The following is a 125,591-nucleotide window of genomic DNA, read 5'->3' as shown; positions in this document are numbered from 1 at the left end:
TACTACCCCAACCTAAAACTAGCTTTTTTGCTGCATATTTTTTTTTTTTGGGGGGGGGGGGGAAGTTATTAAGAGGGATTGCTTTTGTGAGACTACATCCAACTGTAATGGATGTACTCCTACCATAGGTGTCCTAATAAATCCCCAAATACATTGGGTAAAATGTTGTTTTGGTTCCGTTTGACAATCTACAATGATTTGCTCAGAGCTGCTAGCGTGTTACCAGCTGGGGATGGAACAGGGCTTTTTCATTTAAATGGAAACAAAATAGAGAAGAAAACCCACTATAAACAGTGTTCAGCAATTTCAGTGTTTCCAGGGTTAAAGACTGAAATAATTCGCATATATTCTGAGAGCTTCGTTATGGACTGCTTTGCTTACTTAAACTCTTGGTGTGTTTTAGTACATTGCTGTGCCAATATCCATTCTCAGTGCTACTGATGAATATTAAATGACAGAACACATCTTTTAATACTACTTAAAATAGGAACACAAGACCAAAGGGGTCTCTTGGGCCATCAAGTCAGTGCTGTTGTAGCAGGGGACCATATCATCCCTTGATAAGCTATAAACTAGCCCAGAACTGTTTGTTAATTTTTCTGTTGAATTATTCATATACTGTTTGGATTCAGTTCTAGATGTTTATTAACACTAATAATCAAGAAAATGATCCTTAAAATAAATATAAACATAGTGGGTATTAACAGGTGAATGATATCTGCAACTAAGTTTGTTTTGTTTTTTTAATGCATAGGAAATATTTACCAGTTGCTCTGGCTCCTTTTCATAATTGTCTGCCAATTGGGATGTCACATTATAAAAACATCAGGGATGGATTTTGGTATGGAAGGAACCTTTTTGTTGGCAACGTGTTAGCTGGTTCCCATCCCTGACAACTTCTTGTGTGAACAGGGGTGTTATGCACGTCACAGTGTAAGGCTGTGAGCCGTCAGGTTTCTGAATTTCAGCTTTTTGTCTATGCAAGATCTCAAGAACATGTAAATAACTGGTTTCCTCACTCATTTATAGCACTCAGCTAGAGGTTATGCTTTGTAACATAGATCTTCAAAAGTCCTCTCCAAAAGAAAGAGATCTGACTCATAATACCTGCATTAGTGGAGCATTTTGGTAGCATGCTGCTTCTGTGGTCATTCTTGTTTGAGTTTGATGAACCTTTCTTTCTTGTCAACTGAGATGATGTGGTGTAAAGAAAATTGTTTTGTCTTTCAGCAGTAGAGAATGTAAGTGGAGGAGACAGGTTTGCTATTTTTTACATATTTATTTTGGTGGAGAATTGAATTTTCTTGTAGCAATTGTTTAATTATCTAACCTTTTTCTCTGGGGAAAAATCTTTATAGTTACTCCTTTCTGCCTTGTTGTTTGCACTTATTCTGTTGTTGATTATCCGTGTTCTTGAAATTTTTCTTGACTTGTGCTTTTTACAAGAGTGAAGATGAGGAAACAGACTGTAAACTAACACCGTGGAGTACTGGCTTGTAAGTGTTACCGCAATGCAAGTAAACATTAACAAGCAGAAACTGGCCAAATTAAATAGCTGTCTCAGACTAACGTGGAATCTCGGATTCTTTAAGAGAGGCGCTAAAGGCAATGTGACTGAGTAGATTCGCTCCAGACCTAGGCAGCAGAAACTTGCCATGTTATTTTTCCTTGAGTATCTCAAAAATTGTCTTGGATCCTCCAGCTATTAAATGAGCAAAAACTTCAGCTGAGCTCACAGAGACATCAAAAGTGATGATTGCTGTAACACACAGAAAATCTATCAATACAATGAAAACTAACACAGATTTCTTCTCAATTAATAAATAATTGCTTGTGACTGTTTCCTAGTCTGATAACTTTAACTGTGCTTGCTCAAAACAAGCCAACAACCAAAAAGCAGTAATGCAACCGCTTCTGCGGGTTTGCATTGGTAGGCTGTGCAGCAGGCTTGCATGTATCTCATCAGTAGCTGCAAACTCTTTCTTCTGTAGAAACAGCGATGTTCTGTATCTTCGGTATATCATGCTGTTTTCCTCAACGTTTCCATTTCACCACTCTGAGCATATGAGCATGCCATGTGTGTTTGTATGTGCATATTACTGTTTTCATGTCTTCAAAGGACTTCTGTTCAAAGTCAATTTTCTAAATGAATATTAAGGGAATTGTGGATTTATAAATTATATACATTGAACAGTTACTGTTCCCAAACCTCAGCATTCTGTTGTCTGAGACTTTAATAGGGATTTTTGGGTCATTAAGTTGAAGGACAATAATTCTATTGTTTGATAATCTGGTTATTTTGTGTGTCTGGCTTCGTGAAAGAGATTCTTGTATTTCAGAGCCCAGTGTTTTCTGTGCTTGCCTTCAACACTTGTTAAGTTTGACTTTACAATATCTCAGAAAAATAAATCGGCTTCAAATTCCTAATTTGATACAACTACCCATAAAGAGCCGGAATTCTTTTGTAATCAGATATTTGTGCTATGTAACACTGCACTGAAGGGAAACTTAACTGATTGCAGCAGTCTGTTGAAGTGCCATTTACCTGGGCCCACTGGCATCTAGCCCACAGGAGTGGTTTGATGAACTACTACTTTTAAAACTGAAACATTAGTTGTTCCTTTACAATGGTTTATCTTGCTGCATTAAGTTTGGCTTGTCTACATTACAGAACTCCATTTCTGTAATGTAATGGGAAGAAACAGAAGCTGATACTGGGAAAGGATTTACATTTGCCCCCAGGTTTCACTGGCGGGTTCACAGCAATGTCTGTGGAGCAGAAGGAAGACTATTTTCCCAAGTTTAAGAGAATTAATTTTTCTTGCCACTGAGTATGGACTCTCTACTTTCTTTCACTTACCTCCTTCACATTTTCATCCCGATAAATCGTACTGGTGGCCATTCCAAATACCTTTCTCTTTTTCTGTATTCAATATGCACTAATCTGGAAGACATTTGTGTTCATCGGTGTTTCTTCACGACTATTCATCTGTAGTTCTTCACATACTGTTGCTGGGAATAGGCTTGTGAAATATTTTGGGGATTCTATTAGAGATTTTCTTCCAGTGTAAGTAGATAATATCTTTCTGAACAAAAGCCAGTTATCATCGCCAAATAGGAGGGGAAGGAGTTGGTCAAAATAATGCGTGTTGTGTTTCATTACTTGTGGCTTGCTTTTGCTTGTTGCTAACTTGTTGAATAAAATGAGACAGGAATGTAATGGAGCAGCATTCATTTTGGATACATGGTTAAAAGTCTGACCAAATTTATTAAGAGTCTTTCTTGCTGCTTCTTCTGCCCACTACGGAGGAAACATTTTGGTTTAGCCATTAAACGTCCTGTACGCTTCAAGGCAAAGGAAACTTTAACTTCAAGCTGTAACTGATAAAGATTTTTATATAATTGCATTTGTTTTAGTAAGTAATAAAGATGTCCCTGACTTCACTGGCAGCACAGACGAGCCCCTAGATTTTGGCAATGAAAGTTTCAAGATTTTCATTGAAGTTGTCAGCAGAAAATATTGTAGCTATCAAAATACTAGCACTGAAAAATACGGAAAGGCTGGTTAAGGGCAGAGGCAAATTGTCACATACCATCTTTATATAGTTAATAACAAATATGTATGTATTATATATAATTAAACAGCATAAATGTATTTTTATTTGTAAATTATGTAAATAGGTAAAGTAAAGATTTGCAGTCTCCAAAAAAACACTACACCTTAACTCTTTCAGACTGTCACCATATGGGCTGCTTGTTTCTTTTACTGAAATACCACCCACACCTATCTGCTTAGAAGCCCAGCGCTGACCAGTCTTCCGCTTTGTTTTCTGCTAAGGTCCAGGCAACGTCATTTCTGACCCTTTTTAGCAAGCGTAGAGACTTCTGTCTGTTTAAGCAACACTAAGGCCATCCATAATTTTCAAGTGCTACTTTATTTACTGCTAGTTACTAGTTTGACTAAAACCAGTATTTTCTCATTTTCTTGGCTTGTTGTAAAGCTCCCTGAATTCTTGCTTGCTTTTTTTCCACAGGATGTCTCATGTAAGTGAAATGTGGTGCTATCACTGGAAATGGAAGCTGCAGCACTGTCTCTGCTTGTTTACCACGTATATTATATGCATGCAGCAAGCAGGTAGGTCAGCAAATCATCTTCTTGCTTAAATAAATGGTTTAGGAGCCAAAGTTTTGATGACTAAGGATTATGCTTATGTATGACTGAATTATGTACAATACAACATTTTGATGAAAGTGATGCGTTATAATTATTAGTTGTGATTTGATAGGTTGGGTCATATTTTCTGCTACTGCCGAATTTTCTTTTTGTTGGTTTTATCATTTTGCTGTCATTAATTGTTTTTTTTTTCTTTGACTTTGTTCTTTGAATTCTTTAATTTTGTCCTTCCTTTGCTTTTACCTTGTTAATACCTACCTCTCTTTTGAATTTCTTCTGGTTGTTGGAATACTGAGAGTAATCACATAGTTCTTCCATTTTCCACATACTGTTTGTGCCTGTAGATGATGTATTCAGTAATCCTTCACTCTAGTTCAAAGCTGTAAAATAACTGTAGTGTGCTTATTATTTTTAAACACTTTTATGATTCAAATAATAGAAACATTCCTCAGCAAGCTATATGTACGTAAGATAATCATACACTGTAAAGAACAGTCAGTTTAAACTTAACATCATCTTGGTCTGTAGTGACACTTGAGTACAGAGTAATGTAACACATTCTGACTGTTTTCTTTTAAACATATGAATGAGAGATTTCATTTACTAAATGTCTTTTCCTAACCACTAGAGTGCAAAATATTTTAGGAGGTCCAGCTGCTTTACTGGAAAAAAACTCTGGAGTTTATTCTGGAGCATATGAAAATTTTGGAGCAGCTTGTAGTGCTCAGCTAATTCCATATCAGATGGGTAGTTCTGCTGCTACAGTCTTGCCATTGGAAAAAGGATGGTTTATATATAGAAAGAGTTTCTAGCTTCTTTGATACTGTTTTTTCTCTAAATAAAAAGTGCAGGTTTGGAAAAAAAAAAAGTAGCTGTGCAGTAGCAGTTTCCAGCTTCATGTCACTTTAATGGGTGTTTTCCAATTCCATTAAACTGTGTAGCCAGAAATGCACTTAGGACCCGACTCTCACCCACGGCTCCCTTGGCTGATGGCCTTTGTGTCCCTGTGTTCCTGGGCCATATATGATCCTGGGCCATGCAGCTGCCATCGTCAGCATAAACTGCTGCTGTGGGCTGTTATCTGGTGACTAGAACATTAAGACCCAAAGACCGTTAGTCTTTGCTCATTCCTCTTGATAAAAGGTTAGTTATTTAAAGTGCAGGTGACACAGCAAGAGTAAGTCCCATGGGCCAGAAGGTCCTAGCCAGTATGCTGTGAGGACAGAGAAAGCCAACTACAAGCCCACCTGTGCATTCAGCTAACCACAGCGTACCATTGCTAACTGTGCTGGTACTGAACACGTAGGTGGGTCAAAAGCCCTGTGCCAGACTCCAAGATACGCTTCTACAAAATCATATATGCCCCTGGCTAACTACTTCAGCAATAAAGTGGCTGGTGCCATTGGATTGGCAAAAGCAGCCAAAGTGTTCTAGCTCATTCGGTCTCCTCTATTACAGTTACTGTCCGTGCTCCTTTTTCAGGCACTGGTTTGGCATGTAGGAGACTCAGAACCAGGTCTCTGATGGAAATCAGAGCAGAGCCCTGAACCTGAGTCTTCTGCATCTCAAGTGAGTGCCCCTGGGGGCTTTTTCTTTCTTGCTTCGACTGGAAAAGATTTGAAATCTTCAAAACTTTCAATAAATGGAAAAGACATTTCCTGCCTGAATGATGAGTAGGTAAATAAGATACACTGGAAACACCCAGGTTCAATAGACAAATGTTTGCTGTTCAACAGTGAAAGAGGTCATAGGTAGCGTGCTGTTAATACTCAACTGAAATGAAAATGAGACGTTTACAGCAACCTGTCATTTGGCAGTACTTGCCTGTAGACCCTCAGGGTTCATGTTTCCTTTTATGTTGATGTAAAAGCATAGGTTATGCTGCAAAATGGAGTCTTTTCATCTGTTCTTTTTAATAGAGCATGGCAGACAAGGTGGGAAACACTGCTCCTGCATTTTTTTTATTTTGTGTTCTTAAATCAGTTTGGCTGTGGATGCATACGGTATCCGTGATCTCTCTGGCAGCTTAAGCTTTACTGAAGTTACAGTAGAAATATCACAAAACCTGACATTAATCCAGCTTCACTAGTGAGCTGTAAGCTTAGAAAGCTATTGGGGCTTATTAAGCTTTGCCTAGAGGAGGTTACATACAAGCGAGGGATTAAGATCATCATGTACAGGTTTTATGGATTATTTAAGGGGCTATTCATAAGGATAAAAATATCAGTCATGCTGTGACATGGAAAAAATGCAAAAGTAATAATTTTATAGTTTAACTTGAGAAGAACTACAGGACTTGGCCTGCTTTCAGAAACAAAGCTTAAGAGAAGGATTACGCAGCAGAAAACTTAGAACAGGAGTGGGATGGTCTGTGAAAAGAATGTTTAGCCACAAATTGATCAGTAAGGTACTGACAAGCAGGTGCAGCAGTGGAGCGTAATCCCAAAATATAGGTCTGATACCTCGGAGGAATCAATGGATGGACTCTGACACTTAAAACAGAAAGATAGAAAGAAATTATAAAAATAAAAAATACATTATAAAAATATAACATGTACTTAGTTAAAATCTCAGCAGCCGTAACTGTTTTGGCATACTGGCTTCAGGTCCTGTGTTGTGACATGGGGTGAAGTTACGGAGCAGCTCAGTAAGCAACTTGACAGGTTTCCATTCCTGTCTGGGGTAGATGTCCCTGATGGCCTTGAGTGAGTCATTTAGCTGTGCCTCAGTTTCCCTGCCTATAACAATGAGTGTATGTCTTGCCTCCCTTGTAAACAGCTTGCCCATCTTCCAGTGAAAGGACTGTATAGAAGCTGAGATGTTAGAATGGTGGTGTTTTAAACAGAATTAATTAAATCCACTTTTATCTGAGATTCAGACTTTTTGTTTGTATGGACATTTTGTTGGTTTCAGAGAGCCCAAAAGAGAACAAGAAGAGCGAACAGAGTTCTGGAAAACATAATTAATGAGGGCAGACAGAAGGAACTAAGATTTTTTGGTCTAGAGTAGGCAGAAGGGGGAATGCATAAGAACTGAGAATATTTAAAGAGAGATCTGCAGTGGGAAGGCATAGACTGATCTTTCTGGGCAGCTGAAAGGGCAAAAAGAATGGGCTTAAATTACAGCAAGATGAATGAGGGGAGGACATCTCATCGAAAGGTATAGATAGCAGTGGAATAGATTGCCAAGGAAGACTGGGGAATCTCAGTCCCTGGGAATGTATAGTAATGTATTCCAGAAACGGTTTAAATCTATAATCCTCTTCCCTTGGGGCTGAGAAATACATTAGATTATTTCCAAACTTCCCTAATTTCTGTAGTGCTTCCTTAATATTTGCCCTGTAGAATCTATTTTGGTTCAAAATCTGGGAAATGAGGAGATCCACTGGAAATTGCACTTCTCGGAATATGATAGTGCTTTTGCTGTGCCTACAAAATTGTGTTGGTGTTTGTCCTGTTGCAATGACCTCATTTTTATCTGACATAAGGAACCAGGAGTTCAGTATAGAAAGTAAAAATCGGTTGTTTCAGGTGTGTGTAACCTCACAAAAAAGTGTTCAGTTTAGTCTCCCCTTGCTTTTTGGCTTTTCTGCTCCCATAGCGAAATGTCTAATGTTTCAGTATTGTACTATCTCTTGGTTTTGACTGTTCTCTCTGTGGTAACCCTGGAGCAGAACTGGAGTTTTTTTGGTGACCTTAAAAGCAGATTCCAGTTTGCATAATTACTTTCCAATCTAGCTTTCAAGTGTCTTGTCAGTACTGGACTTCCAGGGTTTTGAACACTTGCACATTTTGAGGAGATTGCAACAGCCTCGTAAGAGTTTTTACCTTCTTCTGTCACCAACAGATACATAATTACGTGACTCAATAGCCGTTTTAAATTTTGACTACCATGCAACCATATTTAGTTTTATTCAGGATGTGGAAAATATTTATTTTAATAAAGCCATGAATACATCTACAATTCTTATTACACTGTTTCTGCATTATGCCCCATACTGCTGTTATCACAAAATTACTACGACTGCAGCTGATGCCAGAGTGAGCATTTGTCCTTTTGTTCATCATCAGTAAAGCGCGTTGGTGTCTGTAGTCATATTTCCATGTCCTTAAAGGGCTTTAATCAATGCCCAGGAGCTCACCGAAGAGTAAGTTTCAATTCTATTACAGTCCCTGAAATTTTAATTTCATTTCTTTTAGTGGTGATTCAAAGCAAAAATTTGTGCTGTTCTTAATTCATCAAGAAAGAGAGGTGAGAAAAAAGAATAAAACTGAAAGCAGGTCCTTCACCTACATGGCTGATAATGGTCTCCCATATAGGATCATCTCTGTCCATCATGCTCTTTAATTGGGCCTGTGTAGATAAAAAGGAGGGATTAAGGTCCTCCCGTGTTTATGGGAGAGTTTCAGAGTGACCCTGCAGGCTCAGGAGCCTAATAAGAGATGGGAAGGGAGTACGGTGGGAAGTATTGCTAATGCCACCCGCACTAGCAGCAAGAGTTAGTCACATTGCCGTCTGTGAAAACGGATTGAGTTTTATCTTGAACGGCCCAAGTCAGGAAGCGTGATTTTTTTATTTTTTTTTTTCCCACCACAGATCTCAAACTGCCTACCCCAGGCAAGGGCCAAAGATCCTATCGCCGAGCGAATGATGAAATGGTTGTCAGCACATTCCCTTATCTTCCTCTCTCTTACCGTGTGCACAGCAAGAACCAAAGTGCCAAGACGTTAACCCAGTCAGTCAGCACAATCCTTGCGTACGGCGGGGAGGCGGCGGATGATTTTATAACATTATTACTGGCACTTTGTGAAACTTCTCCCGTGGCGTCCCCAGGGTGTGAATGGGCGTGCATATGTTGCTGGGCAGGGTAAATGTGACCGAGAGTGCTGTCCTTGACTCAGGCATGGAAATTCATGTTTCTGAAAGTTATGGAAAAACTCAGAAAACCTAAGAAGTTTGAAAAAAGTATTCAGTCAGGCAGTCTCTTTCCTTACACAGGCATACATACATCATGTGTAATTGAGAGATTAGTCGGAATCTGGATACTTAATGAATAGCTCCAAAGTATTTTTATTCTTTCCCCTTCCTCTGTCAGTCTTCTTTTATATTTTAATGTAGCTTAAGCAAAACAAAAGCAATCCTTTATGTTCTGTTTAATATCTAAATTTCTGCTGGCTCGAGGCATGTGTTTAGAATTTCTGTTCATATAAATCTTGCAGAGAAAAAGTTACTAGTTGGCTTTCTTGTATTTCCCTTAGTTGACAGTTCGTTAATGTAAAAGTAAATCACTGTTACAATGAATTTCACAGGAAGCTGCCTCTCATTACCGCTGTTTATTTTTTCGCTATAATTTTTTGATGGTGCTGATAATTCTTTTCCCTAAAGTGTTTGGATCTCATTGCATTAACCATAACAATATTGCCTTAAAAGTGCAATGATTTTTTTTCCCTTCCTCTGATACGCACCTGTAGCCAAACCCAAATGGAATATCGTGAAACATCACAGAAATTCAAAGCTGACTAGGACCTCATCTTAACAGGATCTCTGCACTCCTTTATTAGAAGATAGGCTAGATAATGTACCCTTCTCTAAAGAATATACCTTTAAAGAAAGAATATACCTTTCACTGAAGGTCCTATCTTTATGAACTGTAGATTTTAGAATCCATTTATAATTTATTTTTGCCTCATTTTTTCTGTTCACTGTTAAAAATTAAAAACATAGCCAAATGACAATTTGTCAGTTTGTCAATATTGTCTATGATAATGGACAATAAAAGTATCTAGCCCAGTGGTATATCCAACATAGCCCCAAAATGACTTGTGGCCAACTGGACTGTGCTTTACAAAAGGCTGCCTCCGATAGAGGTTATTATGTAAAGAAATTCATTCCTTATGGTATTTGTCAGTTGCTCTCAATAAAGTGAATGAACATTTTGGAACAAAATGAGTTTCTTTCTCATTAAAAGACTGAAGTCTTTGCGAACGCCACTTTTCTCACATTACTAATCCACAAGAGAAAAATGTTGCATCATGAAGTGAAGGTCTTAACTAGGAATAGCACAGTTTTCCAGACAAAAGTTCCTTACATATGAGTCTAGCAATCATGTGATACGCATTTTAGTATGTATTACAATTAATACAGAGTAATTAAAATGGTTGATTTCATATACCAGTGGACCTTTTAGAAGTGAGTGATTACCACTGTAAAGTCAGCACTTGTCAATTAATAAGAAGGGCTGATCGTGCAGGTTTTGGATGCATATTGTTATGTCCATGATTGTTTTGCTAGAATATTGGATTTGCTTACTTAATGGGATTGCTTAAATGATTTGCATAAGGTGTAACATGTAATGTTCACTAGATCAAGGCCTCAGTTATCACTGTCTAATAATTGAAATGTTAAAATTTGCATTTTTATTACAACCACAGCACAGAGGTGTCTGAGAGAGTTCTACTTACCCCATATATTATGTGTGGACAATACTAAAATGAAGAAAAACATATATGACTTTTATTTTACAAGAATTTGAAAAAAATGAAGTGAAGGAATTTTAGCTACAATTTAGTAAGGTACTAAGAAATAAGAAGACCCACCCAGAACATTACATTCCTTGTTAAGATTGTGTATAGAAATACCTCTGATTAAATAATTCACCCATACTGTTTCAAAATTTCTTCCTCTCATCGTGGAAGAGAAAAATCTCTCTCCCATGAGAGGAAAATAAAGTATTTCAGCTATAGACTGTAAACATTTTCTACAGAGTTAACTAAAATATTAGTGTACTAATGATAAGTTACATCAAAGAAGTACATCCCTTACTGTGATACATTGGACCAGAACTACTTTTCCTGCCCTAAATGTGATAATACAGGCACTCATATTACGGGAAGGCAGGGCTTCCAGAAACGCCTTTTGTTTTGTCTGGATTCAGTGCTCACTGGTCTGCCCAGTTCCTGTAAATGACAGACTAAGCTCTAACTCTTGCTGCAGTACAGCAGAATTAAGTGCATAATTCATAGTTAGAGTTCTGCTTTTGTAGTCTGGCCTCCAGGTATCATTCACACTAATTCATTTTATTGGCCTTCTCATGAAGAATCAAGCCACTTTCCACTCTAAAGCCAACTGCAGTCATAAATTTTGGTACCACTATGAACTTGTATTCCTTTTTTCTCATCTTTCACGTTGTCATTTTTACTCTATTGCCTGGGACAACAGCAGTGTGAACAGTATGTTGACTGTTTTCAATTTGGTAGTTGGAAACAATTTTGCTAATCGTCCTCAAGATTTTAGCCCCAAACATGCTCACCAATTCCCATTCTGTGAATTTTCCCTTTGGTAATTTCTGAACGTCTTTTCCGTTATTTACTGGTTTGTCCAAATTCCAGTGTAGCAAATAGTCACTTTTGACAAGAGAGGCCACCATGGTGGTAACTCAGATTGTTTAATACTCCAAAACTACAGCTATATCAATTAAGATGTAAGATACTTAATGTTCTATAGAGATGTCAGCATGGCATATTTTCAGAGAACATTTTTTTTTGAAAGTTCCTGGAGACTGAAAAAGTGTGTTGGAAGATATTTTGCTCTTTTAAAGAGTGACAGAATGTTAGTTCCCATTCTTGAGACCACTTTTTTTCCCTGGATATCCCCAAAGTAGTCCAACTGTCTTCCAGCACATTGTAAAACAACTGCTTTTTTCAGGGATGCGTATCTGCAAGAGTTAGCTCTTGCAGAACACAGGGTAGATCCATGAAAAGACCGTCACACAGCTAACCTAATTTTTGAAAGGATACAATGCAATCAGAGTTTTTCCAATTCCAGCTTTTTCCCCTCATGAATATGCTTCTTAATGGGTGTCAGACAGAAAACTGCAACTCCCTATCTTGAACAGAGTTTGTTTTGTTCGGATGCATGCTCTGGCTTCTCATAGCTCTTCTCATTAAGAGCTGCGGAGTGACAAATCCATGCTATGACGCTGAAGTCATTTTTTTATCAGAACTTGCTTTTTAGGTGGAGAAAAAGACCTCATGGTTGAAGTTATCACAGAGGCATTTGTACAAGTCCCAGTCCTCAGTGATTTTTGTTTTGTGGTGTGAGGGGAAGTGTGTTTTGTTTTGTTTGTTTCTCATTGTCTTGGATTTACAGGAAAGGCTTATAAGCGGGTTTAAATTTTAAATCTTTTACTGTTTTTTTTTCTAATCCTGTGTCTAAATATTTTCCAATTCCAAAGTATGTTAGTCATGTATCATACTGCACTTTACAGAAACGGGAAGTATACAGGGAATGCTGAAATCGCCTTGCGGGCTGAGTCATTAAACATATGCAAAGGAACACCAATATTGTGTCTTTTGTACTGAAATCTGAAATAACGAAGAGATTTCGTGGTGGGTATGGGTGTCCACCTATCCAATATTTTGAATAACAAATCGCCCAAATGGTGTTCAACTCATCTTGGATTTTAACTTTGGTTTAGGAAATTGTTATATTTCAAGAAATCGTATCTGTAATATACATACAAAAATAAAAGGGCGGAATGCTAGTGTTGAACAAAGGCATCGTTCAAGGCATCAGTGAGGTAGAAGTTGTGGGGTTTTTAAAAAGCAAAATATTGTTTGACTGATAAAAATATTTAAAGGAAGTGCAACTATAAAAACAAGGAGCCCCCCTCCCTTGCATGTGTAAGCCTGGTACATCAAATGTGCCGTGTGCACCAGCTGCTCTGGTTACGGTTTGCTGTGTAGCTAGTTTATAACAGGTAGGCTTTTTCCTCGGACCTGTCAGATTTTGGCAGTGTATTGTTTCCATGATGTCCGGTATTTTGATCTTATTTTGAATTGGGTATGCTTCTGCTAAAATCTTGCCACTGGAACCGGCAAAGACGTTGTATAGCAACAGTACCACCAGTCGGGCTTCCCTCTCTCTGTCTCTGAGTATGGGCGATTACTTTTCTGTTAAGTGGTTATTTCACTGCGTTACGAATGAATTGCATTTAACCCTTCCATGTTCTCAGAAGGGTCTCAGTGAAAGTCAAAATGGTAGAAGTAGCACTGGTATAATAAAAAATTCTCTCTCTAGTGGCACATGGCAATCAGAAGATAGTACTGAGGATTAAAAAGGCAAACATCTCTATATACACTCCTTCTCTCTAATAAAATCTGCGCATATTTTTCACATGTGAGCAATACCAAATGAGTGGTTTCTAAATCCCTTGCCAAACACTAGTAACTTAGAAGTTACCTGCAAATAATATATGTCTGGCTTAGTCAGTTGTCTTTAGTTTTGGGTGGTTTTCTTCCCCCCGTTGTCAGCAGTGTTGATGTACACGACAGAAATACTCTCTTTTAGGCAACTCCTGTAGTTACTAACTCCTTTGACTACTACTCTCAACAAAAGTATCTGAAGTTATTCTATATCGTTTATAGCATATCAGAATTGAGTGACCGGCAATTTAATTATATAATCAATAGCTGAACTTGAGATCTTCGGTAAAAAAAATGCCTATTTTCTTGTGCTTGGCTGCATAAATTTTTTCTGACTAGCACATCATAGCAAGGGAATGTATCAGAAGCCAGAAATGTAGCTGAGAAGAGTCCAGTTTTTAAAGCTATTGTTTTCAAAACATTGCTTTATCATCTTAATCAGTTTTCTGATGTAATAAATATTCTGAATTTGAAGGAGAAAATTACAATGTTTATTTTAAAATTTCACCATATTTTCCTATTTCTAAAAAGAATTAATTTTCTTAAATAAAAAGAGATTTTTTCCAAGAAAGTAAAGAAAAATAACTCTTAATAATAATGTGATTGAAAAAAAAATAAAATAAATTCATAGCAAGCATGCCATTTGCCATTTTTTTATGCTTAGAAATGGTGAAATTGAGACAGATCTGCTTTAACCTTGAAATAGTTTTGCACAGCTTTTGGAATAAGATATAAGGAAACTCTTCAGTAAGTGTTCAGCTATATATAGTCAAGCGGTTCCTCCATTTTAACTGGATTGCATAACATTGATTTTGTTTGGTCCCTCCAAAGCCAGTGCAAGTTTTACTGCCCCCTTGAATAAGAGCCGAGATACATCACTGTTGAGCACTTTGGAAAACCCCTCCCCAAATGTCCAAATAGAAACTATTTGGAAGTTGGTGTCTTGGCCAAACAGTGCTGTTATGTCAGAGGAAGCCAAAGTTCTGCCCCATGCCTTTAAAAGATTTAACTTGCATGGTGCTGCAGCATTGCTGTTCAGTGCTCAGAAAGCAAAAAGGCGTAAAGAACGAAAAAAGAAGAGTTGCTGTGTACACTTGGCAGCGATTATATGTTGTAACTTGTGGTTTTTGTCTGCAGATTACTGTGATCTCACCCAGTAATGCTTGAAATGGAAGAGGGTTTTGTATTCTGCTTTTTGTCTGTGTAATCCCCATGGCATGTGAATCCTGACTTGGTACTTAAGAATTGACTTGATCTCCAGCAAAAAACTCAAATGCACCAACTCTCCTGGAAGGACTGATACTGAAAGACTATTTCTTCTAGCACTGTTCATGCTTTATGCAGGACACGGTACCATTTGCAGGAGTTCAGAGAACCTCAGTTTCCCAGAGATCCAGTGGGACACAAGCATTCGCAGCACTCCCAAAAACTGAGCTGAGGAGAAGACAGCATTTTTGCTGTATCACCCTCTTTTCAGCTAGGTTTACTGCATCCTGTTGGGGATTGTTCAGTGACTGTCAGAGCCAGGTAAAATATCAGTAGAACCCAGATATCCACTCTTGTTTCTACCTACCCATCCATCCATAATCTGCCTGGTTTTTAATCCTAATACAGAGAGGAAAGCTTTCTTTTTCCTCTTTAAATGGATTGCCTTTGATTATAGTGGCATGAAAGATTTTTTTTTGAGCTTTTCTCATATTTTACTGTAGTGTGTGTGTTTCTAGTGAGAAGACAGCTTAGCCTGGCCAGAGTTTTAATCTTTAGGGTGAGGTCTGCAATGCTTCTTATCTTAATCAGCTACTGTGTTTATTCACTTGAAATATGTGAAAATCTGAAGAAACACAGCATTTTTGCTGTATCACCCTCTTTTCAGCTAGGTTTACTGCATCCTGTTGGGGATTGTTCAGTGACTGTCAGAGCCAGGTAAAATATCAGTAGAACCCAGATATCCACTCTTGTTTCTACCTACCCATCCATCCATAATCTGCCTGGTTTTTAATCCTAATACAGAGAGGAAAGCTTTCTTTTTAAATGGTAAATGGATTGCCTTTGATTATAGTGGCATGAAAGATTTTGCTTTTCTCATATTTTACTGTCGTGTGTGTGTTTCTAGTGAGAACAGCTTAGCCCCTGGCCAGAGTTTTAATCTTTAGGGTGAGGTCTGCAATGCTTCTTATCTTAATCAGCTACTGTGTTTATTCACTTGAAATATGTGAAAATCTGAAGAAACATCTTCTATTAGCAGGGATCAAGCCAAACTAAAAAAAAAAAAAGCTTCTGGTCTTTTAGCAATTCATGGTATTTCACATTATATTTCTATTAGTTTTCCTTTGCCGAATACATTGTAAGGAATGATACAATGACAGCAGAATGGAAAATAATCTTGCATATTTTAAAAAAAAAAGGTCTTAAACTAGAATCTGATCATCAAAACATGAACATTGTGAGTCACAAATTACTTAATAGCAGTTGGTGAAAATTAAAGGAAACGATTTTTTTTTCTTGCCAAGAAGCTCTTCTGTGGTACTTGCCATTTGTTCTTTATAGTTTGTTATAATTTAATTGTCTTCATGTTTGTAGTTCAGTTTTTTATATTGGCCCTCACAATGGTTCTCATAAACAGTCCCCATTAGTCCTTTTACATCATTCCTCATAAAACTTATGGTGTTGGAGTGTAAACTTAGAGGTATGTATACAAATACCGATGGTAGCAAATGTCATGGTAATCAAATGCTATGCAAGTAGACTTTGTATGGCCAAGGTAGTCTATACATTCAAGAACCAGTTACCTGAAATGCAAGGAGATAATCTGCACCGTTAGATACCATTGTTGGGCTATACTTAGCAATTTGTCAACAATTGTGAAAAACACTGGAGACCAATATGTCCAGTCTAAACACTGATCTAGTGAATATGTTCCCATATAGACCTTTCTTGGGGTTATGGTGTATATTACACAAACAGAGTTTTCAGTACGATTAACAATTCACCTGCTATGTTTTTAAAGTCATAATGCAACTCCATGAGGGTTGTCCCCTTAAAGTTATAATATAAATGTTAAATAGTAATAATGGTGGTATTTTATTATTTTTCTCCATGTAGCATGATCTTCGTAAGTGAACTAATTTAGTTAGCATCGTCATATCTCACTGGAGATACATTGTCTGGATGTAGGATCGGCCATTACCCTGTGCTTGTGTCCTGCCATAAATAAAGTTACTTGACTTGTTCTTTGGCACTACTTTAAAAATACAATTAATATAAATTATTTGTGATAAAAATGTCTATAAAACATTATATGTTTATGATGCAACTTTAATACAGGAAAATGTTGAGCTAAACTTTTGGAACAGTTTAAGGACAAATATCCATAGGGAAACACATTAATGTGTATATTTGGATTGTGCAGGTGGATCTCCTGTACTGCCTGTGAGCACTGACAGATTTATAAGTCTAGCCCAATAGCACAGAGCCTTTGTCTACACTTTAAGTAAATTACGTTCTTGAGCATGGGCTGCTTTGGTCATGGAAAAGTATATCTGTATGAGACTTGAATGAATAATGTTTTTCGTTGTGAGCACCTTTTTATCAGCAGCAGTATGAGAGGTTTGAGTGAATACCCAGGCTCCCAATTGCATACGGATATTGCCATTTCCCTATAATTTATCTTTTCTAATTATGACACAGTACGTTTATTTCTGAAATTTCACAGGCTATTAAATGTCTGCTTTAAAGTAACACAACCGTCATCCCTACTAATTCTGACAGAGAGTAAGACATTTACATTTTTTTTTTTACTTTCTAATCATTTCCTGGTTTATGTGGAGGTGAGGAAAAGATTAGGATTCAGCTAGTGAACCAAAATAGAAAATGATAATCTAGAATCAGCACTTGCTACTTCGGTTGAAATGTTGGAGACCTGTGTGGTGGAAATAAAGGCATAAACCAGTGGGGTAGGTTTCCTTTGATTGTCACACAATGGTGGTTTTCCAAGTTTGACTTATTTTAAATAACAGAAGAAAGCTTTAGGAAGAAAATATTATAAAGAAAATACTAAGGCTGGAAAGCTGGCAATTCAATAATTTGGAAATAACAGAATTGAAGAATTCAGGTTGCCTATGGAATTTTCCATTTTCACATCCACCGTGGTGATGCAGGTTTTAATTACAAAGTCACCTGCTTTTTGTCATTGGCCTCCAGTTTTGTACAGAGCAGATGCGTTATGAGGCTGAAAACAAACATGGTTTTTAAGGCCTTTGCTTAATGTGTGGCCAGAGGTAGAATATGTACACTAAATGAGGCACTGGATTGCAAGAAGATCTCATGGCTAGGGTGGTTGATGGCTGTGCTAGAAAACTGAATGCTGTCTCTGACTCTTGTTTGCTGGGGGTGGCTGAGCAAATGAATTTCATGGCTGTCTTTCATGTGTGTCATTTTCTTTGCCTAATTTAAAGCCGTAGAGTGATTTGCATCTATAAGTGCAGTTGAAGTGAATAGGAACTGTGTTTGACTATATTAACCTCTATATAATGCTGCAAATCATGAATAAGTTAGGTCTTGTGTGTCTGAAATTAGACACGTAACGTCAGAGGATTCTTCCGATCTTGATATTCCCCAACTACCCTTCTGTAAAATTAATTTAAGAATACGTCTTCCCTCACAGTCATTTTGTAAGTTTTTAATTAATAACTGTTGGAGAAACGTTCAAATGTTATACTAATGAACACCACCAGAGCTCATGAGAAAATCGGTGATTCTGCCTCAGGAGAGGACTGGAATTGCTGCAAAGCTGAGGGTCACACATCGAAGAACGGAGGTAAAGCAGGATACTGAAAAGTTGCTTATTTCATGGGATTTGTCCTTCCTGTGCACTGAATGAGGTCCTGCAAAAACGGTAGTGTGTGATTATGTAATTGAAGATTTTTTTAATTATCTGTGCACAAAGGCCAAAGGAAGGTTAACTCTGGCATTTCCTAACTTCAGTAGTCCTTGATTGTGCAATCCTAATGGTGTCTGCAGGTTTCTGGGAGGGGTTTGTAATGTTGGGGGGGGGTGTTTGTGTATATGCAGATAAAGATATAATTATTTGTTAGAGATGCTTACTTAGAATTTTAATTTAACCCATATGCAGAGCAGAAAGTCTTGTTAACAAAATGTTATTTACTTATTTTTCTTGTTTCATTTATACTCACTTAATCAGGATGTTCACCATATTTTTGAGACAGTTTAAAGAAGCTGAGATTGACAGTAATTGGAGTAATCAAGCCACTTCACTGTGAAGCAATTTGCTTAGGAGTAGAAGAAATTATCTTATAATTTAATTATTTATTGTGGCCTTTGAATGACCCTGCAGTTAGAACAATAGCAACCTGGTTCTGTATGACCTATGTAACACCAGAATATAGGATTTCATAATGAAAAAGAAAAAAGGAACAGAGGTATTCTGTTGTAGCACTTCCTACGTGCTACTATCACATATAAGATTCCCCCCCCCCCTTCAATTTTTTATTCCATCCATAACTTCAAGGGGATTCCTGGTTACACATTTGAAATACATCCTTTCTCCATATTCTCCAATATTCTTTCCAGGGCAATACTGTGCATAGGGGTTTTGGGTTTTTTTGGGTTTTTTGTTTGTTTTTTTGAGGCACTGTAATTCTTAGTGTATTGATGATTGATTTGTGTCATCCTGTTGGGGAAAAAAAACCCAAAACACTTTGCATTTGGAAACAGAGGATTCAATGTGACACTTAGCAGAAGAGACACAAGAAAATATCTATCTAGAGAAAAGATGTGAAGGCTTCTACTTCTGCAGTGTTAGTTTCTGGAGGAGCACTTAGGGAATGTTGGAGTCTGGATGAGTAGGTCCTGTGTGGACTGAGGTTTGAATGAAGGTGGCATTTTGCTAGGAAGTAGGGTTTTCTGAAATGCATAAAATCTTTCTGTGTATCTGAAGTAATAGCAGGGTGCCCAGAGCTTTGTGGAAAGATGCCTACTTCTTCAGCAATAAATAAAATAAGTAAATAAATAAATATATTTAGTTAAGGATAGGATATCTTTGATGTTAAGATCTTCTGCTAGATGAAAGACTGCAACTGGCATGCAGTGCCAAGCATCTCCCTGCTTCCTTAGCGCCTTTGGTGCCAACATCCTCAAAAAGAACAAGGATTGTAATCCTTAAGCCATCAGATTTGAAAAAGGATTTCCTTTAGAGCTAAGGTTGTTTTTCTTACCCTCCAGACATGTAGCTAGTGGTAGGACAAATGAGTCTTCCACAAATTAAGAAATGTTTAATAACTGTGGCAGTTTTCGGATTACAAGTCATGAAATAATTTAGTTTTCCTGTAACCATGGACAAGGTCCTGATGCCCATCTGCCCTTGGAACAGAAGTAAGTCTGTTACTGGTTTAAGCCAGGGGTCCAAGCAGCACAGTGTTCATAGATGGGCACCTGGAATAGAAGAGTTAAAACAAGGCCTATGTACATGATGCTTCCCCTGAAAACTCTCCCAGTCTTCAACTGTTTTCACTTTGGGAATGAAAATCTCACTGAGGCTGGTGTGGCTTGCCTGTTTAGTAGTCTGCAATGGATTTCTGCCAACTAGTTGCCCACTCTCCCTTTGAACTCGCACATCCACAGTTGTCCTCAGGCAGGGAGTGCCACGTGTCCACTTCCCACTGCATGAAGAACCACCTTGTTCTCCTTACTTTGAATGTGGCTTCTATAACAAGGGGTCACCAAGTGAAGACAGTGAGCAGATACTCCCTCTCTCCCTTCTCCCTGTCACCCACAGACCTTTTGTAGGCCTTTGTCAAATCTCCATTAGATCATCTCTTTCCCAGCTTTGAAGAGTAATTGACTATTCCCTCGCTTGCCCTTACCAATCCCACCCGGGACTCTCGCCCAGGCCTGTGGCTCAAGGGCTTCATTTAAGCCCAGGCTGGCACACCCATACGTGCCCTGGGCTGTCAGCTAGCTGGGAGCAGCAGGAGCTGGGCGGCCCATGATGGGGGAGGATCTGGGAGCCGGGGCAACGGCAGCGCAGACAGGGCCCTCGCTGACTGGGTGCAGTCCCACCATGTCTGAGCCGGGTTAGCAGGAAGGGTGAGGCAGTGAACCAGGTCCAGGGTCCATCCAGGGAGTCGCATCAGGAGCAGCCAGAGACAAGGCCAGAGACAGATACACCTACAGCATATGTCCAGCAAGAACTGAAAGCAAATTAAGGGCTTTTAGTGCATTCAGGGCACTGTCACACTTATCTACATTGAATTTTATTTGTCATTTTATTGCCTAGTCACTGTGTCTTATGAAAGACTCATTTTTCAGTTCTTTACAGTTTGCTTTCAAGGTATCTACTATCTGGAGTAGCTTTCTATCATCAGCAAACTTCGTCCGTACTCTTTTACTGCTTTTCCAGATACTTTCTGGATATGTTAAGTAACATGGATCCCAGCAAAGACCCCTGTGGAACTCTGCTAGTGACTTTCTTGCCTTTTTACAGCTTCACATTTGCTCCTACGCCCTACCTCTTAACCAGTTATTTATCCGTGCCAGAACCTTCCTTATTATGTAATGGCTGCTTAGTTTCCTTTAAAGCCTTTGGCGAAAGTCTTTGCCAGAAACTTTCTGGATATCCAAGTGAACTATGTCAACTGGGTCACATTTACCTGCACAGCACAACAGCCCTGCAGAGAACTCCAAGAGGTTTGTAAAACAAAATGTCACTTTACAGAAGTCATGTTGACTCTCCCAAATAGATTTTATTTATCCAGGTGTCCACTAATTCTAGTATTTCTTATACCACAGATCCCTTGTGGTAGCTGAGGCACTGGTCTGCTCAGTGAGAAAAATAAAATTGGAGTAAACCAGTTTTACCTGACTGCCAGTTACTGGCAACCTTTACAGGTGTTAACGTTATTAGCAAATCTTCAGGATGTATGACCTGTAATTACACTGCTGTTCCAGTGCTCTAGACTAAGACTGCATCTTGCAGAAATGGGCTCAAAAATAATAGGATGCGTTTGATCATGTTGACAAGCAGTGGAAAGGACTGAGTGGTACTTCTAGTACTTTATTAAAACGTAATGAAAGGTTTGAGCTGCTCACTTGAGTAGTAGTTCCTCATTGTAATTTTGTCCTAGAGCCACTCTTGCAGCTCACAACTGTAAACGTTAGCAGAAGAACCTTTTCAGTTGCAGTGAATAGCTAGACCACAGTTTGACCATCTTGAGGAAGGAATCAAATGTCTGTTTTTCATATAATGCTCCCTCAGACTGTGAAGGGGACAAAAGAACCATCACTGGAAAAAGAAAGCGTGAATTTCTGCTTTCTTCTGAAATGCAGAAGAGACAGAAATAAACTAAAATGCAGAAGGAACCAAGATAGTCTGCATGTCACCATATATGCTACACATTCTATCTCACAAACGTAGAGACAAACCTGTTACTCTGCACAGTGCAGATCTGGTAGTCATGGGACTAGCAGTCCTACCTCTCCCTAAAAGGATGGAGCACTTCTGCATATCCTCATATCGACTCAGATATGGTCACATAAATAGAATAGATTATTTCTTATTGATGGGCAGTTCAGAGATCAGAGGTTTTTATACCTTTCTGTTTGAAAGACCACGCAGAAGTCAGTTGTAAGTGGAAGATAACACTGTTGTTCTAGTTTTATTTTTCTAGTAAACCCAAATGCCAAGAAACTTCTGATACTATTACTTTCTGGAAAGTAATTGTTTTCTCGGAACTGGAAGACTTGTAGTTTTTAAATGAAGTAGCAAGGTTTGCATCTGCAGGGAATAATAAAATTGGTTTAAAGCAGATTTAAGTATAAGACAAAATAGTGTGAATGAGAATACCCAAATTATTTAATGTATTTAAACTATTAGGTTTTTTAATTCTTTTGGGCTATCAGCATTACAACTGGAACAATAGCTTTTCATACACTTTACAAAATAATAGATTTATATAAAGACAGTGGGCATGATTCATAGCTAGAAATTCTTAGAATTATTTTAAAATTAATGTTACTGGTGTGCAAGGGTAGTCTCATGGGTAAGAAGTCAGTAGAAGTATGTCTCTTTATACCTGCCTAGTATCTTTTCTAGAATGTGTTTTCCACATTTCTATTCTAAAGTTATATTTTACTACTTTAAGTGCCAAAAAGGAGGAAAATCATGTACTTCTGATTATTGTAATACATTTCTAATATACCTGTTTTCTTGGTCCTCTACAATGTTTACCATCACTTTGACCTTGGGGTTAAGAAATTTCTACACTGGAACTACTGTTTTCTTATTGTCAGTGTCATTTGCCATGAAATAACACGTTTCACATTGCATCTGTGCTAAGAGTCATGGATTACAACCAGAACGAGGTGATTTCCCATTATAGCTCCTGCTTTGGCTTTTGAAATTAAACTGGGCCTTTGGTTAGTCTTGGAGACACAGTGCTGGGAGGAGGACCAGCTTCAGGCAGAGCAGAGAGTTGCTTTGAGCAGGTCTGCTATAGGCGACAGAGCGGCTGTAGTCCTGCTACATATGGCCCAAGGTGGCTTCACTGCCGTTAAGGAAGGGATGTGAATGTGTGGCTCATGCTGGAGGAGGTGGGATCACCCTTGCAAGCAGCAGCAGTGACACCTCATACTGATAAAAGCAGTAGGTGCTGCAAGGTTGGCTTTCCAGACCTCTCATGACAACCCTTCATCACACCTGTATCGCTTAACCCACTCTGTCCCTTATACTTTGCTGGAGCTGCTTCATCACAGCCCTTTCTCCACAGACAGGCAAAATAAGATCATTCGTACTCTACTGAGAAGATTTGAATGTAAGCATGGTGGTGTTTATTTTTGTTGATTTGTCCCATTTGAAAAGTTGGTATGATCAGCTGTTTTAGGCCACGGTATTCATATTTTTGTCTCTGTTATCATTTTGCATTTGTTTTGTTGGTAGAGTCAGTCTCAGAGGTAGCACTTGTGAACAGCCAAGAAGTTTGAAAAGAAAAGGTGCAATTGTCTGTCTAGTCATAAATGAAAGAAGATGCTTCTGGCAAATGTTTGCAAGTCATATCTGATGATCAATCTACAGGTTGCCTGACTACTACAAACAACCCTCTGCCATTTCCGTAACTAAAAACTGCTTAAAGTTGCTGCTGGCACTTCATTTTAGTTAAGTTTAGAGTACAGGCTGGAGCAGATTTACCAGATGTGCCAAAAAAGTGTTTAGCCTGCCACCATTACTACCACGTAGCACAGCGTGTGATTCAGTACTGGAAGATGTGGTCACAGTTTCGTGGCCGTTTAGATCAGGATTACATCAACCTTTTGTTTCTATGACGCTGCATAGATACGAGTGGGTACCTGAATGGGTCTGTTCAGCATTGTAGGCCTTCCTCATCTGGAAGGAAGGCATTTTGCCCAACTGTGTCCTAGGCAGACCATCAAGCAGTGCTCTGCCATTTTCATAACTGATCCAGAACCGACTAAAGAAAATATGCGAGCAGCTACCATCTGAGCTATCCTTCTTGTAGTTGTTGCAGCCTGGTCATTATGACTCAATTACCACGTGCTATAAAATGCTATAATTGCTGTTAGTACTGTATACTGTCAAAGCCTGTTTTGGCTGTTCTGGCTGAGTGGTCTTGAGGCTGAGTACAGGAGGGGATGGGAACTGCCTGGATGGAAAAACCACTGCAGTCAGGAGAGTCGCAGGAGAGCTGTCTAGCACACCCGAAGGCTTTTTAGACTACAGATGGATCTCCAGCACTCTGTCTTACTGCGGAGTTTACTGCACAATAACATTTAAGAAAACTACAAAGAGGAAAGAAAATAACAGAATTCCTGGAAAGCTGTTTGGATGAGGAATGGAGTTGTTATTAAATCAGACTGATTTTTTTTTTCTCCAAATGTGTTGTTTTTGTTGAAACTGAAAAGTATATAAATTTTAAAGAAAAGTGACAGGACAAAAAGTCTAGCTGAAATGTTTTGATGATGGAGAAAAAAATACTGCTTTGAAAATTCAAAGCAAAGTTTTAAGTCATTGTTTTGAATTGACTTCAATATTTAAAAAGGTTTCCTAAAAGTTTTAAAGCCAGTAACAATGAAATGTTTTGATTCACTTGAACTGACTTATTTGATACTATTTTGCAGAATATTTTTTTGAAGGAGATTTCTTAATTTTTCCTTTTTTTGGAAATAAGATTTCCTGTCTAGTTACTCCTATGCCTACTTATTTTCAGGAGGTCCGATTAGTAGCTATCACGTTTTTAATCTTCAAGTTACTTTTTTGCTACACCAATTTAACATGTCTGGATCAGCTGACCAGGAATTAGGTTCATATTAGATTTAATACCTGCAGATATTAAAAGATTTCTCGACTTCTCTGTGCACGCTGAGGGAGAGCTATACTGAAGCTATCCTGAACCATACTGAAGACTTCCGTGTTGGTTTGCACACACTGCCCAGTAACTTTCACTGAAAAACTTGCAATGATTGGTGCTAGTGCCAGCCATACAGCTACTAAAATAGATTTAACAGATTTAATTTCATAAGAACTAGGAGATCTGGAATAGGCTGTCTCTTAAGAAAGTAGGTACAATAATTCTTTAACTCTTGGGCAGCAGCTCTTTTGCAGACCTTGGCACTAGGGTCAACTGGAGTAGTTAGAATAAGAAGGAATACTTTCCCTGAGGAGCTCTTTATATTGACTGTATCTTGGTTGAGCTACTAGCTGAGAGTACTTGATAGAAAAATCTAGAAGAAAGAAAACATAAAGTCACTAAGTTTTATTGACTGAACTCTTGACCAAAGACCTAGTCTTAACAAAGTGGATCAAAGATAAATCAAACTAAAACTCAAATGATCTGCCTAAAAATTCTGCCATTCCTGCCATAGGAGTCTACCATAGTTCTAGGCTTAGTCACTGACTTGTGTTGAAGAAATAGCGCTGTCACAGGACTGTAGCAAGGTGGATTTAGGTCAACGTGACAGCATGCAGAATACAATGACTAATTGGTTATGCACGTAGGTAGTGTGAAAGGAGTTGTTTAATTTTTCTTATCCATGGCAATTAGACACTGTGGTCAGGGTGAAATGCAAGACTTCCTTTATTTCCTGTTTACACAGACTCGATCCTCTTTACTCTGTGCTTCTTAATGATGGTTTTGGACACTTCCTCCTCGTTCCTCAGTGCTCTGACAGCCTGTCCAGCTTAGTTCTCCCACAGCCGTGATGTCAGTCTAATTTCTGCAGAGCTGTTATGAAATCATTCATGACTCATTCTTCTCTTGCTTGCATGAGTGAAATATGCCCACTAAAAAAACCTCAGCGTAGCATGGCAAGGAGCACTTACCAACTTGTTAAGTATGCTGAGCTGTGTTTTAGCAGGTCTGTACAGCGGGTTCCAACCTATACATTGCAGCATTTATATGCCTCTTCTAATTCCTACCCATAGGGTGGCCTGATGGATGTTTTGGAATATCCTTGCTCTCAGGATACAGTATATCATATTCAGAAGGAGATTACTATTCAGAAGGAGACTATTAGGAGAAAGGGAGGGTCAGATACAGCCCTCACTGTTTTTTCACCAGGCTTTGTCTGACTTTTTCTGTTCCACCCTTGTGTAAGTACAATGATATGATCATTTAGCAAGCAAAGTGGTGTTATGGTGTGCCTTACCTTATTTTCTGTGTCTGTAGCTTTCCTGTCATGACTTTGTCCTTTGGCTAGGACTTGCCAAACAACAGTTAGTTCTATGTTTTTAGGCCACTTCTTGCCTTTTCTGACACTATCTCTATGAAGGTAATATATTGCCCAGATTAGGCCTTGCATTTATGTTCTTCTTTCCCTCCAGAAATGTTCTGTGATCTGCTTCATTATCTTACAGTTTTTATTACTTTCTGCATTCAGATGGATGTTAGAGGGACCTAGGGCGACATTGTTGGAACAATTTGTCAGATTACTTTTACTTCTTGTTTGTGCAGATTTTCTCTTCGCTCTGTATGCCTGGTAGGGACCACCTTGAATAATGAGTCAAAACTAATACCGTAGATTTATAAAGTAATAATAAGAACTTTCTCCACTCTGTTGCCTGCTATTTTCTGATCAGATATTATAACCATTCATAGGTAGGATGCTTTCCGTATAAAAAATTGCCATGCTCAAGGTGTTCACCATAAGCAACTTTTTTATCTCTGTTGAAGTTTGTGTGTGAAGATAGTAAAGTAGGTCATTTGTTTCTATTTCAGCTTTGTGTGTGAAGATAGTAAAGTAGGTCATTTGTTTCTATTTCAAAAACTGTACATGACCAGCAGTCAGATCACCCCTGAGGTTCCCGTATTGTCAACTACAGTTTTTCATGTTTGAGTCTACAGGGTTCGATCCAAATCCCACTGCAAATAGTGAGAACATTTCTTTGAGTTAAAAGTGTTTTGGATAAAGCCTGAAACTAGATGGTCTGGCCAAGGACCATGAAAGGAGAAAAGCTACTAGTAAGCACAGAATCTCAAACTAAAATAAAGAGTATTAGATATATTTTATGTATGTTATTTGATTAATATGTTTAAACATATCTTCTTCAAAACTTGAAATTTATTACCCTGAATTCCTGGTTTTAAGTGTTTATCTGGACTTCTGATAAAGTATCTAGAACATCTGCATGGACAACAGTGAATAGAATTCACCCTAACCTTGTACTTGACAGGATGATAGGATGCGGGTGTGGGAGACAGACACTCTTCACACCAGTCTCCTCAGTCTGCTTTTGGACACTTTACTGATATGCTTCATTAGCCCGTGAAGGGAATTTTCAATGCAGGGAAATGATCATTGAGATAAGTCCTAGAAGAGGTGAGATAAGTCATTGATGGGTTCATTTATGAACCAAGTTTACAGTTTGCAGTTTAATAGTTTACACAGCATATGTGAAGAAGTTAGGCAAAAAAAAGAGAACCCCAAGAACACTGCTTTATTCTATTTATTGCATGAGGTAAGTTTAAATACCTTGCTGCTCTACTTAGTGCATTGTGAAGGGTCATACTGGTAACATAATGGCGTGTGCCGTAGCAATTGGCATATGCTTTATATTTTGTTGCTTTTTTATTAATTGTCACACATGGCAAAATGCTTTTCTGTTAATCATTCTATGTCATGACACTGAGGTATTTCTCTTGCCTTCTCCCTCCAAACTTTGCAGTTACCTCTGCATAATCACAAATCTGTAGTCATGGGTAAAAATATACTGTCTTTTAACTGTGCTTCTAACTCTTGTTATTGACTGTTATTGGAAAGTAAATCTACATTCAGGAGGCAAAATACCCCTCCCTCTTTTTGAGAAGTATGCTTGTAGTCTCCGTGCTGGTATGTTTACGTCTCTGGGCTTGCACCATTGCTTGTTCAAATGCTAGCTCAAAAGTTACGGTATCATGAACTTTAGGATTTTGAGTATTTACAGAATCGGAGTAATTGTGATTAAAAACTATAATCAAAGGTAAGTAATGTGAAAGAAGTAGGAATTGTAAGCACTCTTGTCACTTCAAAGAGTCAGGCGTTCAATATTAGAGTTTAATTATTGTCTTTTCCATATTTGCTCTTTTTATTAAGCCCATTTTATTTTAGATGTCAGTGAGGCTTCATCACTGGAAAGCCCAGGACTTACTATCTTGAAGGATTCAGTCTCTGAGGCTTTGAAAACTTCAACAACAGTAAGCCTGCAGTCAAACTGGGGTTTGATTCTCAGAGGGGTCCAGGTATTCTGTCTAGATATTCAATACTGATGGCAGATCTTAAACAGATACTTTTGTATTAGTTCGTATTTCAGGTACAAAGACAGAGAACATTGGTAAGTGGACTCCAACTCTAAAGAATTATGTATCTTTTTAACTGTGCTTTGAAATAGGCTTTCCTTGAGAACAGTTGAAATGTTCAAAAGGTGTTGAAAGCGGTGTTGGAAACGGTGTTAAGAAGGGAGAGCACCGCTGTCATTGGTGTTCTCTGAGGGTGGGCTTTGCTAGAAACATTAGCTGAAAAATTAAAAGGTGAGGATGTTAAGTTTTGAGATGATGACATACGTTGGCTTGCTTGAACTTCAAAGCTTTGTTGGATAAAAAACAACTGCAGAGTTTAATATTTCAGGAAAATATCTTAAAAAATAATGTCAGACAGAAGGAATATGGGAGCAAACCGGGGCTTGGCTGTCATTAATTGAATAGTTAAGGCAATTAATGCAGTACAATGTGTTAAAGGTCAAGTAAAGGTACAATACTTGGTTGTAAATGTTAGTGCATAGTCATTATTAAGAGAGAACAGTTTGTCCATTTAGTTTTACAGAAGGATGATGCCATACATTTCTGTCTCGTACTCACTTCCCGTCTCATTTCAAGGAACACTGTGCACCTGTCATTATGCTTCCTAATCTTTTAAAACCGCCTTAAACTGTGTCTCCAGAGCTAACAAAATGCCTTTTTCCTGTCTGCTTTATATGTAAATAACGGATTCATGAAAGAGGTTTCCTTTGGTTGATTGGCTTGGTCTGGTTTCAGAAATTACAGAGCAAGTCAATTGTAAAACTCTGCGGTTTCCATTAAGTGGCAAGTGTTTTAGATGTTGTTTCCAAATAATGCTGATGACTGCAGAAAATAAGTTCCTTCACATGAAGCAAGTTCTGTTAAGACTAAGAAAGTGTTTCTGTTCTTATCATAAGCTGAATAACTTGCTGATTTTGATTTGGGGAAACAAGAAGTTGCAAGTCTATTTTCAGAATTCCTCTTGGAGTGAAGAATTGAATTCTCCTGGTATCTGGGAGCTGCAAGCGGTCTGGTATTGCATAATGAAATGCGATACATGTTCTGAACACAGAGACCAGTTTAGCTTTGTAGCAGACATGTTAAAAACATCACATTGATACCTGGAAACCTGTTCATTAAGATGCAGAGTAGACAAATAATAAAAACAAGACATAAAGCATTTTGAAACCTAACAGGTTTTCAAGCCAAACTTAGTCAAACTTATCATAGTTTCCTTGCTAAAGAGAGAATATTTTCTGGGTTTTGTGTTAAGCGGTCATAGTTGATGAGAGACACAGTTAGATCAGTTATTTCTGATTTGATCATTGTGAATTTGTTTCCTTGCTTTCAGTGATTCTTCTTTGCAAGATGCAAAAAGAGAAGTGGGGCACACGCTGTGCATCCTCAAGGAGTTAAATACATGTAGTCTGATCAGAATCAAATTCATAACTTGGAAGTCCATTCATCCATGGAATATTCTGCTCTAGGGAACTGGTAGAAAAAGCTGACAGAGTTGGAAAAAGCACTGGAATGTGTAGGGAGACTTCTTGATTGATTGCAGTGGGAGTTCAGTGGCTAGAGCTGTTGGAGAACTGGATGGAGGTTAGAAAAATAAATCACATAGCCCAGACTGGCAAAAATAAAAGGTTCAGGTGTAGTCACACAAAGATCAGTCATTGTACGCTTAATGGCAGCAGTAGGGAGATACTTGACTGTTTAATACAAGACTTTGCTGTCTGCATTCATAATGTTTTCTTTTCTGCTGTTATGTAAAGGAGAAATACACCAACAAACCAGGGGTGGAAATTAGTAATACAGCAGTGAAGGAATTACTGTTTTGAGCTAGGTATGCCATTCCCTTCCATCTTTACATCTGATAGAAACACCATGATAAGAAAGCATGCTGTATCACTGAAATTATTCAAATTATAATGAATGGCTTGTTTGAGAATATAGAGCAAAAAACAGCACTAGAGATGTCAAAGTAACACTAAATGTCAAAAATGTACATACTTCCCCCCCCAATAGATATTAGTTTGCCATATCATACATAGCATTATTCTGTTCTTAGCAATGCAAACTATTGAGAAGTAATTTCTGATCTCACTTTTACTTGTGTAGCTTCACTGTTTCCAGCAAGTCCCTGAAATGAAGTATGAGAGGTGAAAGCTTCAATTAGCAAAGAGGCTCTAACCCCTTTCCAGTCTCCTGACTCCTCCGTCCTGGTTTCAGCTGGGATAGAGTTAATTTTCTTCCTAGTGGCTGGTACAGTGCTGTGTTTTGGATTTAGCATGAGAATAATGTTGATAACACACCGATGTTTTAGTTGTTGCTAAGTAGTGCTTACACTAAGTGAAGGGCTTTTCAGCTTCTCCTGCCCTGCCAGCGAGAAGCTGGGAGGGGGCACAGCCAGGACAGCTGACCCAAACTGGCCAAAGGGATATTCCATATGACGTCATGCTCAGTATATAAACTGGGGGGAGTTGGCTGGGGGGCGGTGACCGCTGCTTGGGAACTGGCTGGGCATCGTTTGGCAGATGGTGAGCGATTGTATTGTGAATCACTTATTTTGTATATTCTTTTTATTATTATTAGAGGCCTTGACCGATTGTCCTTGTTTCAGCCGTCCTGGGCTGTGTGGTGTTTAGCTGCCTGCCGGGTTAAACCACAGCACTAACATTAATAGTGTACAAGAAAATACCTGATATCATTATTCAGAACATCTTTTCAGTTTGCTCTGGGCAGAACTAATTGAATCGTAAGTGTTAACACTGAATATGTTACTGTCTTTGGAAGGTGAAAGCATGACTAATTTTCTGTGATGGGGTAGAAGAGAATATTTCTGTGTGTAATAGAAAAACTATTATTTTGTGATGTTAAAAAATCACAAATATTTTGACTTAGATTGGTCCTTCTTGCAGATTAGATGAGACAGATATATTACTGACAGTATCTATCTTTTAATAGCTTACTGAAAGGACCCAGAAAATACTAAGTACTGAAAGATAATTAGTCCAAATCATATTGAAATAGATACTTTGAAAACTAGTAGAAAGGACAGGTAATAAAACCCTAAAAATGATTCAAAGGCTCTGTATGAAATTGCTTTTGAGTTGGTGTTTCGCACTATGTCTAGAATGCCTTGGTATTGTATTATAATAGTGAATTCCAGTGTAAAGTAATTGTGCATAATCTCTGTATCTTGTTAAACACCAGCAAACTGTAGTTTCAACGTCTACTGCAAGAGATCCGTGTCATTAATAGCAGATTTTCTGGGATAGTTAAAAAATTCTGAAAGAACTTCTAGACCCAAAAATTGGCCTATAAACACACAAAGCTTGAAGAATATCACTGACTAGCAGTACAATAACCCCCCTACCCTGTGTTTTCTAGAGGCCTTTGTAAGAGTTAATAATGCTTATTCTGAATACTGATAGTAGCAGCCAGAAAAGGCGTTCCAACATTGCAGCCTGAGAAAGAAAACTCTGCAATTGAACTGTCCTCTTAAAAGCAATAAAAGGTGGTGAATGCATCATGGGTCAAATGGAAACTGCTTTGGATGTTGGGTGTGTGTTGGATTTGTTGGGTAAAGCACCCAGTGAAGAAGCAGTATTTTCTACTTTCATTGCACAAAATACTCTGTTACCCAGAAATTTCATCCTAACAATTTCTTTAGTCTGTGTCCAATGTATATATAAAGGAAATGTATTTCTTGTATGCATCTGTATGACTGAGTTAGTACTAAGAACGTGACCTGTGCCCAGATATAACATTATTTTAACCAGTGTCTGTGCAGTTTGGTGGGATCTCAAATTCCTACGAACCACACCTCAATAAAAGATTGTCAGCTGTTTTCCCATTCATTTTTTGAACAGCCTCCCAGGCAAGCACAACACTTGCTTGCACGAATGATACCCAAGAAATTATTTAGCCATACAGCACTTCAGCTTGTACAGCCTGTTATAGTTGTGTTGAAGCTAACTGCGTGCATGGATTTACTCCAGCTGAGGATGTGATCCTCTTTGTAACAATGCAGCGACTGAACAGCGAGGAGCAAGCAGCCAGAAATTCTTGCTGGAGTGGACAGAAATACGACATTCTTGATGACCGTTCCTCTTGTAAATCTCAGCATGATTTGTGATGCAGTGTGATATGTAGATCTCAGTTTGAAACCATTATGTTACATGCAGCAACCTCACAAAAAACCTCACCTGTTCCCACCCTATCCCTTTCCTAACATAATCTTCTCTTTACTGACATGTATGTTAGCTTATGTGCTTATTGTACTAGCCTGTATACTTACTAGCTAATACTTTTTTAACCAGCATATCTAAACTGAACTGTCAATACCACTCTTTGTCCCAAACTTCTGCTACTTTGTGGAAAAAAAAATCCAATCAGGCCAAAACTAGCGAGTCAATTCTGTTATTTTTATAAGATTATCACAGGAATGCCAATGAAAATATTCTTAAGTTACAATGGGTGTAACACAGGATTTTCACATTACCCCCTCCCTCTGGGGGAAATCCATAACTTTGTCTACAGTGTGAACTCCACTCATATGGGTCAGGGCAGATTTACCCAGTCAGTGTGTTTGTTTCCACTTCCATTTTCATTGGCACAAAACCAAATAACTAAGGGGAAACAGGCAGTGCAGGGCCCCCACCCTGGCTCTGAACATATTTTCTTCTATTGTAGCTGGTTCCCTCAATTTCCCAGATCAATCAAAACCTGCTGGAGTCACTGCTGTGATAAAGTCGGTTACTGTCAGGAGGTAGGATATTTGTGCTAGAGTGATCAAGAGGGGTCAGAGCTCTTAGTGGCAATGGTAACCTAACAGAAATAAATACCTACTGAATTCCAGCGTAAAATGGGGCCTGGGGGTGGTATGGGACATCTGGAAACACTGAATTTCTAATGGTCTCTGTATTGTCCTAGCATCCCACTCTCTCAGAGTGAAGAGCATCAGCTCTGATCTTTCCAGGGCTATCATAACATTTTGGAGGTCTGGCGTGTAACAAATGCCGATAATGTCAATACTTGGATGACTTCATTTGAGGGCTGGTTAGGATGCTAGTCTTGAGAAGTCAAGAGGTCAGTTCCCTGGAATGTCCTGTCCAAAGTCGCAACAGCCTGTGTATGAATGGTACACCCTAAATCGGTGTAAAGTTCCAGTCCATCTATGTCCCTTACGAAAAGGATTAAGAATCATGCTATGGTTTATATACTCATTTATGAGAAAATAAATAACAATCTTTCTCAGTGTATGACCATGTTATACAGTTGTGTCATGAGGAAGCACAGATCAGCTTCTGCTGTCTTGGTTTTAGTGAAAAGTCTGCTGCTGGGTTTAACAGTAGCTGGTTACTGCCTGCTTTCATGGTAAATGCTTCCTGAGTCAGTAATTTACTATTCTCACTTCTGCTTTTCTAATCTTAACCTCAGATTTGAAAATTAAGCTTTGCTCTTCCTGATTTTTTTTGGTACATTATTATTGTTACTGACCTCAAGTATCCTGAAAGATAACTTTGATTATCGTGTTAGAAACAGGATGTACTACCACCTGTTTCTCCCAGATTTACGTGTAGCGTTTGAACCACCAAAACTAGGGAGAACTGCTGTATTGGCTCCTATGTAAGATGCACAAGATAGGGCCTTGTGCTCTGCCTCACATGGCTGCTTTCCCTTTCCCACACATGCACTGGCCACCTCTATTCCAGTAAATGAGACGTGCCCAAGGCTGTTCTCTGCCTCAGAGGCCAGCTCATGCCGTGTCTCAAATGTACACGGTTGTGAAAGCTAGGGTAGCTGTATTCAGGTTGCATGTTGGAGAGGGTCCCTGAACCCGTGCTGGCTGCTGAGCCGTGGCCAGGAAGGGTTTGGAGAAGAGCTGGCTGGGCTGGCCCGAGCGGTGCCGAGGTCAGCCTTGCGCTGCGGCCGTACAGGCAGCTCAGTCCCGGAGCCTGGGATCGTGCCTGCCGTCTAGGTGGAGCTATTAATACTGTTCCTGATCGGTACAGGCAGTTGAGTCCCGGAGCCTGGGATCGTGCCTGCTGTCAAGGTGGAGCTATTAATACTGTTCCTGATCAGTTGGTTGAGATTAGTTTCAAGCATAAGCCATGAGGTTTACAATTCCTTACAGTTATGTCTCTTCTTATCAATTATTATGTGTCTGGAGGGATTCAGAAGTCTTATTAGATACTTGGGAAAATGTCTGTTGGCTTTCTGAATCTTATGTTCCCTGCTTTGACACCTTTCAGGTCAGAGTCCCACAGGCTGACATTGTAACATAAGAGAAAATATTGTCTTTTATCAGTTTTCAATTTGCCACATATAATTTAATTAATTAAGTGCCTTGTTCTTGCCTTAGAAAAGAGAGAAAATAACCAGTTCTAATTCCATGTGATGAAAAATTTAATTTGTTAATAATCTGCTAAGCAGTAAGGGTTAGAGCAAGAGGAAGCAGGAATAATAAGTGACTTCACAGATAACAGTTACACTTTCATATACGTCTATATATTAGCCTGTGAGGAGATATTTTTCTACCATTTCATTATTCTTAGGTGCACCAACTGGTTCAGCCATTTAAAGCGTATGCTGCAGGACATAATGCATCAGCAAAAGAAGATGCAGGTCAAGCTGATATGACTGGCCAGGGCATAGTACTCTCTTTGTCTCCTGGTTTCAGTGGCCAAAACCCAATTGTTGAATTATTTTGTGAGAGCACAATCTTGTCTTTCATTGAATTATAAAAGGCTCTACCAGGGTTATGTGCTATTTCCAGCCAGGAATATGGAGGCTTTAAGTTCTTGCTGGGCACAAGGAGTACTATGCTGATGATGCAATGGGAATGATGCAGAATGAGACTCTGGACTGAGTTTTTAATAGTGCTTAAAATGGTGTTTTCTTACAAATCAACAGGAAAAAGTCACATTTGCAAACTAAGAATAACACAGAGATGAAAGATTCTTCCTAACTACATCTTTATTATACTCATGCTGTGCAAAATGCATTTGATTATGTGTTGCAGCTTTAAGTAGGATAATGTAAAATTTCACTCATATAAAGCTTATAAGATTTTTATTTTTTTAAATTATGCTGGTTATGTTACTGATGAGTCGATGCAGGGGGGTTCACTTAAAACCTGGTAATGTTTATCCTGTTGGGGATTCTATATATTCTACACCTATTAATATAAATAAGTATTTTAGGAATGGTTTAGAGAATTATTTAAATTGTACTGGGTTTCATTTTTTGATGACCTACACTACACTGCCAGGTATTTTAGGGACCAGCAGTTTAACTCTTCAGCGTTTGGAGAAATTTAAAACCTCCCAAAGGTGAGCTGAAATATATTTCTCCACACACAAGCTGTCCAGCGTCAAAGCCTGCTACTGGTGCCTTTGCAGAGCTGGAAGTTAATACAACATCCTACTAATAAAGGGTGATGGGATGGGTTTGAATGCTACCCAGAGGAATAATGCTTCTATTTTTAAGTGGGGAGGGCAGGGAATAAGAAATTTTGACATGGTTGACATTTTTAGAAAGTTCATGACTGAATTAGAATTAAACCTTGCCTTTCCTGGTCTTTAGGCAGAAAGTAATTTGGGAAGGAAATTCAAAGATTGGAAGGAACTATTTCTGTGACAGTTTGATATAAAAGGTCAACCTCTCGCTCCCCCAAATTCAATCAGCAACTTGGGAATCTAGCATATGCCCAATGGGTTGGCAAGGAAAGGAAGGGAGAGTATGGATTGCTGTGTGGACGTTAGGCCAGGTGTAAAATGGTTCATGTTAATTATTTAATCACACGGTTACCAGCTTTTCATATGCAACCTGTGTGTCTGAGAGTGGATCTCTCTCCCTGAATGGGTGTTTGCGTATGTTGGTCCAGTTATTACTCCTTTCCTTAAAAGGAAAAGAAAATGATCAGAACTAGAGAGGATAGCACAGCCCTCCTCACTGCTCGGGTCCGTGCAGTGCCTCCCCTGTTGTTTTCATACAGCAGCGGATACGGAGTCATGTCCTCCCGTTCTGCCTTGAGGGGGCTGCAAGGCTGAAGACGGGACTGTAAAGCTTCAAACACAGGACTCAAAGGCATCATTGTGCAGGAAAGGACTTTATAAACAGTTGCTGAATTTTAAGTCAGTGCCTAAATCCAAATCGTATCTGTGAGATTTCAGGATTTGCTCAAGATTTTTGTGAATTTAGGGCTATGCGCACTGTAGAAATGCTGAAGTAGAAATGGTTCCATTTATCGTTACCGATCAGGAGACATTTACATTTCTACGCAATCACAATCGTATTTCCAACCAGTAGACCTCAGCCCTGTAACGTGGTATGTGCAGGGACAAACTTTTATACACATCAGGATTACTTCCTTTCTATTTATTGCAGAGATAATCCTTTTTTGTTGTTTTTGTCCTTTATTTTTGTCCCTTTTTTTTTTTTTAATTCGGATATTTAAATAGTTAGGATTGTCTGTTTAATTTGAGGATTACAATGCATGCTAACATTAAATTATGTATTGTGTATAGTAATTTTTATCAGGGCCAGCATACTGTAGCAAAATAAGGATCTCTTTGGGAGATCAAACAGCTTCTACAATGTGGAAAGTAACTAAAGAAGCAAAAATAAACCTGCCACAACTCCTCATTTGCACTTTCTTAGACAGAACTCGATCAAATTGTGGGTTGCACAGAGAGCAGACAACATGGTTTGGTGTTCAGAGGCTCCAGAATAGTGCTATGCTTAATGTTTTGCATAAAAATTTGTATAGGTCTTATCTTATAACTAACTTACAAGTGAGTAAGCAGAGCATTGCTTTATGTCCAGAGTGAATGACGTGACACTTCTTTGCAATTAATATGTTCACATTTTGCATATAGGTATTTCTGTAGATCTACAGATCCCCTTTATGTCCAAAATTATTTTTTAAAGTGAAGATAAGCTACTGTTGAAGCCTTTGCCATGTGATAGCTGTTCTGGGTTTAGTGTTTGTGTCTCGTTGGAATAACATGGGTTTGTTTGTTCTGTAGCCATTCCAGCCCACCCACATCTTGGTGGTTTGGCCCTTCCTCTTGCTTGTCTGCAGGTGTGCCCATTGCTGACCTCATTCACCCATCCATTTGGAGTCATAAATATGTTTAACCTGTTTGGCCATATCTCTGTTATGCCATCCTTGAAATAGAAAAAAAAAAAACCAACCCAACAATTAATTGCTTATTATAAAGCAAGACTTTTTCCTGCCTAATGTTCACCAAAATAAGTATTTTTTTCATGCTGTCACAGTAAACGATTGCAAGGTTTCACTTCTATTTTGGGCTTTGCCACAAGTTTGCAAGTGCCTATGTCATGTCACCTCCCCATGCTTCTCTCTTACTTAGTTCAAAATGACCATCCTTGTAAGTGCTACCTTTTCAAATGTATGTAGAGTGCTTAAAGGTTCTCAGATTTCTACATGAAAGCAAATTATAATTAATTCTGTACTGCTTTTTTATGTCTAAAGTGCTAGGTACTGTAGCTAAGATTTTCTGTGGTTTAGGATTGGCCTAATTCTGTCAGGCAGGGGAGATTTTATTGTTCACTTGAATAAGACTAGAGTTAACATAAACTGTTTTGGTTTTTTTTCTGAAAATTCGATCCCAGAGCTACATAGATTTATTTCAGGATATTTTCATATGAAAGTTGTGTCCTCTACAGGGAGAAGTAGAGTTAATTTTCATGCCAAAATGGCATCCAGCAACATTCTATCTTACTTTTATGAGGGAGCCTTTTAATGGATTTTAAAAAAACACCAGTGGTGTTAATTCAACCCACACCGGCTATATTGGTATCCTGTGCCGCTGCCTACGCATATGTAGTCATTTACACTTCTGTCAGGTGGAAAATGCTGTACAGAAGGCCAGCTGCATGCTACCGCTGGAAAAAGAAAAACCCAATGCAAGGTGTAACTTAGTGTGAAAAAAAACTGGATAATGCAGGAGTTGCAAGCGCAGACATCTTTCCCCAGAGACCCTGTTTTCTTTTGATCCTAACCTTCACAAACTTTAAGTCTTTAGGGCTGAAATAGGCAGTGTCCCAAGCTGGATTGCTTTTGCTCTTTTAAAAAAATTCTTGGCCAAACAAAATTTGTTGTCCAGCATTTCTCCAAGGTTGGGTAAGTGCAGAAATGAAAGCAGGTGGAGAGGTAGAAGTCAAAACTCATGCCTGAGAAAGAAGTGCCGAGTATAATAGGGCAAGCGATGACGTTTTGGGGGAAAACAATGACAATGGAGAGAAGTAGAGAAGTGTGAGGAGTAGAGGAAAATATGAATATTAGCATGGATTTTGGAGGCAAGTGCTGGAATGTGTTAGTCATGTAAGAAGAAATCAAAAAAAGAGAAGTACAAACGTATGGGATGAGGTTATATAGAGAATGTTTCCTTCTCAAATCTGCAGTTCAGCATTGTAGCTCTGGGTCTGACTGTGGCTTCAGCTGCCCACAAATGGCTTGTGAAAGTCACTTTCAATTTGTGTAACTCAGTGCCTACAGGTGTCTTCATGAGTTCAAATGGTGGAATTCTGTGCTAGGGCTCTAAAGAGACAAAATCGCTAGACGGGACAAGCTGGGTGATTAATTTTGTTCCACAGGATATGAGGTCCGCATGTGCACATGTCTGTCTGTATGGTGAAATCTTTAATGAGTCACATACTGTTTCCCTTAGCCCCTTAGTTTTAGGACAGTCTTCAGATGATTCAGCATGGTGTAGGGTACTTTCCTCTTCATAGAAATTGAAAGGTATATATGTGAAATAGGCAGGAGACTCATAGAAGAGAGGGGATGGTCTCGTGGTTAGGAAAATTGGCAACCATGAGAACGGGATTCTATCCCTGCCTTTACCAATAAGTTCCTATTAAAGATGGCCAAATTGCTTTGACCAAAATTTTCCATTGGCCACTAAGTACTCATTTTTGGATTTTCTACAGTGGGCCAGATTGGCAGACTGCTCTCCCAGCTGCAGTTTAAAGTCATTGATAGTGTGCTTTGGACATGTAAAACCCTGTACAAATACTAAGTAGTTAAGGAAAATCAGTACTCTCATTTCTTAGATTAGGAACCCAAAATCCATGGAAACTTTTGCCGTTTTTGCCCATTATCTCCATGCCTAACTTCATCCTTATAAAATGGGCATGACAGGAGGGGAAAAGCCATTTCCCCTACAGTCAATTCCCCTTCTGAAGTCAGCTAACATTTGTGAATCACTTAGATAACTTTGGTGAAAGCTCTAACATACTCCAGAGGAATTTATTAATTTTCCTTTTTAGTATAGTGTTGAAGTGTCATACTAAATACTTAATTATTCTTTTATTATAGGAAGGATGAGTCCTGCAGAAGATAAAAAGTGATTATGAAAGGAAAACCATACTCCAGGGTATTCTCATGATGGAGACAAATGAATTGCCCAGTGAAACTTTCAATTTAGGAAATGTTGAAAATTAAGTGCTTGATTTCACTATATGGGGAGGGTGTTCATTTTGGTTTGGGGGAGAAAAGATGAAGGCTTTTATTGGATAAAATATATTTAGAGTGTGAATTTCCTGTGGTCTACGGTGATAAAAAAATACTTGACAGGCAGATTCTGTACGTGGGGTCCAGGGTATTCTCATGATGGAGACAAATGAATTGCCCAGTGAAACTTTCAATTTAGGAAATGTTGAAAATTAAGTGCTTGATTTCACTATATGGGGAGGGTGTTCATTTTGGTTTGGGGGAGAAAAGATGAAGGCTTTTATTGGATAAAATATATTTAGAGTGTGAATTTCCTGTGGTCTACGGTGATAAAAAAATACTTGACAGGCAGATTCTGTGTACGTGGGGTTCCTGACCAAGAATATCATACCTAAATTTGTTCCCATTAAAATCAATAAAATATCTCAGATTGCTCATAGAAATGTTTGTGGTGTGTATTGCAACAAGTGTTCAGTATCCACAGTTCAGAACTGCTCTGGGCCAATGAGATTGCAAAATATCTGTCAGCTTTGGCTGACAGCCTAAGGTTGCCACAGCAATTTTTCTCTTTAATGAGTAAAATAGGTGGTGTTTATAGAAAAATAACTGTCTCATGAGAAGCTGTGCAAAAAGTTCCATTCAAAACCATTCTGTTTATATATAGTTTTGTTTTTTGTTTTCTTTTCTTTTTACTTACTACTGTGAACATTTGCATGAAAACAGGATATTTCTCCTTCAAATTGCAGTCAGGGACAGAACAGCTACTATGCCAAAATGGAGCCAACCCACTTCAAAAAAGTAAACTATTTTGCTCACCAAATCTGTTTCTTCTGTGTATGTAAAGTTTTGGGCACTTATTTTCCTACCTAAATTTAGGGGCTGTTTTTTTGCGTTAGTTCTGTAAAACCAACAAAACAATATGGATATAATAAAATGAGAATATGTTAGTGAAAAGTAAAATTAGTAAAAAAACCAATAACATAACATTTATGTGTTAGTATTTACAGTGACAGACAGCAGGGATAAAAGTATTTTTGTTACGTGTACTGACTTTTTTTTTTTTTTACATAGCTTAGAAACAATGATAAATACTCAAGAGAGAGGTAAATAGGAGAGCTGAGTCCTGTTTTGGCTGATGGTGATCAATAGAATTAATAAAGGCAGGCTTCTCAAGAATGTCTGTGTTCTTTCTGATGGACGAATTTGACTTTTCCAGTCTCAGGTTGAATGTAATATTCTACCAATTTGAGAGATACACTTTTACTGACAAGTGGCATATTTTTTCTGGTTCAGCAATGTCTTATAATGCCCTTAAGGTTTACTTTAGGGGTCCATGGCTGAATGAGTGTACGCTAACACCCATGTTCCTATATGTATTTACATCACTTAACAGCTTAGTCCCTGGCTTCAGGTCCATCTGGGTGCACAGGGAAAGCTCTCACTGCCCAGATAGCTCTGTGTCATTTATTTCTCTGGCAGGAATGAGTAGAAGAGTGGGTGCGGCGTGCTGCCAAATCCTCAGCCCCTGTAGCCCTCATCCTAGCAGTAACGAAGGCAGGAGCATGAATCACTGAGCCTTCCAGCTGGAGGCAGCTCCAGCCAGAGCTGTCTTAGAGCTGCTCTGCCCTGTAGAGGCCCACTTGCCCTGGGCTAGGAGACCACAGCGGTTTGTGGCTTAGACTGTGCTTTTCCTGTTCCTTGTCCTCTCAAGCTAGGGTGGTTCTCTGAAAACTGGTACCTATCTGTGCAAAATCCACTGGACGAAGCCATCATCTGTTTGTACAACTGCAGGATTTATAGTCACCATACTAGTAAGTAAATATTCCCTCTCTGGTTACTAAATGGAACAGCAGGGTCTCAGGGCAGGTGAGCATGGTCCTCTGACTGTAAAGATTTGCAGAGAAATTAAGAGTGGACGGGCTCCTGTTTGTACTACATAGATCATGTTTTCCAGTGTCATGAGCACCACTTCTTCCCAAAGCTACCTGCAAATCTTTCAGGCAATATTTTTTTCTCGTTTGCATAAATAAGCATCCCACTGATCTTTTGTAATGTAACCAGCCTGTATTTGGCTCTGAGAGCCCGATTCATTGTCTCTTTACCTCTTTGGGGCCATACGAATTCGTGATTTGCAAATAAAAATTATAAAAACTCTGTAAAATACATCTCGCAATTCTCCCTGCAGATGTAAACTGCTTCTTGTTTTGCCATGCCACTTCACAAAGCCAGGGTCCATTTGCCTAGGCCAAACACCATTTGAATGTGACCGAACAATATCAGGACCCACGCGGTGGAAAGAAACATCAAGGGCTCTTTGGAGAAGTTTGTTGCATTTATTCCTATCTTGTAGCTGCTCCATATGTAGTTTACACTTGACAACTTTTTTAGTTGCTTTTGGCTTGGGCAACTGATAATGCATGTTCACATTGTCCTATTTTTTTCATACTTGTAGTACTTGACGCAGGATTGTGGCCTAATGAAATGTTTGCAGAGTAATTCAGCATAAATGTGCCGGTCAGTTTCTTTGGTTATCTATTGGCAATATTCAGTTCCTAGCTAGTTTGTTCAGTGCTGCTTTGGCAAACTGTTAACAGGTTTTAGCAGCAGGCAGTTCATGGTAGTTATATCATATAATACACTAAGTAAATATATGATAAATGAGCAAATGTAAACCCAACAAGAAACGCAACCCTGGGGACTAACTGGGCCTGAAATTCCCGTGGATAAGCACAGCAGATGAGCAAAGGAGTATGAGGAATAGGATAAGAATTTCTTAGAGCCTGACGGCCACAAATATGTCAATGGAGCTGAGTCAGCACGGGAAGAGTGCAGTAATTTGCTGTTGATTCAAAAGCCAGTAGCTCACTGCTACCCTTCTGGGTGATGTGGAGAGCATTTGCCGGAAATGCTGATGACTAACCTTCGGGAGCTCTGCAGAGCTGCTGCTTCTGCCGTTCTTCAACCCATCTCTTGTGCTGCTGCATTCCAGGAACATTCCACTGGAAACAATAGCATGGCACAGAGCTGCTGGAATAGCCACCAGTCAGCATCAGACCAGCAGCCAAAAAATGTAAATGATACCAGTCATCTTTTTAGAAATTGCAGTTTAAGAATTCCTTTGCCTTTCTGAACTCAAAAATGTTCCTTTCGCTTCGCCTTTGTCAGGTCAATATACATAGCAGATATATATTGTGTGCACAAATGACTATTTAGCAGTATAATTTCTATTTCTTTTGTGTAGGATTTCTTATATAAAATATTATTTTGCTGTACTATTCCTCAGCATTTTGCCCACTAGAAACCAGGCCTTTTTCTGCCTGCCTTTCTCCCACCTCTGTTTATGTTTTTCTGTATAGAAATACCTTTCGTTATTGTGTTGATTATTACTTTCCTGTTAAGTTATCTCTCTTCCTGACCTCCAGCCTTTCTCTGTTTTTTATTGCCAGCTCACGGATGCTACGACTGTAGGATCGTGCTAACTGACCCCTCTGGAGTTTTCACTTCCCCGTGTTTCCCCAGTGATTATCCCAACAGCCAAGCGTGCAAGTGGATCATCCGAGCACCTCACGGATTCATCATACAGCTAACATTTACCGATTTTGACATTGAAGAAGCTCCGGGCTGCATTTATGATTCACTGACATTAGACAATGGAGAAAGCCCAATGAACCTTTGTGGCATCACTGCCAAAGGATTATCCTATAACTCTACAGGAAATGAAATGATCGTGTCATTTAAAAGTGACTTCAGTATCCAAAAGAAAGGTTTTAATGCCAGCTACGTACGAAGTAAGTAAACCCAAAGCATTTCATCCCTTTTGTAGATGTTAGAAGGAAATGTCCTGTAAGGATTAGAACGACACTTCCTGAAGGAATCAAGTCCTCCATGAGAAGGGAAAGGATGGGGAGGCTGCAGGGTAAAACTACAGTTTTCTTGTATGTTTCTTAACTAATTTGTTTTTCTTTGGATGAAAATAAATTACTTTATTCTGGGAAATGACATCAAGTGTGTTATGCAAAGATTTTAGGCCTAACAGTGCCTCTTCCTGCAGATTTATGCTGGAGAGTTTGGAAGCAGGACACCTGTCCTTCAGGTCAGCGTTCCTGCAGAGGGACATAGAAACCTAAAGGAGAACATGAGAGGGAACTTAGTTGAGCCGGAAACAAGGACAGCCCGGACCTCTGGCCCAGTGAAACACCCAGCAGCAGGGCGGAGTTTGTGCAGAAGGCAGAACTTCTCAGGGGTTCTTCTAGCCTCTAGAACAAACTCCCAGGGATGAACTGGCATTGCAAAATGGCTACCTTTCATTACAGTTCCTTGACCTTTCTTTCCCTTCCTTAAATACATAGAAATGCTTAGATTTTAAAAAGCCTAACAACTGCAAAATAAAACAGACACTCATGCTTTTTCCCCTAGAAGATAAGGGTACAAATAACATGTGATTGATGTTTGTTTTGTTGTTTAAAGCATTAATTAGAAGTTGCTCTCACATGACAGTAAAGGGCAGCGAGGTAACGGAGGGCATTGGGATGATCACTTACAGGCCCCATGTGCTACTCATCATTCGTTCCAATTCAGGGTTATAGTTTACAGTTGCACGCTCTCAGTAGGCTTTCTTTTTGTGGAAGTCACACACTTTAGACTGAATACTGGTATTGCATTGGGCATTTATGTTATTGTAGCACACATGTTCTGTTGGTTGGCTGGCTGTTGTAGAAACGCAAAGCAGGGAGGTTTGCAGTTACCTCTTCAGTCACAAGCACATCTTCCTCGTGATTTTTTTTAAAGTATTTATTACACGTATCATATATTTTAAAATAATCAAGATAGTAACCCCCAGGAATCATAAGAAAAAAGTAGTCCTGATTATGCCAGCAAAATTTGTGTACAGTTCTGAAAAGAAAAAGGTAACGTCATATCAGAGGAGCTAAAAATACTTCTTTCTACTGAGGTCCTTTCATGCTGACAAAATGAATGTAGTAATAATTCTTGGAGCACCTGTTCTCTTCTGAAAGTGGAAGCAAGTTTTCAGAAAGGTTTGTCTATTTGAAAATAGCAGCTCTTGCTGTATTGTAAGAAGTTGTAAAATCAAGTGGATCATAAAAAATGGTATGCAATAAGATTATGCAAAATGATTTATTTCTTTATTTCTCTTTAATATGTTAATGTTTAAGTATGACTATAAGGGATAAGATGACTTAGAATTGGAATTGAAAGATGCAGTGTTGCCCTCAGATGTGTTCAGTGAGAGGAAAGGTCCACAGACATAGTCAGAGAACCATTTGTGTATATATACCTGTAGGTAATGTATTTTTATGAAAGCAAAAATATTACCTCCGTGCCAAATTGAATACTACCTTACATTCATGGGTAGCACCATTGAAGTTAAATAATCTTGGAAGATATCCTTTCATTTTGAATAAGACGACTACTCCCCAGTGTGAGTAAAGGTATCGGTGACCTTCACCAGTGACTTATATTTTAATGTTTCACATATATATTAGTTCAGAAACTCTATGTTAAGGCTTGCTGTTAAGCATCTAGACTAAGGCTGCTGAATTTTGTTTCATTACTCCAAATCTGTGACTCTCACCTGACATCTTGATATTGACCATGGATGCCAGGAGAACTGGCTGCATGCATCTAGGGCAAATTATAGCTATATTCTGCTTATTGCCCACAGCTGTGCAATTACATTGGGTTCAGAAGATAGTTACAGACAAAGATCATGGCAACATTTAACCTGGCAATGGATACAGAAGAGAGGCTTGGTAAAGGGATGATAATGTACTGCTTTCCTGTCAAGTTATAAAAGCATGTAGACGATAGGACATCAACGCGTACACACACTGAAATTACAACGCATCTGCATGGCAGATGTCAGTGCTACACTCTCCTGTCCTTGCAAAGAGTTCCCAAAGCCATCGGAGAGATTGCACACCCCCTCACTTCAGGTCCCCAATGGAGTTTCAAAGCTCCTTTGTCAAGCTGACACCATTGTTACTACTACAAACATGATACCTGGGCAAAATCATTGATTTCTCCCAGAGCGAGGGGAACAGTGTTATATTCGTATTTTCTTTCATTTCTCAGAAATGATCTTATATAAATTATGATCATATGTAGTTTGTTCAATTTTGAGTTTCACAAAGTAATGCAAAGTTGGAAAGTAAAGGGCCATTCAAAGACACACAGCAATTTGCTATCTAGAAATGGCATTTAAAAAGACATTAATGGTACATCCTAATATATAATATGTACAGAAGACAAAATATAGGTGGGGAGAGACAAATATAAGAGAGTAAGTGAGTTTTGGGAGAGAATTAGCTGAGAATAGAACAGCTTTTCTGTGACTACCCAGTTTTATGTAAGAGCGGTTTCAAGCTGAGTTTCACAGCTGTTATCCATACCAAGTTGGCCACCCGCACAAATGTTGGCTTCCTGGTTGTCACCTCCTGCAACACACCAACAGCAAATGGATGGGCCATATCCTCAGCTGCAGTAAATGAATGCAGCTTTGCTAGTCTTAGGGGAATTATGTCAGTTTGCACCAGCTGAAGAGCTGGCATGTTAAATAATTTTCTAGTAATAGTTAACTGCGTAAGTAATAGCTCCACCGGTGAGTAGAAGTCGCTCAGTCACCAAAAGGAGAGGAAGAAGAGCCAACAGACCTCTGTTAGTACAGAAATGCTTGAGACAATGTCGTGTAAAATTAGCACACAGTTGAGTAGTACTGCAGTAGACCAGATTAAAAGCACAATTCAGTGCGATAGTAACAAAAAAACTCTCAAACAGGTATTTGGTATGTAGACACTTGCAGACCTCATTAAAGTTGATGCATTTCTTCCAGCATCAGTGAAAGGGCAGATGAAAGCAGTGAAGCTAGGAACAGCAGAAGCCACCACTCAAGCACTGAACCATGCTGAAAAGCCCATCAACTGGCAGGAACGCAGTTTTCCCTGCAAGGGATTGTAAAATACAATCTAGGGACTCCTGGCTTCCTTATGTGTAAAGGGGTGTATGAGATGCGAGAGAGTGAGTTGCAAGTAAGCTAGGGGCTCTAAAAAGCAGCAGAGGCAGGCTTCGTGTCATCCCGGTGCTCCCCTAAAAGCAGATGTGGATCTCAGAACAGTGAGCTGCCTGTTGCTGGTTGCTCCTGCTGCGTCCGGGCTACCAAGACTTTTGTACATTCTTCATGAGTAAATAGTAATATGTCCAAAAAAACCCCTGTTCACTGTAATCCAGTTATCTTCCTAACAGAAACAATTTGACATCTGAAAGTAGTCTAAACACTTGGATGAATATTCCGAGAATATATGTATATTCTTCCTCAGAGAATAACCAGTTTCTCCAATACTAACATCTGAAATTCATCAGTATGACTGGCTGTGCAACAGTAATCAGGAGAGAAATCTGTGCTTAATGTTGATGGCAGGATTCTGTTTTCTCCACATGGACAAAATACTTGTCAGTTTTGTCCTTTCACTGTACGGGGAAGGTGCCAGCGGTTAAATCTGTCAGATGAGTACAGCAAAGTTGAGTAGACTTGTTCAGTACCGGAGCAACGTCCTCCCTGTTTATTTCTCTTCCTATACTGTTTAAATGTGACCAGGTGGTCCATAACTCTCCTGACCACCCTAACACAGGCTGGACAGTGCTCATATGAATGAGCTTTCTTCTTTTTCAAGTCTTGAATCCTTACACTTCTTCTGGAACACTTTCCATGTTACGTAAAAAAGCTTACAGTATAATCAACCCATGAAAAAAATGCCCCTGTTTTCAATGGAGAGTTGAATACGTTTTCTATCAATAAAATTGTTACAACATACTTTTGCCCTTGGGAAGAAAAAAAAATCTATGAAGTAAATCCAGTAACTACGGAAGCCCAGTATTTTTCTCTCTTCCGTCCCATTCTTCAGTTGCTGGGTTGGCAGGTAATGTACAATGCTTTATGTTATTTTACTATATAATATATTGGTCAAATTATGTCCTTGTGTATATCCACATATGGTAGTTTGGAGCTCAGAGTCTTTGCAAGCAGCTGGCAAAGGGAAATTGCAATACCACAGACTACACGGAATCCTTATACCCCATATATTTGTCTCTTTTTTCCTGAGTGTGGCGTGATAGTCACCCTTCCCTCACATGTCTCACCCTCTCATATTGAAAGGTTTTTACTTCATTCTGAGAAGGGAACAGGTGTAATAATTAATATATGTGTTGTGGCATCACTTAAAAATCCCAGGGGAAGACTAGGAATTAACTACTGTGGCAGTTATTCTTCAGGTCTAGCAAAAAACAGTTTCACTTCCAGCATATACACTGTGAAAATGTGTAAAAGAGGTAGCAGACATTTGCTGGCTCACAGAACTGCGGAGCCAGAAGTAAAACCAAGGTCTGCTGCAGTCTGGTCTTGTTGACCTCGATGCCTTTGCATGACATAACCTGAAACTTCTTTCTGTGGACAAATTTACTAGAAGAATTTTGCTGCCGTAAATGTGCCAATACAACTGAGCATATTGACACTTTACTTTGAAAAATAATGTTCTCCAAAGTAGAGTGAACAGAATTGTCATCAATATACTCATGGAGAAAAAGCATATGTTGTGTGATACTGTTTTTCACATTTGGTGGCTGCCATTTTGCCAGTGCAAATGAGAATACTTAATAACGATTAGAGACAGAGTAATTCTGCCCATGCCTAAATACCCTTATTGCAGTGCATGTTTGCGAGAGGACTAGCCATTTCTAGATACTTGTGCAAAATCCAAAACTGTCGACCCAAACATTAGCAAATAGCGAACAGCTTGGATATAAATATTCATGAACACAGGATTGTAGTATTCAACCAGAAGGCTGCTGGGGACAAAATGAGAAGATGCCTAATGCTTTGCAGAAACCCATTAGCTGAATTCAGAAACAAAAGGCTTCAGTTTGTCAAGGAATGTAATGGGGGCTTTCTTCTATTGCAATATTTAAAAGAAGCAAGGCCTGAACTTCATTGGTGTAATGCAGACAAGTAATTAAAATAATATATCTTAAAAGCAAGTCATACTGTGTTTTTCAAATAACTGGTTTATTCCATTGCCTAATGCCTCCTTACTAAATCAATGAGTAGTAATTTTTATAAAGTGAGCTGAGGCAGAGTTGGAAGTTAGTAGGTAATATGTCCTAATATTGCTCTTAATGCAATTTAAGGTGTTGTTAACTGGGTGTAGTGCAGCATCCTCTGTGCCATTGAAAAGGAACTCTGCATATTTTCAGCTGAGTGCGCTCACAAGCCAAATTCCCCTTTGTGTGTGCTATTGGTATATTACAGTGATAAAAACCACCTGATGAATGTTTGATTTAATGAATGTTACTTTAACCCCTGCTGCCAGTCTGCCTTTATTTCTATATGATGAATTTATTTTTTTGTTTGTTTATTTATCTGCTCTTGGTTCTAGTCGCCGTGTCTCTGAGGAATCAGAAAGTCATCATCCCCCAGGTTCCCGACGTCGATGCTGTGTCTGTGGCAGAGACTGTCATAGTGCCAGACCTTAGCCAGTTTACACTGTGCTTTGAAGCAACCAAGGGCAGCAGTGATGACAACGATGACTGGAAGGTTTTCTCCTACACCGATCCGTTGTCGACAGAATTCTTCAGCTTCGGGAAGACCACAAAAGGCCATTTTCTGTCCATCTCAGGCACGCAGTGCATCCTTGAGAATGCATTGCCCCGAAATGCAGAGTTTTTCACGGGAACCTTTCAACAGCTCTGTGTCGTAGGAGATAGCTTCTCGGGCAGTATAGGTATATATGCCAAAAGCACCTATCATATAGTGTACTGTCCGAGTATCTTTGGCAAAGTTATCCCTGGAAACGGGAGGCTGGTGCTGGGCTCTAACAGCAATGAAGTGAGCTCTCTAAATGGGGACATTTACAACTTCCGCCTCTGGAATTTCACCATGAATGCGCAAACACTGGCCAACCTCAGCTGCGATGTGAAAGGAAACATTGTAGACTGGGAAAATGAATTTTGGAGTATTCCAACTTCAGCACTGAAAGCAGAAAACAATTTGAGTTGTGGTAAGTATGCCTTGCCAAATCTTTTTTGCTTATTTCCCCCCCACACTTCTGCATTGTGCTGAACATACCATATACCAGCACGGGGAAAAAAAAAGAGTTCCTGTGAAAGAAAAACAGCTAGGTCTTACCTTTCTTGGACTTTAGCTCAATTCTTACCATACACAGAGGCTTTGAAAGGGTATAGAGTTGATTCCCTAAAGGAAAAGAACAAGTCCCCTAAGTATATTGAGTTGCTGCTGGAAATGATCTGCAGATCATGTTTTTCCTAAACAGTTTGTTTATTGGCTTTCTACTTACATGAAATGGAGATAACAGGCAAGTACCTGCTAGCCTCAAGTAAGATTACAGTGGTCTCTGGAGAAAAAAATGTGTGTTAAGTAACCATTTAGTAAATGTTTTTGTACCTGCCCTTTGGTTAGCCAGAAGGAGCACTTGCTATCCTTGTGCTGTGTGTGCAGAGCCAGCAAAAACAGTGGCAAAACAACAATGCATATGCGACAGAAAATACAAGAAAAGATTAAATTAGAGGAGGCAGACAGGAAGGAAGAGTTTTAGATCAAAATCATTGGGTTTTATCTGCCTGACGACATGTTATCAGTCCTTCTTTTAATTGGTAATTACTGAAGGTCTTTCTTCCTGTAGATTACTCCAGAAGATAAATTTCAATACATTGCCCAACCTATTCTCGTTTCATGGCTCAGACACTTGATTCTCATAAGTGTCCAGGTGTAATTTTTATATATGTATATGTTATTACAGATGGTTGACAATTTTCTACAGGAACATTTTATTCCAGATGAAAAAAAAATCAAAACTGAAAAATCTTTGTCACTTTGGACCAGTATATTTTTTTTTTTAAAAAGAACGTTTTGGTTAGTAACAACTTTAGAGATATTTGTATAATTATAAAATGCATAGGGGAAAATCTGAATCATGGCCAGCAGTAGCCCATACACGCACATATGATGCTTGTGAAAATCAACTGCTATCAAATTCCAAGTCCACAGAGTTTGAGCCCTCCTATTGCAGCAAATACACATTTGTTAAAAAAAACCCCAAAAGTCAAAGTAAACAGTTACAAATATTGGTTCTTTCTGAACCACATGTGGTCTTTTCATATCTAATGTTGTCCTCTCCAATTTTGCCTTCTCACTCCTCTGACACCTTACTACTTACTAGTTTAAATATAGTTTAAGTAGTGTCAATATAAGTGTCTCCTGATAGAACATCTGTCAAGCGCTCTGAGAATCCTTAGCTTAAAACAGAAGCTGGCATCATTAAGGCGTGCTAGTTTCTGTATCTAATAGCTCATGAGGGATTTAAGGTGGCTAAAAAACCCGTCTTGCTTGCTTTAGTTTACTCAAACCAAAATGTGAGGTACTCATTCACAGCTAGACTCGCTGGAACAGCTCTCAGCATGCCTCTGCTAAAAAAATTTAAGCAGCACCTCTATAAAAACAGGAGCAACTAGGCGCCTTCACCCCTCTATCAGAAGAAAGAAAAGGCTGATCTGAACATTGACCATGACTGGTGAAGGTGTTCTGGACAAAAAAGTTGTTGCTTTTCCGTCAGTATGAACTGATCTGACAGAAAATAACTTCCCAGAAAATCTTACTCCTCTTACACCATTGTACCATGAAGACTACCACAACATTTTTACTAAACAGCCTACCAAGACCTCTGTCTCATTTAATTTTGACTGCAGTATGGGTCTTGTCCTTCTTTCTGTTGAAGACTGGTACAGTCCTGTGACACAAATGTAATATCACAGCTGTGGTCATAGAAACAATACACTTATTTTCATTCCACAGCTTTATTCCTTGGGACATCATTGTTCAGCGGTTTCCTTACAGCAGAACATTATTTTAGAAAACGTGTATTAGCATTCGTATGTTAGGCCCAGGTGTCTATACGAGCCACTTCAAATGTATCTGTATATAAGCGTTGTTATTTCCTCTAACTAAGCCTATGAGAAAACTAACTCGCTAGTCAGTCTTTTTCTTTCAAAGATGTTAAATCACCCCCTATGATACAGGCTTTCCTGAACCAGAGTATTTCCTAAAAGAAAATACTGGGTGCAGTGCCATTTCAAAAACGGTTACTAATCCCAGAGATGGAATTGTTAGAATTTTCTCCCCTTCACCTTCTTGAGTAAAAGCCTTCATTGTAAAACCAGCCTTCAACAGGAGAGTTGATGAGTCAGGCTATCAACCATGAATAAACCACTGGCAGTGGGGAGATGACTCTAACTGATCAGGCTTCATTTAGCAGCAATGGAAGGATTTATGCAGAAAAGAGGTTTTCGCACTGCTCCACTAATGCTTCCCCAGGAAGTGGCATGTAACTTGAAAAAAAACAAACCAAGCATTTAGCAGTGATCTCAACATATCTCTGCCTGAGCAGTGCTTACATTTTTCAAGGGGTATTATTTTCATGGTTTTTCAGACAAAGCTTTTACAAGTAGATTTACGGAGCATAAAAACACTGGCAAATTGTTCCAGATAATCTTTTCATAGTTTTACCTTCTCTTAGTTTATTCCTTAGACTAATGTTTTCACAGCTGTGCAATCATGGTGGGGTGTTTCTGGAAGACTTGACGGAGTTCTGTTTTTATTGCCGTACCTTCGCACGGCTTGCATTTAAAGGTATATGTACACAGCCTGGGTATGTGGACTAATTTTAAAACAAGTAGCCTAGGTAACGATAACAGTGTAACAATACCAGTTCAGAGCTCAGTGCAGGCAAACTGAGGAGCATTTAATCAACTTCTGGTACTGATTTGGAGCCTGCACTGGCTACACCTACAGCAGGATATGATCTACTCAGTTTAAGGGTAATGTGGCCACACGTCTGTCCAGGCCTGCAATTGCATTTGCTTCACGTACACTTCCTATGTGTCCTTCATTCCCAAAGGCCAGAAGAAGTCTTAATTTCGCTGTCAGATTTAACTCAGGGTGGGATCTGTCCGCCTTAGGCAGCTGAATGATGTTTCAGGCTGAGCTAATTGCCCTTAGTGCTGTTTATGAATAGTGGAATGAAAAAGGCTGTTCCAAAGGTCAGTCCATTTCATACTGGAGAAGATGTCTCAGTGAAGTCCGAAGTTTTTTGCTGTAGGAGTGCCTGTTCCTCTCCACTGACTATAAAGAAAGTCTAGCATGACGAGCAGACACGGAGGTCTGAGCTTTAGACATTTGAAGTGAGTGAGATATATCACACAAAGTGTCTGTAATACAGGTCCATATCTGCTGTTCACATTACTGACCATGCCGCCTGGCTTCATAAAGTAGCTTATGCCAAGTATCTGTTTGCATCCAAATCATTATAATTTCTTTAGTGGACACTGAGGGAAAGTCTAGTCTGGCCAGAATTCAACCCAATTAAAACTTAAAAAAGCTTATTGAATATATTCACTGAAAATATTCCTCTTTAAAGTATACAGTCTTCTGACTTAAGTGTTTTGTAAAGTTGGATTGGATTTTTTTTAGTTTCACCAAATAAAATCACGATCTTTTTTTAAATACTCACTGAAGAAAATATGAAGGTCCACAGATTTCCAAGCCAACTTTCAGGTGATCTTTCCATGATACAGAACCAAGAGGAGATAACTTACAGCAGGTTTTGATATTGACTGTTTAATATTAGCAAATATATTTTTGGGGAAAAAAAAATCTTACACAGGAGGTAGTACGTTCACTTAGAACATCCTTCCTGGAGTTCATAGGACGTGTACCAAGGAATTTAGTTTGCCTGTATCTCTTAATCCATAAAAAAAAAAAATTAAAATGCTGAGCTTTAATATTTGTTGTGGATCACATGTTTTAAATTCTGCCCTATTTTTGTTGGCAATACGTGTAATGGTATCTGTGGCATGACATGATTTCTGTGTCAAGGCCCCACGCTTCTTCTGTTCTTGCATCACAGGAAATACTTTCCTAGCTATCTTTATGAGATGATGGGTGGTGGCTATTCAACTTTATGGAAGGATACAAGTTTCGTGAGAGAACCTCATGGAGTCAATATGATTCTGAAGTGGTAAAGCAAAAGCTGTAAAGGGCAACGCCCCCAGTAGGTTCAGATTATACCATGCTTTATGGCCCCATTATTTTCAACACAGCGTGCAAAAGCAGCTGTATCTGCAGCTGAACCGCTGGGATACACAAAGTGTAATTAATGCAGTTTCACCAGTTCTTTTTCTGTAGCCATTCTTATACGCCCTGTTTTTGTCTCCAGATCATCAAAGTGTTGTTATGAATAATTCAGTAGAGATACAGGCTTATAACATTATCTGCTTATAAATCATGCATACCAGAATATTAATCGCACCCACGCCCTGGGTAGAGGAACAAGTTTAATCACCTTTTATCTGGTTGGTGTCTGTCACAGGCAGATTACTCAGAAGTGCGTGGCGGGTAACCTGTGCTACAGCAGCGGAGCATGGTTGCTTCTCCAAGGCACGCGTTATTACTCATGAAGATTGCATAAATCCTATGGCCATACTGACCCCGCCGCTTAAAGCTGTTTCACAGATGTCCTGGTTTCGTCAGGGATAGAGTTAATTTCCTTCCTAGTAGCTGGTACAGTGCTGTGTTTTGGATTTAGGATGAGAACAAAGTTGATAAGGCACCGATGTTTTAGTTGTTGCTAGGTAATGCTTACAGTAGCCAAGGACTTTTCAGCTTCCCATGCTCTACCGACTGAGAAGGCTGAAGGTGCACAAGAAGCTGGGAGGGGGCACAGCCAAACTGGCCAAAGGGACATTCCATACCATGGGACGTCATGCTCAGTACATAAACTGGGGAAAGCTGGCTGGGGGGGCCGCTGCTCGGGGACTGGCTGGGCATCGGTCGGCGGGTGGTGAGCAATTGTACTGTGCATCACTTGCTTTGTGTATTATTATTATTATCATATTACTATTATTATCATTTTATTTCACTTATTAAACTGTTTTTATCTCAACCCACGACTTTTTCTCACTTGTGCTCTTCCAATTCTCTCCCCCATCCTACTGCGGAGGGGGAGTGAGCGAGCGGCTGCGTGGTGCTCAGTTGCCGACTGAGGTTAAATCACGACAACAGAGTACACGCAAGCTGCATTCATTTAATACAATGTTATTTAGCAAAAGCTAAGGGGGAGGATACATAAGTGACTGTAACTTGCAAGTCAGCAGGGTTTTCATGGATTCCTCGGCCACAACAGAAAATGAAAACACGTAAGTCTCATAGGCAAATGGCAGTATCAGTTTTGCCACTGAGAGAAATTAGGAAGAGGACTGTATCACTGCAAGATATGATATATTTTGAGATATGATAGTTTTATGCCCAATAGCCAAACCTTTCTGATTATTTTACTTTCTTTTTCTAAAGGCTCATACCTAATTCCCTCTTCTGCAATTGAACCAACCAGTTGTGCAAACCTGGGAAGCCTTTGCCAAGGTAAGAAGCCCAGGTCATTTTCAGTTTCATCTTTGGGAAATCTTTATTTTCCTTTTTTTTTATTCCATTTCTTTTTTATTATTGTTTCTAAAAGGGTGAACTGCAATAAAAAATAGCAAGGAAAGGAATTCTTTAGTCTCATCAAGTGTGTGGGTGTCCTGTACGTACAATATGTGGAAAAAATGTGATGACTCCCTTGATAATACATTTTCCAAATAGTCTCTGTTATATCAAAACTGAATTAATTGACTGCTTTCATTTCTTTTTCCATCTCTTTTCTTCCTGCACATTTTGACAGTAAAATATTAACCAGGATAAGAATTGGGTACATCTGTAAATAAAAAATGAGCAGATGTAAATAAAGGAACTATTATTCATTTTTTTCCAATAAGCTATTTTGAGGCTGGATACTTTGAGATCAGCAGGTAAAAATTTAACATCAAACTGCAAAATCCAGCAGCTATTAGTTAATGAAACACTCATTACAGCACTTAATGATGGTTTAATAGTGTAAAAATCACCACATATAAGAATTCATTAGGTGTCTTTAAAGGTCAATTGAATGCAAGGAGTAGGTGAACCCTAAAGATTTCCATGCCATGTGAATCGTTGGACATGAAAGGACAGTTAATTCCTTCTGCTTTGCTTAGAGGCTGAAGTTCTATAAAAATGCTTGACATGAACAACATCAGCCCATTTCCACAATACCTTCGTGAACACAGACCTGCTAATGAGGTGGCATGCTATGTTAAACTTTAATCACAGCAGCAGCTGCACCAGAAATAATGTCTAGCTCTGTAACCCTTTTCAGGCTGAATGGTGGAAGAAGGAGACAGGGGAGAATAAAATATAAAAGGGGAGGAGGAAGTCTCAGAACTCTTTCAAAACCAACATTTACAAGTAAATCAGATTTAGCTTAAAAATAAAAAGGAAAATGCACTCTGCTTGTTAAACTTTAATCACAGCAGCAGCTGCACCAGAAATAATGTCTAGCTCTGTAACCCTTTTCAGGCTGAATGGTGGAAGAAGGAGACAGGGGAGAATAAAATATAAAAGGGGAGGAGGAAGTCTCAGAACTCTTTCAAAACCAACATTTACAAGTAAATCAGATTTAGCTTAAAAATAAAAAGGAAAATGCCCTCTGCTTGGGAAGCCAGTAAGAGATCTCTGTCAGTCTTCAGTATACTTCTCCCAGATTTTCCTGAGGTAAATTTGGTTCAGGTTCTTGGAGCATATTGTGCTGGTCTTCACAGGGAAAGTGAAATGCCAGTTATGTCCATAATCAGATTTCAAACAGTAATTTTCAGGAATCATATTCACAAAGCACAATATGATCTAAATACTACTACTCGAATACCTTAGGTAAATATGACAGCAACAATTACTCAGTATTAGTCTTTTTAATAAAGTAAAGGGTAATACAGCCACTGTATAAAGAACTTTGTGTATTCTCTTGGAAGAACTCTGAGTGTTTTCCTCTATCAAAATGGCATGGTGTGAAAGGAGAGAGAATATCTTTCATTAGGTCAGCTAATATGGCTGCAGCAATAGACATACTTCCAGCGAAACAAGCCTGCATTTCTAAAAGCCTCATCCTTTTTTCCAGCTTTATTAACTTGTCTAGTAGAAGATATTGCCTCTAATAAAAGATGCTACCTTTCAAACTTGCCTCTCTTAATTTCTTAGACCATCACATCTTCAATAAACACTGTGAGTGTTTTCACGAAGGTAATACTCTTTCCTCCTGTGAAAAGTGTTTGGTAAAGTGTCACTGGTGTTCTGTGTTTGTCACTTTGAAAGTGGCAGATCAGATTTACCCTGTTCATCATCATCATCATTATTGTCATAATAATGAAAATCATCAAAAGATGTCTGTCTATTTCTGCCAGCACTGCAGACTTATTTTAAACTGAGAGGCCGTTTTGGATTCCTTTTTTGTTTGTTTGTTGTGCATGGTGCAATAGCACCAGTAACAAAGTTTGTGGATGCCAGATTATGTCAACTACAGTCTGATGAAAGCCATTTTCTCCATTATACTTAGCAAATATTTTAATTCATTGGAAGATGCCTTCTTTAACAGGATTGGCTGGAAGATACAATCAGTAAGAAGCCTTATAACTTGTTTCTCAGACAATATAGCCCTGAAGTTACATGGAAGAAGAGTTTTTTTGTATTATAGGATGTCACTTTATATACTCACTTCCCCAGTTAGAACCTGTTTGCTGCAGTGTCCAACTCTTCCTTCTCTTTCCCTAAGTTTCTTGTTTCACTGAACCTGAACTTGCTCCCTAAGCTGAGACCTGAGTTTATGACTTTCAGACTCAAAAGGTTAGCTAAAACGACCTCGCAAAAAATCAGAAGTGCAATTTCTTGCCTAAAATACAATTGCTTAACCTCTCCAGGTTGGTTCTTGGTCAAAATCTGCAAAAGCCATGTAACACTGTGAGGTTATACTGCACCAACCTTCAGATTTTAAAAAGAGCTTTCAAGAAAAAAGAAATCTGTCAGTGAGTGGATTTGCATTCCCTGGGAGTTACTAGATAAAATTAAATTATTTTCCAAGCTATTTAGTGGCATGATCTTTGAATTCCTCTAGCATGTATACCCTCCCAGTCCGCTGGGGGGGAAATTTGGAGTTTTGGCTCCTCACTCTGATTTTGAAAAGTGTTCTAGCTGGTTCTCCTGGGAAACATTTGCCAGGGTTGTGTGGGGTGACTTCTGTTAGTGTCAATGGGAACAGTACAGCTGAGATCCTACATGAAGCTTTCAAAATATATATTCCACTTCAATTATTCCAAGTCTCATTTCAATTCTCTTCATTGTATGGAGTCCAGTGGAGTTAATTGGATCCTTACATGAGCATTTCGCATTTGGTTGTCATCTTCAGTTCCTGAGTAGGGACAATTATTCTTTTCACAAGCAATATTCTAAGTGCATGCATCTTAGAACTTAAAAGATCTGTTTTCTGGTCTTTGCACAGCTGTTTGGATCTGAAGCTCTCATAAGAGGATTTTGAGTTTATGAAAGCAGTACAGGACTGATCTTGCAAACCTTACACTGGCAAAACGCCCACTGAAGTCAGTGAAAGTGAAGATTGCAGGATTGGGACCTCAGTTCATTTCTATTCATCACTTTGTGCAGAAAAAATAATGTGTTTATTTAACATTTATGGCATTATGTGTAGATGATTTCATTTTACATTGTCATGCGTTGTTCCCATTTTGTCTTACCTTATTAACATTCATATTTCATTCAAGTTCACCTCTTTCTCATCTTTATTACCAGCTACTGTAAATGCTACTACTCCTACACCACCCACTGTCACCACTAACATGCCCGATACTAATAGAAACGATAAGCCAAACAATGGTAAGAAATCCTGTGTTACATTTTTCCTTGCACTGTGTCTAGAGAAAATTTATTGTATTTTAAGGTGTGTTTTTCATAGTATCATAATGGCAAGGGTCATGTCTCAGTTCTGCTCTCGTTTACAATGAAATAAATCAGGAGTAACTTCACTGACCATGTAAGAATGGTGTAAATGAGAACAGAACCAAACTCGGTGTTTATTTGTATCATGTCTACCTGGCTTTTGTACGAAAGGGGCTCACTTTGTGTCATCCGTTGCATTTACCCATGCAAAGAACAAGGGAAGGGAGAAGGATTTTTAAAAAGGGCCCGAAAAGAACCATGCTATTGAAAAGTTTTAAGGCTGCCGCCTGTGCAGCCAGGGTGGTAGTATGCTGGGATTGCCTGTTCCTCACTGGTGGGCCGCAGGAGCCAAGTGGAATCGTTCCTATGGAGCAAAGCCACTTCCACTGAGTCAACAGGAATCTTTCCACTGACTTAAAGAAGAGCTGGATCAGACTTTACTAGGGAAAATGTTGACAGTATCAGATATCGTTTACTTTTCATTAGAAAGATTAAGGGAAAAAATAAGGTAGTAAATGAGCCTATTAGTAGCACAGGAAAAAAGCAGGGATTTCTTTTGAGGTTTTTTCAAATTCTATGATATCACTGTCTCCTGGAGACTGAGCATCATTTTGTGAGGCGCTGCTAAAATATTTATTAGTTTGTTAAAGATAGTTGTTAAACATTATTAATAACACAGAGATAGATTTCTGCAATTTTTGTCTGAGGCCTAAAGATATTTTTTGTAAAGATTTATTTTTTTAGTGTGCTCCACAGACGTAAATTAGAATCTGGGGGGGTTTTGTGGTTTGTTTTTTTTTTTTCCAAATGCATCAGTTGTTACTGTAGGATTTAAAATTCCTGGAGTATTTTTTCTCTTGGCAGATCATTTCTTGTACATTGGCAATCAGGCAGTACAGTAGACAATGTGAAAGAATCTATCTGAATTCAGCCTGTTTGGATTTACTAAACTGTAGAAGTAAGAAGAAAATATTGAAAATTTCTTCCAAATCGGGCTTTTTTCCTTTTGTGGAGCCACTCAATGTTCACCATGAGCAGTTAACTCTGATTTTTGTAACTACAGAAGGAACTGAATGCCTTATTAATGTTAGGATGAATAAAAACTGGACAATTAAGTCCTTTCTTTGGCTTTGGAACTCCCAAGAGAAAGTAGAAAGACTAAGAAAAATAAGCCAAATTCATTTACAGTAGAAGCAAATGAAACTTTCACTCAGCTAACTGGCATCATTTTCCACTCTTGGTAAGTTAATTTTTAGACCAAGAGCAGACAGCCAAGAACAGATAGTTAAGTTGCATATATTTTCTTTAATCCATTAACTATGTGGCTTACTACACACAGACCTGCAGGAATTCAGACTTCCTGCTACGGTTATCTTCAGAATGAAGAGAAATTCACCTGAATCCTCCCATTCACGACCACAGAGGCAGCGAGAGTCTAAGATAGAAGGGGTCAAAACCATAGGAATTATCTCAACCCCAATTATTTGGCCAGTGAAACAAAGGCCTCTCCATTTCAGTAAAAACTCAGCAGATGAGAACCGAGAGAGAAAAAACACGTACAGCTTGTTTCCTCCAACTGTGTCCACATCAGCTGCTTCTGAGGAGACCGGCAACGATACCTTGGCTGCTTTTACAGAAAAAACTGACCTAGATAATACTGTGATGAATCAGTTACCAAATGAAAATATTTTGAATGATTCTAGAAGTTCATTTCATGGTACTTCTGATGCAGCAGATGCTGTTACAGAGCCTTCTGTGAATGCAGCAGTTCCTCTTCTTCAAAGCAGAACTCCTAATGCAGAGCTAGCACTGACTTTGGCAGATGGGCTAGATCGTTCTGACTCTGAGTCAGCATTCCGCTCTCCCGTTAGCAGCAACAGCACTGCTTACGAACACAAAAAAGAAACCGTGTGGATTTCGTCCTCCAACAGCAGCACAACCAATTTCATGCATGTAAGCAACATCTTGGAGCCTGTGAATTGGTGGAGTGAGACTGTATTTCATCATCATATCACCTCTGACATTCAAGAAGACAGACATCATTCTCTTTCTATCTTATCTATATCACCTACAGAGGAGAAATCATCATTCCAGAAAAGTAGGCTAGATTTGCTAGACTTCGCACCTGAAAATTTTTACCTGGAAATGATAGAAGGCAATGCTGATAGAAAACCTTCTTCTGTGTTAGCAGCAAACAGTGAATTTCAGTTTAGAAAATCTACACACATTAAGCAACATCATTCAGGAGGCGTTACAAATTTGACCTCTGTGGAGACTCCACGGGCAAACCCAACAACTTTTTTTCAAAACATGAAAAAAACACACACAGAATTTATGCCTGACATCCAACTGACAAATTCAGTCCTAAGACACAGTAGAGAACTACTAACATTTTCAGCGCTTCTGGTAGGAACAGGCTGGACAAGCTCAGCATTTAAGCATGTTGTAACGACTTTGCCTGTTTATCAACAATCGTTGACTGACAAATATTTGGAAAGTGACAGCATATTTATATCTAATAGCAATTACTGGTCTCACTATTTAAAACATACAGTATATTTTCAAAATCCAAGTGAGACCCTCAGAAATGGAGTACTGGAGAACAATTTAGATGCATTTCATGATAGTAATCAAAATGAAGAATCTGCTTTTTCCATATTAGAACCCGAGAACATGAATAGAGTTGGCAACCCCTGGGACTCGGGTTACTTGGATTTTCCAACAAAATATGTAGAAATTTCCCCTTCTTTAACAGCAAGTTTCTGGACTGTTTCCTATCATTTGAAAGAAGCATCTCAAGTGTTTTCTGGGGAGCCATCAGAAAATTGGTGGCTCTCATTTAATAAACTGCTTTCTTCCCCAACAGAGAGATTGCCATCCATTAGTTCACCTGCTAAGTCTGACAGTATCTCTGAACAAACATCTGCCATTAGATCATTAGGTCACAGGGCTGAAGAAATGGACTTCTCTAGTCATGCATCAGCTTTGGAAACACAAATCTTCAGTTCATTTATTCCAGGCCTTCCAAAGAGAATTTCAAAAAGTAATGGCAGGACGATATCACAGTTGCAGTCAACAATGAACTTTGAAAACCTAACCGTGTCTTCCAACAGTGAATTTTATTTTGATTTTCCTTTCCCTTCCCTGGAAGCACCTTTGAGTCAACCCTCTGTACAGGTACCGGTAAGTCCTTTTGATAAGGTACTTGGAAACTACACAGAAAAATTAATGATACTTGGTAGTTCACACATGCAAATTGGAACTGACATAGTAAGTGATCAAACCAACGTGACCTTCCTAAACAATAGGCAGCAGCTTGTTTCTGTCCTTCTAACACATTCAGGAACGCAGCCTTCATGTTCAAGGGATAACCAAGCTTCTTTCTTGATCAATACACCAGTTAAGAGTTCGGTAAACAGTACAAGAACACATGGATCACAGCACTCTCAAAGTCTGTCAGCGAATAATACTGTAACAAATACTATTGATAAAGCAAGAAGTAAAGTTCAAATAGGTGCAGGTGTTTTTTTAAGAAACATCAGTTCAACGAGTTCTGACTTCCTTCCAATGACATTGTCTTTGGAATTAAGGCACCTTCTTCATTCAGACTCAAAATTCAGAGCCAGTGTACCTCCTAAGAGCTGCTCGACACCTCCACTCCCACAAAGTTTTCAGAAACATCTTGATAAAATTTCTCCAAGCCTGATCCCTCAGTGGGATGTAGCAGAGTTAAGCTTGCCAACAACAGTAACAGTGAGAAGTCATCTGACTGTTTTAGGACAAAACTCCGTTGAAAATCCCGGGGACAATCTGAGATACTCTCTATGGGCAGTAGAACAAGAAATCATTGGTGATAATGAAGACATAAGGAATTCTGCTGTTCTGACATCAACAAACGTATTGAGGCCTTCCGAATGGGATTCGGAAGGGGAGGTGTATGGATCCTTTAGCAAGCACAGAGAAGAAATGTCTCCCCTGAATATTGTTAGTACTCATGCCTTGGATTTTGAAAATGCTGATTATGGACATTTTGCAAATCTCTTTTCTCTTCTGGAATCATCAAGAACTGCAGTAATGAATGATGCGATACCTTTGCCATCTTCATACAGTGGAGTTGTTATTCAGCACAAAGAGACCAAAGAGATCTTGAACGGCACTCTGACGACACCTGGAGCAGCAATCTATCACTCTTTCATGCAGTACCAAATGCCAGTTTCTTCTGTAATGTACCATCAGTCATCTGTTGCTGCACATGTTCATTCCTTGGCCAATTTATCGTCTGGGACAAGCCAAAATACCACCCCTTACCCACCACTGAATCAACTTACTAGCTCTCCTGCAGTCTTTTTATCATGTTTATGTTATTCCTTCACTGAGCAGGGCTGCCTGTGTCGACCTGAGGTCAACTACAGTATGTCAAGCTGTTAAGTTAGATGTAGAAAAAAACCAGATCATCTTACCTATTAGATATTCGGTTGGTAGACTGAGCATAGAAGTAGCTGACTTTCATCCTTTAGATATAGATCCATTTGGCATATGGGAAGATTTTAGAATAGCAATTTAATTATAGTAGAAGGGAATTTGTAACATCTTAATGATAGTAAATGTCATTAATGTGTGATTCCTAATTTTTGTGTACTTCTCTAAGATAGCTCTCATGAGACTGTGAGAATAACATATTGGCTTGCCATGTATTCTGTATATTTCTATGCCATTTTATTGTTTGAGATTGCATGAATGTTTTTCATTTACATTATTCATATATTTTTGAGGATTTAACGTTCAAAAAGCAAAGATTTTCCAAAAGAAACTTCTGGATAATTTGCCTAACAGGATTAAAAAAAAAACAATCCTGGTTTTTCATTGAGCATTATATTTTTGTAGTTGGTGGTGGGTGTGGGGAAAATTGTTTTTCCAGGCTCTTTTTTCCTCTTTTTTAAAATTATCTTTGGCTACTTTTCATCAATTTTCTGCCCATAAAAATACTTCTTTTTCATTCAACGTTTTGAGGTGGGATTTCCACTGTTTAATTTGGAGAGTGAGAAATCATTTTTAGTTTTCACTATCTGCCACTGCAGTCTCCTGAGAGTGTTCAAAAATGTAGATTAGTTCTTTGTTCTTGTTCTTTTTTTGCCTTATTAAAACACGCTTTGGGTCACCATCTGGTGGAGATCTTGAAGCTGTTGACTAGTTTGTAGTTACTATGTTTGATTTTAAAAATACTTTGCATATTCCTATATTAAGGTGATTTTGTCCATATACATAATTGTATAAATAAGGTTATAATTATATATATGATTATATATGAATGTGTAAGAGTATATATAATGCACACTTTCTGTATGTGTGTATCTGTATAGCACATGTAAAAGGTACATTATACATATAAAAATGAATATATGTATATACAGATATATACATATAAATGAGATCCAAGTCTTGCAAGTGTTTTCAACTTGCCCAAAGTCCAATTTTCTACTTCCAAAGACTTAATTTTTCTCTTTTTTTATTTAAAACTATCACAGTAAAAATAAGAAACTAAAATACATTTTCAGATTCAACTGCACACCAAATTTGTGTGTCTGCTGAGTTAAGGGAGGAAAAAAAGACAATGAATCAAAAAGCAAGCAAGTTCATTCTACTCATATCTAAAATTTAATCACAGCTTACCAAAGAAGGCGACTGGTAAACCATCTTCCTGCAAGAAATCGATTCTTTAGTATTTTATTGCAGAGGAATTTTCATACTAATCTCAGTGATCCTATATGATCAATTCCATAATGAGAAGAAAGAACAATACTCAAGCCAGCTCATGAATAGGATAGTAACCAATATGCACAATTAAATTGGAAAATACTCACTTCAAATTTTTTTTCACGTACTTTTATTTCAAGGTCTTGTAAAATGATTATCTATGAAGTTGTAAAATGATGGAATTTGTTCCACATGTACATAACTAGAATAAAAGGTCTTTTATTTAGACTGAGAAAGATAGAGCAGTTCCTTTACAATCAAGAGACAGAAAGGGATTTCTGTGTAATTGTTGTCATGTCCTGTTCTGTCCTACGTAGTGTCTCTGTAAGATTTACATAAGATTTATATAAATACATGTATCTGTGATCAAGACCCACAACTTCATTTGGTAACAGCCCTGAACCAAGCAATGCCACATGTGCGCATACATGCAAGTGAATTGATCCAGAAGCTCTTAAACCTCCCCCACATCCTGGGAAATTTTATCCAACCGGAGCACACAGGATTTTTAGTAGCTTAATGAAAAAAATTTGACTTGTGGAAAGTATAAACTTTTAACACAGAACATAACTATGAGATGATTTGATGTTATTTATTAGATGTGAAATCTTGTAATGCTGCCTACCAACTCATGAGCTTAAAGAGAATTTATATTTACCTGGTGCCATTTCAAAACAATTTTACTGAATATGAAACTGCTCCAAGCCAAGTGTTACACATTTTGTGACTGAAAGATGGTTTGTTCAGCTGCCGGTTTTGTAAAGCTAATGTGGGTTCTTCTACTATCTGGCCATGGCCAGGCCTGAGAGCAAGGACTGTGCTGTGAAAACAGGAGCTGGATATCCCTTCTCCCACCTGATTGTGTCCTCAGTTATCTTCTTACTTTCAGTTGATGAGCTTTACCTGCTCTCACAAAGTTTTAAGTCTAATCTGCAGTGGTTGAATTCTGGATTATAACAATATGACTGAGAGCAGAATTTATCTGTGTTACAGACTTCAGTAATTATGAATATTTTTTAAATTCATGACACTTTCATGATCTTGCTTTTACACACCACATTAAAGGCACATGCAAAATACTATTTATATGTACACTGTTTGTGAGTTTCCATGTCACATTTCAAGTGTCTCTAAAAATATGGAGGGGGAGGGAATTCTTGTCTAATTCGACAGGACTAGTGAGAATGGGCCCAAGCCTGCAGGGCTTGTTCACTCCAAACTTGTATAATGCCAACAAGAGCTGGAGGTGTCCTTGTATCTGGGGTTCAGCCCAATCTTTATATTCATCATGAAACTAAAGTCTCATTATTAAAAAAGTAAATTTGCTCTGTTTCTAACATTGTAATGCTGTTTTTAATGGACAGGTGGGCTATTCTACAGGATATCTATAACTATCTCTAGTTCCAACTCCAACTCAGTGTCGAAAGTACATGATGTGGTTGCAGAATGGGTAAGTTAAGTTTTCTTTCCTGTGTGATTACATATATGAATCTGCCCCATTGATGTTATCAATCTGAAAAGGAAAAAAAAGAGACAATACCAAATAAATTCTTAAATTAATATGTGTTCTCTGAAGATCTTTCTATTATTGATTTGCACAGTAATGAAGTCAGGTCTAGCTGGGGCTGTTAGGCACTATGGATAAAATTTTGAAATGTCTCCGCCATACCAGCCAGCTTCTTAAGAAATGTAGATACTAGTTGAGATTTTGGAAAGTATGGAGAAATCAGAACTGTCCACTGAAAGAGGTAGCTGTCTAAGTTCCAACATCACTATATATAGAGCAAAATTTTTCTCCCCAAATACTAATGTGGTTTTGAAGCTATATTGTGATAGAAATAATAAAAAAACAGGCAGTGTTCGTTTGTGTGAGGCAATACACTTTTCCAATTTACCCTAATGTTCTCTACTTCAGAAGTCTTCTGCCATAGGTCAGTTGTTGGGGTTTCTAGTAGCCGCTGGTTTTTCAGCCCATTTTAGCAGACATAAGCTCCTTCCTGGGCCCTCCGGGTGGAGGATTCTTGAAGTTCCTGCCTCTGAAAGTTTCTCCTGTCTGAATACAGATATTCTCTGTCCTTTTTGACAGTTCACGTAGTGGCACTCACACAATCTGTAAGTAGTCTCTATACCAACTACTTACATGAAAATATGATGTCATAAATATACGGCAATTATTCTTTATTTTTCTTTTAATAAACCTGGAGGCTTTCATCTTTCAGAAGCTAAGGAAGAGAAACCATCTATAGTCATCTACAAACCAGAAATGCAGCCATCCACACCTGCCCAGGTTGTTCTCTTAGCAGCAGTAGCCAGGCAAAGTACGTAGGTGCCTGAGCCAAAGAATCTAGAAAGGTGTCACTTGGCCCTAGCAGAGTATGCAAAAGTGTCTCCCAAGGGAAAAACTGAGCAGCCATTCCCCACTCAGAATAAATAGTACAAAGGTGTGAAAAAAAGATCATCATAAGGCAGTAGACCTTTAGGTGAAAGTTGACCCTGTAGTTTTATCAGTAAATCTTTTCTAATCAAAGTGTTTCTGAGAATTTAAGATGAAGAAGAGAGGGAGAAAAGGGAAGGTTCAGCATCCTGTGCAGTCACCTATACACTGTGTCATGACCTTCTAGAGATTTCCTTCTGTCGGTAAAAAAGCCCACATCTCTCACTGCCAGTTGTACATCTAATATAACAATCACCTCACTGAAATGGGAGAGTGTTCTCTTGGCTTTGAAAAACTGAAGGGGATTTCTCAACAGGGAGAAGGGTGAAATTCTAACTCTGTCTTAAGCAACAAAGAGCCCCATTAACACTTCACCATTCATGTGATCAATGTCTTCCTGTTTTTCAGCTAAACCGTACTTTCCAGAACTGGAATTACACTGTGTATGTGGTCAATATCAGGTAAATGAAGGGGGAAGGTGTTTATGCTATGTTCCTTTTGAGAATTAGCCCACCCTAATTAATGTTTATTTCTTTTATAGCATCCACCCTGGCTCCATAAAAGAGGGAGGAAGAGAAAAAAGAAGTATTAAAAGGTAACATTTTTAAAGACATTTTCTTGGTAGAGGCAGTGGCTGCTATTACAAGTGGCTTTACAACAGGCGTTATTGTCTATTATTGGATTAATTGTCTATTATTGGGCATGTGCTGCCAGTCTGTAAATATATGATTGCTGGCGAGCTGAGTGCTCTGGATGTGCTCAGAAACCTAATACTGGTTATCGTGTTTGTTTTAGTTTAAACCTACTGAGCTCTAAACCTCAACAGATCATTTTTTCAGAGCTCAGGTTTCATCTGTCACAAAACTGGATAGACATATCATATATGCGTGGTATGGCACACCCAGGTTTCTTCAGCAGCAAGCTTTGGTACACTAGTATCTGTCCACTGTCACTGCATTTATTCTCTTGAACCAGAGCCTTTTGAGTTAACAGACATCTTACTAGATGCAAAACACTGAAAAATCATGCTAGAATTGAAAGCCAAACTAGTGTGAGTTAAACTATTTACCATATGCTCTCATTTCCTGACTTCTGCTGGGCTTGGAGGCACTGGAGTTGGGACGGCCTCAAAGGCAGCCAAAGAAAGTTAGATGGGTCACACCCCCTGAAAATTGGGCCTTGGGGGATTTCTTTGAAAGCAGCAGACTGATTTCTGAGGGATATATGGGGAGGTAGTGAATCTTAGGACCAAATTAAGGAGAGGAAACCAAAACTTAATTAGTCTTGCGAGGAAGGGGCAACAAGTGAGTATGGGATGTATCTGTTTGCAGTGTAGGCAAAAGTCCCATAGGAAGGGACTTTAACTGCTGACTCTTGAGAACTGCCATGATAACAGCTGGGCTTTTTAATTTCAGAGATAGCCCAGTATTCCCAATTTACCATCAGGAAGTAGTTACTGATGCTTCCAGTTTTCTACAGAGTTTACCAAGACATGAAAAGATTCGTAAAAGGTACTATCTCCTTCCCACACACCCACAGCAGAAAGACAGCTTTTATTAGCAAAACCGTTTAACTGGTATAGTGTAAACCCAGTCTCTGAATGGGCTATTTTGCTGCTTGACCTACTTTTACGGTAGGGTGTAGTGATGTGGGTGGCATTTTTTTTCACACTTCTAAATGATACGGTTATGCCAGCAAAACCTTTTAAGTGGAGACCATGCCTCAGGTCTTACCAACAATCCAAGACTGCTGAGGAATGTAAAGCTTTCCCCATCCTTATTCCTGCATCTTTTACGAGGCTAGCAGCCCAGCTTGTCAGCATCTGTTCTCTCCTAGACTGCACACCTGATGATTTCTCGTCTCACCTTCCCACCGTCCTGTCCTCTGGATTTTGTTTCTTCTTCCTGGTCTATAAAAAAAAGGAGGTGAAGAGGGAGAAATTATTGTAGTAATTCCCTTTCCCTTTCCTTTTCCCTTTCCCTTTCCCTTTCCTTTCCCTCCCTTTCTGACATACAATGAATATGGCACTAAATTACTTCTAATAATGTATCACTGTTATGGGGAAGTAACCCCGTTCCTATTTACTTTGCTCATCATGTGTAATTTCAGAGGCAGTGGAATTACATGTTCGTAATATGTCATAAAGTTTTTCAAGGGAGGCCTGGTCTAATGAGAAACTAGTCTTTTTGGCCTTGTCAAGGCCAAATGGCATTTTGTCATAATTCTGAATAATTTAGTATAAATGCTAATCATGTCACACAAAATGTTACTGTTCTCCAAATAATCAGGATTGTTATGCTGTGCAAGTTTTCTTAGAAAAGAAAAAAAAGAGAAGTCAAGACTCTGCCCAACCTAGCAACCCGGTTAGGGTAACACAGGGATAATTAAAAATTTAATTGAGCTACATAATATGTGACTAACAAAAGTTACACTTTTACACATTGTATATGCACATATACATATATAGAAATGTATATACACTAGGGTTTTTGCTGTTTTTTTCACGTATTTTTCATGTCTTGCATATATTTTCATGCATCATTTACCTCTTACAGGAGAAACATTTGGGAAAAGTTGGTGTTCTCCCAGCTTTAGGTCTTCTGAGTACATGTCTATCGTTGTACATTGCTTCCCTTCTGAAACAAAAGAAGGATCAACTTCCCAGCAGTCTTCAGTGTTCCTGGGTTTAGTCACCAGGTTTCCAGTTCTTTGAGGTTCACAGAGCTGTTTCTAGATTTTGCGAGGAAAAGATCTGTTGAATTTCTGAAGATCCAGAAAGCAAACTTTTTTTTCTGCTACTTCCTGACCATTGTTTTCAAGATACTTTGTTAGGTTTTTCACTTTCTTGGATTTGTCCTGGATAGGATTCTAAGGAAATCCTACAAAACACCAGAGTAACACTTTGGGGTATAAAAAATTAGCAGGTTACAGGTTGGAAGTTTTTAATCCCTGATGGAAGTAATGTTAATTTCTCACTACTCAAGTGATCCACAGAAATGTTATGGTTGAGTTCTTGTATGTAACTTGCTCGCAGTGTGATTTCATACAGTTTCTATTAATTCAATATTTCTATAAATTATTTCTGTGAATAGTTTTTTCAAAGATTTTCTTGTTTCTCCATTTTGGATAGTCAAGAATAAGTCTGTTGCAGTTTTAGACATTCCACTATTTGCCTTAGTTTTTAAGTACTTATTCTATTTACCTTCATGTTCATCTGAACAGAATTTCACTTCACAGTTAAAATTTAAGACCTAACCCATAAGTATCATGGCCTTAACTTTATCTTTTACAGAAGTGAACATGTTAGTCTTACTCTAACTCACTAAACCTGATCTCTCTTTTCTGAATTTTCTACAAGATCATAGCCTTCCTATTTCTAAGGCGCTATCATAATTCTTTAAGTTGCACTTTGAGAAGTTTTCCTTCTCTTTACATGAATTCATATTCTTATCATTCAGATGGCATCTTTTTTCCTCCCCTTTTGGATTAGTATTTTATACAACAGTTAAAAAAAACCCAAACAACAAAACAACCTTTCCCAACCTTTTCTGTGCATTTTGCTTTGCTTCAACCCTTATTTACCACACTGCTACCCTATCAAGAAACCTCTGTTATCGGTCTCCCCACCTAGTCTTCTTGCAAATGAAAGAGGAAGAATCGTTAGAGAGAATGATTCAGAGAAGAAATAGAAGCTGGAAGTGGGAGGTAGGAAGCTGGCTTTTTTTGGCACGTTAAAAATAGATGTTTTCCAAATAAATATTTTAAACTGTACTGCATTCTGGAGAAGAGCAAAACAAAACAAAAATATGGAAGTGGATTGTTATTCTTTCATTGCTGTGTTCTATGAGCTGCAGAAATCCAAAGTACACTGTGCTTATTATGTGTTTATATATATGGTGATGAGAGACAAGCAGAATACCAAGTCCAAAAGTGCATATTATTATCAGCACCTCTAATACTGTGAGATCTCTGGATGACAGCAGTATATCAAGCTAATACTTTGTTAGATCAAGCTAATACTTTGTTAGATTATTAACTACTTGAATAGACAGAATTTTATCACAGCTATACTTGACTTTGTGTCTGTGTTTAATTTTTTCCTCTGGTCATGCTGTTTCCATCTCTTAATGAGAGGGCAGCTGTTCAAAATGAAGTAGACAGGAGTTCAGAATGGGCTATGGACATAGCTGTTTCTTCATCCCCCATTATTTTGCACAAACCTTTGAAAGTGAAGCCTATTTGTGGATTTTATGTAGATAAATTATAAATGTGTTTGTTTCTTTCATTAATTCTTTGCCTTTTATGACTCTGCAGCTTTGTCAAAACTTTCTATGACTGCTGCTGCTTTTCTCAGAAGGGTCCTACTGATCCTAGGTCTTGTCAGATGACTATATAGGGCTGCCTCGGTAGGGGAATTGGTCTTTATTAAGCAGCTCAGCTCCCCTGCTACTCCTTTCTTCTTTTATTTTGCAAGCAATTTTGAGAATTCAGGCCCCAAGTAATTTATAACCTTTTCTCCACTTAACGTACAAATAAGATTATGCTTGCTCCAACTTCCACTCCTTGATTGTCATAATTTTGGCCTATTTCCTGTGTTCAATTGCTTCTACTATGTGAAACAACATCAATGTTAGTACTGTTAAACAACTCATCCAAATTAAAAACCACAGTGGGAGCAATCTGTGTAAAGACCACTAAACTTAAACAGAAATCCCTTCTCTTAGGAGTGAAAATAGAGGAAAGCAGGAAACCAGAGCTGCCCATGCCTAGTCCTGATTTTCTGAAGTCCGTGGGTGTTTTGCCACCAGTGTCAGTGAGGCAGATTCAGGCTCCTGCATGCTGTGTTCTTGGGTGCTCTGTTGCTTAATGGAAAGTTTAATGCACTTGGATAAAACTTAAGCTAATTAGATTGTGTAGTAGTTTTAGACAGGAGTTAGCAACATCAAAGCAGCATAATTTTGGTTTTATAGTCCTAAGTATCTTTACTAAGTAAAGTATTAGGCTTTTGCATTCTTTGTAGATTACTTCAAATTATTCATTATGAAATAGTGATGCTATTCTTGTTATAAATGAACACAACTGTGATGCCTATTCCTATTTTAAAAATTTTCCTGGATTCTACTGGTGAGGTTTTAGGAACAACTTGGACCTGGCCCACCTCTACTCCTCCTGACTTCAACTTCAGTGTTACCGAAGGCAGTAAGGGACAGCCTTGACCAGTGCTGAGCAACATTTTAAAATGCCACATAATGTGTACATTATGTGTAATATTTCTGCTTGAAAAACTGACCAACAAAGAGCCAAGCAGAAATCAGCAGGTTTCTCCACAGTGCCCTGCTGGCATCTTGTGTCCATGACCTGTAAAGAAAGCCTTCATCACAGATGGAGGAATTTGGGTATTCCTCCCGAGTGACTGAAGCATGATCCCTTCTTAGTCTCCTGCTGAAGCTTCCGATGACTTCCTTTGTCTTTCCACTGACTAACTGGATTTCGTGTAAGCCTGACATTGTTAGATGCCATTTTTAGGAGTGATGTACTGGGGAATGGGGGTTTTCTTTGTTGTTTTGGAACATTGTTCAAGCGTAACCAAAAACTCATTTCAGCGAAGACCAGCTGTTGAAATGTGAGGGATTCCAGCCCTTTCTGTTTTGCCTTTCTGCTACATTCTCTGATAACGAATAGTCTTCATACCAAATCATCATGTATTATAAGTACTTTCTGTTGAAAAGCCATAGTTGTTTGTATTCCCACACCAGATCTGCAAGGAGGAGCAAGGCCTGGAGACACAAGGACAGGCACAGAGGCATGACCGTGCTGCTCACAGCACTGTTCTGATACAATGGCCATTAACTTAAAAGGAAGGCTTAGGATGCTTTTATTTTTAGTAGTCAAAAAAGTAGCTGCAATTTTTAGTTTTGTGTCCTGAAGTCTCAGGTTTTATATTTTTTCTATAACGTCACCTTCTGCTGAGAAAGGAACCTCTTCGTCCTTGGTATTACTTTGAATGTCTCTATTATGCCCAGTCCTATTTTTTTGCTCTCTGCTCTGAACATTTTAATGGTATCAAAGTCAAAATCACCTCAAGCAAAAGTTTATCCACAACTCAGATGCTTTTGTGGAATGCTTTTAATTTCCCTCTACTTTCATATTTCTTTCTGTCTCATTCTGCGTGTTTTCTAACAATTTGTCTGCTGTTCGTATTACATCTTCACTGGGTGACTTATGCAATAGTCAGCTCTTTTTTTGTCTGTCCAGTTAATGTGAAGAAGTTAGCAGTGTTTACAGGTGACTATGTGGGCCTACCTGTGCTGCCAGTCTTGAGTTATAGCTACCCATCGCTGCTTATCTTCAAAGCCAACATAACAGCAAGATTGGTAAAGAATTTAATGCTGACATCTTAAAACTTTTTAAAATATGCCAGGGTAGTTAGGAATGAAATTCCCAGTGACTTTTAGTGGAAATTCAGATTCCCTGAGTACTTAGGTGCTTTAAAAATGATTCTTTATATAGTTTAAATCAAGTAACATTAACTACAAAAGAAATTAATAGTGATTTTTTTAAACAGTTTGGCAACCACAATCATTCAGTATTAGTTCAGCCTGTCTAGTACAACTGAAACGAGAGGAGAAATATGCATTGCTAATTATCAACCACATATCTTCAGGTATGAGACAGTCTGTGGTGCACGGTTCGCATGGTTTGTTAATCCTTCCTTCAGGCTCCTCGCATCGTGTAGCAGTGAGACCACAGCCCGTGTGTAGGCACACTGTCCTGGAATAGCTCTGAGTCACGCTGCCGGAGAAGAAAGCAGGCTTTGTGGTACGCGCCATGGCAGCGCAGGCGGCCCCACCACCTCCTGTGCCTCTGATGAGGATGCAGCTTCATAAACTCCTCTCTCTGAGCCAGCTTAGCTTAACGGACCAGGACAAAGTGCGATAGACGCCGGTCTTCCCCTGCTTTCCTGCTTGCTCCAGCTGTCACCATTTCAGTCAAAGAGAAGAGAGGCATAAATACTTATCCCCCTTGTGTTTACCTACACTGCAGTCCATTTTTTCATATTGACAGCAGTAGTACTAGCAGTACAGGTTACTGTAGGTGATGTGTAATTTGTAATTGATTACTGCTGCGAGAATCTATCTGCTTTTATATGGCACACAATAAAAGATATAAGGTTGGATGTAGCAAATCCGGTGACACCAGCAGAGCATGGCAGTGTTGCCATTTATTTGAGTGTAGGCCTACTTTTTCCCAAATCGAGAATTTTGTTCTTCACCATTAAAATGTTTTCTTTCTGGGATCTGAGTGTGACAAAAGTGGAAGGAAGCACTCAGCTTCATATTGCGTCAGCTGTCAAGTTAAAAGGTATTTATTTACTTTGGGAAGCTAGCATGAGTCATTCTGAAAAGTTTATAGACATTGTTTTCATCATAATATGGAACAGGCTCTTATTACACAGTATACATGACTTGTGCTCTAAGAGTTTCTCAGAAAACAAATAAAGTGGTTTAACAGATTATTTTTATCAGTGCTTCATAATCAATACTTTTCTCTATAATTATTCAAGATAACTGTAACCAGTTCTACCTCATCTATCATCATCCTTTCTGTTTTGTTGCCATTATCCCTCTGCACGGTTATGGGTACTAAATATCATTTTTGTTAGTTGGGAGTCCTGCAATAGGCACCATAGTAGTAGCAGTAACTGTTCACTTGTGACTTCTGTTTTGCAGCCAAAGTGCTGAGGTAGGGAGTGGCATCAGTATATTAAGTTTTCCTCTTCTGAAGTAAAGGGAATAGATGAGTGAAGCCAGAATCTTTTAGGAAAGATGGTTAAGTGCCAGGAGACTCTGGGGCTGAAGTACTGGAGGGCTGAAGGAATTGGCAATCCCGTAGGCAATTTCCATGCTTCTGCTAAAAATAAATGCCATAATAAACTTGTGCCTCGTAATATATCTGAGGTATACAGCAAAAGCCTGCTAATGCACATCCACCCTACTGAGGCTATTGCCATATGTTAAACACTCCACAGAGACCAAAGGAATGTTAGGAGGAACTCAGTATCTCTGGGAGCAGGGCAGGAGTGACCCCCTGGCCAGGGGTAACTGGAATTTCTCTGCTAAAGTACATCCACTGGGGAAAAAACAAGCCAAGCCATCAGGTAGTCACATTTTTATCTTCTTCTCCAGCAACATGCTACCAGTAAAACAGCGGATATGGTGAGAAAAAAGAAAAGTGTACTGGTGTTCAACAAAAAAAAACCCAACCAAAACTCCCACCAACCAGGGACCATGTATGTTTATTTACATATTTCTTTACATCTACAACAGTGAAATGTGTGAAGTATTTAGTTCACATTTGTGATTTCTTTATGAGGTTTGGGCTTTGCTTTTCTTTTTTTATTTTTTCCTAGTCTGAGAGGTTGTTTTCTAATGCCAGCTCTTTAAATGCCATTTCACTAATGAGAGTTATTCAGTTTTCAGAATGATGTCTAACAGAAAGAGGGTTAAATTTGCCATCTAAGAGCAACATCTGTACACTAAGCTGTAGTTTTGTACTGTACCAGACTAGGCACCTCTGGAAAGTGCAACTCTGAGCTGTCATCGTGGGGATGTCTTTCTGGAAGATTTTTTGAAATGAAGCCCTGGTCTGTCAGGGGTACCTGAAAACCCTACTAGCACTCTCCCATACAGCGCCCCTACAGATTTTTCCTCCTACTCTTCTTCAAGTAGACCGCAAGACCCTTTAGCTCACTGCTGCTTCCTTGCACTGGGGGCCCCCAGTGAAAGCAGCTCAGTTCGGTGTGTGCCCTGCTCACCGTATGTGTGCTGGCAGTGCTGCCACTTCCCAGGCTGCCAGGGACTGCTCACACACCGCGAAGGTCTGTCTTTATTCAGGCTGCTGGGTATCCAAGGGCAAGGCTGTGATGAAGACAGCCCAAAGCTAGCTTGCTTTTTTCTTTTTTCCACATTTTGGCTCTCATGGAGATCCAATGTTCCATGCTTCAGTGGCGTCACCTCCTACTAGCCAGAGCCAAGCAACGCTCTTGGGTACCGACATATTCTCTTCTCCAACATGTGTTCTCTGTGTCCCAGGAGGAAATTTTTGAGCCTTCCACTATGGGCTTCTTTCCTGTATCTTGCTAGAACTGCTTTTCTGTTCATTATTTCCCTTCCAGAAAAGCTATGTTTTTGGACAAGGGTGGGGACTGTTTTATTTCTCTCACAGGAGAGAGACTTGGGCACTTTGAACTACTTCTTATGACCAAGAAAGTAGCAGTGGGCTACAGTACAAAACAGATATTACTGCTCAAACTTGAGTTACTCATCTGAGCAACTAAACTTTCCTAATTAGGACTAAAAGTTTCAGAAGTGTGTCAGGGTGTTTTTCACTCCATCAAAATGTAGACATTTAAATGTTGGGCATCTGTTCTTCATTAATCTTCTAATCTCTGCAGTCAGTGGAGAGGTAGACCCTCTGGAGGATGACTTGTCCCATCGTGACAAGTTTTGTAAGGTGGGATGAATTAGCTCTTAAATTCCTAAGCCATCAGGAACCAGATTTTTAAATTTAATTAGGGCCCATTTAGAACTCAGAGCTTTACGCTTTCATCTTTTAATATCTTTTAAAATAACCTGAATCTTCTGAAAACATTTCTTAGCTTTTTTGATGAGATGCTTCTTTAATGGTAACTAGAGGATGAAATTTCCCAACCATACTTTCTTGTCAAAAAATAAAAATTTACAGATAAGGAGCAACATTGTCTTAGTGACACTGTTCCATACTCAGAAAACCAGAGTTTGTCAGATATTTTTATTTCCACACATTTGGCCTCTGCTCTTCTCACTCAAACACTAAGATGATTTTCCTTGCAGTTTTGGGGTTTTGGCTCTTCTGGTTTATAATTCTACCAACAACATCGATTTAGAAGAGGAAGACATCCGACAGAAGCTCATAAATAATAATGGGACCATGGAAGGAGGTTATAAGCTTCATACTGTTGATGTTGATCCAGTGGGTAAGTAGTTTTCGGCTTTGTTACACAACAGATTTTGTTTGCTTGTCCATAAATAAGCATGTTCTGTGTTAAAATAATCACACATTTCCAAACTGTATGACTGTTTCAGATTTTAAATTGTCCCTATAAGCTTCACTGTTCCACAAATGTCAGAGACCTGTGCTCAAGATATCTCTTTTAGCACAAACACAGTTGTCCAGAGTGCATTAGTCAGTGTTTTGCTGTTTGGTTCAAAGAGGCTGGGACTGTTCCTGACAGCTCCTCTGGCAGTTTGAGGATAAAGAAGTATGATTTACAGCCAGAGCTATAATGAGACATTTTGGACCTCCAAGCCCCTCCCTGCCCACTCCTCAACCTTGTTGTTTGTGCTCCTGCCAGCTGCTGCCCTTAATCAATCTCCTTTTAGCTCTCATCTTTTCCCATTCAACGTCTTCCAGTCAGAGATTCCCCTTCCCTTGGGAGGGAGGAGGTGGGGGCTGGTGGCGCACAAGTGGATGCAGCATGCACATTCAATCCTTTCCCTTGAGCAGCAGCACTATATGTTGTCCCCTGTTGTGCACCCCTCCATTGCCACTACTCTATAGACAACAATCAAGCATTTCATTTGAAGACAGCTTTGTGCTGTAGACTGGTTGATGAGCTGAGGACAAGAAATGGAAGATAATTAAATGAAGAAATTTGCCATTAACACTGATATATTGTTATTTTTACAGAAAAATGTTTAGCTGAAGAAAACCCTCCAAACTATTTTTGGCCAGATACCAGACCGACTGTGACCAACATCACATTATGCCATGGGAGCTCAGTTCAGACTGCATCAAGAACCTGGTAGGCGTTCAAATATCTGAGAAGCTGAGAGCTTCAAATGCAACTTTCTGTTTAGATAGTTAAACTGTATCCTCCATTATGGTTGCCATTGGCTGGTATTGTATTTCAGGAAGGTGATTTCTATACTGTGAGAGATTACGTGTGTGTGCAGTAAGAGTATGTACTTTATTGGTATGAAAAAAAAGCTCATCTACCACTTCTGTAGGGCATATTGAGGCCCACAATTAATACATGTTCAAAGTGACTATAAAAATAGCATCTTCTCACAGAATGAAACTGCTTTCTTCAAATCATGATGTTTATGTTACCAAAACCAAAGTTTCACATTTGCTAGCACTCTGCTACTACTATCTGACTTGTATAAGAAATTCTCAACAAAATTGTCTGAAGATGAGATGTGTATTTGGTTTAATTCAGAACCTCTCATCTTGTTAAGGGAAAGTAAAAGAAATTCTGTGAAACAAGCATTTTGCCAGTAGTTAGTCATAATTGAAGGCGGGGATAATCTTATGCTTAAAGATTTGAACTTGAGTTTTTAAGGTTTAGGATAAATTTTCCCTAATGTATGCTTTCTTTGTGAACATCTACAAAAGATTTAGACACTGTATCTCTATTTCCCATTTGTAAAATGGGAATATTATTACTTCCTTTGATATATTACCAGAACAATATGGCTTTGATCTCCTTTGAGTGCCTTGAACATGGCTACGATGGTGCAATATTAATTAATTTCTTCAGTATTTAGGATGATCACCATTAAATGCCATACAGTAGTCTTATCCACCCACGTTGCATCTGGAACATGTTCTGAGAAGACCAGATCTTTTCCTTTTTGAAAACAATATGGCAACATGGATATGAATCAGCTGTGAGGTTCTGTGCCAAACAGGAAAGAAACCAGCATTATATTTAACAAACTCACTTCCTCAGCCTCTTAATCTTGTACAAGAACTGCTGGATTCTGATTGACCAACTTTTGTTGTAGAGTGAGTAGTGCAGAAGTCAAACTGTTTTTATGTCAGAGCCTCAGAATCATTAAAAATTAAGGCTTCTGGCCTTTGCTGCCCCAGTATTGCTTATCTTTATTGTTCATTTGTGGTCTACACAATACCGTTGATTGTCCATGTACAGCACTTCTCATAAAAAAAATTACTGTGTTCTGCACTGTGCTATGCTTTCCTTGCCTCTGCCTCCACTAGCTTTTGCCAATATGGAGCACAGGTGGGGTGTGTTTTGGGAGAAGAGGAAGCTCTTCTAACGGTCTCTTCTAGTCCTGTGCATCCCACAGTAGAAGGTTACCTGCTAGTGTGCTGTTATAATAAAGGTGATCAACTGAGGAGTAACTTTATTCTATCGTGCTGAGTGAAAGGATAACTTTCCCATTCTCCATCCTGCCTTTGCCATGCTATGATAACATGATTGTCTTTAAAGAAAACTGAGGAAAAAATGTGTTTAATTTTGGAGCCATATCTGGGTATTTTGCTATGGTAAGGCTTTTTAAAAAAAGTGGTTTGGAAAAAAAAAATCTCTGTCTGCCCTGTTCTGCACTGTGCTATGCTTTCCTTGCCTCTGCCTCCACTAGCTTTTGCCAATATGGAGCACAGGTGGGGTGTGTTTTGGGAGAAGAGGAAGCTCTTCTAACGGTCTCTTCTAGTCCTGTGCATCCCACAGTAGAAGGTTACCTGCTAGTGTGCTGTTATAATAAAGGTGATCAACTGAGGAGTAACTTTATTCTATCGTGCTGAGTGAAAGGATAACTTTCCCATTCTCCATCCTGCCTTTGCCATGCTATGATAACATGATTGTCTTTAAAGAAAACTGAGGAAAAAATGTGTTTAATTTTGGAGCCATATCTGGGTATTTTGCTATGGTAAGGCTTTTTAAAAAAAGTGGTTTGGAAAAAAAAAATCTTTCTGTCTGCCCCTCACCTTGGACCTGGATCTGATGGTGACCTGCCCTAGTTTTCATGAGTGGCATAAGTTTATATCTCCACATAGCTCCTGTGCGTGTTCTTCTGAAAGGTATTACGGCTTGCTATTGACTTGATCAAAGCCGTTTATATCAAAGGGAAATTATAGAAATAGCATCTGATTAGGCCATAATAGTGGCCTATTATGACACTATTGTTTGTGTCAACATTTGGGTCTTTCCTGAAATACAAGGCCAGAATTTCCACTGATGCGGTTTATCAAATCGGTATAGGAATCAGCTGGGAATTTGTCCAAAAGAACTAGGGTTTCTTTCAGCACTGTCACTTAATTGATCACATATTTCCACTGTCAGGCATACATATTTCATTTCACTAGGGGCCATGTTGCTAGGAATATTGTGAATTGAGAAGAGTGGACCACTGTGACACCTACAAAAGAATTATGAAACTTTTACATAATTTTGCTACTGTATTTCATGTGAATTTTGTCATTTTTCCTCTTTAGCTATTTGGGTCTGCAGAATTATACATCATACTGGGGCCAGCCTGATCTTAGAAATTGCACAGGTGGGTACATTGATATTGGTCTTTGGCTAAAGGAATAGTTTTGTAGACCTTGGTTACTGCTTACTATAAGGAAGTTACATTAAGGAAGAATATCTTCCAGCTTTATGCTAAGTCGTTTAAAATCTTTCTAAAAAAACAGTGCAAAGTAAATATTTGAACTCTGGGGAAGTGCATCAAGTTGAATTCAGCCCACTCATGAAAAGCTCTGCGTACCAATTAATGAAATAAATCAAACTCTTCAGGTAATTTAAGCAAGAATAGAGGCAGGTGGTAGCTTGCCTCAATTTGATATTCAGGTTCAGACAAATTTTTAAATGTTTCCAGTATCTGTAGGTGCCAGTGGAAAGACTCCCACTCTCTTCACTGGGCTTACAATCAGACATTTTCAGATTTATTCTCCGTTTGCAAAATACCCCTTGATGTCATTCTGGCCTTAGAGGAGTAATAAAATAAATAGACAACAATTTTATGGCCCCTTTTTTTAGTGCCAGAGCTAGTGAAGAGAATGATACTGTCGTAAGTAATTCAGAGCACCTACAGTAAGTGCCTGTTCTGAATTGCTTTCTTGGGGAAGCCTCTTTTTCTTTCTCCACTGATAGAGAGGTCCTAGGGAGCCTGGGTTCCTAACTTAGTTGATTGCGTACTTGCAGTCAGGCTATATGAAAACAGCATTTCATGTAAAATTAACATTCTACAGTAAATGTAGCAAAAGCTATATTATAAAACACAACATTAAAAAACCACAGCCAGTTGCAGACTAAAGAAGGCTGATCTTCTTTCAAAATCTTATTTGCAAATTCCAATAAACCTCAAATATTTTGATATTGTAAAATGCTAGTGTTTACATTATTTTTCTATCCAGCTGGCATCAAGCTTACAGTTTAACATATGATTTACACTAATGTTTTGCCATTGGACAGACTATCAAACTTTCCTTACCAGGAAGATTCTTCTCATGAAATTTGCTTGTGTGTTGCGCTTGCCAACCCTCCGAGTAAGAGTACAATCCTCTGAAGGAACTGAAACATTTACAATGGGGTCAGGCTTTCTCCCCAAAGCTTAAAAGAGTGAATATTTTGTCAGTAATAGTGACTTTGGATGCATTTGTTTCACTTCAAGAGTGAAACTGGTTTTCCCAGTGAAAAAAAAGGGATAGCATAAGGAGAAAAAGAGAGGAAAAATATGCTTTTTATTTCTTACTTCCCCTTTCTTTCTTTCAATCAGCCCTTTCAATAATAGTTCTGATTTACAAGGTCAAATCAAATTAAGGAAAAGAAAGACACAGCCAATGAAGACAGTTATAAAATAATCAGCAGGTTCTATATACGTTTTCGTAAAATTAAAAATTTGATAAAATGAAAAAATCCTATGCTTATTACAAGTACCACAGAACATGCTCTAGCTTTCAACAATGAGAATAAAAATTTGTATTTCTGAATTACTTCAGGACTGATATGCATTATTTTCTCTTTTTACTTCATTTTACATGTACACTTACAGAAAATGCAGCTGATATAGCCAATCAGCTTCTGAATCTCACCGGTGAAGGGCAGCAGCTAACCTCAGACAAAGTAAATGATGTTGTGCAGAAGCTCAAAAAAATTGTGAATGATGAAGAAATTGATGAATCTCTGGGCTCTACCGTGGTGACAATTTTTTCCAATATTCTAACAAGTTCAGACAGTGTATTGGCAGCATCATCTTCAGAGTAAGTATTTCTGCATTTGAGACAAGCTTTTGAGAGCAACCTGCAAGGTGGAAGGATTCATCCTTCCATATATAGACAAATAATTGCAGTACAGAAGTCAAACTTTTCTGATTTCCATCAAAAAGAATTTTCCAAATTAAATATACAAATATTTCTTCTTGTACTAAAATTAATGTGCATGACAAAGATGAAGTAGTTGGATGGAGAAGAAGTCTCCTGATACGTGACACAGCATAGATCTAAGTATTGTTGGAAAATTATTTCAGGACTAGTGATATGTAGTCAGATAGTTTCTGTCAATCAAAAGCTTTTGTTTTCAACAGAGATGCATAAATTTACAACCTGATAGTCTCCTTGTGAATACACAGATGGGTGATAGAAACATAGTCAATAATAAGAGGATCATCTTAAATGCAGAGAGCATACAGAGCATTTTTTTTTTATTCAGTTTTTAGAATAATTTTATTTCTGTTTTTAGAGCTCTAAAAACTATTGATGCCTTGGCTTTAAAGATCCAGTTCACTGGACCATCCATGAGTATTTCAACACGAAACCTCGCACTTGGAGTGTCTGCTATGAACTCAACTTCATTCAAAGGCGGTTCTTTCAGTGTCAGTCCACAGAATAATGCATCTGATTTCCAGGTATGGAACAAGCCGTTGTATTTGAACGTGAAATGTGTGTGTTGTTCCAAGTGTGTTTACTATGGTTCTTACAAAACCACTTACAGCTCCTAGTTCTCCCCTACTTTCTATTTCCTTTTTCCTGCAATCATCCAAACAGATTAATGTAGTATTTCCTTGAGTGACAGGAAACCTCGATAAACTCACATGTTCCATATGGATGAAAAGTAATTTGCTTACAAATCCAGAACAGACTTTATCCTTTTTAGTTTTTTTTTTACTAATGAAAAGGGAAAATAATCTTTAACAGTCTGCTGTATTACCTGTTGTACACTAGCTAACAACTCCATTGATGCATTTCAGCTTCAGAGTAAGACACATAAATTTAGATATCTACATGTAGATTTATGCAGATACAATAGGTCTTCAACCTTCCAGTATAGTTTAAACACCTGCTGCTAACAGAGATCTAAGGCTGATCCAGTTGTCCACACACAGGTTGATACGTTTGTGCCATTTGGGATGTCCGAGGCAGTTCAAGACATTCATGTGGAGCTTGACCAGCCTAGACATGAAAAATAAAAGAAACACAGATCACTCAAAATGCAGAATGCTCTCCAGTGCTTCAGTATCTAGACAGGCTGTTATAGTTAAGATATTTGTCATCACCTCAAAAATATTTTTTCTTCTTTTTTCACATATAGAAAAGCTCAGACATCTAAAAGCTATGAAATAGCATTTGAGATGCACATGAGCACCTATTGGGATATTCCAAAGGTTCTGCTGAAATCAGTAGCAATGAGGTGCCTAGAATTTTTAAACTTCAGTATGTGCCTGTCTGCATCTTATGGCACCTAAATGCTTTTAAAAATGTAGTACGATGTATTTTTTTCAGTTATGTAAGAAGTCTATGACAGAAGTAATGTAATCTTAGTTTCCTAGGAGTCTAACCATTCAAATACAGTGAGCCTTACTTGGAGAAACACACAGAAAAGATTAAACAGAAAAATTAAAAAACCTACTGTTGTTTGGGCCAGAGGAACCAAATCTGAATCCAAACAAAAATGGCATTATGAAAACGGTTAAAGACTAATCACTAGAGTATAAGCATCTTATGGAACCAAATTAATTCCCACTGCAAATTGGCAAAACAACAATCATAATAAATGTTTGATCATTTTATAAAGTACTATGTACTGTAAAAATCAAAAACAGTAATGAAGACAGTGCTATAAAAAGTAGTAGTAATATAATAGGCTGTAGGCCTTTTACATGCTGTGTATATAGACTTTGGATCAAAACTCAAATGCTCGTTTAAATCAATACAAATGGATTTAATGTAATTGAGTTTTCACATTTTTATATTCATAGACTTTTTGGCTAAAATTTCTTTGAATCAATTTTATTAGACATTTTTGGTGATTATGAATCTACTTTTGTTTAGCTCTCTTATTAATGAAGCTCAGTAGCTGATTGTTCTTTGATTGTAATCAAAGGAACGTTTCTCCTCCAGATTTCATTCTGTATTTATGGAAAGAGGAAAGGAAAAATTCTGAAGTCAGGTTTGGGATGTTCGCATGTATAATAAGAATTACCATCTGTGGCTTGAGGACATCCAGGAATTTTCTTGCCCTGGAATCATTTATTATAGCACTGTCTAAATAATGATAAAATCCAAACTCCGTCAAATTATTTATAATGTTCCTATTGGAACATGAGTTTGTTCTCAGACTTTTACATTTCCAACAGCTGATTGAGAATTCTTAGCATCCTTCCTACCAGAAAAGTCTGCAGCGGCTGTGGTCACCATTAATATTTTCCATGCCTATCAGGAAAGATACTTGCTATCCCTGCTGGTAGGATATACCCTTGTGGAAGTCCAAGTTTTTCACCAGTGATGTGATGATCCATCCCAGGCTCATCAGGGAGCATTAAGCTCTTCAAGCTGTATGTCAGAATGTTTCCAGATTTTATTTCGTATTTTTTTTCTTAAAGTAGATATCAAGCAAATGTATCCATGGCAATTTGGAAAGATTCTATTTCAGTCCCCTGTGTCTTTATGTTTCTTGCCAAACCTTTGACTAAGTTAGCTTTTGGTGATTCATATTATTAAATTGTTCCTGTAATATATCCATACTTCTTTATAGAAGCCTTTTCCACTCTGTTTGCAGACAATACCTAATGGGACATCTTTATCACACACACACTTTCTGTTTAACGTGGCAGAATTATCCTTTGAAAACCTTTTATTCAACTACATTTAGCCCTGTCAGGTTCATATCTATGAACCACTTCTTATTAATTTCCAAAGGTGCCTGTTATTCACAGTAAATCAGTGAAAATTTGGAAGTTAAATAAATCTATCAGTAGCCTATGGCTTTTAACTTTCTATTAGCTAATAGTGCTTTTAGGATCATACGACTGATCATGAGAGGCATAAATACATGACCAAGTTGCCTCTGGAGAAGTCAGGAGTGTGAGTTTCCTTATCTCACAGTAAAATTCTTGAATTCTTTCACTATAGAGCCACTGTGAGATGGCTTGCTCCCCTTCCCTTGATGGGTAGGGTGGCACACCTTGAGTATGCCCTGGTGGGAAAGCATGCAGTCATAGAATTGCTGCCTGGTAGCTAATGAAATACAAGTTTGCATCCTCATTTATTTCCTGCTCACTTGTTACACCACTGTGCCATAGAGGGCTTTCAGCTGTCTGACACGTTGCCAGTATAGATTAAGCTTATATTGATGGCAGAAAGTGTCTTTTTTGTGCTACATAGCACGATAAATATAGAGAGGTGACACTGATCATTTCTAAAACACCCTTCTGTAACAGAGAAACTAGAAAAACTCATAAGAGAATTAATTCAGATGTGCAGATCAAGCCAAATAATACAACTCAAGAAAGAAGGATTCAGAGCATATTTTTCAGTTCTCAACATTGGTATGAGGAAAAGTATCTTGATGGTTACTGAAAATCATGATGACTGCCATTATTGCCATCTCATTATTTCCAAATCATCGTTATAGCAGTGGAGGAGTGAGTTTGTTTGTTTGTTTGTTTGTTTTGTCTAATACCTTCCTGTAACAGAAGGCTGATCTCATGCTGGAAGGGTGGGAAAACCTCCTAAGCCTTTTTTTTATTTATTTGTTGCATCAACTCTTACATAGGTACAGGTCATATTAGTGTTGATTGTTTCTAGTCCCATGTTTAGATATCTTTGTGTAAGGGTGTGAACCCGGTTGGATTGGACAATGGATGGTTTGGGTTTTGTTTGAACATGTTCTTCTGTTTATTTAACAGATAGATTTTGACAAGGATCAGACAAATGCCTTTGCTTCTGTTGTTCTGCCGCCAAGTTTACTGAAGAATTTAAGTCAAGATGAGTTTGAAGTTATATCCAGGGCTCAATTTACTTTCTTCAATAAAAATGGTCTTTTTCAGGTAAACTTTAATGTGGTTTATGTCATTTCAGTTTGGGTGAGTCAAAGGCAGCTGCTAAAAGTTTTCTGTAGTGTAATCATTTCACAGCATCTCATGAGTTGTAGGAATGAGAAGGTGATAGCAGATGTAGGCACTAGAGACAGTGTTATGTTGAGAGTGACAAAATAGCCAAAGTGCCCAAGCTGAATTAAAGTCAGTGATTTGACTGCAAATTCCTGTCACATGTGAGATGATGAACTTTTTCTCAGGGAACTTTTCTGTGGAAAACTGGATCCCAGCTGCTTATAATCAGAGTAAAGTAGCAAGGCCTCTTAAAGGGCATAACTTCTGTTAAAAAGCGTTAATATAGGTCCTTGATGTTCAGTGGAGCCAGGTTCTTTTCTATCAGAAGGGAATTTGGCCTATAACAGTGCCAAGTACTCTTTCTTTCTCTTTTCCTTAAAAGAGTTAGTTGGTACTCATATCCAGCTGACCACTTATATTCAGTTGGAAACTCTGGGCTTATGGTCATCAGCCAGAGAACTTTTTTTCTATACACACTATTCTTCTTTTCATATATGTGTTCTCATAAGCACACCCTATTTTAACATGGAATAAGGATAACAATACTTGTACCTGAAAACTAAAGGGACTCAGGTCAATTTGATTTTTTCTCCTTTGGGTCCCATCACATGGTAATTATAAATAGTTCCTGCACAGTAGATGCCAAAAAAATTAGGAAGAGTGCACAGCTTGGAAAAAACAACCAAAAACATACCTATTTTGAAAAAAAATGAGTTAATTAAGAAGGAAACATTGTTTCATAGTGAACTGTAGACTGAGCCTCAGAAGACTTGAGTTTGTTTTCCCATTAGTATTTCAAGTGACCTTTGGCTCTTGTGCATCCGCAGAACTCTGTAGTATTGTATTGTCCCTATATTATCGTTTTTATTGGCAGTGTATCCAGATTCTTCAGATAATCTAGGCAAGAAAATACCCATGACCCTCAGTTGCTTTCTGAAATACACCCCGAAGTATCTTTAACTATTTAAAATGGTATTCATTTTAAGCCCGCTTTTGAGAAAAACAGGACGGATATATTTGATAAAGAAACCAGAAGAATGCAGATGATGGCATAAAATCATATAAAGTCAGAATGTGTCCTTTAATGGTGCTAGCACGTGTTTCTAAGGGATACTTAATAAGACATTGAAAGGCAAAAACCAGGAAATTTTGCATCTATATTAGCAACTAAAATTCCTTCCATTCTTTTTTGTGTTTTTCAAACTATTCACGGGTGACATGTTCAACAGTCATAAGCAGTTATCTGTATTTTACTTTAATGCACACATTATTTCTATTCCTTTCTAAGGACAAGTAAGAATATATGAAATTGCCTTACCTAAAGAGACCATCTGATATTTATTTCTAGTTTTTGTTATCTGCTAGAGACAGAATCCACTGAAACCCATAGCAGTCTGTCCAAAGGCTTTCATAGACTTTGTCAGGTGTTGAAATTTAGGTGGTAGCCAAGAGGTTTTCTCTTGTTTGAATGCTCAAGAACTGTCTAGAAAAATGCATTTTCATTCCTCCACAATTTTTAAGTTTTTAGGAAATTATGTCACAAAGCTCCAGTATAATCTGAAATACTGTGTTTGAAAACTCTTGGATATGGTTCTTAAGAAACTAAATACTCTTCTCAGGATAATGTGCACTTAATAGCTGAAGCTATTCTGTCTCTCATGAGTGGTGGGATCTCATAAGCCCAGTGCCGAGCTGATACCTGACATTTCCTGGCCTGTATCAGAAATAGTGTGGCCAGCAGGAGTAGGGAAGTGATCGTGCCCCTGTACTCGGCCCTGGTGAGGCCGCACCTCAAATACTGTGTTCAGTTTTGGGCCCCTCACTACAAGAAGGACGTTGAGGTGCTGGAGCGTGTCCAGAGAAGGGCAACGAGGCTGGTGAGGGGTCTGGAGCACAAGTCTTATGAGGAGCAGCTGAGGGAACTGGGGTTGTTTAGCCTGGAGAAAAGGAGGCTGAGGGGAGACCTCATCGCTCTCTACAACTACCTGAAAGGAGGTTGTAGCGAGGTGGGTGTCGGTCTCTTCTCCCAAGTAACAAGCGATAGGACGAGAGGAAATGGCCTCAAGTTGCGCCAGGGGAGGTTTAGATTGGACGTGAGGAAAAATTTCTTTACTGAAAGAGTGGTTAAACTTTGGACCAGGCTGCCCAGGGAAGTGGTGGAGTCCCCCTCCCTGGAATTATTTAAAAGACGTGTAGATGCGGCACTTAGGGACATGGTTTAGTGGGCATGGTGGTGTGGGGTTGATGGTTGGACTCTATGATTTTAGAGGTCTTTTCCAACCTTAATGATTCTATGATTCTATGATTCTATCTTATCAGGCTAACAAAACCCCTAGACTGAAGGAATCAGGGCAGTTCAGGAGTTTGGCAGCCCAGACTTTTGGAGGGAAAGTGAGTGGCAATACATTTGACCTAAGATCTGCTGCAGGCAGTGACCAAGCTCCCCATAAGCTTCCCATAAGGCCAACCAGGCGTGTAACTATGCAGGTTTCAATGGAAGCTCATCAAAAGAAAGTAGTATTTCCAAAGCACTTCCATTTTAATAAATCATCAGTTTCCAAGGAAAATTTCTCTTTTGGAAAATTCTCAACCTGGTACTTTTTGACTGCAGGTTAGAAATGGCATTGCTCAGTGATAACATCAGTTTTCTATTTAAATCCCCATCAAATAAGACCTTGCAGAAAATATTATCTCCTACAGTATGTAACATTGCTTTGAATTTGTTTACTACTTCTTAGTCATTCATTGTAAGATGGAGGATGATTTAGCAACTATACACAGAAAACAGGTTATTCTCAAAAACTTTGCATCTACTAAAAAGGATAGTGTCGACAATAAGTAAGCTAGTTCATTCGTGTTTAGGGAAATGAGCTAATCGTATCATGGGTTGTTATCTGCTACATTGTTTGAGTTACAATTTTGTTGGCATCACACATAATGATTAAAAGGGAAATTTATGCCTTCTAACCTCTCTCTATAATTGTGCCTATATATGTTTATGTCTATAAGGAAAACAGGGAAACTTCCATGAGGCAAACCCATAATTTGATTTTATAAACATAATGTTCTTATATTGCGTGATCAAAAGTGTAGAAATGCTGACAACTTGTTTATTCTGGCACGCTGCAAAAATGAAACTGTGTACTCTGGCTTTTATGTTATGTGCTGTGTAAGCATTTATTATATTTTTCTGAATCTTTCAAAGGATGCAGAAAATCCTGCCAATTTGACCAGTTTTGTGGTGGCATGCAGTATTGGAAACATAACTATTCAGGATCTTCAGGATTATGTGAAGGTTTCAATTAAGCACACCAAAATTCAGGTAAGACAGGACTGATTATTCAGAGGAACAGGAATGTAGATTATATATAATAATAAAGGCTGAGCATATAGCCTGATTGATTTGGATGGATTTTGAGTAAGAACATAAACTCAAAAGGAAATAAAAACTCTAGAACAAAAGCAAGTAAGCAAAAAGTAAAACCAAATAACCTCTCCCATCCTCACACATTCCTACTCCGTTCATGATCTAACATTTATCTGAAAGACTATTGATCCTGCCACTCAGAGGCAATTTCTGTGCCAATAACTGTAGGCAAAACCTCTGTTCATGACCATGTTCGTGACCAGTGACCAGGGACACGATTTATTACACTGGAACTTTAGAATGATTTTAGAAAGTCTTTGATCAAATGGGAATTGCTTTGTTAATAGTTCCCCATGTTACTTTGTTGTTATATGGTTTTCAGCAAAGGAAGAATAGGCAGAACCATGTTGTTAAAAGATGACTACAATTCATTTAGGGAAATACAGACCAAATGCAACCTTTTAGCACATTCTGTTTCAGTTAAAAAACGTGAGCTTGACTCTGATCTCAGACATGTCAGTAGCTACTCGAAAAGAGATAATAGCACTAGAGAAGTTAAGAAAGAAGATACTAAAATGCAATACCTAAGTAAATTGTTTATGTAATGAGAACCTGGTTCATAATTTTCAAAGTCAATCAACTTTACCTTACATTTCATTATAATGATTATTTTAAAGTCAAAGAAAACAACCTCCACTTTAGACTCTGTAAAGACATCATACTCATGGATAACTTTAGTGAGACAATAAAACATTATTCTGAGGATGTGGAAAAGGAACAGTGCAGAGGAACAGTGCTCTAGATTTTATAATCTGGGCAGATCTGTCTTTCTAGCAGAGTAAGTACTAATTTGACACTAGACAAAATTTCAACAATCCGAATATTTATTCTTCTGCTTATTGAGTGAAAAGATATGTAGTAAAACATCTGTTGTAAATGTGTATGTTGATGAGATACATGTCTGAAGAGGTACAAAAGGTCTACTTTTAATGTATTCTTAGGAAGATCCTAAGCCTACCTGTGTCTTCTGGGATATGAATAAAAATGGTAAGTTTAAAAATACTGTCATTTCTTTTATGAGGGGAATAAAGGTGTCTAAGTTTTAAAATCAGTCACAGTCTTGGCTCTTTTTGAATCAGTCCTTGCAGAATTAGGTGAAAACTTTAGACTGTATCATTTCTAGTTAGTAAGGTCACTTGTAACAGCAGATGTTAAATATTCTTACTAAAAGTTTTGTATGTAAATTTGGTTAACATTTTAAATTTGTAAAGAAAGTTTCTCTACTTTTCTATATCTGGTAGCAGTTTTTCATTGATCTGTCTGCATGTGCAAATTAAATAGTAATTCTAATCAGACACATGAATGGTTCTTAGCATACTTTTAACTGGCTATTTAAAAAATGTTGGGTTATTTAATTGTGAAATTGTGCCTGTTACAAATCTTAAGCTGTTTTTTCTTCCGTGGAAGGTTAGGAACTACATTACACAAACTTCATTTAGACAGAGACTCAAAATGCACCTTGTAAATAGATGACAGTATGCACGATGAGGTCCCATATGGAGACACACATTAACAAGGCATCATTTTAGCTCATTCTTCATTGCTACTGCCTAACCCGTGTGTGATGTTAAACTCAAGATCTTCATCCTTTGCACAGACAAAGCCATTCTCTGGGATGACTTTCCAGATCCTTCTATTTTAGAGATCACTGCTGAGATGTTACTTCTCCTTGCCATGAAACAGAGATAGAGCAAAGAAGTAACTGTCCTTAGCAGTAGGATTTGAGGTGGAGGGGTTTAGTACAGAGAGTCTTGCAAGAAATAAAATTTACAATCTAAAGTTGTAGCTGAAAGCAGGAAATTCAGACAGAAGAACTGAGAAGAATGCAGAAGGATAAAAAAGAGCAAAAAAAAAAAGAACCTAGGAGGAAGCTAAACTTAAGAAGCACATCAAAGGAGAAACACGCAGGGACAAAACTATTATCAGTAGCTGCTCGAGTAGGGGAGAGTTTTAAGTGGTTTTGGAACACCTTCACAGTCTTTTGAGAGGTTCTGTCTTGAATTTGGGGTAAAGTTATAGGGCCAGTCGGCTAATTTGCTGGATTTTGTCTGGAGTTGTGCAAAAATGTCTTTAAAAGTTCAGAGAATATGAGCTATTTCACAAAATTAGTTCATATTTCAGCAGGAAAAAATGAAAGGAGAAGTAATCAGAAATACAAATTTTACTTTTTAACATTTATTTTTTAAAAATAAAATCTTTCTACTTATTTTTCAGAATGGCCTTTTCAGGTGGGGTGGGTAGGGGATAGTTTACTTATGTTTTTTCTTAAGGCCACAAATGATAATTGGGATTATCCGCTCTGACCTTCTGCATTACATGCTGCAGAGAAGAAGGGCGAGGCCCTCTGCTCCTGGGCCATAAATGCTTTCATGTGCCTGGGGATACATGAGTAGGAGGGAAGAAGGTGCAGACATCACATCAGTGGGGTAAAAAGGAGTTCTAAAACCATCTTATTGTTGGGTAAAACTAAGGTGTGTCTTAATGAGTGATCCACATAGCAGGTCTTATTCCTACCCCATTAACCAAAAAGCTCCCTACCTTTATTATAGACCTCCATATATTGCTTCTGCTCAGCAGTCCATTACTGGGACACTCATCTGGCGTGATTCTCTGCAGAAACTAGGAAATCTGACACTTGCTTCTTTCCTGATTGTTTTTAATGTTCACTCATTCAATTTGAGAAAGCACTTCCGCATTTGCACAAGCTGAAGTGAGAAATCTGTTAAAAGAGAGGGTGACATGAGTTTGTTGGAAAGTACGGTTTCTCCTGTTTCATTTCCACAGGTGGCAATGGTGGCTGGAACCCTGCGGGCTGCCAAGTGGATGCAGAGTCCAATGAAAACGAGACGGTCTGCTTATGCAACCACCTCACGCACTTTGGGGTCCTAATGGTAGGCAAACTCACCGTTCACCAAGTTATCTTTCCGAGGAACTGCAATGCAGTTTTTGACTTGGGTCAAGACAACTCTCATTTTTGTTACTTGGGTCATTCCTTATGCACACGATTTCTAATAATAATACATCATTTTCCCCCTTATTGTCATAAAGTTATCTTTTCATAACAAAATAGCTAGTGATAAGAATTCAGGAGCGAGGTAATGAATAAAGTTAGTAATGAAAGTATATTATAATTATTATTATGTTCTTTACAAGTGGCTAAATATTATAAAATAAAAAGTAAAATGTGCCCATAAGAGTATGCTAAATTTTGAAAATACTGTGCCACAAAAGACCTGGGGTTGAGACTTCTGAGTGATAGCAAAATACAAATAGCGTATTAAAACATCCAGCTTCAAAGCTGGGCATGGCTGGGTGAAAAAGAAAGTCAGGGACTGTAAAACCAACTCCTATTATTAACAATTCCTCTAGCGAAACAGAAAAAATTGATCTTAATGCGTCTTAAGGTGCAGGGGGTCCCTGTCATTTCCCTTAACAATATAATCTGACAAAAATTACCTGCAGCTAAGACAGGAGGGTGTAACAAGAGGGAAGTGAATGAGAAACAAGACTAGGTAGATTTGAAATTTCAAGATCAGGGAAGTGGGAAGTTGTTTGCAGAAAAAAAAAGTAGGAGAAAAAGTTGAGGTGCTGTTTTCAGAACAAAAAAAGAGAGACTCATATTGTCAGGGAAAATAGTCAGGGAAAGAAAAATGTCCTACAGTCAGTAAAACTGTTAATGAGGATGAAAAGTCAAAGGAGCGCTACAATTCCCTTTCATCCTGAGATTCAAGGGGCTAAATTGCCCCTTGCAAATTTAGGTTGCAAATCTGACAAGATTTATATTTATCTAATGTTAAAAAGTACAAAGCAATACCTTCTTTCGTGAAATGTGTAAACCCATGTTTGCTGTTTTCTTATAAATGGCTTTAATCAGCTTTGGGGATGCCTTGCAGTCAGGCCTTCTCTTGGAAGAAGTCTGCCCACTGAGGGCTGGTACAAAACGTGTAACTCGTACTCTGTCAGAGCCTTCAGCAAAGTCTCCAGTCTGGGTCGCTGGGATAGGTAGAGCACAGCCTATCAGGGAGATGAAAGAGGGAACCATATAGAGCACTTCAGCCTCAGTAGCGTAATTCCTCCAGCATTCAGGTGCCTCCAGCAATTTGCATGTGTGAAGTGTTTTCAAGAGAAAAAAATCCCAACATGAAAAAGAATACTGCTATCGTTTCTTAACATTTGGTGATTTTTTTATGCTCAGTAATGGGCTGAAACGTTTCTTTCCATCTGAAATTAACATTCTTCAGCCTCTAAAACATACCTGAAGAAAAGATGTTTGCTCCTGATCACAGCAATGCTGTGCAAGTATTTGGTTTTTGATTTAACTTGTTGCAGTGACACATAGGACTTAACCGCACAAGGGAGCCGCATGCACTGACTTTTTCAGCTTTGGCCTTCCAGAGCCTTCTTAATAAGGCTGCTCTCTTCACGTCATGCTCAGATGTAGATATGAAAAAGCCACAAGCTTTCTGTCTTTTTGCAAGCTAAATTGTGGTCTTGTTTCACTTTTCATCCTCAAAGGGAGAAAAAAAGGGCTTTCTTTAGGATACATTCAATGAGTCCCTTCTCTTCCCCAAACGCTTTTGTGGTAGTAGGAAATAAGGCACAAGTTCTTTGAATTTGGGCTGTGTTCCAATAGATTTTTACACAGTTTTGACCCTTTTAATTGCTTTTCCATTTGAATAATCTTTTCTGACTTTAATTTAGCTATTAAATTATTTTCAAATATCACTCTCCTTATATGTACAAACTGTCATATAAGTTTGGGACAGGGTGTAAAAAACTGCATACAGCTCCTTCCTTTTCCTATGAAGAATGGCAAGTTTTGTAGCGTTTTGTTGGTTTCTTTTGCTAGACAGTTTTGCTAGGGACAACAGTTACACTGACTATAGAATGGACACCATTATATGTTAGTATTTGCACACATTTACTCCACAGTGATATAGATCCAAACATTCTTATTTTTTTCTTGTCCTTAAAAAAGGAAATAACACTGGCATTTATTCTCAGACGGTACTATGTGGCAATTACAGTTGGACAGAAAACTGGAAAAAAAATCCTCAGAATGTTCCTGCTTCATTTCCAGGTTTTTTTGAAATGTTGTCTTTGTCACTATTTTCCTGACCAATTCTATTTATAACTATAGTTTGCATGTCAAAACAGACCATAAAACCAAAAAGCAGTATCTTGCCCTTGGTTTCACCCATAGATGATTAGCTACGTTGACTCTTACGAACTTTGAATAACAAGTAGTGATGTCAGAAACTCCCCAGAATGGTGCATATTTCAGTATGAATACTTTTAAATTACATTTTCTTAAGTCTTACATCTTCTTAAAGAGAGTTGTCTATAAGTGACGGAACTAAAAAGTTTGATAAGTGGAGATTTTTTCAGAGAAGGACATTTGAATTCCTGGTACTGAATTATAAGGATCAGTATCAGGCTCTGTCTATCTGCTGATCCCAGCAGTTATAGTACTTAAAGCACAATGTTTTCAAGAACTGTGGGAAGGAAGTGAGAGGTGTAACAACTGTAGACTAAGTATACTCAGTAAACATGAACCCTAATGTCAGGGTTATAGTGGTATTGCCAAAGTGCTTTTGAGTTTTACTTGACTGATTACCAAGAGTGAGTGTTGTGCTCATGGAAAAGGTGTTTGCTATAACTGATGCCTCTTCCTGCTCTCTCATGTAGGACCTTCAGAGAACCGTTACACAAATAGACCCACAGAATACCAAGGTCCTCACGTTTATCACTTACATAGGCTGTGGGATATCTGCTATATTTTCAGCTGCAACTCTTCTGACATATATTGCATTTGAGTAAGTATTAGTTCTGTTGAAAACATCAAAAGGAAGTATCTGTATGTGATGAATAAAATAAATTAGTTTTATGGTTGGTGTGGTTTATTTGCCTAGGAAGGGAAATTTATGTTTAAAAAAAAACCTCTGCAAAATCATGGTCACAAAGTTGGAAGTGGAAATTTTTTTCAAGGGCACCTTAAGTTCAGACTCTTTCCTCCTGTTTCCAATGCGTTGTGCTGCTCAGGCTGGGCAACAAGGCTAATGTGTCTCAAAATTTTCTCTTTTGGGAGTACAGTGTCCTCTAGATTCTGAACAGGTATGTATTATTTTAAAATCCACAACCAGGCTTTTTGTAACAACAAAGAAAAACTTGCCTGTGTGAGCATAACAAGTCCTAAGAATAAAAAGAGAAATTTCCAATTAGAAGAATTACATTCTAGAGCCCTTCAGAAAGAAGTGGGAAGAGAAATAAAATGAAGATAAATCATGGAGTGTTACAACAAATTCAACAGCAATCCTACTGAAATGTGAAAGTGACTCAAGGGAATGCAAAAGTTTTGAAGTGATACAGTTCTGTGAACAGTGAAAAGAGAAAATGAAGTCATATCGACACAAAGGAACCATTCTGCCTGTAACAGGACAGGACAGAGTAGCTGCTAAAGAAGGATAGTTTGCTGGGGGGGGGCAGGCAGGGCAAAGGGGGTTTTCGAGTTCTAAATTATCTCTTAATGATTGCATTCCTATTGCATTACCTATGGTATAATGTTCTGGTCCAAGATTGCAGAAGTTGTTGGCTTGCCCCTCGGTTCATACATTTCAATGTGTATCACTTAAAAAAGAAAATTGACTTGATTTTCAGTCTTCCTAAGACCCTATTAAAAAAACCAACAACATCCGCCCCCCCAAAAAACACCACCATCCCCCCCCAAAAAAAAAAAAACTGAAAACAACAGCAAGCACTGGACAATATATTCCAAAAATTAAGCAAAGATTAACATATAAAATTATCAGAGATGAGCTTCTGGCCACCTGTGTTTTGAAAGTTTTCATTTTCTTCAATTTTCATTTAAAGTACAAACCACATTGTATTGTATTTAATTTGAAAGGTTTTTAATAATAAATCAGTTGCTAAAATATTGTGACAGTTAATTAGCTCATTGAGGGCCCAAAGAAGTGCTGGCTTTCCCCCACGACATACAACAGAAGCCTTCAGTGATACCACACAGAAGTACGCATCACTATGCCTTATTGCCACAAAAGCTTATGGCTAAGAGATTCCTGTGCTTTTATTTACTTTGTAAACTGGTAAACCCGGCTGCTGTAAGTGGCTTGGGTGGTTGAAGCCAATTAATCATATGCACCTGTATTTCTCTCATTAGGAAGCTGCGAAGAGATTATCCATCCAAAATCCTGATGAATTTGAGCACAGCCCTGCTCTTTCTTAACCTGATCTTCTTGCTTGATGGCTGGATTGCATCGTTTGACATAGATGGCCTCTGCATAGCTGTAGCTGCACTTTTGCACTTTTTTCTTCTGGCCACTTTTACATGGATGGGACTAGAAGCCGTTCATATGTACATTGCTCTAGTGAAAGTGTTCAACACCTATATACGGCGATACATACTGAAGTTTTGCATCATTGGCTGGGGTGAGTTCAGTAGATGCAGTATTTACTTAGCATGTATTTTGAAATGATGCTATATAAAAGCTCTCTATCACAAATGCAGAGCAGAATCAAAATCAGCGTGGCGTTTCCTTCCCCCCGCCCCGTGGCAGTGCTGGCGTGCAGCCAGCCCTCTCTGTCGCCGAGTTCCTCTCTATAATTCCGTGCAATAACACCAGAACTGGCACCCTCCGCCCAGAGCAGCCCACAGCCCGAGGAGGAGCGGAGAGACCAGATAAACTGGTCTTACTTCCCAGAGAGGCCAGAATGGCAGAGGGGAAATGTTAGCGTCGTATCAGAGGTGGAGAACCATGGCACACATTGAATTCAGAAACTCTTGCAGTTACTACAGAACCTATGGGGATCTTTGCATTGACTTTCAAAAAGCTTTCAATCCAGCTTAAAGTTTCTTGCCAACAAATACAAAGCCTATGGCGGAATCAGAAACAATCAAAATTTCCTGAGCTTCAGCACAGTGTTTAAACCACAGAGAGATCCTGCCTGCCCTAAGCAGTGTACACTGCAGGACTGAAATGGAAAATGTAATACTGAAAAATAACTGCAAGGCTCAGGCCGCAAGGCTTTTATTCTTCATCTTTTTCTATATCAGGAATCTGTGCCTTCTGCCTGAATGCACATACTGTGTTTGAAATAATACAACACAATACAAAACCATTAACCTCATGGCTAGAGCACTGACCTCAGTCCAGCTGATAATTGATGTCTTTCCATTGGCAACTAGCATCCTCTTTGGCAGCCTCAGCAGAGGACAAGGACTGAGTGGTCGGAAAAGCAAATTAACCTCTTCCCCTTTGAATCTGTTTTGTCATAGCAAGGATAAGACACGTGAATAAGGCATGTCAGGAAACATACGTTTCTTTCATGTGAGCTGTACCTCTCTGCACAGAGTTCTCTTCCGCGTAGTTGTCTGTTATTTTCCCAAAATATTCCCTTTACCTTATTATTAAAAATATATAGTTTACTTTATTTTGTTGGACACATTTAAGTAAAGGATATATAATGCTATAGAAAAAAAGAAGACATTAACAGCTGAGAGAAGCAGTGGAGAAATTACACGTTCAAGTTCAAGTTCCCCAGTTCCCCAGCCTAATCAAGTGACATTAACATCTCTGAAAAAAATCCCTCAAAAAAAATCCCAATACCATCCATCCATTAGATCTCATTTTTGTAATAGTTTATTAATCTTCTTCTGACTTTATTCTGAGAGCCTGTGTGCAATGGCAAATTTAACTTTGAGTAATTAAGGAAGATTATTCTACTTTAGTTTCCATATCAAATACTAAAATAACATTTTCTACCTTACAGAACATTATGAGGCTTATTCATTAATGCCCATTAAGTACTTGGAAAGTTTTATACATTTGTACTGTTAGAAAAATTGTTTCCTTCTACTTCTCTGTGCAGTTTTCTGACATAGAACTACCTCAGGATACTCTACTAAAGCAGTAGGGATGGAGATATCAATAATTCAGCTTTGCCTGGTGATTTTGAAGGTTTAAGAGATTTGAAAGCAAACTACAAGTTTTCTCATGTTACAGGTTTGCCAGCTCTGGTGATAGCAATTGTTTTAGCAAGTGCTAATACAAATGCAAGTCATGTTTATGGCAAAGAGTTATACGGCAAAGATGCTAATGGGCAAGGAGGAGATGACTTGTGAGTATTTCTTTTAATCTCTTACAATTTAGCATTTACAGTCTGCAAAAAAAAATTAGCACTGGTCAGATTGCTTTGGAAAAGTCAGAAGTGCATTAAACAAGCAAAGTGGGCAAAATTGTCTTCTAAATTATTTGAATCTGCAGTGTGAAGAAGGCTATAAGAAAAATTGGAGGGAAATCTGCATTACCCAATGCCAGGTACAAACACTCCTCTGGTAAAAGAATAATTCATAAGTTTTGTCATGACAATAAAATAAAAATACCTGTTTTAGTTTATCTTAAATGAAAGCTATATCTTCTAGGTAAGAACAGAGAAAGAAGTAATATAAAAATAGTCTCCTTTGTAAATAAAACAGCCTTTTGTCAATGTAGTTCATTAGCTTTCTATGTTCTTCTCTTGATGTCCAGATAATAATCTCCAAATGCCAAAATTTTTATGTGACTGTTTGTTACTTCATTTTCTGTTCCTTGCCTGGCAAAGCTTCAACATAATAAATAAAAATATCATTCTGTATTTTTATTAAAGTATCATGTTAAGCATTCCGGCCATTTGCTGCTAAAGGAATAAGCTAGATTTCTCACATGGCTGACTGTCAAATGGCTACCTCAAAGGACTACCCATCCTGCTTCTTCTCCAGAGCTGTCTGAGTTCTCCTTTAGCTCAAGTGGCAGAAACTTGATTTTGGCACTGAAGATCCAAGTTTGCCCATTCTGTTACTAAAGCGTCCTATGCTTCACACAGATGAAAGTGGTGGAGCTACTCATACTGAGTCTAAACTTTCCATGATGGGATTGCAGTTCCCACAGCTTGTATCTGAGGTCAGATTTCCTTTTTAAATAGTTTTAACTAAAACGTGGTACAACCCTCAGATTTCTGACATGATACTACTATGTGCCAAAGTCACACTTAAGATGCCACTGCGCTTCATCCTATTTACAAGCAGAAAATGGACAAAGGTTTCATTTGAAAGTATAGCTCTGCATCAGTGGAATCAGACATAGACTGATTTTCCTTGTAGTCATATAAATAATTGAAGAGTAGTTTGCTTTATATAAAAATAATCATATTTTTGTATTTTTTTGCAGCTGCTGGATCAAGAATGAAGTTGTTTTTTATGTGACTTGTGCCGGCTACTTTGGAATCATGTTTCTGATGAACATTGCCATGTTTATTGTGGTGATGGTGCAGATCTGTGGGAGGAATGGGAAAAGAACTAATCGGAGCCTGAAGGAAGAGATCCTGAGGAACCTCCGTAGCGTGGTCAGCCTGACCTTCCTCCTGGGCATGACGTGGGGCTTTGCCTTTTTTGCCTGGGGTCCCTTAACTCTTCCTTTCCTGTACCTCTTCTCCATTTTCAATTCATTGCAAGGTAAGCTGAATTTCTGTTCTGTGAACAAATATTTGAGCTATTGCTGTTCTGGGACATACTTATGTCCAGTTATTTGACTAGATAACTCACATCCAAGCTCTCTGGATCTTTAATAAAAATTATTAGCTTCCCCTTATGTGGAATAATGATACCAACTACACATGGGTTGAATATCTTAGTTAAATTAATTAGTTTCAAGGTCTTTTCAATAAAATGCACTTTATTATAAATAGTACTATTCCTAAATAACAGTCTGCAGTGATCTCTGTTGAGGTAGATGCTGTATGACCTTCAACATTTCTTTTCACTGATTATAACAAATATAGGAAGCCTCTTTCCTTAATTTATTCCTGTAGGGAGTCTGTAAAGCGCATAACTATTTTATTAAGGCATGAGAAGGTCATAAAACAAAATTCAGTCCTGTTTCAGTGGAGAGAGGTAGCACAGAGATACAGGATATTCTTTGGTTCTTTAAGGAAAATCCAGCGACTGTTGTAGTCAGCTTATTTTTGTTTCCTTTACTGAAGTTTTGAATATTTTACTTTTCCAACTTAGTTCATCCTTCTAAAAATGCTATAAATTGTAATCAAATGGTTATAAATTACAGAAGTATATAACTGACATTTAAAAGAATTTCAGCTCAGAGCTGAAATTTGCGTACGTACCAAATGACGCAAGAGTCTCCATCTCCACTTGCCCTACCCGCTAATAAAGAACAACTAAAAACATAACAAAAAGAAAAACCCAAGAAGGTCATTGGAGAGGCATGTGTTACACCACACACATATTGAGATAAAAAATAAATTTACCTGAAAAAAAACATAACAAAAAACAAATCAAAGAATGCCAGTGGAGGAGTGTGTGTTATGCCACACAAATATTGAGATAAAATATAAATTTTCCCAGGGTCAGCAAAATATCTTCCCTTTATGGAAAAAGTACTTAATGTTATGCTGTGTGGATTTTATCTGTTACAGTTGAGACATATTTACTGCGCTAAAAGATTTATTGAGCTTTCGTGGAAAAAGAATAATGTTGTGGGGTTTGGTTTGGTTCAGTTTCAACCTAAAATGCTAGGCAAAATGGCAAAAATTGTTTGGATGTGGTGTTCTTACTAAAGACTTTTTTTCCAGAGGACAGATTCTGATACTCCCCTAGCAGCATAATAAAGTATTTGCTGCAATGTGTCCGAGTTAGAAATTCAGAAGGGCCTAGAGAGATTAGAAGCATGGGAAGAACATGAAAAAAAATTAAAACTCTGAAAAGCATGCCAAGGATCAAATTCAACAAGTTGTCTGTAACCAGAATTTCCAGTGCAATCAATTAAGCTTGTATGTGCAGAGTGCACATAAGGTTGACCACTACTGCTTAAGTCTCTCTGGGGTAATAGCACTGTTCAATGGAAAATGGATATTTGGAAGGCAGTTAAGTCAGAAGATGAAACTGAAAAACCTGAGGAGTAAATGCAAAAAGAAGAAGAGTGATGAGCTTTTCACGGATTGTGGTAGCAAAGATGGCACAGAATATGTTCAGGCCTGTCATATCAAGCACAGGAAGATAACAATCCCGTATCTAAAAATGCTTATTGCTGTGTCAGAAAGAGCTAGGCAAAGCTAAAGAAACAAGAAAGAGGATGTTTAAAATCACATACAACTGGTGCAGTGCACATGTAGCAGTAAGAGGATGGAATGGAGCAAAGAAAAAATTAGGATTTGTATCAGGAAGCATTTCCTAGCAGCAAAAAGCAGTTCAGTATGGCAAGTCTTTCATCAATATTAGCATGAGCTTAATTATTGAGCCCTCAGTAAATATGTTTATTCTCTCTCGCAAGTTTTTGAAAACTGCACTGGTATTTTAAGCTATACCAGCAGCCTCCATCAACCTAGTTTTCTGTGCACTGGCAGTGAAAAAGTAAATTGCAGCAACTACTGGTGTTACTGTACTTTGCTATTTCATCTACATAGGAAATGACTTTTCTCTCTTTGACGCTCAGAGTGAAAAATCTGGGAGCATCTCTTTTTTGGCTGCTCATTTTATATATTTGCCTGGGCAAGCCAAATACTTTCAAGTCAGAGCCAAGCTAGAGCCAAGCCTAGGGTCTGATTTGGCTCTGGGAAACAAAACCAAAGCTGTATGACTAAAGCACATTGTAAACTTAATGAATAATGAAATACAGAGAAAAAAGTTGCAGAGACCAAGCCCAGACAGGGCAAAGGCAAAGTACTTAATGCAGTACATTCGTTTTGTATTACTATAGATATACACATTTTCTTTTTTAGCCATTCAGAATGTTCCAAACATTCACCACAATTTAATTAAGCATCAATTTAGTAAGTTTGTAGCTGTACAGAAGTCCTAAGAGGTATTTTGGGCCACAAACAACTGCGTAACTCTAAGCCTGTAAGAGCTGCTAGTGACTGCATTGGAATTACTCTGTGCTTAAAACAAATCACACAGAGAAATATTTTACTAAACGCAAACATAGTAACCATAATTCAACAGAGCTTGCATATGGGATGCATTAAGGTGTGTTTGCCTTCCTTAAATTGTGCTTCTCCTTTTTTTTCCCCCATCAGCTCTTGAAAAATTTTGCAAAAAACGTGTTTCATGACACAACCCTTACTAAAGTTAACTGATCTGAATGGTCACAGCCTGGCCTGACAGCTATAAGCAAATACAAGTCCAGTTCAGTGACAAGCATTCATGCAAAATTACACCTCAGCACTTTGGAGAAGGGAGGATAATTTTATGCTCCAGAGCAGTTTTTTCCAAGCTATACCCTGCCATTGTGTTCTACCAGCTGAAACATAGTAGGCATTAGTATACAGAGCTATTCATTGTGATCATAAAGGAACAGTCTTAGGGGATGGCACTTAACCCTGTTTGCCCACATTATGTAGCATTTATTCATGTTTAAGATACAATCATGAGGGATTTGGCAGTAACATTTTGCCATCAGGTGTTCAGCCCCAGGTTGGCTCTCTCCCAGTGAATAAGAGTAAAACAAGAACAGGCCAAGCCGGAGAATGAGAGAAGATTCCACAGCCAGTGCCTGCCTGGGAAGTGCCAGGAGCATATGAGATTTCCAACTTCTATATTTAGCTCCAAAGTATCTCTGTAGAATGATGAAATCATACCATACATCCAGTTAAGACCTTCTTTACCACATGGCAGATGCTTATCTTCTGTCTTGAAAATAAAGCTTGTACAATTGCATGAGAAATATGAACTCCACAAAAACATTCTTAAACACATTTATTGCGATTGCATGCACAAACCAGGTAATTTTCTTCAGAAGTAAGTAGCTGGACACCTAATTAGTGCTTGTGAACATATTCTTACCATTTTCATAATCATTTCAAGTACATGCATGTGATGCACATACATCCAAGTGTGCTTTTTCAGGGCACTCTTTAGTGCCAATTACAAGACTTCTGGTTTTAAAAGAATACAGCCCACAGTTCTGTAGATGTGGAACGGGAGGAGATAAAATATCTTCTTGCTAATATAATAGTGTCTGTATTTACTTTGCAATCTGGCTCTTGCTGTTGCAAAATATTCATTTGGTTCAAAGAAAAAAACCTTTCAATTATTTTCCTCTAAGCAAAAAAAAAAAAAAAATTAAAAGATCCACACTGAGCTGGATCTAAATCAACAGTGTCAATAAAAGGGGTCCTATTATCTCTCTTCTGATATCCCAAGCACTTACATAGCAGCTAGAGGATGGGACAGCTTTATCTTTAGTGCCAATTACAAGACTTCTGGTTTTAAAAGAATACAGCCCACAGTTCTGTAGATGTGGAACGGGAGGAGATAAAATATCTTCTTGCTAATATAATAGTGTCTGTATTTACTTTGCAATCTGGCTCTTGCTGTTGCAAAATATTCATTTGGTTCAAAGAAAAAAACCTTTCAATTATTTTCCCCTAAGAAAAAAAAAAAAAAAAATTAAAAGATCCACACTGAGCTGGATCTAAATCAACAGTGTCAATAAAAGGGGTCCTATTATCTCTCTTCTGATATCCCAAGCACTTACATAGCAGCTAGAGGATGGGACAGCTTTAATTAATTTCCATACCTCTTAAATGAGTCATAGATGACAATAAGAAAACGTTATGATTTTCCTTTGCTTGTACTTCATAGTCTTTTGTTAGCAGATTTTAGTTAATCTGTTTGTCTATTTATAAATACATGCTTCATTTGCTTTTGTCACAGGTTTATTTATATTTGTATTCCATTGTGCTATGAAAGAAAATGTGCAGAAACAATGGAGGAGACATCTCTGTTGTGGCAGATTCCGACTGGCAGACAATTCAGGTAAAAGCAATTCACAGCTCCCCTCCTTAGATGCTGCAATAGTCCATAAAAGTCCAGGTGAACAGCTTGCTATGTTATTTTTAATATAATACAATGTAAGCCAGAGATGTGGAAAAATAGATTAATCATAGGCTGTCACTTCACTCCAGTACTAACAATTGCCAAGGGACTTTTCAGGTATCACTTCATAAAAATTCTCAAGTCTTCTCTTTCAGTTTTCCACTGAAAGCAGCTGGTAGATTTTGTGGTGCTGTAAGCATGGTTTTGGAAGGCTCTTTGGACCCTGAAAAAAAAAAAATTAAATAAAGATCCAGAGATTCAAACTCCGTCATTCAAAAGCCGATCTTATTCCTTTTCTCCTACATTACAGCGTGTTGACTGAATTGTGTGGACTGTTAGGTGGATGTATGAGCAATTCTTAAAAGGCAGATAGAAACACTCTGACATCTTTTGTTTTTATCTTTGCCTTTTCAAACTGTTCTGTCCTTCACCGTATAACTCAGAGAGACCATTACAGACTCAAAAACATAGAAAATTCCTTTAGCAGAAGCCTGATTAGGTTCCAGAATTGAAATTCATCTTTATCTGTGACTCTCAGAGAGAAAGGAGAGCAGTTGGTTTCGACATTTTGAAGTGCAACACTTGGGACACTGCATTTATAGTCTCCTGCACCTTTGGCCATCTCGGATGGCATTAGACTCCTGTGTTTAGGCAACTGGATCTTGCTTTGCTGTCTGGTGTAATGATTTTGGACCATATAATTCTTGCTCATATGGTTCTTGCTCAATGACCAGGGTTGAAATCTACAGTAAGGTGGCATAGGCTCATTGCCTAGCAAGGTAAGCCAGTCTATCCCGGGTAATAACAGTGCTCCAGATACCCTTTGGAAGTTGTTCCAGTGTAAGAGCCTATTGTGTTCATGGTTTGGACAAAACTCGTCAGATGTGAACTACTGAATAACTGTTATTCATTTTTATTAATATTGCACCAATATGCTAAACCCTACAACAACAAGTGCAAATCCACTAGTACGTACTATCTACCTCAGCAGATCAAGCCCTCGAACGATAAGACCTCTGTAAATGCTCCCATCCATCCCTTTCCTATCTATCCCTTTCTCTGTTCAGGTGATGAAACTTTGGCATCCTTATACTGCTACAGATCTTCACTGCTCTCCTGCATCCTGGAAAGCCAGATCTTGCAGTTCTACCATCCAGCCAAATGATTGTTAGAGTGTTAGAGCCACCAATTTTAACTACTGTGGTAAACAGCAAAGTAAATCAAGTTGGAATAATAATTGTGTTTCTTAAGAACCAAAGAGGCTATCTGACAGGAAAAGGATAGGCTGTTATAAACAACATTAAGAAATGCATCTGATACTTAAAATGTTCATAACTGAGTAAATTAAGCATTTAGTACCTATGGTAATGATTTACGTAAAACTTTTTAATCATTTTTAGATTGGAGCAAAACAGCAACCAATATTATAAAGAAGAGTTCTGATAATCTTGGGAAATCCTTATCCTCTAGTTCCATCGGCTCTAATTCAACCTACTTAACATCCAAATCAAAATCTACAACGAATACGTATTGCAAACGAAACAGCCATACAGGTGAGTTCTTGCACTGTAACACAGTGCATCTGTAAATAAATAGTTTCATGTTAAAGGTACAGTAGGGATTTCTGCCGAAAGGTTAATGTAAGAAAATGTCACCAATTCACATGGTTTCAGTATTTTTAAAATATATGTTACTGTTTAATAAGACTCAACCTAATATATGATACATCCAATATACAATTCTGCTCTGGGTATGTTCCCATACTAAACAAAGTAGGCGTGACGAAAGCAAACCTTACTTTTTTATAGCATTTTCGCCTCTTCGGCTAAAAGAAAGTAAGTCTTATTACCCCATTGTAAACACAGAGTAACCAAAAGCACAGGGAGATGACATTCATTGCCCAAGATGACATGAAAACTAGCAGCACAGCTGGAAATAGGAATCAAGTCTTCTGAACCCAAGTCCACAGTTGATTCACTTGGTCAAACTGCTTCCATTTAACTGTAACACATTTATGGGTAAAGAGACAAATGGAGGCTACTTGGAAATTGATACTGTGTTCCCAGAGTATGCATTGTCTTTCCCTTCTACAAATAGCATGCCATATCTACTGCTTATTTATTTAGATGTCAACAGTGTATGTAATAAAAGGCATCATCTGTATTCCACTCATACCATAAAAATGTGCTCATTTTAAGAACACTTTAAAGGAGCAAAAAAAGAGAGGAGCTGGAATGATTTGCAAGTCTGTTTGCTTATGTCTGAGATAATATTTCAGAAAATCACTTAAATAGTTCAGATTTTTTTGTTACTGCATTTTTGTGAACTCATGTTTTTGTCCTGTATAAAGTCACGTAATATTATCACAGAATCCTCTTCTGAAACATAGTGGAAATAAAATCTGTGCACATATTTAACACAAAGATGTATTTACTTGCTATAAAATATTTGTTAGAAGCAATGCTGAGATATGAAATACATGATTTTACTGGAAGGAAAGTTACGTTGTTTCTTAAGTATAATTATTTTCAGAAGTCCCCAGTGTCTCATTTATGATGGTACAGCCTCCTTTCTCGATATGTGGTATAGTTTCCAGGAAATACCTTCTTTTTTTTATTGATGATCATTACCTGGATCAGTTAGGCACACAATTTTTGTCTAGAAATCCCCTTTTTTAAGAATTACATTGTTATTTTCTCACTAACCAATATTCAGTGCATCCATTAGCATGAGGGGTTGTGCATCAGGTGTTTTAAGAGCGTAAACCTTTTTTGGTTATTGACGCTATATATGAAGTACATTTGCTTTGAATACAGTAAAAATGAGCGGTATCTTAGAAATTCCCCAGTGTACCTGAGCTTGCTCTCAGGACTGCCATTCACAGCCCCGCTGGGAGCACGCAGCTGGCGCCTGCCTCCCCAGGGTGCCTGTCCATGCTGCCATCTCAAGTTTGATGCGCCACGCACCCAGCTGCCCTGAGCAAGCTGTCTTCAGCTCTCCCCTATGAAGTGACACTTCTGTCAGCAGTCTTCCACGAACAGCATCTATAATATCCACCGATCACAGTGCTACTGTTAATTTAATAGTAGAGGAGGAGAGCATCGTGCCCTTTCCGCTGCAGAGCATTCTCTGTTCTGCAGACAGAGAATTCCCATTTGTACTCCTGGTAGATCAACCTTTAGACCCTTGGTATTGGGATTAATGATAAAAATATGCTTAAATGTTTTGTTGGACTTGGGGCTCTCACAGTTAAGGAGACTTAGTGCTGGAGTTTTTGCAATGCGTTCTTGAAGCAAAACAATAGAACGGTTCCAGGTAAGAAGTAGTAAGTTAAAAGAAACTTGCAGTTAGGAACATACTCATGTACTTTCTTCAAAAGTGGTGAACTTAATCCCATGCATAAATTATTTCCTAAAAGGGATTGCAGTTTGTAACGCAATCATAGTTTGTAATGTGATTGTTTGCCGGACGTTAAGGGAATACCACAGTTTTCTCTATATTTTTAAAATACTAATACATTATGCTTTGACCTCTGAAAATACACATTTTATTGTGACACTCCAAAGGAATTTTTGCTAACATTAGGGTTTTAAATACTGACATATCTTCTTACGTGTTAAAATAATAGAAAATAACATTAAGATTCTGATTTTTAATACAGCTAAACTTCTCAGTTTGATGTCTTAGCTAAATTGCAGGCAAATAATGTAATAGCAACATGTCTTGGCAACTCTTGTTAATATGGTTATAATGTGCTCCCTGGAATTGACACAAGCATTCATGTGTTTGTGGTATAGATAATGTCTTCTAAGGCCCTTTCCTCATCAGTGGTGGAGCATTACAGGTAAAGTGAGAATTGCTTTTGTTGAATGCATGGTTTGAACAGGGTGGAGGGATGCCACTTGCATGATGTCCTCATTGACACAAAGGACTTTGCTAATCAGAAACGCTGCTTGTTTCTCACTATTACATCCTGTGCCATTGATGCTGAATCAAAGGATAAGTGTGCTTCAAACTCTGGGTGTCTGCACTCTGCATGGGGCGTGAAGCATTTGGAAGATACCATTTTAGAAAACAGACCATGCCCTGACATTAATGCCTGTGTGCAGTAGTCTGGGGAAAGGAGATTAAGTTGGAACACCCATACACAAAGCATACATTAAAAAGCAAAAATGATCTGATTGAGTCCTAGAAAATTTTTTAATATTTTTGAAAGTTATTACAGGAATTTTAAGATACCATATTTCTATTTGGTCTGTGGCCATTATGGAATTAGTCTTCTAGCCATTGCTTTTTCATATCCAGTCACACCCAAAGTAAGTCTGAATGACAAACTATATATGCCTGAAAGCCATGCTGTGAACTGCCGGTTGAATGCAGAATGCACTGATTGGGACACAAATATTGGGTGGACCCTACTGGGTGGACAAAAGAAATCACTTTGGCATCTTGTGGCCCTGCCTGTCTACGGGTCTGACACAGACTTGTTGTACAGAGTACTTAAATACCATATATAACACTTCTATGAATTAGAAGTTAAGATTATTTCTGCAGTGAATTTGGTGGTACAACTCCCATTTACTTCAGTAACACAGGATTTTAACCCTGTACTTGGGTGTGAAGCCCATTGAGCTAAAAAAAAGAGGGCCCCACTGCTTTCAAAGGACTTACAAAATTCCTGTGCATGCAAATTTCATGAGGAAATAGCTGGTATTTAACAATGTAATGATGCCTTGTGAAAAAAAGTGTACATATTTGCAAGGAATTTCAAAAACCTTCCCTAAAGACTAAGAATTAACTTTTCATCTTTGTAATAAGATATTCAATATGTAGAAAAACTTGAAAATTTAGTACCATTGGCTAATAAATGCATACATTCGAAAGGCACACGGTACCCAGCAGTTTGCTATTGGACATGAAGTTATTTGCTGCGATTCATGGACGTTCTTGCGTGCTTTGAAAAAATCATTCTGATATGCCTGAACATGCCTGTTTCTTTTTTCATGAGTACAACTGTTTTGATTTCTCGCTCTGCAATCCATTTCTCCTTCATGCAACACTTTATACTCTTTTATGGCTTGGTATCATGACTTCTGCAGGGGCGGGTTACTTTTCTGTTTATTTTTAATTAATTATTTATTTCTATAAGAAACAAGTTTTGTATGAAATCATAGTTTAAATAATATGAAAAATTGTTAAATGATCCTTTACCAAGGAATTTTGAAGGTGATTTCACCAAGGTCTTGTAAACAGCCATCAGAAACGTCACTTGTAGAAAACATTGCTTCACAGGATACTCCATCTTACTGTCGGCTTGCGATGGTCCAAACCTTGCCCGGCTTAAGAGAATTAATACCAGCTTTATTCACTACAGTGGAAGAGATAAGAAAGCTCATTAGGACAATGTACTTGAGAAAATGAGATACAGGCTCTCTCCTTCTCATTGCTCACTACATGAGCTCTACCTACTGACCGTTCTCCGAACAGCAATACCGTTAGCTGCTGAAGCAGACTTTCCCAGCCTAGCTGGGAATTGCCTTGCTCCTTTTTCTCTTCAGCAACACCCTTGGCTTATAGCACATGAACTCTGAAGGGGTGCCAGTTTTCTGCATCTTTTCCTCCCCACGGTTGTTCAGGCTGTACCCTCCACATTATGGAAAAGACAAGGTGATGCTAGGCAAGCACAAAGTTTAGGTCAGTTTTGGCTCTGGCTAACTGATTTAAGATGCAAGTCATCTTCCGCTACATTCTGCACAAAATACTGTATTTCTGTGCATAGCTTAAAACCTCCACTGTTGAAATAATTAAATCCATTTACTGTCATTTTCCACTACTTTATTATATGAAGATATTATTTACCAGATGTTATGGAGGTCAACCCTTTTCCAGTGCTATCAAAATGTTTTTAGTTTGTAAGATTCAAAGCATCAACAGTAAATTAATATATTAAAGGGCGATAGGAGTCAGTTATACTTTAGGTAAAATAAAAGGGGGATAATTTCAAGAGAGACCTGAGAGGTCTGCCCACAAGACTAGGTGTCTGAAAAGAATTTAGAAGAAGCAATGCCAAGCCAAAAAGTTGTTTGCTGGCTTTTAGGGCAGTAATTTCATTCAGCAGTAGTGGCAATTGAAGGCGTATCTATGTGGGAGTGACACACCTCTTAAACTGTGAGTTTGCTTAAGAAGCCCTAACTTCTTGTTGCCTTTTCCTCTTCCTAGAGAATGTTTTTCTTGACAAGCCATCTTCAAAATTTGCCCAGGAGGATGGAGAACAGACATCAATCATCCCTGTCCACCAGGTCATTGACAAGGTCAAGGGATACTGCAATCCTCACTCTGACAACTTCTATAAAAATATCATCATGTCCGACACATTTAGTCACAGCACAAAGTTCTAACTGGGCTTCTGAATTTTTTGGACCAAAGGAAGACAAAAGTCTGCCTGGAATTGAGAATACTGGATGTTGTAGAATGTGACCTGTTTAGTACTTTTTTCCCAGTTTATAATGTTCTCCAGTTAACAGCCTCCACTCGAGGACCAATTTCTCTACCTTTTTACTGTTGTGGAAAAAGACAATTTTCCACCACGGTATTGAGCTGTTTTTAAATGTGTACCAGCCAACATGATGCCTGGACAGCTAATTGTAATCCTGTGTAAATATTTTTTAAGACTGAAGAGCCACAAGCCTAACTCTAAATTATATAGTCCAAACAGAAGCAAGTCTTGACTCCTGGAGAAAATAGCAGACATGTCACGCAGTACAGGCAAGCTCTTATTGAACAGTTTACTGATGGTCTTTTTCTTTTGAAGAATATGGATTTCCCCTACAACACTTGTTAGTTTCTTGCTTCTTGACTGTCTAGTGCTGTCTGTTCTTTATTCGTAAGTGAATAAACCCCTAACACCACTGTTAAAGGGTTATTTTAAACCATTTTTGACTAAATAGACCTAATCATGCAAATCTTGCTTACCAAAACAGTATGTGCTGTAAATTCAGGCTATTTTGTATCCGTGTACATAGAAACACACTTAATTACATAGATGTGCTGGCTGAGAAGGGCGTGCAGGTTGCTAGTAACTCTTGCAAATTTTAAGCCCATTGATATGTATGGAAACGGACGGTTGTACGTATCATTTGCTTCTGTGCAGAACAAGTACACAGGTAAATCCAAAGTTTACACAAAGTCATGTTTCAACACTTATTGATTGGTATGTATGAAATGTGGCATCTCCCATCGCAATTCCATGTTTAATGTTCTTTTTCACTAAACAAAAGAGAAGACATTCAACTATATATAGATATATAAAAATATACCTAGATCTCTCTCCACACATTTTTATAATAATGCACATGGTAAATATGACAGAGGAAGCCACAATGTGTACCACAGACAATCTAAGAACAATGAATGGTGCTAAAACTTTAATATTTAAATACAAGCTGAATACTTTGTAAGCCCATGGGTTCATTTGTCAGTCTCTGTACTTCAGATATACTGTATGCATAGACACCTCCATCAGATGGCATTGCAACATTAGAATAACCTGGAATACATTTACCAGTAATAAATAAATAAGATCTTTCCGGGCACATAACGTTATCAGTATCAGTATCCCCCTCCTGCCCCCTGGTTGGTTGACTTGTTTGAGATTGTTGGAGGCACAGAGTTTAAACGGTGTTCAGGCAACATTAGGGGATTTTGCACTGCTATTCTGTGTGCATAACGACACTCTGTGTGTGTGCAGAGAAGAGACAAGAGCATAAAATGCTTACTTGTTTTAATCTCTGTAAATGTGTGACACATTAGCATGTGGCCGTGACTGCCAAAAGTGCATCTCTCCTCATGAAGCACATCTCGCCCCGTGACAGGTTTTGTAAAAATCATAACTGCACGTGTCGCTGAAAGCATGGGCCAAAACATCAAAGGTATTTTCAAATAATGTTTTCAGAGGAGAATGTCTCCTAATGGAAATCTTCATTTTTAAAAAGGCTTTTTTTTAACCAAAATATTTTTAGCCAAATGTTTAATTAATTGTATTCAGAAGGCGACCAGAAAGTTGTGCTGTGAGATTTTTCAGTTGCCAAGCAGGTGGATGTTCAATGATTAGGGATGTGGATTTGTGCCTTTCTCTGCTCTTTGCACGCGCCTTTGCGTGCAGAGATCGTTTAATGCTGTGACCGCACAAATGGTGTCTTTTCCCTGGCTGCAAACACCTGGCGGGAGGAGGATGTCCTGACGGTATTCCATCCGGAAACACTGCTGTCGCTACATGGACCTTAACGGAACCTCAGTCTCGTAACTGCAAATACTTACGTGGTGGAGTGAATGAAAGTCAACCCAGTTCACTTAAAATGTAATTATTAGCGGGGATGAGTGTTGTCAGATATCTTTAATAAGGGAAATAATTTAGGGAGATACTACGTACAAGCATTTACTGAACATATATTTTATCATCCCACTTGCTTAACTACTGTAGATAATAGTGTTCACATAGCAGCTTACTGTGAGATTTCTACCTGATTAAGGTGTTCAGAAGTGAAGAGAAGGAAAACCAAACATTCCTGAAAAAATGAGGAATCAATAAAACATAGTAGATTAGTAAAATATAAATAAAAAGCAAACACAGTATCCTGACTGAAGCTGAGCTGTAACCTATCAGTTTAATGTACAGCTACCTATGTTTTTGCTGATTTAAGATTTTTTTCTCTTTTTTTACTACCATGTAGTAATCTTAAACTGTCTGTGTCAGTTAGATGCTCTTGAATGCTCTCAGTTCTACAGTGTAAAGCTTCTACTTTGTAGTTGACATCTTGTAACCTCCCTTGTATATATTTATTTATTTGTGAGGTTAAATATGTCAAATATATTTAGCTCTATAATGACTGTTCTTGTTACTTTAAAACTAAGCTTCTGCTTCATCATAGAAGAAGAGGGAAAGAATAATGTCTTATATATGTTTTTTCCAAACACTTTGTGAAACAATTTACTGTAGTTCTATCTTTTACAAGTACGAGGAAACATGTCAGTGTAATTTGTAATACTAGTCAGTGGAATATAGTGTAACGGGTTTGAAGATGGACTGAAGTGGAAAGAAACATTTTCAAGTAAACATTCTTGCTGTTAGTGTTCCAAATAATTAAAGTCTTTTAATAGTGAATGATTGATTTTTTTTTTCTTTTTTAGTGGTTTATGGCAAAAATTACTCAGTGGAATTCTGGAAAATAATCTTGTGTTTATTAAGCATGCAAGACAGGTACACGCCTAGCCAAAATGTTGGAAATAAATGTGCAAGACTAACTACGTCTCATCAGAGGAACGCATTTTGCAGAATATGCTTTTCCCTTCTGTGATTTACTCAATGCCACATCCAGTGAATGATCTGAAAGTTATGCAAGTTCATTTATTTATGGTAGCAGTCATGTCATAGAAATGAAAGGAAAATGAAGGCAACAGATAATATGCCGGGACGATCTTTTAGAAGTAATACAAACGAATAATGTAAAACTCAGGAGTTATTTCTATTCATATGATTCTTTCCAGCTGAATGTAGTCCCTCATTACCAATATCTTGATTTAACTTGTAATCATGCTTTAACTGATCACTGTTGACATAGTCAGCCAATCACTTGATTAATACACACTAATATATAAACATTAAATGTAACACACTAATGGCCTACCTTTAAATGTTTACCTTTAAAGAACACGGAAGCCTGCTGAAATGTGTCAGATCTGCTCCCCCGTATTTAAGCCATCATACAAAATGCACAGAATATGAAGATTTAGCGGTAATAGTCTTAGAAAGCAATCAAAAACAACCCCGTGTGATAAATGGCATGTATTAATAAGGATGCTGGGTGTGCTTGTGGACGGTCTCTCCATGTGTGTCTGTGGACAGTGAACACTACCCTTGAGCTTTATGCCTTGAACGGTGTGGGAGGACCCTCTGAGGGAAGGAGGCCAGGGTTTTTTTTCCAAGTAGGATCTTGGCAGATGCCAAACTTGTAAGGAGTGATTTGCAGCGTTTGGGGGTGGATTTATTTTTCTCCTCGTTTCATCACTTTTTAAATATCAAGAACAATTTTATTTTAATCCTCTACTGTTAACAGCTTCCTACTGTAACCCATTGAGTTACATAAAATGCCACTTCATTTTATTACTTTTGAAAGGCTGATCTATAATCAGACACATCTATGTAACCACAGGGACAGCTACCAAGTTATAGGGCAGCAGTGTGTCATTCATAGAGCCATTATAAAAAGTTGTTATGCATTTGCTATATATAAAGACGTAAAACCATATATGGGTCAGCAAATTAGGCAAAGGGCTTAGAAGTTAATGTCAGGGAAACCAATCATGCAAACCAGCTATTTCATGCCCACTGCTCCAGCCGCTGCTATGCTAAGGAGGCTTTCCCCTTCACCCTCCGCTTAGCCGGTCTTTGGCTACTCGGTCCATTTAATTTTCAGAGCTCCTGGCCCCATCGTGGCACTCCCATCCTCAGGACAATCATTTGCTGCAGTGCTAGGGAAAGGGAAAAGGAAAAAGAAAGAAAAGGAAACTGAAAGGGAAAGAAGGGGAAGGGGAAGGGAAAGGGTAGTTGCCAAGGCCTGCTCTGCATCTTCTTACACTTGCTAGATGATTTCTTGCCTCTTCCCCAGGATATGTTACCCTGACCAGTGATGGAGGCAGGCCATTCGAGTAGGTGGAACACACCACCATGGCTATTTGCGCACCTGTCAATTCAGACTAATATTTTTGACCCTCCAGCTTTAAGCTGAAGATCTGCCGTGGTTCTTCAAGGCAGCAACTCCAGTATTTCCATGCTTAGATGCTAACCTAGCAATAATATCTCTGTACTTCAGGAAGAACATAATGCCCTTCATGATGAGAAATCAGTCTGATAAGATTCAGTCACCAGACCAGAAACAGAAATCTCATGGAAACCTTTTCTAGAAAAATAGCCCTCCCTCAGTTACTTCTGCTCACTCAAAGCCGATGCTGCTATTGGTCTTAGATTAAGCCCAGATTTAGTACTCATGAGGAGAGCACATTGTGGTGAAGTCCGTATGGATTGTATAACACAGCCATCTGACAGGAGTTTGAATGACGTGGTTTTTTCAAGGTGTGTTGAATGACCTACCCTACAAAATAAACGCCAGCTTGAATCTTTAGCATGTACCAGATAGCCTAAACTGGGCACTTTGTATCCAGACTATTCTAGTAAGAGTTCTCAACAAACATAGCTTTGCTAGAAAAGAGTTCTCAGAAATCCCAACTGTATTCCATATGTGAAGTGTAGGAGGAAGAGCGAATGCTAATAACTCTGGTCTGCTGTTTCCTTCCACTGCCAGGTTTTTCCCATCCTGGAAGCCCATCGAAGCAAGGGAAGAAGAGGGCCGTGGTAGGGGAGTGCATCCTGCTCTGCCCAACGGGTGGAGGGCTCCCGCTGTCCCTGTCGTGCTGCATTTCACAGCACTCCAATTCCAAGTGCAGTAAATGCAATAATATTACGCATTTACAAAATTCCACTCTGGTTTTCTTTTCCACTCTCCTGGCACAACTGCTTGTGCTTTTCCAGCAGAGGGCAGTGGCATATTGCTGGTTGTAAAGCTGTTAAAATCAAGTGAAAAACGCAACAAGATTCTTCCACGTGTAAGCACTGGCGCAGAGATAAGTAGGAGAGTTCATATCAGGTTTGTCTATTATTTAGCAATCTGTTACATCACCGGATAAAGCAAACACTCTGCACTCGGGGAAGTGAGGGGAGAGAGCTGTCTGCCTGCATTTGGGCATATTTAGTGGAAAGAAATACAGAGTCTCTCTGTATTTTCTCTTGCTGGTTGCTACATTTTCTCCTTTTTTGCTCTGAGGGGATGCAATGGAATTAGCAACTGCTATGCTGCTCTCAGCTGAGCAAACAGAGCCAGCTCACCATTTCAGGCTTGCACACTAGCTTATTCCAGTACTGGACAAATTATTTGATCTGCTGGGCTGCCATCCTGTGACTCAGAAATTTATTGTATGCATAATTATCCAGGGAGGAAACAAAAAACAACAGCACTCTGTTGACAGTGGCACACAGGCCCATACCTACCTACCACTTTTTCCCTCAACAGCAAAGGGACAGAGCTGCACCCTCTGCTCCACATACTCTTTCCCCACGGCACGTATTACCAGGTCAGCTCAAGCAAGGTGCAGAACCACTCAGGTACATGCTCAGCTGTACAGCTGCCCCCAAGGCCGCTCGGTCATGGGGCAGGACTGACCAGAAAGCTGCTCCATTGGAAACTGGCACCGTGTTGAAATTAAAATGTTTCATCTGCAATTCTGGCAAGATCTTCAGGGAAAAAATTCTGAAACAGTTTGAATCCTCCCCGCCTGTGCTTGTCCCAGGAGTCTCACTGGCACATCCCTCTCACCCCACACCGGCACCAGCACGAAGCTGGCACCAAGCTAAGGGGAGAGGGGTGGTCCGGGGCAGATGGGGTGGGGAAGGCAAGGCAGGACGTGACCTGCTTTAGCCCCTCCTACTTTTTTTGGAGAGAGCCCGTAGGCGTGGCTGCCCTGGCCATGGGAAGAAGGAGCAGTGGGAAAGAAGGCCCAGGAACAGTCAGGACTTGGTGTACAGAGTGGGGCACAAGACTAGTATGACAGACGTCATGACACCATCACTTCTCCAAAACACTTGTGGTGTTGGTGTCGCACAAGTTGAGAGTCACAGCACAGCTGCGTTACGGGCACGTCGCCTCCCGGTGAACTTAACACAAGCACAGCTCTGCACAAGGCAGGAGCCAGTGTGAGTTCCCTGCCGTTTCTCTGTGCTCCCTACAACCAGCACTCACTTTCCAGGAAAGCAGACGTGCCAGCATGCCTCTCAGTCTGGCTTCAAATGTCTCGTTGCTCAGACGTGGTCATTTTCTAGAATTAACCAAGGTACAGCGTGAGCTGGGCACTATGCAGATGCTGACAACACTACCCAGATCACAGAGCTACAATTGACAAATTAGGACAGTGAGGGTGCTCAAGAAAGGAGGGCGAGCATGGGAAACCAGCACTTAGAAAGCTTTGCGGGGGCACTGGAGGACAGGGCCTGAAATACTGTGGTTTCCCATGCAGAATGCAACTCAAAGAGCTCTCAGAGGAGTTCTGTGTGCGTTTGCAACAACCCAGTGTGGGACGGGCCCAGGCTGAGCTCTGCAGGGAGGGCAGCTCAGGGAGATGCAGCTCCAGCAGCCTAGCTGGACCTTGACCCTTGGATGGCTTCTTCACCGTTTCTTTGGTGTAGCCTAGAGACAGTGGTAACTGTGGAGCAAGATTTGAAGCAGTCAGGCTAATGCCTCTTGCAGTTTAGCAGGATGTATTTAGGCAGACTGGGCCTTAAAATGGTCATCCAAACCAGCCCCTACCCCCCAAGTCTTACCGGAGATGAGGAACTTTTACATTTATTTTAGCCACATTAGATGGAAGAGAAGCTGGGGTCAAGCCTGCCAGTTCCTAGTAGGTGACTCTAAGGATTACACTGGGTTTTCAAAGAAAAGGTGAGCCTGTTCAAGCCCCACACTGCACACCTCCAGATCTTTGTACCAGATTCAGATAGAGGCACGGTGAAGTGAGTCTGTCGTGGTACTTCTGAGGTGGCGGGGCAGAACTGAGAGAAAAGCCGGATGCACATTTCATTGCAGAAAAGATCAACCTGAAAAAGATCAGCATAGGCAGAAGCAGCCTGTCCCTGAGAGTGTGACTGTCAGATACTGTTGCTGGGTAACAGCCAGCTGACTTTAGTGCATCCCGCTCTTTTATTCTCATTAATTTTTAATGCCTCCTAAAGATGGGGCTTTTTCACTTTGCCTGTTGTTTTCACCCAAACTGACGTGTGCTCTGGTTCAGCAAATAAGCAATCCTCTGACCATATTTCTACCAGATGCTGTATATGATGTTTCCTACATTCAAGCAAAAAGATGCTCTTGCTGCAATCAGACTGGACATCAGTTGGAGACTAGTGTAAGGATAGTCTATAAATTGCCTCCTGAACAAGGCAAAGGTGAAGGATATGTCCTTGTGAAGCACCGGAAGACTTTCAGGACAGAGGAGACCCTCTGTCACTGGAGGTGTCTAAGAACAGGCTGAACCTCGGCTTCCTAAACCCACTCATGTGGGTGCCACCATCAACACCGACAGCAGTATCAGATGGCACACAGAGACAACCTCCTGCCCTGTGATCCTACTTAATTTCATGTAACTATTTTTACTAACATAGTACACTGCATGAGGAGGAAGGTGCTCCCACAACAAATTCATATCAATACCCTATCTCCATGGCTTATCTTCTTCTCCCCCCTAATTTCTCAGCTGTAAACCCTTTGCCCATAACAGCTGCCTGATCCACCATATATCTTCACCCTCCCAAAAAAGGACCCCACACCCATCACACTTCCATGCTACCATTAATCACCCCAGTCGCCAGCCTCCCTCATTGAGGCAACAGCCCCCATCCCTTCACTTACTGAAGCCTCTGCTGTAGATTTAAAGCAGAGATAGCCGCAACAGCTCCCAGCTCTTGAGCAGCCTGGCACTGGCAGAGAGTGCAGCCGGGGTGCTGCGGCACAGTGCTGCGGCACAGCTGGTCAGCAGTGACCTGCCGTGTGCAGGCAATGCATGTGCTGGAGGAGCAGTTGCAGGCACCGTTGCCACCACCACCTCTCAGCTTCGCTTCGTGAAGCCTCTGCTGTAGATTTAAAGCAGAGATGGCCGCAACAGCTCCCAGCTCTTGAGCAGCCTGGCACTGGCAGAGTGCTACGGCAGAGTGCTGCGGCACAGTGCTGCGGCACAGCTGGTCAGCAGTGACCTGCCGTGTGCAGGCAATGCATGTGCTGGAGGAGCAGTTGCAGGCACCGTTGCCACCACCACCTCTCAGCCCTGGTCCCTTTCAGAAGTGGGTTGCAAACCTCTGTGTTAGGCATATGTATCTCAGGGTTGATTTTGACATAGGTAAGTTTGCCTTAAAGCAAGGAGGAAAATTAGACGCCCTCCTAATGAACCTTTCTGGTTCCATTTTCCTTTTCTATTCTTTTACTCAGATGAACATCCTTGTAGGAGCATTGCCATCTCCAGTAGGCTTGTGTGGGCTATTTACACTAGAAACCAGGGCTTCTGACCAGCGCCTTTGTGGATCAGGTCAAATCTGTGCCAGAGCTTCACATATTTGTTTCACTCCTTAACCTTTGTGCTAAATCCATGCGGTTACCTGTGTGAGCTGCTACCATGAGCATGGTGGCCTGCATCTCCTTTGACTCTGCCAGCTAAAATTGACAGGCCCTTAATCTCCCAGTTAAAAGAAATCCATGCATTACTGAAGATGCTGCAAAAGACATTTCAGTGTTTTCTTTTGGTGAGGCTGAAAAAAGAACATGAGAAAGAAGCTTCAGGGATAATGTTAACATGAAGAAGTTTGACTCAAAGCTTTGGCATTTGCCAGGGACGGCAAGCATTAGCTTCTCAAACGCTCGGGCATGCAGACACAGAGGCTGCTGCGGTGCTCCCTGTTTAAGTAGCCATTTCAGCAGGTACTCAGCAGGCAGTGGGATAGGAAGGACGTAAGTGACAATGCATATTGGTACCACACGTGGAGGGAGGAATATCCCGACGCACATACACACATCCCAACCAGGTCTGAAAAACAGGCCATGTGTTTCTTCTCTTCTTTTTTTCTAAACTGCTGCATACACGATCCAGAAACACTAGCTGCAATTGTCCCAAAGTCCAGGATACAGAAACTAACAGATAGTTTTCCAGGATATTTGCAAGTAAATGGATCAACCCAGTTCCACATTTAGGCATTTAATTAAATGGCTCAATTTTTGTTATTTTTCATACCACAGGAAAAAAAATTGTCCCTTTGGCAGAGAGTCCTTCCTCCTTCGATCTCAATCTCTGCCTAACAGGGTTTCTATGCACACAAACCTTGAATTGTCTTGGCGCATACAAATCATGAGGTTTTGGCTGCCTGATGATAGGAGCTGCGGTGGCTTATTCCCGTAAACCAGACATTTCAATGTGTGTAGAGCAGCCCTATGATTGTGATTGGCATGTGGCTACTTTCAACCAGCTTGTTTCTCTCATGGCTGGCACCATGCCAAGAGAAGCATTTTAATATTAAGGTGGTTGTGGAAAAGCAGCAGATGCAATAGCTGAGGAACAAAAAAAAATATTGTTTTATGAAGTGTTTTGGCTCTTTTACCCATTCTAAATAATTACCGATGACTAAGTGCCTGAGTTCAGAAAACAAAAGTTGTTTGTATAGCACAACTTCATTTGTCCAGTTTGGGATGGATTGGGTCCACTGAACCAACACCCACATGTAAGATAGGCAGCTCTCACAGAAATAGTTTTCTTTATATCAGCTAAAATAGGACCAGTTTACTTTAACTCTTTTGCCATACACTTGTGATTTATTTATTAAGCTACACTACTGAAGGAGGATGAGGAGCATCAGCTTCACTCAGGCTGAACAGAACCCTCTTTCTTTTTGTCCCCAGATGGAGGGCTCAGCCTGAGCCCAGTATTGTGCACAGCCTCCCTATATATTTTTTGGTTTTCTAGCATGGATGTCCTTTCAGTGGAGCATTAGTGCAGTGTTTCTCCAGGCCTTGCTCACATACTGTAACAAAAATGCACAAACAACCCCTATGGGTTATTCACTTTTCCACTTTATCAGGATCCATTTAGCTGCACAGCAATAGCTTTTAAATTCAGATAGTTGTGTGACGTACATTTTCACTGTAGAGGTAGCAGAAGCTTAAAGCCACGGGGCTGATGCTTCACCATGTGTAATCCCCTTTCTGGCCTCTCACATCCACAAAGTTTGGCGTCTTTTCTCAAGCACTCAGCTTTCCCTTTCCATAAATCTTGGGGCTCAGATGTACAATCACGTTAGTGCCATTTAAAAAGTTTGCCCAATCCTTCTGAGTCATTGGGACTGCCAAGGTGAATGTCCTTCATTGACCTCTTTTTCTCTCTGACGTGTTTTACCTTACACTTGCCACAAGTTAAGAATTGAGCTAGCTGCTGCTAGTCCTCACTCAGCCGATGCACGTTGAATTGCTGTAACAGAACCACGTGCCCGAGACCTGAATGCACTGATTTATCGAGTGTGACGTGCTACTGATGTCTTCTTGTTGTGCCTATGAAGCAGGGTGTAACTAGCTATATAAAAAACGATAAATGATTTCTTGTCTTTGCAATGATTTTGGTCATAAGAATAAATTATTTCAGAGTGGATGAATGAGGCAATTCTATTTGTAGCCTTTATAGCTCAATGATTTCTATATGTAAGTGAAATTACCATTTTTTTTAAAAGGCAGGAACATCAGCTTATAAGATTATTGGATAATACATATATAGTGTTTAAAAAAAAGGAAAATAAATTCTCTATCATACTGGATTTACCATACTTTTGTCAGTAGAAGGAATGCTGCTTACAAGTTTATGGCAGTGGAGTTTTACATGAAAACAGATTTCAAAGTCCTGAGTAAGGAAAAGGGAATTGCAACTGGTCAGTCACTGCATGAGAGTGAATGAACAGCACATCTTGCACTTCTCTGTCTGGGAGGACAAAAAACCATTTGCAAGCACACTTACCAAAATGTAAATTGACTGTCTCCACTTGCCCTGATAAATCTATCAATTGCAAGAAACTGTCAAATAGCTTAAACCAAATGCAAATTTATAGCTAAGACTCAGGAATGAGTCAAAGCTAAAAATCAAGGCAAAGGGCACCCTTAAATTATGTCATTTGTCTCCTGCAGCCATGAAGCTCTGTGGTAAAAGCCGTCCCAAGTCTGGCCCATGAGACTGCCCCCAGGATGGGTGGTGGGTGACTCCTGTGACACTGTGTACCAGGTGGATGAACCTCTGGGTCGCTCTGCTGGAAGACCACCAGACTTACAACGAGAGGTCCAGGCTTGACCATGGTCCTGGTGGGAGAATTTGTATTTACTGCTCAGCGAGGGGCTTGGTACCTGGACTGACCCTCAAGGAAGGGACCTGCCAGGGCACCCACCTGAGCTGCCCTTCCCCCGGAAAGCAGGGAGTGAGGGAGAAGGGGGTCGAGAATTCAGCCTGTAGCCTGACATGTGGACACCACGTGCGTCCTTACTGGGGATCAGGGAGAGCTCCTGCACTCTGCACTGAGACCAAACGGAGCCCGACATGAGACAGGCATCAAAGCATTACGAGGGCAATGGAGCACTAATAAATCCCGAGTCCTGTGAGCCCAGTTTGCTCTGCTCAGTGGGAGTCTTTCTAGAGCACCACAGGATGAGAAGCATTTCCCCCACCAGGAAACTGCATTACAGAGCGAGACACCATCTCGCCTTTCCCTCTCGTTCCTGGCCCTTTTCATCTTGCGGTCGCTATGCTGCTGAAACAAGACCTTCCTCCTGACGGTAGCGTTAGGCGAAGCTCAGTTTCTGTGAGTTCATTAATCCAACTGTCATCTTGTCCTCAGTCTCCCCATGAATCTCCTGGTGAGCACTCCGGCACTCGGAGCACACCGACGCTCGGAGGTAGACACACGGGCAGAAAGGAGACAGTGCTTTCAAAGCACCCTGCTGGCACCCTAAGAGCCTCGTGCTTTTTATCCGAGCCCCAGGCTTCCTCTGTGACCCTCAGCAGTGCTGAGGTTTTCGCTATCTGTTTTCCTTCGGCGGCAGTTTGGAGATAACTCTGGCTAATGGGGCACTATTCTTAGCCGGCGGCCTGGCGGCAGGTGCAGCCGTGGGCACAAAGCCGCGCGTGGGAAGGCGGCAGAGCCACAGCAATACCATCCTGCCGCACAGCCCCAGGGCTTCAGGCGAGTCAGGAGCATTCAGGGATGGGCGGATGATTAAAAATAAGCTAAATCAGGCCCAGGGTACTGGATAACGAGAGAAAATCCCATCTAGAAATGTAGAGAAATAATCAGCGACAAGCGGCCGCGGAGCAAGTCATGATAAGCCACGTGGAAGTCTTTGCCACCAGAAGCCATGCTGCTGGTTGTAACTGCAGCTGTGCCTGCGCTCTTTGTGCTCCTGTAGTCGCAGCAGTGTCAGAAATGCAAAAGTGGAAGTTTTACCTTTCTTTGAGCTGTTTCGTCTCTGTGAAAAGTGCTGCCACACATGCTTGGCTCAATAAACCCATTCCAACTTCTGTACGGAGGACTTCACAAAAAAGCACAGCAGAGGGGAAGCAGGGAAAGGCAAATGTTGCTGGGATTCACCAGTGACACTAAAGAGCCACAGATTCGTGACCAAAGGTGTTCCTATGAAATCTGTCACATGCCAAATGTTAAACTTCTGTCTGGCATAATTGGCTTCAAATTCAGGTAAAGACACAGATAAATTGATGCAAAACCTATAAGGTGACAAAGACGTTCAAGAGAAGTAAGAGAAAATGTTGGAAGTTTCAAATATTTTTACTGGGATATGTTTACAAATTATGTATTTTTAATTCTTCAGCATATTTTTTCATTTTTAAAATAAAAAGTGCATGTACAAAAAAACCTGCAGACGCTGACAGATGTTTTCCTTTTATTTATTTATGTTTTCAAAAACAAAACCACTATGGGAAATAGTGGTCAAAACGAAGTTTTATTTTTTGTCAGAAATCACTTTTCATTCCACAATGGTTTCAAGCCTGCACTTCAGTGTGTTCAGAGGAGCCGCTCTATGCCTGAACAGTGCTACCTGACTGCAAGCAGTGCTGAGGACAACACATTTTTCCCATTCTGCAAGAACTTTCAAGATTTTTCCAGCTTAATACAGGGAAAATCCACTGAAATTAAAGTTCCCAGCAGAGGATCTAATAACAAAAGGCACTAGTATAAGTTTTTTCTGAACTCATCCAGTGCAGAGGTCCAACAACTGAGGACATTGCAGGCTACAGTGTATGGCTGAATTAAAAATAGTTTTACTGTCCTTTGAACGGGCAAGTAAGGCTGCAGCAGTCAGTCAAAGAGCTGCCTCTACCTCCTACCACCCCCTTGGGCAACCTCCTGAATGATCTTATCGGGTTTATAGGGTTTCACATGGCTCTTTGCATGCATGAACTTTATCTTACCTGGTATCTACAGAATGACTGAGTTACATGTTGTACACGCAAAACTTAACTCCCAACACGCCTGCAAAACCTCTGCCTGCATCCAACTTCCCCATAGTGATGGGGTCCTAGGGGTGGGGGGAGGCACCTGGCTTCTGCGGCAGCGAGGCACTCTTCAAACTTGTCACCCCGAAAACACCCTTTGGCTCGTAGGGCATTCTTTGAGGCACTGCTCTTTGGTGTGGAAGAGGGCAAGCCAACCCCCTGGATGCTATCTGCTGTTGGAAAACTGTTGGGCTCAGCAAAATTGGGATGTCATCAAGAAAAAGAAGAAAAAAAGAAAAAAAATCCATGTGGAGGGACTGAATGATAAATAGCTGCAGCAGAAATGCCTGATCAGTTGTAGCAGCAAGGTGCCCCAGCTCTGAAGCACCTGGCTGTGAATAGAAGGGGCCTACAGCTACCTCAGTGTCAGTTTTGACTCTTTTTGGTATTCTTTAAAAATATTAGGCAGAGAAGAAGATTTAGACATCTTTGTAATGTTTATTGCTCATGTACAACAATCTTTATCATTTCACTGAGCATTTTTCTACATTTGCATGGTGTCTGGGGCTTTTTAGCATACCAAGTAGAATGGTCTGTGAAGAAGACAGGCATGTAGGTATCAGAAAGGGTTTAGTCTTTTCCCTCCCCTGGCCAGTGCCCACGAGAACAACACGCAAACACATGGCACGATCACGCAGAGGTGCAACACAAAGCTGTTGTGCTCCCCACCTCCCATCTGAGCTCTTCATTTCTCCAAGCCATTGAGTTCACCCTCTCGCAGGTTTGCACTTTTTGAAAAGTATGAGAAAATAATTGCCTCTTCTCTTTCCAGAGCCCAGGAAAAACATCCCTAGCAAACAGGCACTTGCTACAGGCTGGCTCAGCAGCAAAACCAATAACTCAGTGAACATTGGCAGATCACCACTAAAGGCAAGCCATAAAAGTAAGACAAGGTTTGGTAGATTGTACGTGCTGCTTCTTGTTCTGTATCTCTGGTGGACAGAGAATTCAGTCTCTAGTATGACCAAACCAGCACACTCTACCATGTTAAATTCGTCTGGAAAAAATCCTCCTGAAAAGAATAAAAAGTTTGTAATTAATTTCAATGTGTTCATGGATTTCAATTCTTTTCTTTCTTGTCATTCAGTCAAAGGAGGTTTCAACTATTTTGGTGTGAGATTCTGAGAAAAGGTATTTGCAAATTCTAGAGTAAA

At 39.0% G+C, this 125,591-nt stretch overlaps 1 protein-coding gene across 1 annotated transcript; it reads left to right on the top strand.

The window, feature by feature from the left end:
• Positions 1-4,035: 4,035 nt before the first annotated feature.
• Positions 4,036-110,651, top strand: ADGRG6 (adhesion G protein-coupled receptor G6). The gene is made up of 24 exons (XM_009281453.1): positions 4,036-4,135; positions 43,095-43,436; positions 49,095-49,715; positions 55,079-55,147; positions 58,433-58,516; positions 65,698-65,783; positions 67,176-67,228; positions 67,309-67,362; positions 76,640-76,782; positions 77,496-77,610; positions 80,046-80,107; positions 81,608-81,815; positions 82,294-82,459; positions 85,739-85,879; positions 89,148-89,264; positions 90,311-90,356; positions 92,154-92,260; positions 95,058-95,185; positions 96,547-96,815; positions 98,390-98,504; positions 99,593-99,876; positions 104,092-104,193; positions 105,654-105,806; positions 110,473-110,651. Exons 1-24 carry the CDS (start codon positions 4,036-4,038, stop codon positions 110,649-110,651), a joined length of 3,744 nt encoding a protein of 1,247 aa, XP_009279728.1.
• Positions 110,652-125,591: the final 14,940 nt, after the last annotated feature.

The sequence above is a fragment of the Aptenodytes forsteri genome, unplaced genomic scaffold (genome assembly GCF_000699145.1).
Source record: "Aptenodytes forsteri isolate BGI_AS27 unplaced genomic scaffold, ASM69914v1 Scaffold82, whole genome shotgun sequence".
Classification (NCBI taxonomy): domain Eukaryota; kingdom Metazoa; phylum Chordata; class Aves; order Sphenisciformes; family Spheniscidae; genus Aptenodytes; species Aptenodytes forsteri.
Note: the sequence above shows the minus strand (reverse complement) of the source record. Positions and strands in the feature narration are given on the sequence as shown.

What these genes read in the sequence shown, in the direction of transcription:
- ADGRG6 (XM_009281453.1), top strand. Translation starts at nt 4,036, where the DNA reads ATGTCTCATGTAAGTGAAATGTGGTGCTATCACTGGAAATGGAAGCTG. An exon ending in GGGCAAGGAGGAGATGACTT is followed by an intron (nt 98,505 to 99,592) that starts GTGAGTATTTCT and finishes ATTTTTTTGCAG; the next exon opens with CTGCTGGATCAAGAATGAAG. An exon ending in CCGACTGGCAGACAATTCAG is followed by an intron (nt 104,194 to 105,653) that starts GTAAAAGCAATT and finishes AATCATTTTTAG; the next exon opens with ATTGGAGCAAAACAGCAACC.